The 144,179-nt window shown below is 34.0% G+C and overlaps 3 protein-coding genes across 11 annotated transcripts in view; 2 read left to right on the forward strand and 1 right to left on the reverse strand.

Moving 5' to 3' along the window:
* Positions 1-11,887: 11,887 nt before the first annotated feature.
* Positions 11,888-15,258, forward strand: LOC105257996 (AP-2 complex subunit mu). Its single transcript, XM_011268983.3, has 5 exons — positions 11,888-12,065; positions 13,419-13,800; positions 13,880-14,130; positions 14,210-14,466; positions 14,550-15,258. The coding sequence occupies exons 2-5, from the start codon at positions 13,461-13,463 to the stop codon at positions 15,028-15,030; spliced, it is 1,329 nt and encodes a 442-aa protein (XP_011267285.1). The 5' UTR covers positions 11,888-12,065; positions 13,419-13,460; the 3' UTR covers positions 15,031-15,258.
* A 2,095-nt stretch (positions 15,259-17,353) lies between these two features.
* Positions 17,354-90,398, forward strand: LOC105257995 (calmodulin-binding transcription activator 2). Of its 5 annotated transcripts, XM_020029593.2 has the most exons (16): positions 17,355-17,910; positions 26,291-26,692; positions 29,099-29,381; positions 53,645-53,736; positions 70,594-70,782; positions 72,421-72,819; positions 73,976-74,734; positions 74,912-75,247; positions 76,901-77,148; positions 77,318-77,517; positions 77,783-77,890; positions 78,709-78,866; positions 80,119-80,609; positions 82,824-82,979; positions 83,159-83,183; positions 85,177-90,398. In XM_020029593.2, the coding sequence occupies exons 2-16, from the start codon at positions 26,468-26,470 to the stop codon at positions 85,270-85,272; spliced, it is 3,765 nt and encodes a 1,254-aa protein (XP_019885152.2). In that variant the 5' UTR covers positions 17,355-17,910; positions 26,291-26,467; the 3' UTR covers positions 85,273-90,398. The 5 variants fall into 5 exon arrangements, with proteins under 5 accessions (XP_025262127.1, XP_019885152.2, XP_025262126.1 ...); XM_025406342.1 differs by lacking the exon at positions 83,159-83,183 and having other exon boundaries at positions 17,354-17,910; positions 80,119-80,594; XM_025406341.1 differs by lacking the exon at positions 83,159-83,183 and having other exon boundaries at positions 17,356-17,910.
* Positions 90,399-96,497: 6,099 nt separating this feature from the next.
* Positions 96,498-144,179, reverse strand: part of LOC105257993 (RING finger protein nhl-1) — a 92,812-nt gene continuing 45,130 nt past the window's right edge. For 3 of the 5 annotated variants that reach the window (XM_011268976.3, XM_011268977.2, XM_011268978.3), the window contains 14 exons: positions 142,357-142,706; positions 140,879-141,154; positions 135,237-135,564; positions 131,102-131,316; positions 130,355-130,626; positions 122,875-123,178; positions 117,516-117,638; positions 115,763-117,431; positions 108,706-108,806; positions 104,833-105,381; positions 103,935-104,096; positions 101,137-101,293; positions 98,917-99,198; positions 96,498-97,239 (listed from right to left, as the gene is read on the reverse strand). In XM_011268976.3, coding sequence (XP_011267278.2) covers positions 96,808-97,239; positions 98,917-99,198; positions 101,137-101,293; positions 103,935-104,096; positions 104,833-105,381; positions 108,706-108,806; positions 115,763-117,431; positions 117,516-117,638; positions 122,875-123,178; positions 130,355-130,626; positions 131,102-131,316; positions 135,237-135,564; positions 140,879-141,154; positions 142,357-142,706 — 5,220 coding nt within the window. In that variant the 3' untranslated portion in view covers positions 96,498-96,807. The remainder of the gene's footprint in view (positions 97,240-98,916; positions 99,199-101,136; positions 101,294-103,934; positions 104,097-104,832; positions 105,382-108,705; positions 108,807-115,762; positions 117,432-117,515; positions 117,639-122,874; positions 123,179-130,354; positions 130,627-131,101; positions 131,317-135,236; positions 135,565-140,878; positions 141,155-142,356; positions 142,707-144,179) is intronic. The other 2 variants (XM_025406339.1, XM_025406340.1) reach the window with 2 other exon arrangements.

The following is a 144,179-nucleotide window of genomic DNA, read 5'->3' on the forward strand; positions in this document are numbered from 1 at the left end:
TTTTTCAAAAATTTTTAATAAAGAAATACTTTTTTGATAGTTTTACATTTAAAGTATAAGATAATAATTAGTTTTACAAAATAAATTATTTTGAGTTTTATAAAGAATAGATCTATAAAAATATTAATTGATATTATATTTGATTTTCATTTTTGACATATTGACTTGAAAATAGAAGTGTATGACAAGAATTAAAATTAATAATAATTTGAATTATATTTAGATTGTTAAAAAGTTGAACGATAAAACATCGAATAAAATACACTTAATCTTTAAGTATCGTTAAAGAAATAATTATTCTTATAAAAATTACAATAAAATAAATTATCGTTTTATTGCTAAGTGTTAACAGTTAAATGCAACAGAAAAATTAATTTCTTGATACTTTTTCATTTGATGTTGCTAAATATTCAAATTGAATTTTTTTTTTAATCTCGCTGTTATCAGATTTAATTTGTCTCGAACACATTCGGTACCCTAAAATTATTATTATTCACACATTTAACCGAGCAACGATAAAAGAGCAGGTATTTCATGTTTCCTAAATATATTCGATTGTAATATGTATATAAAAATCATTATATCCAGTCATTTTCTAATAAAAAAAGATATTTCTTAAAATAGAAGAACATGTTTTTTTTCACGCGAATTTTAATCTCATATATTAAAAATGATAATAAGGATAACAGTCATTAATTCGCTGTCGAAATCACGATCACAATTCGCTGTTATCGGGAGCAATCAGGAAGATCGGGAATTCGTTCCTTCTTGTAGCGGGACTTCTGACGTTCAATGAATCACTTAACTCTTCATCATAAATCGATTTCGCGAGTTTCGAAATAGAAGAAATAAGACAAGTTGAAGTCGCTTCCCACTTTTAGGATCGTTCTTCTCTCTGTTAGATATTAACCAGTATGTCACTCAGCAGAGGGATTTTGATCTGATCTAATCGTTGGGTCAGTTATCCTTCATTGAACGTGGTGATAACGCGATTATTTTAGGAATTATTAAAGTTTAGCCTGTTTGCAATTATCGGTGAAACAAGATAAGTATATTTTACTTTTGATTGTAAAATTTTTTTACATAAAATTGTATATTTGAAAATAAATCAAGTATTAAATTCTGCATCCGCGTTTGATTTTTTATGTATATGTTATAATTGCAGATTCTCCTATTATAATTGCAGATCATATGAAATGCGCCTCTAACGTCACAATATTTTTATTATCATACAAAACGATAATAATTGTATTACGCGTGCGAACGTTGTGTTGCGATTATTATAAATATTACATGGATTGTAATTAAATATTACTATTACTGTCAATTTATTTATTTGTCATGCATATTCGTGAAATTTAAATTAAAATTTTTTTTCTCATTTAATCATTGGGTAACATCAAAACTTAGTTTATCTTTTCGCAATAATATTTCTTTTAGAAAACCTTACAAAATTCATTAAAATTCCGGTACTCTTTCTCCGGTACTCTTTCTCCGGTACTCTTTCTTAATTGACATAATCGATAAATTTATTAAGGATGTTTTTGATTGCGATAGATTATCAGCTATATACGCCAATCTAAAAATTTCTAATAAATTTTACATTGTACGCATTTCTGATATTTTCGTGTAATATAATAAAATATTTTATGTATATATTTTATATAACAATTTATTATGTATATCAAGTTATTATGAAAATTATAACAAAACTATATGTGTAAAAGTTATTTATAACTCTCACAATAGAAAATAAATCTTGAATAAGAGTCTCAAAAAATGAAAAATATATCTTGCAATATCTTCATTTTTCAAAAAAATTGGTTACTCTCCGAACTTTCCATTCTCTTCCTTTCAATATATGTAATATTATTGTAAGTCCAAGCGTGTGTCTTATAATGCTCTCATGCAACATCAAATTATCCGTATTATTGAAAATATTTGAATAAATTCAAATATATATTTATTTGATGTTGATAGCATCATCAATTTATAAATTATATTATAATACATATTTTGCTTCGCATATTGTCGAATATTTTTCTAAACACGATTACGATTAGTATCGAAATGATTAGTATTGATTTGATATAATTATTAATAATTAAAAATTAATTAATTTATGATAAACGACTTGAAAATGTATCGCAACGACAAATCTTTATCGAATCGCAATCATTAATTACTGCAAATAAAAAAGAGAACGTAAAATGGGATAAAGAAATCAATTTTATTATGATCTTTCGATTATTGATACTTATTATAATAATTTCTCTAACGATACTTTAATTTTCTCAACGATACTATTAAAATTAAATAAATTTCGACCAATGCTTTAAATTTTCTTAATCGGCAATCACTCATAGAATATTTCAACAACGTTTTATGACTTACGATCATTCGCACTGTAATCTTGAACAATAAAGTAGTGACGTTTCATATATTATCAAATTCTCTCTCTACATAGTTAACCTTGGCGATATAAACAGTACCGCGGCAATGTTTCTGACCTACGATCATTCCCTCAGTAGCCTTCGAGCAGTGAGGTAGTGATGTGAGATGTTCTATATATTATCAAATTCTTTCTCTAACAATTATTTTGAACATTGCTTTATATAATAGATTTTCTCTTATCTTTTATATTTTTATTTATCGTTTATATTTGCGAATTAAAATTTATATAGTATATTACAAAATTAATTATATATTATATTATATATAAAATTATATATAATATAATATAACCCTCCCACGGGGTACACCTTGTCGCGGTGGGAGGGCTTAGTACCTGGATGGTGCCTTGAGGTTTATCTTAAATTTTTCAATTTATGATAAATCTTAAGGTGCCTGAATGGGAAGCTAAGTACCCTTTCGTGTCGTCGGTGCCGTCAACATGCCGCGGACGGTAAGCGCTTCGTCAACGCGTCGCGTTAGGTATATACATATTAGGGAGTGCCGTTAAAGGTATATATATATTAAGTATATACATCGCGCGATCAAATATAAATATTTTTAATCGCATCGAAACAGAACGAGAGTGCCGTTCAATATCGCGCGTAAAATAATGAAAATAGCGATATAAAAATATCGCTCGCGAGTGCGGGAGTGTCGTCAAAGTATCGCGCGTTTAAGACTGAGAGGAGAAGGAGACCTAGGAGAGGCATCGGGCTCCGGCAGAGCAACCTTCTGGTAAATAATTTCTTTATTTGTAATTATATGTTAAATATTAAATATATTTATTATATTATAAACATTTATATTTATATTTAATATTATATTATAAATATTTTTAATATTAAATATATTTATTATAATTTAAATTAAACAATTAATCGTGTAATTTGATTTTTTATTTATATGATTTAAATAAGAGAGAATTAAAGATAAAGATTTTTAAATAAAAGCTATAATCTTGTAAAAATATAAGCTTTTATAAAATTAATGAAGATAGAGAATTATTAATAAATGTTATGTTTTTTTTTTATTTTATAGAATTATTTTATTAATTTGATTATTATTATTATACATATCATATATATATATATATATATATATATATATATATATATATCCTGCACCAGCGCAACAACCTGATGGTATTATTATTTGTATATTACCTATTATAAATTGTAGTATATTACCTATTATAAATTAGTTTAATTCACTTATTATTAATTACAAATTAGTTTAATTCACTTATTCAAATGATTTAAACATGAAAGATTGAAAGAAAAAGATTTTATACAAATCCTATAAAAAAAGTTTCTATTTAAAAAATAGTTTTTTTACAATTTATAAAATTATTCCATATTTATATACTTGTTTATTATTGCTCGTATCGAATGTAAAATTCGTGGCGTACAATAATAATTAAATATAAATATATATATATATATATATATATATATATATATAATAAAATATTAATCATTTTAAACACTGCTAATTTGAATTTTATATTTGTATGTTATAGACAACGTAGCTTCGAAATCGACTCCGCTGTTGCGCATCAGTGTTGGTGAGTCAAAAACTTTTATTTAATTTTAAGGTAACGGATTTGTAGATGTAGACTGTAGATATAGATTGTAGATTATAGACCCGTTACCTTAAAATAAATGGGCTACAACAAATTAAACAAATTACATTTAATATATATATATATATATTAACTTTAATACGTATATTAACTTGAATAGTTCTTTTCAATATATAGTAATACAGCATCTTAGGAATGTAAATTTAAAATTAAATAAATATAGAAAAAAAAATTTTAATTTTAATTTTAATTTTTTATCAATTCTTTATTACAATCAATTATTTATTTTGTTTAATAAAGAAACATACTAAATACTATTAATATTTTATTAATATTTTATTAATATTTTATGTAATAATTTGTTTCTTTATAACATGCTGATTTTGTTTTAATTTTTCGTAGTCCATCTATTTATGTAGTGTAGCATATCAGAAACTTTGCTTTGACTATTATAAATCTAAGTTATTGATTAAGTAAATCATATATAATATTTAAAAAAATTAGTGAATAAGTAAGTAAATATAAAGAAAAAATACAATGAAAAATATAAAAATGTATGTTCAATTAATTTTATTTTATTATAAGTTTATTATAAATTTTGTTACAAATATTTTGTATATATACGTATAACATAAAAATTTCAATCAATCAATTTTGATGGATGACTTAGTATTATATTAGTTAAAGCAAAGTTATATTAAAATGACAATGGTCGTTACATATTACGACTATAAATGAGCGTAAAATTACGCTTATGCGAAAATAAATAACGAAAGGAATTGTTCTCCTTTATTGATCTTAGACAGGTCTCTGAACTTTTTGGCTAAAAGTAGCCAAATTAAATACGGTCGTGATCAGTGAAAGGTAGGTTTAACTGATTCGACGAATTATTTTAAATGAGATGAAGAGGATGACCAAAATATTGGTCAGAAGTAAATAAACGAAAAATACATATGTATTTCTACGTGCAATAGCACGCAATAAAATAAACGGGTCCGACATAAAATACACGTTAACATTTAAAAAATAAATCAAGACGCGCAAAATAAATGGCGACAAAAAAGAAATCGATTCGCGAATCGTGTTTAGGACACATTTCCTAAATCTTAAGTAATCGGATTAAGCGGATTCTTGCTGGCCTAATCTGGCAAATAAAACTGCTACAGTTTTTAGGATCGGTAGGGCTGTTAGGATGGATAGGGCTGTTAGAATCGGTAGAACTGTTAAGATCGATAGGGTTGTTAGGATTTGTTAGGATCAATGTAGGGCTGTTAGGATTGATAGACCTGTTAGGATCGATAAGCCTATTAGAATCGATAGAATTATTAGGACCGATAGGACTGTCAGGATTGATAGAGCTATTAGAATCGATAAGGATTGTTAGGATTATTAGACTGTAAATTGTTAGACTATAGTATTTTATATAGTAAGATAATTACTATATAATATACTATAAAACTTTCCCTTATTAGTACATGAAACATAAGATATAATTTAAGAGCGCAAAATTGTATATTATATTATGTAAAATTGTATATTAATTGTACTCTGAAAAAGCTGTACAATCAAGATTGATGTATAATGTTTGACATCATTCTTGATTTTTTAATAAATATTCACATTGCATATATAATGAGTTACATGTAATGTGGATGTTTAATAATTTGATTGTGTTGTAAATTACGTTTTTATATATACGAATTATATTATTAATTATATTAATAATATAATTCGTATATATAAAAATAAATATAATATAGTAAAAATTGTATGTCATTATAAACATTTTATATAATGTTAAGTTCAAATGTAAATGCTATCATTATCTAATAATGCCGATAATTAAGATATTAAATAAAGCTAAATTATATATTAGAACATAAATAATTTCTTATTTTTTTAAATTTACAGTTTATATATATTATTATATATATATATATATATATATATATATATATATGTATATATATATATATATATATATATATTTATTTATTCGATTTGATAAAATATTGTCATTTATCAATTTAAGCAATAAAAGACGTACTTATTTTGGAACATTTTTGTGCAAATTTGCAACTGATGTCGACTTATTTGATAGACATAGCATCATTGTAATATTTATATTCTACATCTACACTATGTATATAATCAATATGTTGTAATTTATATATTGTAATAATTTATATATATATATATATATATATATATATATATATATACATTGCAATTTATATATTGTAATACAATATTGTAATATTATAATAACGTAACATTATAATAATATTGTTATATATATTATCTCTAAATACTATAATTACATTTTGTAAATTATATTAATTGCACGAAATTGAAAAAATGCACATAATTACATAACGCAAAGTTTACAAAATTAATATATATCCAATAAATACTCGTTGTCTGTTAGACATTTTATTTTAAAATTATTCTAGAATTTAATAGTTTGTTTTTGATAGTAAAGTTAATAAATACGGAAAATTTTTATTTCTAAATTTCGTAGTTTCAATTATCTTTTTAATTATTATAATGCGTAACATAAAAATGATTAAATAATGTATGTGATTTGATATTAAGCCAACGATGCAATATTAATTTCTCACTCGCGAAATTTAATACTTGCTCTTTCGATAATGCAAAATCGCAATTTGACAAAATTATTTAGAAGTTCGGAATTTTGTCAATTAAATATATTCGTGAATTTGCGAATTGAAATTAAAATATTTGTTAAATAAATGAATATTTGTTAAATAAATATATAATCAATATTACAAACATCGCGTTTTTTTTTCGTCTTTTTGATCTGAGGCGCGATTGCTATCTTATTGTCTTTCGTGTAAATACTAACGCGGTTCGTACTATCGAAGAAATGGTCTTTATTGCAGAAATATAATTTCTCGTCGGTTCTTGAACAATTAATCTACAACGAATTCAATGCCTCGTTGAAAAGAGGTGTTCGTTGCAGAGCTGGAATTAAACCCAGGTTTTTTCGACAGTTCCTGGGAGAAATGGTTTTAACAATAAGTTAATGACAGATTTTTTTAAAGTCGAATCACGAAATTATAATTAAATAATATACTTTGAATAAAGAATTATTTCTTCTTTTATTAAATCTTCTTCTGTTATTATTATTCTTAATATTAATATCGGTTTAAAATTTTTTTATCGCTTTGGAAAAGATTTATTGTTAGTAGTAAAGCATTGAGCATGGATATAGCTATTATATAGAGATAAATATTAATTTACCAAATAGATAAATTTAAATTGTAATATATTTGTTCATCTCTGAACTTTTTTTAACAAAATATATGGTTACGAACGAATATGTTTAATTAGTTGATTTTTAATTAACTTTACTTTTGATCTCTTTTGAGAGATCATTTCTAGGTTGGACAGGTGCCATTTTAAGCTACTAATATTAATTTTTAAGTATTCGCTTGATATTTTATATAGAAAATTTATTAGATATTTTACATGCAGAAAATATATGCGCAAAATGTGACACATTTGATAAAACTTTTCTTTTGTTAATATTATATCAATAATATTATATTAATACACACAAATATACATGAAATGTACAAGTACTAAAAAATTCGAGTCGAATGGGTACCCTGATATCAGTAAGATATCGACATATTAAAATATTATTAAATATATTATAGAAGAATTAATAATTTTTTATTTTACGTCGCGAAATATTTAAATACAAAATTTTTCAAAATCTTGCTGTTATTGGGTTCGACTCGTCTCGAACAGTTGATACCCGAAAATTATTGTACTCGTACATTTAACAAGCGATAAATGCGCGTATGTTTCATGATTCTTAAACATACTCGTTTGTAACCATGCACAGTTCCATACAAATAATTATATTATAATAGTTTTATTATTTATTAATAAACAGACATTTCTAAATAATGGAAGAACATTTTTTCGCGTAAATTTCGATCTTGTGAATGAAAGATGATGATGATAATTGTCATTGATTCATTGAAATGTTAAAATCATTGCTATTGGAAATGGTCTGGAAGATCTGAGATTCGTTCCATTTTGCAGCGAAACTCTTGACATTTAATGTCGTTAACGAGTCGTTTAATTTTCCTTCGTGGATTAATCTCGATAGAATTCTACGTAAAACATACGTTAAAAAAAAGTAGCGCTCTACATTTAATATTGTTCTTCTACCAGTCGGATATTAACTGACGATCGGGCGAAATTATTTTAATCTTTTGAATTGTTATCATTAGATTATCCGCGAGATATTTTCATCTTATATTTAATTGCAATTATTATTTTTTTACTTGATCGTTGGCTTATACAAAATTTCGCTTATTTTTTCACGTGTCAAACTTCCTTAAAAAATTAAAATGTATCAATATAAATACTTTTCTTTTTGTAATTAAAAGATATAATTGATGATAAAATATAATAATTAATGAAGAAATATAATAGATAATATAAATGTATTGACGATTTTTTCATCGCTTATTCATATTGCTTATTCATATTACGCAATCCTTAATAAGTTTTGTAATGAAAAAAGTCGAATTAATAAATATCACGAATAATTTGAATCGTCTGTTTGAAAATCATTTGATTTAATTTTGAATGAATGTTGTGTAATTTTGTATCATAAGATATTTTGTACTACTAATTTATAAATATTATAATTATATTTATTAATTATATATTGTAATTATATTATATAAATATTATAAATTCTTATCATAAATATTGTATATGTTGTAAATATTATTATATATTGTAATAATATTTTATAAACTATTTATGTTATACTTTATAGTTCAATTATTGTATATATATTTTATATTGAATATGAATTATATATTAATTGTATTAAATACACACAATAGCGTATATTATATATATTTTCAATACTTTATAAGTAAAATAATTTTGTAATGTAATAATTTTATAAAATAATATGTAATAATTTATATAATAATTTTATAAAATTATTTTATAAAATGAGATATTTTGTATTAATTTAATACAAATATTACAATTAATAATATTATAATTATATTAATATATTATAATTATATGTAATTATATTATATAAGTATATTATATTTTATAAAATATGTATGTTACTTTCTACAATTCAATATTATTATTGTATATTATATATTGTATATTTCCCTTTATTTTATAAAATAATATTATATTTATTATATTTAAATAAAATAATTATAATAAAAATTTTACCTCTTCGATGGTATCTCCACCTTAACGAAGGCATTTGCCGGGTGAGAAGGTTTGAGTACTCTAATGATCCGGAGAGCTATGTCGGCGGTAATGCATTTAGATAGTAAAAATAATCATTTTTATGTCATTTTGCCAGTCAAATCGCGTCAAAATGAGATCAAAATGACTATTTTTGCTATCTAAATAGTTACCGGTAAGGTCATCTATGCCGGACAGGTCGAAGGGGAAGAGTGAGACTAAGAGAGATACTGTAGTTATTTATACTGTAATTATTTAGTAATATTTTTAATAAAAGCTATATATATGTATATATGTATATATATACTTTTTTAAATATAATATCTCTTAGCAAATTAGACTAAAAAAAGAAGTGATATAATTCTCAAAAATTTACCTTTTTAAAAAAAGATAAAAAAGGGCGCCAAGTTCATGCACTAATTGTATTCAACTTTCATATTGTCTACAAAAGTAGTGATATAAAAAAATTGCGCCAACTAAGAATAAAAATTTGTACAAGATAAATAGAAGTACAAGGAAGAAAACTTGTACAAATAGAAATATTTTAATTGAAAACATTGTTATACAAAATAGTTGTTTTAATTTTCAAAAGTAATAATATTAAAAAATTAAAAATTTGTTTAAAAATTGAAAACTGAAATTTAATATAAAACAAGAAAGTAAAAAAAATTTTAATTAAAAAAACTTGGCGCTGCCAATAAAATTGGCATATATTCCAATTAAATATATATTTAACAGCAAATATAATTGCTGGACATTTATTATTAATTCTCTTAAGATCTTCTGGATCTTCAATTAATAATTTAATTTTTATAATTCTTATATTATTTTCACAAATTATACTTTTTACTTTAGAAATTTCTATGAGATTTATTCAAGCTTATGTTTTTTTCTATTTTATCAACTTTAGTATGGAAATCTAAAAGATAATTAGAACATATTCCAATTATTATCTAACATTTAAATTTAATGACCTAATTTCTTTAATTAATTTATATTGATTTACATTTGGAAATTTAGACTTTTAAGCTGAACAATATATTAATAAAATTGGCAGCGCCAAGTTTTTTTAATTAAAATTTTTTTATTTTATATGTTTTCTATAAACTTCCAAGAGTCATGTATCCAGAATGATTTCGAAAGAATATTTTATATGCAATATTGCTACATGATTGCAGTAACGTTACATTTTTTCAAATATATTACATTGCAATATTGCTGCGACATTTCGTTGTAATATTACAAAAAGCGGACATCTTAACGTTGCCGCAACTTTACAGTAATGTTGCAGCAAAGTTTCGCAACCGATTTGCAATATTGCAATGTTTCAATGAAATTATTCTGCAATATGTTTGCAATCTTTCTGTGCTGTATGGATTCGAACATTATTGTTTTCGGGATTATAATTTATAGATTATGTATTTATATTATATATATATATATATATATATATATATATATTTATTTATTTATTGCTTTCAAAAAGATCAAATATAATATGGAAGTTTCGATTTTTATTTTATGGATATTTAAAGTCTTAAATTATTAAAAATACAGAGAAAAGAGAGAGAAAGGTCGAGGAGAGAGATGACAAATTTTATTTATATTGGAAATTTATTTATATACAAATACATAAGCTTGCTGGGTTCCCAGGTAGAACATGAAACTCGTAATAACATCATTATGACGTCCTAAAAGTCACCTAAAAATCACCTGAAAGTCACCTAAAAGTCATTTTAGAAAAATAATGATATCATAATGATCTCATGTGATATACTTTTGGCAATGTTTGGGTGACTTATTTTTGATATTAAACAATTCTAGCGAACTCTGTTGGAAAATATATATATATATATATATATATATATATATATATATATATATATACTTCATCGCGTATGAAATCTTAAGAATCAATCATAATAATATCATTTTGTGTATATATTACGCAATTACTTGTTTATTTAATTATTCATGTATATTTTAATTATATTCCCTAACAACACACATGTCCAAAAGATGTCCAGAGGTCATCGAGAGGGCATAAAATATCCTTTGGCTATCCTCTAGATATTCTATGGACATCTTTTGGACATGTGTGTTGTTAAGGTTTAAGTAACATAATCTTTTTAAAATTATATAATGCGATTATTAAACTTAAAAATTTATGATTCATCTTTTTGTCATCTTTAACTCATTTTTTAATCATTTTAGATAACTTTTAAGTGATAAATAAAATCATGATGACGTCATAATGATGTCACAGGCCGGTATTCATAGTCCGATCTTATATTTAAGATTGTCTTAAGTCTGGTCCGAGGTTGACTTAAGACCTCATTCAACCAATCAAATAGCTGCGTAGCATTTCAAGCACGAACTTAAGACGATCTCAAATATAAGATCGGACTATGAATACCTGCCTATGAGTTTCATGTTCTACCTCCTGGGTTGTAAAAAAGAATCCGGTATCATCGCAGGAGATAATTGCAGTGAGTTGACGTTATCGATCTATATCACTTTTTTTCTCTCATTTTCCGCTAGTGGCGCTGTGGTATATCGCACTAGTCCACTTGTCAATCTATCAGATTCTTATTCCGTGGTTTCTCGTTGGCAATATCGGACGAAAAGTGGGTGTTGCTTCCGTCTCCCGTCACGTCTCGTTCGTTAACTCGTAATTGCTCGGGGTGTCATATTACGAAGACGATTACGAAGAATCGTGAACGAAACTCTCGCAGACTAAATCATCCTCCAGGAATCATGTGTAAGTCAAACTCCAGATCTTCCTCGACGCCGGGTGTCTCGTGGGGTGTCCCTCATCGAGGGCGAAGAGCCACATCCGATCAATAATATTAACCGTTCGCGAGACACACCGGACGGATGGACAGCGCCGAGTGTCATTTAAGAAACCGGACGTTTATCTGTCACTCGCGTACTTGCATTTCGCGGAATACGAGTCGACGAATATCGCGAAGCCCGCATCTTCTCACCTCTAATTAATGACCTTTCGTTGAACGATGTACGAGACTTTTGTACGATTTTTCAGGCATTTTTTTCAGTGAAGGAATATCAGATTATTATATTTTTATTGTACTCCAATTCTGATATCGAAGGTACATTTTGGAGCATTTCGCGAATTTTTGGAGTATTGTTAAAAATTTTCTCTTGAAACGTTATAAATCACTGAAATATATACATACTGGAAGAGGCACTGAGCTGCAGAAAGCGTGCCGAGAGAGAGGGAAGATTTAGGGGTTACCTGTCTTTGTTGTACAGTCAGGTCCAAGAGTGTTTGTATCATAAGGAATCCAAACATTTCGACAATTTTTTACACAGCAATGTTTCACCATTTTTCTTTTATATTATTGAAACACAAAATCTATTTCAAACATCAAGAATTTGACATTAATGTCTTTTTTCGAATTGATTAAAATAAAATGTTTCAGAACATGCCACATTGCCACCGTTACCTCAATAAGCCAAGCAAAAAACTAAACTTTCGATTTCGCCTGTACATCATGTGACTTGTTTCGTTGCGCAGACGCAGCGCCGGAAAAAACGAGATAGCAATCCCCAAACATCTATCTATCGCAGGCACGCTTTCCGTCTACGGCAAACAAAGCCAGTGCCTCTTCCAGTATAGATATATTTCAGTGTTATAAATTTGTTGGCTGGTCGATTTTTAGAAATTAAGTTGAATTATAGAAAAAATTTAATTATCTGAACATTATACAGGGTGTATCTGAAAAAGCAAAACCATTTTTTTTTTCAAAGATTCATTAAATAATTAATCAGATTTAAGTATCAAAAAGATTTCTGAGAAGATGAATTGTTTAAAAATTAACACAAAACAGTTTATTTTTTTGCTTATCCAAATCTTCATGTGTTGATAACGAATAAGTTTGTCTTTTTATTGGCGCGACTATATTTATTAATTACTGCTTTATTAAGCATTATGGAAAAAAATGGTTCAGGACTTCTCGACTCGGTTTTTAATCAGGAATAACGCTATTTGCTTAGTGGGAGCTTTTTAAGATACACCCTGTATGAAGGAATTTAAAGTTACTTAAAAGTATATTTCTTATTATCACTCATAATATTTTGATTTTTTTTGCAGATTGATTTTGACTCTATAGGCTAACACTAGCCTTTGTTCAAAATGATAGGAGGTTTATTTGTTTACAATCATAAGGGGGAGGTACTGATCTCCCGAGTGTATCGGGATGACATTGGCCGAAATGCAGTGGATGCATTTCGTGTGAATGTAATTCATGCACGACAGCAAGTACGCTCGCCAGTAACCAACATTGCTAGAACATCATTTTTTCATATAAAGCGTGCTAATATTTGGTTAGCTGCTGTCACCAAACAAAATGTTAACGCAGCTATGGTATTTGAATTGCTGTTGAAGATCATAGATGTTATGCAGTCGTATTTTGGCAAGATATCAGAAGAGAATATCAAGAACAATTTTGTGCTTATTTACGAGCTGCTCGATGGTTAGTATAAAATTTAATAGACACATTGTATGAATAATTGTACATGACTTTTGTCCTAATTTTCATTATTTCTTTGCAGAGATACTCGACTTTGGATATCCACAGAATTGTGATACAGGAGTATTGAAAACATTTATCACTCAGCAGGGAGTAAAATCGGCCACCAAGGAGGAACAGGCTCAAATAACATCGCAAGTCACTGGTCAAATTGGATGGAGACGAGAGGGCATTAAGTACAGGCGCAATGAACTCTTCCTAGATGTGCTTGAATATGTGAATTTATTGATGAGTCCTCAAGGCCAGGTTCTTAGCGCACACGTTGCTGGAAAGGTAAATTATTCATATTGAAAAGTTTCATTATTTCTTATAACATATAATTGCAGATTTCTGATTAAAAATTTTCTCTCAGGTTGTAATGAAATCCTACTTGTCTGGTATGCCGGAATGCAAATTTGGAATTAACGATAAGATCGTCATGGAATCTAAGGGCATGAAAGGAGGCAGCGGACTTGGCGGTGGTGGCGATGATCCAACAGGCGCCAGATCCGGCAAACCGGTTGTCGTTATTGACGACTGCCAATTCCATCAGTGCGTTAAACTTAGCAAATTTGAGACCGAACATTCCATTAGTTTTATACCACCGGATGGTGAATTTGAATTGATGAGGTGAGACACAATCAGAAGATAATATCATAAATCAAACGTTTCTGTGAAATAAAAATATTATCTTTTCTTGTCTTTTGTTACAGATATCGTACCACGAAAGATATATCATTACCTTTCCGTGTAATACCATTAGTGCGCGAAGTAGGTCGAACGAAGATGGAGGTCAAGGCGGTTCTAAAATCAAACTTCAAGCCATCATTGCTGGGACAGAAAATAGAAGTACGCGTGCCAACGCCATTGAATACTGCCGGTGTGCAGTTGATATGTTTAAAAGGTAAGGCAAAGTACAAGGCATCGGAGAATGCAATCGTATGGAAGATCAAGCGTATGGCTGGCATGAAGGAGACGCAATTGTCCGCTGAAATCGATCTGCTAGAGACGGACACGAAGAAGAAATGGACGAGACCGCCGATATCGATGAACTTTGAGGTTCCGTTCGCGCCATCCGGTTTTAAAGTGCGCTACTTGAAAGTATTTGAGTCCAAATTGAATTACTCTGATCATGATGTGATCAAATGGGTTCGCTACATAGGACGCAGCGGCTTATACGAGACACGATGTTAATAGCTGAACAATGTCAAGGCATAAATAATTGTAAAGAAGTAATTTCAATGCAGAAATTGCGACTGAGTATCGATATCGGATACTTCTCGATATTATTTCATTATAGTACATATTTGAAGCGAAATAATCTGAAAATGTTGGAATGTTTAATTACGAATTATACATGGCACATAGCGAAACTGTGAACAATATATATATATATATCGAAAGGAGAATTCCATTATATTACAATTTAAAATCGCAAGAAAGTTTTTTATACATTATACATATTAATAAGAAATTTTCTTTAAATCATCTTTATTTGACTATATTAATGGGTTAGAAGAAAATACATTTTCAAATGCAAAATAAAAATAAAATTCTGTAAATGTTGGAAATATTAAACACACAATCATTAATGTCAAATACATTATTTTGTTTGTGCCAAGTTTTCATATTATTCATTTTTTTCGCATTAATTACTTTTACAACTTGGGCACTATATCGCGCCATATAAATTAGATTTTATAAATTGTAATGAAACTTTTTAATGCAAAATTTGTTGCTGAAAATAATAATTAAATATGATCATGAACTTATACATTTTGTTAAATCATTCTCTAGTGATTCTCTTTTATCTGTTTTTGCTTCATGTTTACGTCAAAGCAGTAATAAGAGAATGGTAAATATGTTATTCTTAAATATATATAATAAAAAAAATTAGAATTAGTACACCTATTATAATGATCTACAGACTTCTCGAAATAAACATATTTGTAGGATATAATGTTATATATAATGAGATTATGTTATATATAATGAAATGTTACATATAAAGAATTTTTTTTTAATGGCTAATGAATTTTTGTATTATATATATATATATATGAATTTATTACTCATTTCTTATATGATTAATGATATATATTATATATAGAGTTACGAAATCATTAAGATACCAGAGATTGAGCGAATTTAAATATGTCTCTGCCGCAAATCACTTATATAAATTACGATGCGTTTAATGAAATGTACGATACTGATAATCTGTTGTCTGTGCATGAGAATAGAAAAAAGCATTAATCGATTGTATCAAAGTAATTGACTGTCTCTCTAAAAGAATGTTTACATGCGTAAATATATGTGTAAAATAAATGATTGCCCATGCTTAAATTTAATTATACTGCTTTCCTTGAAATTACGGTCCAATATCATAATAAATAAAATTAGTTCGAGAAAAAATTTGCAAATATAATAAAGTAATAAATATAATTTAATTTGTATGCGAAATTTTGTTTTTATTAATCAGAAACTTATAAAATTACATAAGCTGTACTTGAATGGTATAAAAACAAATGCATTTAGAGATAAAAAGGCGATATAAGCATTAAATATAAAAGACTTGTTTCTTTCAATCAATACGATATTTTAGATTCGGGAAATAATTTCCAAGATGTAATATTAAAGATACGAAATGATTCAAGTTTTGAAAAAAGGATTAAAAAATGTTAAAAAGATCACATTTTTTTAAATTTAGCGGTTATCGATATGCACTTATCACTATTATCGAAACATATCGATATGCGTGCAAGTTTCTTGCTCGAGAACACTTCAAGTTAGGGCTTAAAGAAGTTGGAAAAGTTGCTTTTATAATTAATAATATATCAAAATTCACTAAATGTGCGTTGAAAAAAATTGCTCTACTCTTTCACGGTATGCTTTCTATATTTTTGCTTCTATATCTATTAATATACTCGAATATAATCTTGGATCTGAATCAAATCGCGATATTGATTCAACGTAACAGCGACATCTTTTCTCGACGATACACGATATTCGTATCTCGTAATGACATTTCTTTCAATATAATTATTAACTAATATAATATAATAATAATATAATATAATATAATATAATATAATTATTAACAATATAATTATTTGTATAATATTTATATAATATTTGTATAATATTATTTGTATATATTATTTGTATAATATTTATTATTATTATTTGTATGTATTTTATTATTTGTATAATATTTGTGTAATATTATTTGTATAATATTATTTGTACAATATTTATATAATATTTGTATAATATTATTTGTATAATTATTAACAATATAATTATTAACTTTCCGCATAAGATCGACCACAATCAGCCTCAATCGAGTTGAATACAATAGTATCGCTCGTCACTTGTTAGACCGACCAATCGCGGTCGTTCCATTTCCTAGAGGCGCGGCCGCGATTGGCCAGTTTTCGGACGTTCAATCCGACGAAGGGCGCGATCGTGGCCAGCGTCACGTGCGCTCGTCGCCGAGGAATTTCCGCAGTTGTCAAATCCGCGCGTAATCGACGTCGACGTCCGCGCTCTCGCTTCCCGCCGCGAGGAAGGCGCGGAAGGTGAAGGTTCCCGCGGGCGGGAAATCGGGCTTCGAATTTCCGTCCGCGAGGTTTCCCGTCTATCGCGCCGAGCGGGCGCGTTGGCGACGACACACAGCGCGATGACTTTTCCCGGCGCGGCGCATGCGGTCCACGCTCTCACGCCTGGCACCGCTCCGTGCAACGCACGTACCTCGCTCCTCCGCGTACCTGTCATGGATTCCGAGGATCGACCGCGGCCGCCGCGGGCACGCGTGATCGCGCGACTCCCTGCGTGAGCGGTGTCACACGCGTCGCACGCACGACACGTCGCGGAGGACTTTGACGTGCGCGCGTAGAGACGGAGGAGCTCGCCGTCGTCGATCATGAGCGTCGCGGTGTCGTCGCGACGAGGAGGGTGCCGTCGCCGCTGGTGAACGACGAGAGGAGGAGAGCGCGCCGACGCGCACCGGGAGGCCGAAAAATGATCGCCCTCGACGACGGGCAACCTCTTGTCATTCGGAGCACGGACCTCGTGAGTACCCTCCTCGCCATCACTCGCCTCTCTCCTTCTACGCGTCTTGAATATTTCCGCGATAAATACACCTAGCACGAAAAATACTTATACAATCATCATTCGTTGACGTTTAAAACAAAAAAGAACAAAATTTATTTTGCATTATTATATTTATATATATATATATATATATATATATATATATATATATATATATGCATATAATAATAGATGCAAAATAAATTTATATATATATATATATATTTTAATTTTTATTTAATTTTAATTTTAATTTTAATTTTTTTAAATTTAAATTTAAATTTAAATTTTAATTTATATATATATGTCTCTTTCTATGTGTGTGTATACATGTATATATATGTACATAAGTAGGGACGTGTGCTAAAATACAGAAGACGCGACGTGTATGTTGCATCGTGGACATGATCGCAGCCATCATCGCGAATTCGCGCGGTGGATCCTCGCGAGCGGGTTTATGGGTGCCGCTATTTTTAGCGCGCACACCCGTAAAACACCGAAAGGGAGGAATCTCCGCACGTGCCGCTTTGGACATCCGAGCGTTATTCCGAGATTATTCGGATAACGATCCGCGACGGATAACGTTCTTCCTCCTCGCTTCCCCCGGAAGTGCCCATGAGAATCATCGCTTGAAACGCGAAAATTCGCGGCGTGATTTATTCGATTTCGATCGATCCGAGAGAGCCAATCAAGTTTGATTAATCGATCTTTTATCGCGACACTTTCAGCTCTCATCTCCCGCGAAATGTATTAAAATAGATTTTTAAATAGAAATTAAATAAATAATATAGATAAATAAAATAGATATAAATAAATAAAATGGAACTAAATAAATAAAATAGAAATTAATTAAATAAATTAGATTTATCAATAGAAATTAAGGATGTTTCGTACGTACTTTTAAAATATTGAGAATTTCATAAAAATTGTATAGAATGTCTTTACATATGTTTATAGGATCTTCAATTTTTAAATCGATTCATTAAAGTGTTCACAAGTTAAGGATTTTAATTTGCACCGAATTAACATATGTTCTTATGGGAAACGTATGACCACGTCGATTCAAATGACAAAAACACATGGAAATAATATTCAGAATTTGTTTCAAATTTGCAAAAGTTTAGATACAGAGGAAATATTTGGTCGAATAATATTATACAAATACTAACTAATTAAAAAGATATTAAATATAATTCAGTGAAATTAGCCATGTATCTGACACAAGGCGAAATTCTCTGCCAAAAGTTAATCATTTCGATTAACAAAATTCGGAATATTTCAGTAAAAACGCAATAAATATTAAAAAATACATCTCTGCACTGTAACTAAGCTCAAATTGTAATATTCCACGCAATTTCTCATACTCAAAATACACCAAAAGTGGATATATTCGTCAATATTGATTTTTAGCGTCTTTGCTGGGAGTGTACATACAAAGCATCCTTAAAATAGATTTATAAATAGAAATTAAAATAGATTTATTTCGAATTAAAAGAATAAAAAGATGTAAAAATTTGCGGGGCCATCGCTCTTTTGTGAGCAGATTAAATGTCTTTCTATTTTTAAAGATCAGTTTTGTACCAAGACTTTTAATGACACTCGTTTCGATTAGAATTGGAAATACTTGTAATATATTGTGCTCAGTTTGCTGTGCCATTGATGTCTGCTAAAATATTATGGCGATATTTCGCCAAAGTTTACACGTGGGATTTTATTTATCGAGGATGAGCACGTTGACTTTTATGAAAGAAAATTTCCAGTGGAAAAACTGGAGTCACGTCTTAGCTTTAAAAAAGCTTTATATGTAAGCTCGAAATCTTATCGCCAGTCTAATTTCAGTGAATTTAGTTTGCAAGGCCGCACAGATAATGAAAATAGATAAGGAAAATAAGCATTATATAGATTCTATCGCGTTTTTATTGTCCCAGAGATGAATCTGGAGCGGGAAAATAAATAAAGCTAAATAAAATTATAATTTTCTTTTATCACAACGCATGATATATTTTCTTAAAAAATATTTTATAATTATTTTAAATTATATCACATTTTTAGAGATTAAAAAAAATTTTTTTCTATTAACATGTTTCATTTTCAATCATGCTGGATAGATTATTATGCTCTCTGAATTTTCATAGCTCTTGATCATAAGATAGAAATTAATTTTGCGTTTCTAACTTTGAAACTTAAATTTAATTTTCTAAAATTTAATCTTCCTTTACTCTCTAATAATTTCCGTGTTTGGCAACTTGACGAAGATTAATTTCTTTAATCTAAGAGAAATCTGCCGTTTTCCTCTTCATAATGCAAACGTCACAAATGTTAACGCAGAGACGACATAATCTCTTCTACCAGCAGCTGCGTTGTAGATACATCCCTTAAGGGCTCTGGAAGACCTTGTGAAGGATAATATTTTCAGAACACAAGGTTAATCCCTTGGTCTTACTGCCTTGACTTATTGAAGCGAGAACTCTTTTCTCAAGTTTTCATGCTGTGTAAATTCCTCGGATCGATATGAGAGATGGTTGAAAATTAAACATTTATAGAAAAATTAATCCTTGTTTATAAGAATTTTTCATTTAAATTTACAATCATATAAATACATATTTCCATTAGTCACTTTTAGAAGCTCAATGGCATCGGTGATATCGGTACAATTTAACGTAATCAATGCGTAAGCCAACGTGTTCGTTATCTCAACTAGCTCATGGTAATCAGTTGTTATCAAGAGTGGCATGCTGTGCGTTTCCTGCCAGCTGGAATTCTGATGGCACGTTCGAAAACGATAGTAACTAGTTGCATAACTAGAATCATGCCCGGGAACATCACTTTAGACTACATCTGACTTCTAACTAACTATTTGGAAACTGATGTTCACTCTCGAATACAACTGACATGTCAAAAGTGATGCGCGGATGTTGATTAAGCTAAATCCTTAACGTTTAAAAAGATATTTTACAACTTTTGCTTGAATTTTTATAACAAAAAAAAACATTTTTTTTTTTAAGTGAATACATAAAATAAAGTTCCATAAATTATACTTAATAATTATTGGAATTACATAATAATTATTATACAAAATATTATTTATACATAATAATTAATTAGTAGAATTATACATAATAATTATTATAAAATATAAATTGTGAAATTATGAAAAAAATTACATGTATCGATTTTCTTTAATAGAGAATTATTTTGTCGTAATATATATTTATTCAATATTTTTCATTATGTCACTTTACGTAAAATTTACGACATTTTCAAATAAGCAAAAAAATATTCGCACCGTAAGCAAATGAAATTTTTCAAGTGATTAGCCGGAAAAAAATTCGTTGCAGAGCGACATTCAAAAAAATATTCAGGTGAAAATTTTCTAATCGGCCCTTTTGATGCATGTTTTTTTTTAGCTCGTTGCTCGCGTGCCTTTTTTAATGTCGTGCTCGATAAATGTCAAATTGCGACAATTCCCGAAGCACAACGGTTTCGCTTTTGGAAGATGGGCGCAACATATGGGCGCCTTGAGATATACATTATCGATCGATCTAAACACGTATACGTGGCCACCTACTTGCGCGATTTCCCGGTTAACGGTATATCAGCACGAAACTGATATGCGTTGCACGCTATGCCTAAAGAATTCTACGTCGATCGTGGAAGCGCGAGGAGAGAGAGAAACGTGTCGCATATTCTCTTTATATCTATGTGTCCATTATTGACGTGTTACATTTTATTCACCGATTGATATTCCTCTCTCATTCACGTCATTCCTGGCACGTTAGATTTTATTCTACGCGAAGAAAGCTACCAGACGAGAAAATTCTATATTATTTCTGCGCTTTTATATAGTGAATAAATTTAATCGAGTTTGTTTTTTATTATATAATACATAATGCGCAATATTGACGTGAGAAATCTTTCCTCCATCTTATTGTTAGTTTTCAAACATTTTTTTTTCTTTTTCAAAATATAAAATGTCAATCATCTTGGGTGTTAATTTAACTTGGAAAGCATGGTTTACAGACAGTAAATCCTAGGATTACACGTGACACAGCACACAGTCTGGCAAAGGATTACTTGCGACAGGTGTAATCCACAGCGTGTATTAACAAGCACATTTATTTTTGTTCATATAAGGTACCTATTCGGTCTCGAAAAAGAAAATTTCTTAGTTTTACACAGGTTTCATATATTCTTTAAAACTATAATAGCAATTTATTAGATTATCTAGGTAGAATACGCGTGTTTTTTCATGTTTAAAAAAAATCGCGTAAATATTACTTAACAATTACGCGGAAGAATGTGCTCCTTCGCCAGTTTTTCATCGCCACTATTTTCCTATAAATCCATAGAAACGAGAAAAGCATTATACGACAAATTTAAATTAACACTTTGACTTTAACTACGTTTAAGCGCAGATAATTCCACGTCATTTAAAAAGCTAAACGGCTTAAATTCTTTGAGGAAAATTTCCTGCAGCGTCCTTTATCGCATCTCGCATCTTCTTCCCGAGTTATATATCGAATCCGCGAGCTCTTTAACGTCCTCCTTATGCAAATGATCGCGCGATTCGAGGTGGGCGACGATTCAGCTTCGTTGGCGAATGAGACGCCGAAGAAATCGGCCGATTAAACTCGCTCTTTTTTCCCAATCCCATGACAATCGGGACGGCTACGTAAGTCCATCCGCTAAAAGTTGCATGCTGCGGGATAGGCGTCCTCCGCGTGTGAATGCACCGACGCGACGGTTCTATTATTACTGCTGCACGTGCCGTTGCACCGGCAGATATCCTCTACGCGCGCGCTCGATACGGCCCCATACATGAATGGCCGCGATATTTACTCGCCTTTAACATTCACCTGTATATTTATTTAATATCCCTTGTACACCGAGCGAGTGACATTAATTCTTACTTAAAATATGCACGGCGTGCACTTATCAGATAAAGTGCGTGCACAGAAAAAAAGGGCATTCTTGTTTTGAAAATATATTAGTTTTAAGGATGTTTTGTACAATCCCAGTAAAAGTAGCTGAAAATCAATATTGACGAATATATCCACTTTTGGGGTATTCTGAAAATATATATTAGTTTTAAGGATGTTTTGTAGAATCCCAGTAAAAGTAGCTGAAAATCAATATTGACGAATATATCCACTTTTGGGGTATTCTGAAAATATATTAGCTTTAAGGATGTTTTGTACAATCCCAGTAAAAGTAGCTGAAAATCAATATTGACGAATATATCCACTTTTGGTGTATTTTGAGTATTTAATTGTGTGGAATATTACAATTTGATCTTAGCTACAGCGCAGAGATGTATTTTTTAATATTTATTGCGTTTTTAATGAAATATTTCGAATTTTGTTAATCGAAATGATTAACTTTTGGCAGAGAATTTCGCCTTGTGACAGATACATGGCTAACTTCATTGAATTATATTTAATATCTTTTTAACCAGTTAGTACTTGTGTAATATTATTTGACCAAATATTTCCTCTGTATCTAAATTTTGTATATAAATATATAAATTTTTGCAAATTTGAAACAAATTCTGAATATTATTTCCATGTGTTTTTGTCATTTGAATCGACGTGGTTATAAGTTTTCCATAAGAACACATGTTAATTCGGTGCAAATTAAAATCCTTATAACTTGTGAATGCTTTAGTGAATCGATTTAAAAATTGTACTGAAGATTTTAAACATATGTAAGGATTTATTCTGTACAATTTTCATTAAATTCTCAATATTTTGAAAATAGGTACAAAACATCCTTAACATGGGAATCTTGAAGAGATTATATTGCGTTAATTAGAGGAAAATATAATTGCTTACTTGAACAAAGCCATTTTATATAGTTCAGTCAAGGAAAATATATTCTTATGATTTAAGATTTAATTTTCTTGAATAGAAAAGAAACAATGTTGGATAGAAAATAACATTTTTAAATCAAATTATAATTTTCTTAAAGCAGAATTAAATAATTTTATATTCTTGAAATGACAATTACAATATTAAAATAATATAATAATAAAAAAATAATAATAATAATAAAATAATAAATATAATAATAATAAAATAATAAAATAATAAAATAATGAAGTAATAAAATAATAAAATAATAAAATAATAAAATAAGAAAATAAGAAAATAATAATAGAAGACTTTAATATTGTTGAAATTTAAAATTATTAAATTCTTCTAAGAAGATTATAAATTGTTGCGTATATACGAAACAATGAACATTAGTTAAAGTATATAAATTTTGATTTGACACTTATTTTTTTGTGTGACGAGACGTCAATGCTTTTATTTTTGAAGAGAAAAATTGATCAAAATCTGAAACTTATCTTTCTTGTCATATTTTTTTTATCAACTATGATTTCTCGTTATTTAGTAATCCCGTGATGTAATATATTATTATGATATTTGCCGTCTTTTAATCTGTATAGAAAGAATTAGATTAGATAAAGCAATCAAGATTGCTTGTAACAAATATATACGGCGATCTCTACGATATAGAATACGAACGGCATAGTTAGAGGCGAAAGTTAGAGATAAAGATCTTTTTGTCTTTTTTTTTTCTTTATGTGTACGCGATAGATATTATCGGGAGTTTTTCCTTTGTTATAAACCATTAGAATTGTTACATGTGTTAGAATTGGCAACGATGCAGGATAAGCTTCTGTTTGCCGAGCAGACCAATGATAGTGGCCAAGAAATCCATTTATGACAATGCCTGCCAACTTAAGTGGTTCCGCGAAGTCTAGGAAGATGAATAATCTTGCTCACGTGAAAATTCATGTATAGTCATTTAAGTGAGAGTAAATTTTTGAAATTTCGTCAGACGATTCTTCGATAACTTGAAGCTTTAATTTTTACCTTAGGTAAGATTATAATCGCTGGAAAATTATTTTCTCTACTAAAAATTAGTCGAATGAGATACAAATTGTAGCTCTTTTTCATTTAAGATCACTATCATAATATAGTTTGGAATAGTTCCAAATCGTAAATATATTGTTTGTTTTTTATTTTATGTTGCCAACACAGAGACAAAATCAGCAACGACAAATAGCTTCATAAAAACATATGTTTGCGAGCGTTTCTATTATTAATATTCTACAATATTAACTATTTTATTGATATTTTTATTTCCAATTAGTGTATATAATTTACCGTGTATGTCTATATTTCTCTATCAATTATTCGTTATATAATTTTAATATAATTTTTTCGTTTGTTTTATTTACTTTAATATTTTTAAAATTTATCATTATTAAAACATTGTAGATAATTCAGGAATTAAACCGAGCATTAATAATGTTTCTTTTTTCCGCGTTTAAAAAGTTGCGCTTTATAAAAATAAGTCTTATTAAGAAATACCGTCTTTTTATCAGTCCCTCACAAACTTTCATCTCACGGTATATCACGCGATACGGGCACAAATGGTTTTGAACAAAACCCATCCAATTTTAAGCTGCGATCCCTTCGAGATCTCCTGTTGCTACGAGCTCTGAGATCTTGAAAACAAATCCTTTCGCTCGAACGGGTCGAGAAAATGAGAAAACCGTGCTGGACTTTAAACTAGGATGACAAGATTGTAGCTGTTCGAGGCCAACAACGTTTCGCTTATTCTATGCAATAATAGATATCCATGGATGTATCTAAAAACATCATTTAGATTTTTATTATTTACTCTACTTTGTTGTTAAAAGAAAACAAAAATTAAAACAGTTAATGTAAGAATATTGCTATAATTATGGAAGTTAAAAACTAATAACAAATCCTTATTCAAATTTAATTAAAGAGCTCTTTCTTTCTTTAAATAGCAACTCGTTAACACAAATTAAAACCTGCAAAACAGCAAAGTCACTCAGCGAGCTGGCGAGTCTTTAAATTAAATTTGTCGGATAAGATTGATCGATCTTGGAGTACAAACGCTCGCTGAAAGAAACGAGATATTACAGTATTGAACGTGCAACGAGCCATTATCTAAAAGCCGGTAGCTTCTGAAGCCGACCCTTACTTCAAACCGCGCACACGCCCGCTATTTTGTCGCCAACTTGTGTACCGCGAGAGTTACCTATTGAAAAAGAGCTATCGAGAGAGGGAGAGAAGGAAAGCGCGAGAGAAAGGACGGGGAAAAGAGAGAGAGAGAGAGAGTTCATGGTTTGTTCGTCGGCAGAAATAATCCCATCGATTCGCTTTGCGGAAGAAGCCACGCTGATACGCTCTTCGGATTCGCGCGTTTACGAACGAAGGCGAACGTGTAGATCGGTGGCGGGGAGAACGGACGGGCGGGTAGGATCATCCCTTAAAACGACAGCTTTAATATCAGCCTGGGTGTGTTTGTGTGCGCGCAGGAGGAGCAGGCGACAGCGAACGGGTGGGAGCTTTAAGAGTCGGCGAACGTGTCGTGCTGGAGAACGACGCGCTTAACGTCGTCGTTGTCGACGAGAGGAGCAGACGAGAGGAGAGTGCGGTCTCTCGCAACCGTCGTGGGCAGATCGGCGACCGGGTGGCACCGGGTGGCGACGAGGATGAGGCAAGTGGTCGTGTTGGAGCCGGCGGGCAGCGTGCTGGTCATCAGACAGACCTCCCTGGGCAACGGCGGCGGAAACGTCGGCACCAATTCAACCGGCACCAACGACACCCACGCCTTGGTCAATCACGCCGCCGTCCCCACGATCGCCTCCAACGACCACAATCAGAACAGGATCGTCGTGGTGCGCTCATCTACCTCGTCCACCTGCATGACCAACTCGGTGAGAATCGCGGCCCGACCTTTACACGTGTACAATCGGCGAACCGCAAATTGCACATGGGTTTAGCCTGTTTTCGAGGGGTTTAATATTTATTAATTATTAATTATTAATTATATATAATTTATTAATTATTTAATATTTGATATTTATTAATTATTAATTAATATTATTTTCTGTTTGTTGAAACACGCACTGAGAAAAATCGTTCGATTGTACCAACAAGACATACACAGAGAAAAATATCGTTCCACTGCTAAGAAAAATGATTATTCAGTTTATTTTTTTCTTTTTTTAAGTAATAATTTTCTTTAACCAAGAATATAGTCTTGATAATAGTCTTAAAATATACTCATCACAAGTGTTAGAAAATTCATTATCATGTACTGAAAAGAAGGATTTATTTTCTCTTCGAGAATATTGTAAAATTGTATCAAAGAAAAATCAAACTCACTTTATGTGATAAGCAAACCAAATTTTTGTTTTAATTTAATATTCTTGACTAAAATACTGCAGTTACTAAAATTCAGAATATATTTCATTAAATTTAATGCTTGTGATGAACTTATGATATATTTGCGGATGTACAAACTTATGATATACTTAAGATAAATAATATTTATTTGAATACAGTATACATTTTTTTCTGTGTATGATTGAAGGTATTTTGGTTAAATTAAACAAGAATTTCTAGTTATCATGATAAAACTCCATTTTTTATAACTAGAACGTTTAATAGATTTTATTTAAGGTTTTGGTTGGTATTTTCTGGTTGGATCCCTAAAATTTCTTGTTACATTAATTTCTTTGCGAGCCATTCTTAACTTTACTCGTTTTAAATATTTGCTATGAAATATATATATAAAAAACTAGTATTCACATTAAATCCAAAGTATATTTTTTTTCTCTTACGAGCAGTAGTGCCAAAAAGAGGACGCTAGCTCTCTGATTGTTTGTGTTTGAGCTGCATCTTCTTCTTGCATCACTGTTTATCAGTTTAATTTCTAACAAACTGAATTTAAAATAATTTATTCAATAATCTGGATTGAATTTATCCAATAATCTTGTTGGAATTCAGAATATTAAACAGACTTTTGAGATTAGATGGAAAGAATTTTAAACGACTTGGTGCTGGTTTAGTATTATTAACCAGAAAATTTGGGAAATTTAACAGGAAGAAATTAATCAGATTCATCTGGTAATTCCTACAAGAATTCTGGTTCGTCCATTTTCCAACAGACATACTGGAATCTAGACAGAATTCTAATTAATCCAACCAGATTTTTTTCTCAGTGCGGATTCTGATCATTTGAAACTAACAGGAAACTGAATTTATATATTATGTCAAAATCTGTTTTATTTTTAGGAGCTTTTCACGAGAATAAATTGTCGAGAATCGAGATTAATTCGAACGTCGAGTGCAGTTTAAAATATCCGAGAGTTTAATTGTGTTCTAGAAATTTGATTTGATTGTCGATTATCATTGTGAACATTTGACCGCGTTTCTTAATAAGAAGATTGTTTGGAATTTTATATTCAAATACGCGCGACAGTTATTTTCGAGATACAACGTGGATATATCCAGTATGGGACTGCAAATCGGTTAATTAATCCTCATTCGGGAGTCGCTGGTAAATTGCTTGACGATGTTACCTCGATTTAACTGGCAGATTAAACGTGTAGAAGTCGTATTAGGAAAGTTCCTGCTAAAAACGTGTCGACGGCAAAAGGTCAAATGATCGCTGAAAGCGAGGTCGGAGGTGCGAAAGAAAGGTACGAGAGACAGGTATTTCTCTGTCGTTCTTTCTCAGAGGACAGATGTCGTCGCAGTTAGTCTTGCAACGAAGTACTTGCAGGAATAAAAGGCTTGCCTTTCCAGCCAGCGTAACGCGAGAAAAAAAGTACCGTCGCTTATATAGCTTTACAATACGAAACGAGACAACTTCAATTACAGCTGGGAATGGGTGGCAGGTGGTACCACGAGCCTCGCCTCGTTCCAATGTAAAGGGTTAAAGAGGATAGATCGCTCCTCGTCGCGAAGGACGCGTCACGATTTCAACTTTCGCAACTTTCTACGTTATTTATACGCTTATTAACGTCGCGTTTATTTTTTTCACCGAGTCAAATAAATGAATAGTCACGCTTCACGGATAAATCTTGTACAAAAGCGCGCAACTTTTATCTATTTTTTTCGCGTAAATTCCAAATATCTTTTAATCGAACTTCTTCACTCAATTATTTATAACTTTTTCAGGCATTTCCCTACAATTTCCAATATATAATACTTGATTATTCTAAATTTATTTATCGAATAAATATTATATTGCCTTTCCAATAAATAATTCTTGCAACTGACACAGAGCTAAAATAGCCTACTTGTGCTTTATGATCGCTTTGTGCACCGTTTAGGCCGACAATCACGCATCGACCAACGGTAATAGCAACATCAACGTTAACGCAAACATCAATGGGAACCCGGGCGGCATCAGCTGCAAGTCATCGCCGAAGGTCGGGGTTGGCGCTTGCAAGCCGAACGAGAGAAACGATCATCTGCGGAACGAGTACAAGAGCCAGGACGCCAACAGCAACGAGACGAATCCCTCCGCTGGATGTCGTCCAAGGACGAGCAAGGAAGCTGCTCACGAGACTGTCGTTTCTGAGAGGAAGCTTGATGGCGCGGATCCCATCTCCGGTGAGTACTTCCGCCATTACTCACCTGTACCTTTGACAACCCCGAGCGGATCGTCCCATATATTATTTACCCTTGCATTTGGATTAGGAGGGGTCCTGATGTATCTTGTAGTCGCCTCTTCGTGTAACAAATGTGTATTAATATATTTGAGAACACACCTTCTTTCGTCAGTTATAACGTGTCTTGAAACTGATGAAGGGAAAATTAAATTGTCAAATGAGTTGTATTATTGATTACAATAAGATACACTGAGAAAAGTCGTTTGATTGTATCAACAAGACGTATATGATTGAAGGCATTTTGGTTAAATCAGACAAGAATTTCTAGTTATCATAATTTTACTATAAGGATTTTACTATAAGAATTTTACTATAGTATTTTCTGGTTGGATCTATAAAATTTCTTGTTACATTAATTTCTTTGCTTGCGGCGAGCCACTTTTAACTTAACTCGTATTCAATATTTGCCATGAAATGTATATAAAGAATTAGAAATTTGTAAATAGCTTAATATCGCTAGTCGAATTTACAAAAGGTTAAATGAAATGGTGTAGTCGACCAAACTAGCCAGAAATATAATTTATTCAATACGACGTTTCGACCATATGGTTGTGGTCCTTATCAAGTATGCACTGGAATAGATATATAAGTTGCAAAAAATTATTGTTCACATCTAATTTTCGGTTTGAACCGTAATACGCACAATTAATTTAGTTTAAACGTGAGATATTTTAAATATACATACAAATTAGCCGGCGTATTGGTGATCAGAGTGTCGGCGTAGATAATAATCTTGTACAAAGCGCAAGTCACATTAACAAAACTTTATTTTTAAATTTAAATTTAAATTTAATTTAAATTTAATTTAAATTTAATTTTAAATTTAAATTTCAATTTTGAAGAACAATGAGTCCGTGTGGGACCTCGTCAAAGACTGAACGCAATCATAAGTAAACGGAACTACATGACCTTTATTATTTTGTCATAAATGTTGTTTAAGTTTTCTGTGTCTTTTTGTAAGTTGATTAGGTTATCAAATCTCTTTATGAAAAACATCTCAGCAATTTCTCTTTTGCGAACATACTTTTCGTTGTGTAGGATGTTCGGTTTTATCCAATCAAAATCATGGCCAGATTCTAATCTATGCTTGCTAATTACTGAATGATTAGTTTCATGTAATTTTATGTTATTACAATGTTCTTTTACTCGCGTACGTAAATGTCTTTTTGTTTGTCCGATATATGCTAAATTACAATCCTTGCAATTTAATTTGTATACAACGCCTGTTTTATCATTATCGTGTAAGCGATCTTTACCCCGTGTAATTAAATTATTTAGTTTTTTTATTATCTTATACACGACCTTTAAAGCCTCTATTACGCAGGAGACGGTATAAATCTTGACTAACATTTTCAACGTATGGTATTGTGATAAACCGAGTCACATCAGAACGAGTAAGATTCACGTCAGTTGTAGCATTATGGTCACGATTATTTAAAAAGTTGAGTCTTTTTTTAATGTGTTTATGTATAAAATGTTCCGGAAAGCCGTTCTTAATTAACGTGTCAAAAACTAGATAAAGACTTAGTATTAACATTAAATCCATAGTATATTTTTTTTCTCTTACGAGCAGTAGTGCCAGAAAGAGGACGCTAACTCTCTGATTGTGTGTGTTTGAGCTGCATTCTCTTCTTGCATCACTGTTTATCAATTTAAATTCTAACAAACTGAATTTAAAATAATTTATTCAATAATCTGGATTGGATTTTTCCAATAATCTTGTTGGAATTCAGAATATTAAACAGACTTTTGAGATTAGATGGAAAAAATTTTAAACGACTTGGTGTTGGCAAGTTTAGTATTATTAACCAGAAAATTTGGTAAATTTAACAGGAAGAAATTAATCAGATTCATTTGGTAATTCCTACAAGAAATCTGGTTCGTCCATCTTCCAACAGACATACTGGTTGAATCTACCAGAATTTTAATTAATGCAACCAGATTTTTTCTCAATGCATTATACATAATTTTTTTTTAGGGAAAATAATGACAGTTTACAGAAATAAAATTTTATTATTATATAAAATATTATAATCATTATGTGTATTTTTTTCAAGGAAGATAATTAATGATAGTTTAATAAAAGATATCAAATTTAAATATTATTACACAATAATTATAAAAATAATTATAATTATAAAAATTACAATAATTATAATTATAAAAATTATTACAATAATTTTCCTAGATATCTTATAAGCATCCACCTTGTAGGAAATTTCTCTGTGATGCAAAGTTATTTCTGCGAGAGTAAAATAATTCCAACGCGTATGCATTCAATACTTACAATTGACAAGTGATAGATAATTAAATGTACAATTCTAATGCAACGAGATTTTTTCTCAGTGTACGATTATTTGCGACAAAGAGGAATTTTTAATATAATTTAAGCGATATATAAAAGTCATACAATTTCGAGTAATGAGCCCTACTGCATATCAGCATCAATGTCGCAGTAGGGTTCTCGCGATTGTTTGTGTCGTTAAGAAAAGTTTTCAGGCTCGCCTGTCCAAGGCAGCTTTAAGTAGTTCTCGAAAATTATGGCGCTCCCGCACGAAGAGCTAAAACGGTGAAACGGGCGAAGAATTAGCCCCCGCGCGTTGAGACTTGAAGAAAATCGCAATGAAGTTTAAAACAAACGCCAGCGTTTTAAGGCGTACGGTTACAGTGCCGCATGAGAACGGTGGCACCGGAACGGAGAGAAGCCTGACCAAAGTTTCCACTCATCACGATGAAAACGGAAACTGCACACAAACTGCACTCGAGTTTCGCTCGGAATGACTTCGGGGCCCGTAAACCACGCGATTAGCAGCGAGAGACTCTGTATGAGGGAAACGATAAACTATCGGTCGGACAACTTTTACAGTTTGTAGCTTCTCGTGTAAATTGGCTAAGGAGCAGTAACTACTCCTTAAGGCTATTATCGCGCGGATAATTGAGCGAGATAAGAATATGGCCGAATAAATGTAATTCTCGTATTAAATTCGATTCGAGAGGAAAAACGCTCGTGGATGAAGAAGATTCTTCAATCCGATATACATGTAAATACGCGAATCATCAAGTATATCGACTTATCTTAAGGTCCCTTTCTATATTCACATAAGTTTTACATTTTTGAATATTTCTCCATATTTTCAAATTTTTGAATCGGTAAATATGGAGCTATTTTTTCTTTTTTTTTCTTCTTTTTTTTTTAGGATTTTTGGTCGTCGATAATTTTTATCTGTGATGTGAGAATTTTTATTTTTCAAACTTTTTCAGAGATGTGGAAAATCGATTTATTCCTCGAATAAAAATTCGTATGTGCAATTAGTGTCGCGTCGTAACATTGTTGTAACACTTTTTCACGTAACTAAATAATCGCGCTTTTTTTCACCGCCCGTTAAATTGTTTCGTCCAGTTGAAAATGAATTTAACTGCCGTTGTATATCGGAAAACAGCGATCTGCATATATACAACTGCTACAACGTTGATCCTCGATAATATGTAACTCTGATATTTTTCTGTATGATATATACGCCGTTGTATATGTGTAATAATACACTGTATATAACTCGGAGATAAAAACAAAATGTGTAGTTGAAAACCGAATGTAGAAAGAGCAAATATCCACAATTCACCGAGCAGGATTATTTCCCTTCTATTTGGGGAGATTGCGAAAACAGCATCGATCGATGTGCGCTGAAAATCCGCTCTGCGAAGGGGATCCAGAGATTCTCATCCCTAAATCGTCCCACTTATCGTCGTACTCATTTTTCGAGAATCGCGATCTTTTCCAAAGTGAGAATTATCGATCTACATTATGAAAGCACGTGAAGGGAATGGCGATGGAGTCGTCCGAATTTTTTAAGTATAATAAAACACCTTTTCTATCCATAATTTATCTTGAGACATCTTTAAGTAGCTTTAAGAAAAATTATTCTTTAAGGATGTTTCGTATCTATTTTCAAAATATTGAGAATTTAATGAAAATTATACAGAATGTCCTTACATATGTTTAGAATCTTCATTTTAAAATTTTCTAAAATTAAATAAATAATATAATTCATTACAATGATAGTGAACAATCAAAACTAATAAAGACAACCCTAAAGTTCTTTCACAAACTATAAAAATTAAATAATAAATTATAAATAATTCTAAATTTATTATCCTATAAATTAACTATATAATTATAGAAATATTTAAAATTATTATTTCAAATACCATTAAAACTACCAATATAAATTTGTATATAAAAATTAAACTTATAAAAATAATTATACATAAGTATCCATAAATAAATAAATCAATTATAAGTTTTTAATTTCATTTTAATATTAACATGTGTTCTTATGGGAAACGTATAACCACGTCGATTCAAACGACAAAAACACATGGAAATAATATTCAGAATTTTTTTAAAATCTGTAAAAGTGTAGTTTAGATACAGAGGAAATATTTGGTCGAATAATATTATACAAATACTAACTGGTTAAAAAGATATTAAATATAATTCAATGTGAAATTAACCATGTATCTGACACAAGGCGAAATTCTCTGCCAAAAGTTAATCATTTCGATTAAGGATGTTTTGTACCTATTTTCAAAATATTGAAAATTTAATGAAAATTGTACAGACTGTCCTTACATATGTTTAGAATCTTCAGTACAATTTTTAAATCGATTCACTAAGGCGTTCACAAGTTATAAGGATTATAATTTGCACCGAATTAACATATATTCTTATGGGAAACGTATAACCACGTCGATTCAAATGACAAAAACACATGGAAATAATATTCAGAATTTGTTGAAAATTTGCAAAAGTTTAGGTACAGAGGAAATATTTAGCCAAATAATATTATACAAATACTAACTGGTTAAAAAGATATTAAATACAATTCAATGAAGTTAGCCATGTATCTGTCACAAGGCGAAATTCTCTGCCAAAAGTTAATCATTTCGATTAACAAAATTCGGAATATTTCAGTAAAAACGCAATAAATATTAAAAAATACATCTCTGCATTGTAGTTAAGATCAAATTGTAATATTCTACACAATTAAATACTCAAAATACACCAAAAGTGGATATATTCGTCAATATTGATTTTCAGCTACTTTTTGCTGAGATTGTACATACAAAGCATCCTTAAGAACAATTCAATATAATTCATTTTTCCGTTGTAACTTTATTAATTTTAATTTAACCCTTGCATTACGAATCTCTTGCGCTACTTTTCCACGGAGTGTACAAGAAAACCCATCACGTACAATATTTCACTGCGAGATTTCCGTTACGATTGTCGCTACTTTTTCCCGAAAATGAATTTTTCCATCTATAATTTCGTTGTGTTCTTCGTTTTTACTTATATATCCTTCCACGTACGTCTGTCCCCCGTCGTGAAAAGGGGTTTCGGCTCATTTCCAGAATCCGTTGTATGCAACGCGCAAAGATGCACATGCATTTCGACTCACGTGGCATATGCATAGTTACCGGGCTGCAGACACAGTCGGTCCCTCTATTCTTTGAACAACATTTTCCATAAAGGGCACTCGTGCATGAATCCGATTCCGAATATAAATAGAAAGAGCGAGTTGAATACAAAGAGAAAGAGAGAGAGAGAGAGAGAGAGAGAGAAAGAGAGAGAGAGAGAGAGAGGAAGCCGCGAAAATGGAGAGAACCATGGAAAGTAGTCATCATTTGACGTCACGTGCGGTAAATACAAGACGCGGATAGCACTAAAACGTCGCGCAAATTTCAAGAGATGGCAATTTTTACGATCGTCAAGTTCTAACGATGGCGGTGAAACTCGGCGACAACTCGCGAAAGCGGTTAGCCATACACGAAAAAAAAAGGAATCGAACGCTTATTGCAACTTTGCGCTTAACGCGGTTAGTTAATACAAAGTTTAATTGAAATTTTAATCGAAAATGTAAGTAAACGTTCCATCACAATGTCCGATACACACGCAGATCACGTTTGACGTTATAAAAATATTTATCCGATTAAAATCCGATGTAAAAGAGAAATGTGATATATAATGTATATTTGTGATATGAAAATATTTGTTAAATTTTTGACAAATATATAAATTATCGCAGTGATAAATATAATCGGAGCTATTTACGTCAGCATATTTAATTGATTCAGTTTTTTTTTCTAAATCAATAGTCGCGAATGGTTTTTCGATGTTTCTAACACTTTCTCGTAAAAGTTTGATGAATGTACGGCTAGAGGCATTTTCTGTATCGTGACCGGCTTTTGTGACGCACCTGACCTTCTCTATCGTACCCCCTTATTTATTACCGACCTTGTTATTTATTGTTAGTGCTACATAGGCCGGGAAAGTTTCTCTTAGGATCTATGGTTTTCCGATGCACATACAGACTTTAACCCTTCGTAGTTTGCGTCGCGTTTTCCTCTGAGATATGTTCGCTGGATAATGATCAAAATTATTACAATCGGAAAAAGATTAAAGGCTGAAGATAATTTCTTTAAAGTATCTCATTTTTAAAAAAATATCTTATCCACTTACAGATAACATACATGTACATATTTTTCAATCAATAATAGTCATTTAATAATGATGTGTTTTATAAAAATGATATCTCTTGAAATATTTTCATATTTTCAGAGAACAATACAACTCTTTAATATTCAATATAAAAATTGAATTTCAATATAAAAATTAATATTTAATATAAAAATTCTATTTTTCTTTTTTATGAATTATGCAATAATTGTATTATTAGATAAAATAATAAATTAGCGTTTGTGTAAACTTCTTTTTTTTTCTTTAATAATCTCTTAATTCCTATTCTAATCTTATACATTTCGTATTTCCTTTAACATTTCAGTTACAATAAAAAATAAAAACGATTAACACATAATAATAATCTTTAATAATCTCTTAATTTCTATTCTAATCTACATACATTTTATACTAATGTATCAATTTCTACTTTTGCGGAAATAATCAATCATTTCTAGAATCACGAGAATATTGGAAAAAAAGTATTTGAAAAATGTTTGCAACTATTAATATATTTCCATCGTTCATTACAATTTTTATAACTGTGAAATGAAGGCAATGATTCAAACCATTTTTATACAAACGTTCAATATTTTTTTAATACGTATTTCCTTTAACATTTCAGTTACAATAAAAAATAAAAACAATCAACACATAATAATAATCTTTAATAATTTCTTAAAAGTATTTTAAAAATTTTCACAACTATTAATATATTTCCATCGTTCATTACAATTTTTATAACTGTGAAATGAAGACAATGATTCATATCATTTTTATACAAACGTTCAATATTTTTTTAATGCGTATTTCCTTTAACATTTCAGTTACAATAAAAAATAAAAACGATCAACACATAGTAATAATCTTTAATAATTTCTTAAAAGTATTTTAAAAATTTTCACAACTATTAATATATTTCCATCGTTCATTACAATTTTTATAACTGTGAAATGAAGACAATGATTCATATCATTTTTATACAAACGTTCAATATTTTTTTAATGCGTATTTCCTTTAACATTTCAGTTACAATAAAAAATAAAGAAGATTACGATCTAACACACAATAATAATAAGATGTATAGTATATATTCAATACAGTAATACATAAGGCAAGGGGCAAAAACTTGAAAGCGCTTTCCTCATAAAGTCGAATTTGGCGGCCTTCCTTATCGACGCGAAATTCCATCCCCAAAATCTCACGCGTCGTCATTCCAGGAGAGACGTCGTAATACTCCGTTCGAGCTTCCGAAGAAGTGCACCCCGGCGACACGGGGGTATAATTCGTAGTTCCGGCAATATCCGCCAGAGCGGCGATCGTGCGGCCTCAACCCCCGCTCGCGCACCCTTTTCATCGCCCATCCCTTTTCGCCTCGGCAACCCCTTTTATGTCACGCGGCCCAGTATCCACGGGCATCCCCTCTGGCCCTATCCCGTTTTATCTTGACCTATCCGATTACCTATCCGGTGACTAGACCAAGTATCGACTTCCCGAAAAGCAGGTCCTTCCCTACGGGAACGCTCGCAACCCCTTTAAGCTCGTTCCCCCTATCTCGTTTTGCGAGCAGATTCTAATTCGGCGTTTCGCACTCAAGAATAAGACCCGATGACTTAATTCGTGAAACGCGTGTCTTCTCGCGTGGCCCGGCAGGAAGTGTACCAAACTCATTCGGCGAATCCGGGCTCGAGTTTCTTCGGACCTGGCAATCTTATTGATTGTCTTAGCTCTCCTGCCGTGACTCCTCTCTCTTTCTTTCTCCTTCCATCTCTCTTGCTCTCTCTTATTCTCTTTAACCCTTCGCTCTTGTCTTTCTCCTTCTTGTTGCTTACAATCCCCGTGCCGCCTACATCCCCTATCACCCATCTCTGCCCATCCTTTCTCTCTTATAAACCGACCTTCGGTATATATATATCTTTCTTTCTTGCTTTATCTATCTCCCTCTTCTACCATCACACCCTACATTGATGGCGAGCTATCGTTGACGACTAACGACCAGCGACTTACGTGTCCGAGCAGTTTCGATCCCACCGAAAAAAACCGAAGTGAGACACTACGTAACGTATGGGAGAAAGAGAGGATCGAGAGAAAGGACAGGAATAAAGAGAGATAACAAGGGTCGAAAGAGGAAGCGACGAGAGGGTAGTTGGACATGAACCCCCGACATTCTATTTAAAACCGTGCATGGTGATAGCAGAGAGAGAGAGAGCTTTGTTGAGCTAGCTAGCTAGATAGCTAATTTGGTAATTTACGAGCTTTTACCAAAAAGTTGGACACCTCGGGGATGGCTCCGCACTTTGACACGTGACCCACTTTTATTGAGTTACGTAATTGATCGCCCTGTGTCTGCTTCATGTTAGCGCGACCTCCCTTTTCTCCTCCACCCACATTGTGTCCACTTGTATAATCCTAACTTCTTCCCTTCCGTTTCTTGCGCGTTCTTTTCCACTAATACCTCGAAAAAATTCGAAAATGGTCTTATTATCTGCATTTCGAGGTAACATATGGTACTGCCGTGTATACCTTTTTCGAAAAAAAATGGGTGTATACTTTTTTCGAAAATGATGAAAGAAATTAAATAGTAGGGAATAACGGGCATGAAAAATGGTATAATCTATAAAAGCATTGTACTTTAATCTCTGTGTTGAATATATTTTCTCTTTATTCATTATTTTTGGGAATAAATGGAAGATTAATAGAACGGACAATAATTGGTAAGTTTAATATTATATGACATATAATCATAAAATAAACTTTCCAAGTATTGTCCACTCTATTAATCTTTCATTAGAGAATAAATGGAAGATTAATAGAATGGACACTAATTGGAAAGTTTATCCTATGATTATATGATATCATTATTAATAATTTATAAAATTTTCAAAGTTACAAAGTTGCGAAAACTGATAATTATGACGTCATTATTGATAATTTATAAAATTTTCAAAGTTGCAAATAGTAGATAATTATTGATAAGCCTTAATAATTATATTGAACACTATAAAAAAGTAAGTTAATTCGAAAAATTAAAAAGACACGCAATTGTTCTAAAAAATTCTAAGAATGTTAAATTTAACTATGTGTATTACTATTTATTGAATTAACTCACTCCTGCACGGTAAAAAACATTTTGTATTTCTGTTAAAATTTTTTCGTGTAAAAACTTTTGTGTTAAATTTTTAATATACTCTTATGTTAATGTAACATATTATCGTTGCGTTATTTTGATATTTCTGCGTTGAGTTAATATTCACCGTTTCTAAGAGTTAAAACAATACAATTAATATGTAAACGAATTTTTGATGAAATATGTTATATGTTAAAATGAACAGATAAGTTGTGTTATTTTTCTCTCTACAACAGTTTCCATATGTTAAATCGACATCTCTCTTCTGTTATTTATCATAAAAATGTAAGAATAACATTTTCTTTTAGTTAAATTTAACATTATAAATATGTGAATTTAACATAAACTTTATTTCCAGATAAAGTTTAAGTGTTACACTTTTGTGTTAATTTTTAAACATATTACTTGTATTATTTATTTACATACTCGCCTTCTGTTAAATTAACATTAAAATTAGAGTGGATAAATTGGGACATGTGAAATATGTTAAATTTAACACACAATTTTTTACTGTGTGCAGAATATTGATTAAACGATGTCAATAGGTACTCGATTGTGAAAGCTTAATTAGTTATTAAAGGCAAATTAGATCTCCACTTGAAGCCGGAGGAATTATCAAAATCTGAATAGTCTCGATAGCGCAAATGCCATCTCTGTTATCTACTCCTGTTCATTAATGACTGTCGTTATTAATGACAGGCGCTGCTGAGCCCGGGACGCATTGTTCGCGTTAAGCCGGGGGTGTCGTTTCCAGAATTTAGCGACATGCGATCGGAGACCCAGTTACTTGTTCCCGCGTGTTTCTCGTTCACGTGGGTCGAGCGATTGAGAACTCGTACCATTTTCGAATTATTTTACTCCGACAGTTATTTTTAGAGACTAGTTTTACAACCTTACAAGCGCGAGAGGGACACGTCGAAAAAATAATGGAATACGAGTAGCGACGAAAAGGAGTACGCCGCTAATTGTTATGCGTAAATCCGTTTTTATCGCGTGGAAATAATAAATTAACCGGACCGTCGATAATGGATTGCGTGCGTGCGGGTCTCTCTAGCATTAACTCTTTAAATATGTACGCGACGAAATCGCTAAAACCCTTCGTAGGGTATGCCTTTTGCCGCGATACCATCGGCGAACGCGAATTGTTATCGCATTCGCAGTACCCTAATTTATTTTCAACTTATTCACGTGCCTTACTTGAATACCCCTTTCACGATACTATCTTGGTGATAAACACGAATTGATTTATTAGCGATTCAATGAAAAAAAAAAAAAAAATTCCAACACTTGAAGTACAAGAACGCCAACGCATGAAAGATATTTTTCTCTATTTCTCACGTTGCATATTCTTGGTCGCGCACACTTTTTTTTTCACGATACTATCTTGGTGATAAACACGAATTGATTTATTAGCGATTCAATGAAAAAAAAAAAAAAAAATTCCAACACTTGAAGTACAAAAGCGCCAACACATGAAAGATATTTTTCTCTATTTCTCACGTTGCATATTCTTGGTCGCGCACACTTTTTTTTTCACGATACTATCTTGGTGATAAACACGAATTGATTTATTAGCGATTCAATGAAAAAAAAAAAAAAAAATTCCAACACTTGAAGTACAAAAGCGCCAACACATGAAAGATATTTTTCTCTATTTCTCACGTTGCATATTCTTGGTCGCGCACACTTTTTTTTTCTTTTTGAGGAAGCTATGAAATTCAAGGCGAAAAAGCGTCATGGAGTTTCTTGTTGCGTTGCACCCTCGCAGTTTCACAACAAAAAGATTGGCGCCAGCATGAATATGCATGCTCCCTAAAACTATTTCGGTTACTTTGGGGCTATTTAGAGGTACGGTATGTGAGGTGACGAGAAACGGCCGCGAGCGAATAGAGTATTTAACGGCGAGGGAAGATTGCAGAGCGTTATGCCGTGTTTGCCGACATAAATGACGAGGTTAATTGTCGCGATTATATCTTAGTATACGCTATTAATCTATTTGTGCGATATTAATGCGCTTGCACTCTGGCTTAGCGTACAAACTACGTGGCAACTTTTATGCGAGCTATTATTTAATGCCGCCCAGATTACCTGGAGGGTGCGAAAAAATCATACAAGTATTTATACAAATATATTTTTCATCCAAAATTTTTACATCAATCGTGTCGCTTGTTTGAAATAAGATTTCTAGAACGTCGAGATCGGCGATCTGATCGGGATTAAATGATGGGCGTTCGATCTAGTACGCGTAATAAAATTCTGTGGCGTCACAAAGACAGATTGTTGATAGATTTATTTCGTATTCGCTACTCGGACGTTCAATAACGTTTCACGTCACGTTTTCGAGGTGAAGTATCGTCGCGCGAAAACGAGAAATTTTTACGGTAACGATGTTTTTTTTTTTTTTTTTTTATAACGATAGCGAATGACAAATTATATTACTTAAATGTTTGACACGTTAGTTGCACGTACAGCAATATCTCTTTTCAGTAGAAATATTTTTTTGTTATTCTACATAACAGAACAAATATTTGTTACAGGTAAAAGTATCGCGCATTTGGATTTAAATTAACAATTTCAGAAAGATTTCTTGTCAAAGCTTTCTGAAACTGAAGCATGTAATTATTTTTTATACATTTATTTTATATATATTTTATATTATTATTTTTTATATATTTATTTTATAAATTGAAGCATGTAATTTTTGTATATTTATTATATTATATTTATAAAAATACACAAGAAAACGATTTATTACGAATGTATATAATGCATTTTGAAACAATTTTTTTACGCGAATATTTATGATTTCTATGCAACTTAAATGATGACAGATGATGGAGAATTATTGCTTTCCCGTGTATATCATCACTTTATTTTGGTAGATTGTTGTTTTTTGCTGTAGAAACGTCAGTCCCATAGCCGTTTGCGAAATCCACGAGTTTTTGTATGTTTTTGCGGTCGCCATAAATCAGAGTGAAACAAAATGAACTGTACGTAACACTCCGTTTCAATGGTCGGGTCGGATATCGTGTGGATATCGCGACGTGTGGAAGGCGCGAGTGAACTCGGCACGGGCCCAAAAATTAGCTGGCAGATCGGCTCCAAGGAACACAATTGTAATCGTTTCTGACCATATGTCGGCTACAGTTAGAAATCATCTCACACGTGCGTTCTACTTCCACCTTTACGCTCCGCGAACGGTGGAGCGCGTGTAATCGCGAATGATGTATGTAGTTTAATACGTGTTTACTTTGTCGACAGTCGAATTTTTGTCAGCAGTTTGAACGCGAAGTTTAACAGCGACATGGATGTGAAAGTCACTATTTTTCAAGATAAATATTTTTTTAGGTTTAATAGAGATATCGTTTTGATGAATTGAGCGAAACGATGGAAACAGGTTGATAATACATCAGACATATGTGCGACGATTTTGTCAAATTCCTAGATTATCGAAAAATTAGCCAGATCTATCTGACAGGATGATTAATAATGACGTAAAGCGTATAGCTTAATGCATGTTTATCGTCAACAGTCAGGAATCTGAACGCGAAATTTAACAGCTTGCGACACTGGTATGAAATATGTCCCTGCTATAACTATTTTTCGACGTAAATACATTTTTACGTTTAATAGAGATATCGTTTTGACGAATTGAGCGAAACCGTGGAAACATTTGTAGTAATATATCAAACGTCGATACGAGGATTTTGTAAAAAAATTTCTAGATTATGGAAAAATTAGGTGACAGAACGATTAATTAAAGTCCGAATGGAAGCGCGATAAAACCGCGTCGTGTCGAAAATGCATAATGGCGATTGAATTCGAGTGGGGTATCGCGACCTCGATATGATGTTCACGCGGCTTCCGCGTCGCGGAAGCAAATAAATCGAGGGTGGCGTCGCGAACACACCGAAGGTCGGAAGGTCGGAAGGGCGCGAGCCCGTTTCATTTCGCGATGCGAGATTCGCTCAATTACCAGGCCGCGGATAAATTACGAGTTTAACGCGACAGAAGCCGCCTGCGATCGGAAGCTATTCGGAACAGATCTATACGCGAACTAATTGGAATTTAAGCTCCAATCTTTCGTTTCGTCGATTTTTTCAGATTTATTTATAAACTGAATTGTAATGACGCACACGCAAAACCGAAAGTAAAATTTTTTAATATGTAATTATTAAGAAATTTTACTATTAATATAATTATTTAAAAATATTATTTAATATAATTTAAAAAAATTCTATTTAATATAATTATTAAAGAATACTATTTAATATAATTTTTAAAAATACTATTTAATATAATTTTAAATAATAGTATTTAATATAATTATTAAAAAATGTTATTATTAATATAATTATTAAAAAATACTATTTAATATAATTTAAAAAATACTATTTAACACAATTATTGAAAAATTTTACGATTAATATCAAACCTTGAAATATACTAATTTCAAAATTTCATAAAGAACTTTGACTTTTTGATCAATCCTAAAAAAAATCAGAATATTAAATTAAATATTTTTGCAAATACTCTAATTAAATCTTTTATTTTAGGATGATACTTGGGATTATAATAGAGAATTTAGGATTATAATATTTCGTATGTTTGACAGGCTAATTGTATATTGATTCCTTAATTAATTACGCTCGTTCTCGAAAATGATTTAGAATCGCGGAGATCATTCCATCACACGCCTGCCCTAATCGCGCTCGATTTAGTTCGTCGCTTTCGAAAGCTACGTGCGCGTTGTACAGGCACGCTTAAATCCGTATAAATACCTCGTGAATCTACCCATTAATCAGATTGACGATAGGAGCTCGACGCCTGAGTGATTTCCATCCCCCTCGCCATCCCCGGGGTGTTCCTTTTTTTTTCTTCTTCCGCGAGCCTCTCCATAGGATTGCCTCCAGCAGTCTGGCTTCAGAGGTCACTAGAAGGTGGCAGCACCTCGATTAAAATTCGACACGAACCTTCTGCGAGAATCCGATGTGTGCTGTGTCATGCTCCACTTATATATATATATATATATATATATATATATATATATATATATATACAGGGTGTCCCAAAAGTCCCGGACCGGTCGAATATTTCATAAACTATGCACTTTAGAAAGAAATGTTTCAGACAAAAGTTGTATGGCTTGAAGGGGGCCATCAGATAGTGGCAATGATTTGACATGGGAGAGTCATTTGAAAGTCACGTGAAGATCACCGTCAATTTCTTAAATGGAACTCCCGATTTTTTATTAAATATTCTGGTAGCTCACGTCGAGAGCTTTCCAAAACACTATAATTAAGTTAGTTTTCATGGAGTACTTTCCGAGTTATGAGGCTTGAAATCATTTCTTAATTTTACATAAACCGTAAAATATCTTATAAAATATTCATTTTTCGATTATCTTAATACTTTTATGTACAAAATAATGAGAGGAATCAATTGGTGTAAAGAAAAAACATAGTTGTTTTTACGAAAAAAATATGTAATTTGCAATTAACAATTACATTTTTTTTTAAACAACTATGTGTTTTCTTTACACCAATTGTTTCCTCTTATTATTTTGTACATAAAATTATTAAGGTAAGATAATCGAGAAATGAATATTTTACTAGATATTTTATGATTTATGCAAAATTAAGAAATGATTTCAAGCCTCATAAATATCGAAAAGTACTCAATGAAGAAATACTTTATTATAATGTTTTGGAAAGCTCTCGAGATAAGCTACACAAATATGTAATAAAAAATAGGGAGTTCCATTTAAGAAATTGACGGTGATCTTCACGTGACTTTCAAATGACTCTCCAAGGTCAAATCATTGCCACTGTCTGATGGCCCCCTTCAAGCCACACAACTTTTGTCTGAAACATTTCTTTCTAAAGTGCATAGTTTATGAAATATTCGACCGGTCCTGGACTTTTGGGACACCTTGTATATATGTCGCTGTACATGACATGTACATGTACCTAGGTATATGGCAGCAGTCGGGCTGCAAACGTATGATCCTCGTGGCACGAGCGAGTGCACAATTCATGTGTATAGGTGCGAAGTCGGGGAGAACTTGGCCTGCGTTTCGTGGATTGTGAGAGAAATATCGTTTAGCCGCCGACGAGAAGGGTTGAGAGTTTGGGGAGACGTGTGCGGAAGTCAATTCCGATCATCCCCGCTGCTTACGATGATGTTTTTAATGGCCGCTAACGAATCCTTGCAATTGCGCAGAGACTTGCTTCCTTCCGTTCTCTGATATTTTTCAATCAGTGATCCGGATCTTCGAAATTTCTCTCTCGCTCATGAGCGACGAAAAATAATCGCGTTGCCCATTTTATCGTCATTCATTATAGCTCTTTAAGGTTTCGATTATTAAATATTATTAAATATTTTTCTAAGCGCATTCTCTTTCACACGAGTAATTATAAGATTCTGTTGGAATAAAATCTAAATTTAAAATTAATCAAGAAACCTCTCGTGTTGTATGTAGGACATTCGTTCCTTCATTTCGAGGCAAAGAGCGAGCTTGGTCATTCTCCCGTTTGTTACTTTGCTGTTGAAAATAAATTTCGAATAGTATCTTGCAATTGTTCGGTAGATTTAAGCTACTTTCGCGGTGTAAAATGCCGAGTCGGTTGTTTCAGCCCGCGCATTTACGAGTCGCAGCCCGAATAATGTATAATCTTGTAAATTACTTTCTTGGATGCGGAACCGCGCATGTATCCTTTCCCCAAAAGAATCGTGCGGTTTTCTTTAATGCCGTCAGCAACGGGGCAGCAAAGATAAAGTTTATCTTCGCTGGCGAATTATTCGTGCAACCGCGAGAGACTGCTACATCAAGTAGTTTACGATTTTCACGGGCTTGCATGCTAACGATGCTCTCCATATGGTTTGTCATGAGCCTTACCTATAGAACAATGTAAACTTTACACTGTAAAGTTATTTAACCGTGGCTGACATTACACGTTTCGATGTTCGTTCACATAATTGAGTTTCCTTGTTCCACGCGTTGCAACTTTATAAAGTCCTCTGTGTAAATTAGCGGACTTAATTACGTTCATTCGTAAAAACATTATCTTGTCGAAGATTCGAATCAACGAGAAATTTATTCGTCTTACATATTTGACAATTTTATATAATATATATACACAGAAAAAAATAAGTGTCAAATCAAACTTGAACTAACGCATTCATTGTTTCGTATATACAGAACAATTTATAATCTTCTTAGAAAAATTTAATAATTTTAAATTTCAACAATATTAAAGTCTTATTTTATTATTTTATTATTCCATTATTTTATTATTTTATTATTTTATTATTTTATCATTTTATCATTTTATCATTTTATTATTTTATTATTTTATTATTTTATTATTTTATTATTTTATTATTTTATTATTTTATTATTTTGTTATTTTATTATTTTATTGTTTTATTATTTTATTATTTTATTATTTTATTATTTTATTATTTTATTATTATTATATTATTTTAATATTGTAATTGTCACCTCAAAAATATATAATTATTTAATTCTGCTTTAGGAAAATTATAATCGTTGATTTAAAAATGTTATTTTCTACCCAACATTGTTTCTTTTCTATTCAAGAAAATTAAATCTTAAATCGTGAGAATATATTTTTCTCGATTGAACTATAGAAAATGGCTTCATTCAAGTAAGCAATTATATTTTTCTTAAATTAACGCGATATAATCTCATTTCAAGATTTCCATGTTAACTATGTAACACTAAATATATTTTCAAAATAAGAATATCCTTTTTTTCTGTGTATATATATATATATACCCCATGCGCGTTATGCGTCATATAATTTCATTTTTTAATGCATTCCGCTTTGAGCCATGTGCGCGTCGTTACTTTGCCATTTTCCCCTTTCGAATCTAGACATATCGCGTTCAAGGTTACGCCTCGCATGCAAATACGCGATTACTTTGCGCAACTCTCGTCCATCTCTTCCGCCGCGAATTTATCGGCCCCGACGACAGAAGCGTTAGACGTACGAGCGTCGATTTGTCGACGATGAGAATTATTTGGCACAGCGCGAAGCGAATCCACGGAGAATAACGGACGATTATCTCGCGGGGTCGACGCAGAGCGACACTCGCCTCGCTTCTACAACGACAAAAAACGGATGATTCTCCCTCCGTACACCTTGACATTAATTTACATCCTCGGTAATCCTTAATTTACAACTCCAACGAGTTCTCCGGGGGTACGTTAGGTAACCAGCCAGCTAGGTAGGTAGGTAGGTAGGTAACGAACAGCACCATCGGTAGCTTCGCACAGAAATTGGCACGGTAGTGCACCCACACCGCCAAGCATAAAAGTGGTAAGTAGACGTAGGTGAGGAAGTCGCGGGAGAAAGATGGAGAGAGGGGACGTGAACGGGATGGCAGCGGATGGAAGAAAGCGGAGGAGGATGTGCGAGGGGGTTGGTGAGGGTGAGGATTCGACAGACACCGCGAGCAGAGATAGGGATAGGGGCTGTGGCTGGGGCCGGATAGTCGGACTTTACCGAGAGATAGATAGAGAGAAAAAGAAAGAAAGAGAGAGAGAGAGAGAGCGATCGCCCTCACAGCTCGTGGTGGTGGATGCCGGTGGTGCTGGTAGGGGCTGGTGGACTCCGGGACAGCCGTGGTGGGGACGAAGAGGGATGAAGAAGGGAGGAGAGCAGCGACGTGGAGGGTGGACGGAGGTCGAGAGTCGCGGGCTGCCTCACTCTGCGGCTCCCGCCGCTCGGGAGCAGACACGCGGGGCCAAAGACTAATTTGAACTATTTTATTAACAAAAACAATACATATTTGTAAATAACACTACTAACAACACGAAACAGCAACAACACATTTCTCCTATAAGGACTCTCTTTAAAACCTTACCTTACACCCGTAAGACAACCGCCTGTTGTAAAAAAAGAAAGAAGGGTAAAGAAAGGAAGGAAGACATACGTGGTGAACGAGAGCGCGTGGCCGTAGAGAGAGAAAGAGCGAGCGAGAGAGCTTGAGAGGAAGGGAGAGGGAGAGGGCGAGACGTGCAACGAGGTAATTTCCATTTCCGGTTTCTTTTTTCCGAAGGCAAACGTGTTTGCAACACACGCGCACACAAGCAGTACACAGTAAACAAGAAACAAGCTACAAAAGAACGATAGAAAAATCTATTTTCTCAAGTTATTCCTCGTTCGGACGGGTGCGCGACGCGAAGTGAAGAGGACTAGACGGAGATGTGAACGCGAGGAAGGGCGAGATATCGTAAAATAGCGCGCGTCGACTGCTACGGGACGGGATAATCGCATTTTAAGTTCCCTCTGTACTCTGTGTGACCCTTACATTATTTTGTCCCCCCGATGGGGACGGGTTCAGTGTTGTAACTTAGGATATAAGAAGACTAAAAAGAGCTCCGGAGCGCACAACAAAAAGGGAGAGCAAGGAGAGACTGGAATTCTGCGAGAAATAAGAAGATACAGATATATCGAGACAGAAAAAAAAAGAGTGTGTGGTAGTGACCGGAAACGCGCCCACATCAGGGAACGTTTATACGGAAACGAGAGGAGAGAATCCGGAGCAATCCGAGGCGCAATCAACAATCAAGGGAGGGAGGAGGAAGCGACGAGAGAAAGGAAGGTTCACGAAGAGAGGGATATAGCTCGTGTAGAAAAAAACAAAGGAGCTCCAATTTTTTATACTAGAGGAAGAATCTAACCAAAAAAGCGTAAGATAGAGAGAGAGAGGGGGAGAGAAGGAAAGTCAGGAAAAAGGAGGATCGATCCTGTTTGTGTTTCCGCGTGCACTTTCACGTGTATCCTTTCGCTACGAAGGACGAAACTGCGAGAACTTTAATCCTTGATCTCTTGGAAATCTGTCGTGCGAAGGGGATAAGAGACGATTGTCAGGGGATCCAGGGGACCGATCGCGGCACGTTTATGACACAGTTGATCGATATCCGGTCTGAAATCGCGTAATCCGACTCGCGTGCACGCTCCTTTGGGAGGATATGTCTTGCCGTTCCAGAGGGAGTCATCATTCGGGAGAGCAATCCTCGCAACGTCGATCCGAGTGCCGTTCTTGCGTCCTGGATCCCGCGACCAAGCTGATCAAGCTGTCCTGACGAAAAGAGGATAGTCCCCTCAGCTCGTCTCGATCGAAGAAGCGCGATCATCGGCAAACGGCCGTCATATCAGATACGCAATTGTCCACCAAGCACGTCACGGGGCCTCCGCGAAGAAGAGCCCGCTCAGGGATGCCCGCCAGGGCCCAGCTACGCTCCCGTCTCCCCTACGTTCAAGGACGATGACGATCGGCCACGGCGATCGGTAAGAACCGAGCAGCGCGAACACGCGCCACCACCACGGAGATGGCGGGCTACAATCATTCGAATCCACAGCGTGTCGTCTACCACGCGACCTACCCGACGCCCCTCGCCCCAAGTGAGTTTATCTGCTATTTATGCGCCCGATAGAGAACGCACTGAGAAAAAAATCTGGTTGCATTAATTAGAATTCTGGTAGATTCAACCAGTATGTCTGTTGGAAAATGAACGAACCAGAATTCTTGTAGGAATTATCAGATGAATCTGATAAATTTCTTCCTGTTAAATTTACTAAATTTTCTGGTTAATAATACTAAACTCCCCAGCACTAAGTCGTCTAAAGTTTTTTCCATCTAATTTCAAAAGTCTGTTTAATATTTTCAATTCCAACAAGATTATTGGATAAATTCAATCCAGATTGTTGAATAAATTATTTTAAATTCAGTTTGTTAAAAATTAAACTGATAAACAGTGATGCAAGAAAAAAATGCAGAAACACACACAATCAGAGAGCTAGCATCCTCTTTCTGGCACTATTGCTAGTAAGAGAAAAAAAATATACTAAGAAAAAAATCTGGTTGCATTAATTAGAATTCTGGTTGATTCAACCAGTATGTCTGTTGGAAAATGGACGAACCAGAATTCTTGTAGGAATTATCAGATGAATCTGATTAATTTCTTCCTGTTAAATTTATCAAATTTTCTGATTAATAATACTAAACTCCCCAGCATCAAGTTGTCTAAAATTTTTTACATCTAATCTCAAAAGTCTGTTTAATATTCTGAATTCTAACAAGATTATTGGATAAATTCAATCCAGATTTGAATAAGTTATTTTAAATTCAGTTTGTTAAAAATTAAACTGATAAACAGTAATGCAAGAAGAGGATGCAGCTCAAACACACACTATCAGAGAGCTAGCGTCCTCTTTCTGGCACTACTGCTCGTAAGAGAAAAAAAATACACTCAGAAAAAATCTGGTTGCATTAATTAAAATTCTGGTCGATTCAACCAGTATGTCTGTTGGAAAATGGACGAAATAGAATTCTTGTAGAAATTACCAAATGAATCTGATTAATTTCTTCCTGTTAAATTTACCAAATTTTCTGGTTAATAATAACTAAACTTCCCAGCACCAAGTCGTCTAAAGTTTTTTCCATCTCATTTCAAAAGTCTGTTTAATATTTTGAATTCCAACAAGATTATTGGATAAATTCAATCCAGATTTGAATAAATTATTTTAAATTCAGTTTGTTAAAAATTAAACTGATAAACAGTAATGCAAGAAGAGGATGCAGCTCAAACACACACTATCAGAGAGCTAGCGTCCTTTTTTGGCACTATTGCTCGTAGAGAAAAAAAATATACTTTGGACTTAATGTTAATACTAGTTCTTTATATACATTTTATGGCAAATATTGAATACGAGTTAAGTTAAGAGTGGCTTGCCGCCTAGCGGCAAGCAAAGAAATTAATGTAACAAGAAATTTTATAGATCCAACCAGAAAATATTAACCAAATGCTTATAGTAAAATTTAACGTTCTATAAAAAATATAGATATTATAAAAAATCGAGTCTTATCATGATAACTAGAAATTCTTGTTTGATTTAACCAAAATGCTTTCAATCATATACATCTTGTTGGTACAATCAAACGATTTTTCTCAGTGCGACAATACGCTGAACGCTTGTCATAGTCCTGGATTTATCATTGAGAATTGTGCGGAATTTATTTTAAATATCATTATTGAAATATAATAGATTGCATGAGAGAATTTGAGAATTACTTCAAGTGTCTTTCATTTGGTTATCTAGGGGAAATTAAATTTGTAAGATTTTAAAGAAGTAAATCTCTTCTTTACTTTTGTTTTCTTCTTCTCAATTTAATCGTTAATCGTTTGTTTAAATTTATTGAATAAAATCTACTAATTGATGTCAAAGAAATTTTATTTTAATTTGTGAAAATAATTTTTCTTATAGATTTATATTGTAGAAAAATTCTGTATACGAGTTTAAATTCCTTTGATAATTCGATATTTATGAATCAATTATTAAGTTTTTATATTCATAATGTTCGTATTGTTCTTTCATGTATTATTCTGACAAAATAGCTTAAAAAATGTACGAAATTATGATGTGAATTATTTATACTGCGGTGAAATATTTACACTTGCAGTGTAACGAAACTTAACTAAGTAACGTCATGACGTTAAAAAAGTTTGAAGCAAATAGATATCATTTCGCTATGAAATCTAGGAGACCACGGCGACTGCACTTAAGTATCGTACTTATGATTGAAAGTTTAGTTAATGGCGCCTAGTTTCGGCAAGTTTGGCGAATCGATGAATATTGCATAGGCTATAAATGGCCGAAAACTAAGCGAGTCGTTAGATAAATGTTTGATTTTCTTAGATAATTTTCTTGCTAACTCCGAATAGGAATTCCCGGCGAACGTTTCGCTGAGGACGAAACTTAGTCGAAACTAAGTTAAAATACAGCAATTTACGTCTATGGAAAAAAAACTATCGTTGAAATAAGCCACTGGACAGACGTACGCTCGTCGATTCGACGAATGGATTTTGAATCGGGCGGAAAGATTTTAACGAATTTTTTCACGTGAGAAAAGTGCACTTGAGCGATGAATCTATTCGTGCAGGTAATTAAAGCATAACAAGGTTACTGTGTAAATTATGACCATAAAAAACTTTCCGATCGCGATCGCGGCTTAAGTTTACATATGACACAATTTCTGCCTTTGCAGAAAAATACAGCGAGCCGTATTTGCCCTCATTTGTGCCGCTATTTTTTCCCTGCTTTAGTTTCCGCGAAGATACACGCTTCTTCCGGAGGCGCAAAAGTTGCATCAAAGACCGCGTTAGGCAATAAATTGATATTATTTTTACGATAGCTTCTAGTATTTTCAATTTCGTGTAATGCATCGCGTAAAACGTAGAAAGGATGTTTGGTTACAACGGCAGATTTATACCACGTTTCATATTTATCTCGTAAAAGATTTGAGAACACACGATGCATGATATTGCAGATATATCATATTGACTGGCGAGGAAGCGCAGATGTCTCCTATGCGTAATATCAATAATATCGAGAGGAAATGCAAGCTGCGAAACGCGAGCATTTTGTCAAGCGAATAGCAACTCGCTTGATACCTCGATATAGAATTCCGGAGATTCCAATAATTCAAGAATACGAGTACAATGCATACATTCTAATTTTATGATATTTGTCAGAGTGGCGCGTTATTTTCCCCCTGCTTAAAATCTACCGTAAAATAACTTTTATCCTACAGCATGAATTCTTATTTAGAAAGGAGATGTAAATCTTTACTCCAAATTATTAAACGTCTCTTCTTTTAAATATTATTCTTTTAAAAATAAATTCCTATAGCATTTTTGTAAAATAAATTTTATAAATTATTTCCATATTTTTTAAACACACGTTATATTCATATGTATTTCCTTTTATTAAATTACGATGTATTTAAACGTTTCCTTTTTTAAATATTCTGGAAAAATTCTTCATAGCATTCTCGTAAAACAAATGTTATAAACTATTTATATTACATACGTAATTAATTCTTTTTAACGATATTAAATAAATTTCTTTCATTATTGCTCCCTTTAGGAGAGCTCTAACTTATCGCTCTGACGGTTGTTATTTTTTTGTAACAAACTATTCTTTAGTTTTTTCTGCATAGGAAAGAGAATGCTTCTCGAGGGTATTTAAAAAAGTAAATTGTACAAATAGCGTGCAAAAATTCCTTCGGTAAAGGAATCTTTATGCCGTCGAGTTTTTGCATTCTAACGCTAGTAGGTAACTCCAACGGCGTTCGTGGAAGGTGCAATCTATTGCGAATGCTATTTTATGGCGAGCGACGACGGAATATACATAGCTGGGTAGATCGATGGAGCTTTTCGATCGGTTGTGTATAAACAGAGCTAATGACACATGCACGTAATGTTGAAGTTGCCGAGTGTGAGCGGGCAGCCGCTAATGCTCATTGCTCATGGCACAATAACGATCCGCTTATCGATCCGTAGTAAAATTGTCACGATTGATCAACACGCACGTCAACGGCATAAATTTAAACTCTTCCCCCCCCCCCCCGTGAAGTAATGTAACGGGTAATACTGAACAAATCGCTACTGAAATTTATGTTTTCTACGATCCCACATTTTCTCCCCGGCGAGAACAGCTATTAATTGAGATAATTTATCACGCAGACGGCGACCCGATAAAGCTTCCTGAAAATCTGGAAACCTTGCCGCGAGCTGAACACTTTCCAACTCAGAGGCATCGATGGAACACCAATGAGGTAAGTCGCTCATACTCGCTTATATTCGTTAGACACGAATATATTAAATTCGCGGGTCAATAGAAAACACACGTAACCCAAATACTCGAAAAGACCCAACGATGTGTGTCATTTCTCGATTACACGACACTTTTCAACTGCAATTTCGGGCGATGCACACAATTGACGACAATTGGTGGATAACATCAAGAGATGTGTTGAGGGTATACAGAGTGTCTCAAACTTAACGAATCAGCCGTTAATGGTAGATTCCTGAGATCATTTAGAAACGAAAATCTTCATACCAAAATGTTGAGAAAGATGTAGTTTCGACGCTACAAAAGATTAAAAATTACCAATCGGCGCGTTACGTTCTCCTGTGCTCAGGGACATAACGCAAGAGACCCGCGTATAATGCGATAATATCGATATCGATAAAAGGATCAATATAAAATAAAAAATAAAATTTTGCGATTGTGTCTTCGATGCGACAGTAGTCAGTAATTTGACCATTTTTATGAAGTCTTCCTCATTTTGGTATTAGAATTTTCGTCTCCAAATGACCTTAGGAGTCTATCAACAGCTGATTCGTTAAGTCCAGGACACCCTGTATACGAAATAGAACTTAAATAATATTTTCAAAATTAGAAAACTATCAAAGGAGAGAAAGAAAGGCAAAGGAAAAATCTCCTATTAAATAATATCTAAATATTTGTGTGCCTGACATTTCCCCTGATGGGTATCTAAACGTTTGCTCCACTATATCGAGCGTCCAACTATTTAACAAACAGTCTGCTAACTCGGATCACTATCAGACGATAATCCAGACATGTAATCCTCGGAATTTAACAACGGGCTACATTCCGGAACGAATCGGGGCCAAAGTATTAATAATGCATCTTACATACGAATGCACTCGCGTTCTGGCTCTCTAGAGTGCATCCCTCTCTCTTTGTGGGCGCGTGGCCCGGCTGTGGATTCCGGCTTTAGCGAACCGATCTGTAATTCCGGAATTCCGATGGATCCGTCCTTTTTTTCCGGCGTAAATTTTATCGCGATCTCGCCGGATATATATATTTACACAAGGCTGCGAGAAGTAAATAACGTGCTCCCGTTCATGTTGGTTCGTGGCGCGAAAGGATAGTTGCAGTCAATGCAGCCCCCGCTCGTGTGCAGCGTCCAGGAACGTCATTAGAGACGAGATTGCTCCACTGCTGTGGCAACAAAATCTTGCGAAATTTCATATGTAAATTGTAACGATAATTTTAATGGGTTCTTTGTTGAATTTGAAGTCAATTTTTCAATTTTAAACCGTCAATAATTAATTAATTGTGATATATAAATTGTAACGTTAATTTTAATGACGAGTTCTTTGTTGAATTTGAAGTGAATTTTTCAATTTTAAACATCAAACCGTCAATAATTAATTAATTGTGATATATTAAGGATGTTTTGTACCTGTTTTCAAAATATTGAAGAGAATGTTCAAAATATTGATGAGAATTTAATGAAAATTGTACAGAATGTCCTTACATATGTTTAGAATTTTTAAATCGATTTATTAAAGCGTTCACAAATTATAAGGATTTTAATTTGCACCGAATTAATATATGTTCTTATGGGAAACGTATAACCACGTCGACTCAAATGACAAAAATACATGGAAATAATATTCAGAATTTGTTGAAAATTTGCAAAAGTTTAGATACAGAGGAAATATTTGGTCAAATAATATTATACAAGTACTAACTGATTAAAAAGATATTAAATACAATTCAGTGAAGTTAGCCATGTATCTGTCACAAGGCGAAATTCTCTGCCAAAAGTTAATCATTTCGATTAAGGATGTTTTGTACCTATTTTCAAAATATTGAGAATTTAATGAAAATTGTACAGAATGTCCTTACATATGTTTAGAATCTTCAGTACAATTTTTAAATCGATTCACTAAGGCGTTCACAAGTTATAAAGATTTTAATTTGCATCGAATTAACATGTTCTTATGGGAAACGTATAACTATGTTGATTCAAATGACAAAAACACATGGAAATAATATTCAGAATTTGTTTCAAATTTGCAAAAGTTTAGATATAGAGGAAATATTTGGTCAAATAATATTACACAAGTACTAACTGGTTAAAAAGATATTAAATACAATTCAATGAAGTTAGCCATGTATCTGTCACAAGACGAAATTCTCTGCCAAAAGTAAATCATTTCGATTAACAAAATTCAGAATATTTCAGTAAAAACACAATAAATATTTAAAAATACATCTCTGCACTGTAGCTAAGATCAAATTGTAATATTCCACGCAATTTCTTATACTCAAAATGAATATTCGTCAATATTGATTTTCAGCTACTTTTTGCAGGGCTTGCACAAAACATCTTTAAGTTGTATAAAAAAATTAAAAATCGGAGTTATATATATATATATAAATTATAAAATATTTTTTTATATTATATTTATATTAATATTACATTTATATTATATTTCTATTATATTTATATTCATATTATATTTATATATATATATTATATATTGATCGCATTGATCTTGAAGATTTTACCGAATTGCTTGAAAGATCGCGAGCAGGGGGGTGCTATTTCAGCGTTTCGCCCAAGAGGACGAAATTCCTGGTCACGATCCTGGCGACGTCGATGTGTGCAGCGGCGCGGTCCCGGTGCCGGTGTGTGCAGCAGGGGGTGCACGTGCCGCACACACACCCTCGCACGTTGCACACATAGACAGCTTGCACCGATGCCAGTCCACACCGCTACACTCTGACCCAGGTCGGTCGGCCTCCGATCAATAGCTGGAGCCAGCGAGGAGAGCTCGCAGCCGGCGGCGCTGAGCTTTTCAGTATCGTCGAACCGAACTCAATTGCGATTTCCCCGCGTCCGCTCGACGCGACGACGACTATCATTGTAAACGATAAGTCGACCGTTCCTTCCTCGCCTCCCCCGCTTCCCCCGGTTTCCACCCCCTCGTCCTCCTCGTCGGTCCACTCCGCGCCGCTTACCTTCCCGGACCGTCCTCCCTCCGGTAAGTACCGGAAATTAAAAGTTCCTGGAAGGAGAGAGAGTCGTCGACACCGCCTTCTCGAAGAGCGTCCTCCTAGTGACAAGGCGGGGATGCTTCTTCTCCATCTCCCTCCAGCCCCTCCTGCGCCCGCGATATCCTGTTTTCCGCTCTCCATTGTTCCTCGGTAGTCTATTTTCTTCTCGCTGCTCCCGATGCGCTCGCCCATCTTTCGAGGAGCGAAAATTGGCCCCTCTCTATCTGGAATCTATTAAATTTCAACGCGATGGTCCGCGACGAGAGGGAGAAGGGCGGATATTTAAATGCAATATTTAAAGGCGCGCGAGACGAACGTGCCACCGTGTGCATCGCTAATAAGGTCAACGCAGATGGGACGAGTACTGTCACGATGCTCGCCTTATTCGATACCTATACCGTTATCAAGTCGTCGGAAGTCCTTCGAGAATTATCGATTGCGCGAATCAACAAATTTGAGCTTCGTTGAAGAACAGAAATCACGCAAAGTGATTTATACTAATGTTGATACGTCCTCCGAAAATAGAACTGACAACTTTTTATCCTCCGATCGACTATTTATATGATCATTGATTAAATATATTTTATACGACGGCACGTCAATGTCATGGAACGAAACTTTGTTCTCTTCTTCTCGTAAACATCTATCTTTTTCAAGTTTTGGACATATTTACGTACACTTCTTTTATCTCTCTCTCTCTCTCTCTCCACAAAATTATAAAAGAATTTATAAATTTTCCAAGTAGAATTTAAAGAGCTCTCTCTCTTCGTTCTAAATTTAATTTATCAATAATATTTTCAATAATATTATCAATAATACACGGTAAAAAACATTTTGTATTTCTGTTAAAATTTTCTCGTGTAAAAATTTTTGTGTTACATTTTTATATATATCTCTCTCTCCATAAAATTATAAAAGAATTTATAAATTTTCAAAGTAGAATTTAAAGAGCTCTCTCTCTCTCTCTTCGTTCTAAATTTAATTTATCAATAATATTTTCAATAATATTATCAATAATACACGGTAAAAAACATTTTGTATTTCTGTTAAAATTTTCTCGTGTAAAAATTTGTGTGTTACATTTTCATATATCTCTCTCTCTCCATAAAATTATAAAAGAATTTATAAATTTTCCAAGTAGAATTTAAAAAGCTCTCTCTCTCTCTTCGTTCTAAATTTAATTTATCAATAATATTTTCAATAATATTATCAATAATACACGGTAAAAAACATTTTGTATTTCTGTTAAAATTTTCTCGTGTAAAAATTTGTGTGTTACATTTTCATATATCTCTCTCTCTCCATAAAATTATAAAAGAATTTATAAATTTTCCAAGTAGAATTTAAAGAGCTCTCTCTCTCTCTTCGTTCTAATTTCGTTTTAATTTATCAATAATATTTTCAATAATATTATCAATAATATACGGTAAAAAACATTTTGTATTTCTGTTAAAATTTTCTCGTGTAAAAAATTTGTGTTAAATTTTTTACATACTCTTATGTTAATGTAACGTATTATCGTTGAATTATTTTGACATTTCTGCGTTGAGTTAATTTTCACCGTTTCTAAGAATTAAAAGAACACAATTAATATGTAAATGCACGAATTTTTGATGAAATATGTTATATGTTAAAATGAACAGATAAGTTGTGTTATTTTTCTCTCTATAAGTACAGTTTCCATATATTAGATCAACATATCTCTTCTGTTATTTCATATTCATCATAAAAATGTCATCATAAAAATGTTATCATAAAAATGTAAGAATAACATTTTCTTTTAATTAAATTCAACATTATAAATATATTAATTTAACATAAACTTTATTTCCAGATAAGTGTCACACTTTTGTATTAATTTTTAAACATATTCCTTGTATTATTTATTTACATACTCGCCTTCTGTTAAAATAACATTAAAATTAGAGTGGATAAATTGGGACATGTGAAATATGTTAAATTTAACACAAAATTTTTTACTGTGTATTCCAAATTTAATTTATCAATAATAAATTTAATTGATCAATCGCTTGATATTTTTCTCTAAATGTCTATCGATCGCATTCTCCGACATCGTGTCATCGGGTAGCGCGAATTCTCGGGCATAAGTTTGCCGCACATATGTCTGGCAGAAAAAAAAGAAGAATATACACATTCGTCCACATCCAACATCTGAAGTTCTTCCATCTTTTTTTCCGTCTAGATTCCCCGCATTAAATCGGCGCGGCGCGAGTTCAATCTTATTTACATTTGTCAACGTCCCGGGACGACGTTATCCCGCGACACTCCGGGATTTATGGAAGCACTCAGAGCCCGGTCGATTCATTTTGCGGGAAACCGGCTGAAACCGTGGAAGAAGTTCGCGGACAGGTAACGGAGTAAATTCCCCGGGAAAGTTTATAAATCCCTTGTGCACATAGTGCGCCTTGTCCGGGGTAAAATGCCGCCGCTTCCGGGAGATTCCTCCTTCAGTGATCTTGTTTTCTCCCCTTGTAACTTCGCCCACTTGCCTCGCCTCTTCGTCATGTCTACGAGCTTCCGCGAGGCATTTTTCACGCGAGTTTCCGACGAGCGTGCGATGATCGTAAGTGGATCTCGCGATCTTTCTCACGTCGAGCCCTCTCACGAGCGTCTGACTCGGCGATCAAAGTGTCCCAAGGATGCCAGTGATTTATTTATCGCGCGCTAGTTGTAAGAGGCGCGTTGTTCGCTGCTCGTTCGACTGGAAATCACTTTGAAAGCAGGCATATAAAGCGCGAATTAAAGTAATAACTGCGGCCCTCAAGGTTGCCTTTACACGCACGTTTCACGATTCGTTTGTCGTGCTTATCTCGATAGGTGCAGACATTAAATGCGATAGATTAATGCTTCCGCGTATACTTTATTAAACTCGTTTGCAATAGAGATGTCGTCTTTAAAAGTTGCGTGATCGCGATAAATATCCTCGCTGGAAAAAGGATCTTTAATATTTGAAAAATTATTTTCCATCATTTAGCAAATTCGATACATATGCATATGTATGGAATTTTATGTGTGTATTATTATATATTTACTACTCATATATTTTTACATGTTTATGAACAATATTTCATCGCAACGCGTTAGAATTCTTATATTGTTGATTACTTTCGCAATAAATTTCGTTACGCGTAGAATATTTCTCTCCTATTTTTTTCATTTCAACGCCAATAATTTTCAAGATTTCTGACATGCCTTTCCGTTCTTATTACCGTCGCCTGATGAAATCCCATTTGTACCGAAACGGGGCAATGTTGAATGCATACGAGGAACTATTACAGTAATATGTTTTAACACATACACGCATTTTATGTTTTCAGCACTCGTATATTGTATCTTTATACATATATTAAATAATCTTCCCTATATATTGCAGAGGATAAAAGTCCCCTAAATTATCAGGCATCCTAATTTAATGTTATAAATACGTGCAAATTGTAGTTGCTTATTTAATAAATTTGCGAGCTCTTGTTAGCTCCCTTCTGTGGAAAATATTTGCAATTACATTATAAATTTATAAATATTTTTTTATATTAAATTAAAATAGAGTAAATACATTATCTTAAAATCAACATTTTTAACACACAAAAAATTAAATACAATATATCAATCTAAAAATCCAATGTATCACTTTTTTGCTGCGAAGAAGTAACTTAAGAATTTTATAACGAAAGAAAGGGTTTTAGATCAATTCGTGATATATTTCCGACTTTATCGCTTTCCGAGTACATCAGACTAAATTAATCGATGATAGGAATGATACGGTTTATCTGTAAATGTATCTCGAGACTCAAGATTGCTCTGAAAACAACGCTTTAGTTTGCTTATTGATTTCCGATTGCACGCGAGAATGGAAACACGGTCACTAATCGCTTAGATTCGCAAAGGTATATCGCGATGGCAGTCGTTATAATTAAACACCGCTTTAAACCGTTTGTCGTGTACCTTTTAATTAAAAGACATTTCCGAGGAAACCCGTTATCCGAATATATCGCGTAGTTTTTGTTAATTATAGTTATTTAAATACAGTTTTATTATTAAAGTCACGATGAATTTAAGATAACTTCAGTATACGTATATTTATTAGATATTTAATCACATGTATATATGACTATTTAAAAATAAAGTAATTAAAATACGAAGTAAAAAGAAAATTGCACTTATAGTTTTATATAATTTTATTAATTTAAATCTTTCAGAAGTTAAGAGCTTGTATAAAATCTTGTTGCCATTTTTTACTCTATTGTGCAATATATGTTAAAAATTTTTTATTAATATTACTTTTTATTAATATTATTTTATTAATATCTCAATAATTCAAAATATAGTCGTGAATATAAATATGATAAAAAGAATCATGCCGAAAAATAACCTTGGAGAGAATGAAGTAAAGACCGAATAAATAAGTCGTGACTTCGAATAGATTCGCTGATCCGGAAAGCTCGGAAAAACCGTAATAATGTAGATACACGTGCACACATACTCACACATATTGCCGTCTAAAATTGCATTGCCCTCGATTCACAAAATCGTTTCATTGAGAATAGAGGCATGGCGTCGTATCCGGAGTGCATCTCAGAAATAGTATACAGGGGCGCGTTTCACATCGATATCTTGGAATAGTTTCCCCTGTCATCTCGGAAAAATTAACCAATTTCCTAGGTTCTTTGTGCGACGCTGAATAGTCGCGGTGATACAATGTAATCGCAGTCGATTCAACGCCGTAGACAGCATCGATATTTCATTGTTGTTCTCTCAATTGCCGATGCCGTTCAACAATAATGATAATGATTACGAATAGCAATTAATCTGCAATAATGCGATTATTAATCTCCCGTTAAATACTGTTGCTGCGTACAATTTCCTACGCAAATGAGAAATTTGGAAAACAAAATTGTTATTTCAAAATTTTTAGAAACAAAAATTAACTATTTACATATTTTTTAGAAACAAATTTGTAAATAATTGTCTTATTTTTAAAAAAATTTGAAATAACACAACTTTATTCTTCAAATTTTTTGCGTGTTGTTTCAATTGTTACTTCAAAATTTTTATAAACAAAAATTAACTATTTACATATTTTTTAGAAACAAATATGTAAATAATTGTCTTATTTTTAAAAAATTTTGTGAAATAACACAACACACACACTTTATTCTTTAAATTTTTTGCGTAGCAAATATTAACTATTACATATTACATATAAACTATTACTATTACATATAAATATTAACCATTTACATATATATATTATTAATAATTAATAAAAATAAATGTGTATGGAATAAATAATCTTAAATGAATGATGATGAAGATGTTTATATTAATAATTTTAATGACAAAAATATTTTGTTTTTATTTATTCTTATTTATGAAACGCTATTATAGATCTCTTTGAGAGATAAATTTGAAATAAATAAAAAGAATATATGTCTTTTGGCGAAATATTAAATATATATGTATTGTCGAAATCGAAATATTTATTTTTTAATTGAAAAGTTTGCTTTTATTTAAGGTTTTCTCTGTTGAAAGAGACGATTTATCGACAGAATTCCGATATTCGCGGGCGTGAATTACGAACGTAGAAAGGACGCACCATGTTCGTTCCCCGGCGACGGAAGGAGACTCGATTTATCGCTCCTTTTGCATTCGTAAATCAGGGAGAATACATCTCTTCCGGTAACACATGAGACAGAAAGTGTTACGTTTATGTACCCGTTAAGCTAGGAATTCATTGCCGTTTTCTTTCATCGTATTTCTGAAAATCAATAATTTTTGCTTAATGATCCTACGGTCCTCTCTTTTGTCTACTATGAAAGATATTAATACTTGACGTATAATTAATCAAAGTCGAAATCTTCGTATTAATTAGTTTTTGAAAAATGATAGATAATGATTAAATATTAGAACAAAAATAAGGAAGTAGAAATAAAGATTTTAGGTAAAAGAATAATTTATATTAACAGAAAACATATATTTTTTGCAATATTTTGATGTGATATTTTCATAGTGACGTACGGATTTTATAGCGATTTTGTTAAAATAACATTCATTATTTATTTACGCAAACAAATTATTAAAATTTGTGCAATCCTTAAATTTGCGCACGTTTACAACACAAGTATTTGTGTAAAAGGCCGCTTTTTCCGAGAGCTAATTTCTCTGTCGTCGTAATTCGTAATCGATAATCGCGTTTATATTTTATGAGTTTCTTTTGTCACGTATGCATATGTGAGAATATCATAAGCTAAAATATTCCATGCGCTGCTTGACCTATTTCACGACCACAAAACGCAACACACACCGGAAAATATACAAGTGCGCACCGGAATTTGCAAGGAATCTCACAGAATTTATTATTAACGGACCATATGTTCCTCGAGTATTATTATGCGAAAAATCTTGTTGGAAAAATAGGAGATATTACATTATCAGAAAGAACCTCTGACTTTTATCATCACGTACGATATTAATGCTAAATGATCGTCTTAATCAAATTTAAGCACTACATTTACGATTTATGTGTAATTTATAACTAAATTCGGATTATTATATTTATCTACAATTCGGAATTTTATTTATCTATAATTTTATACGTCGCATAAAAAATCATGCATAATGTAAAGAGATATTTGAGAAAATAAAATATTTATATACATAAAATATATACTAAGGCATCATATCAGAGAAGCACGATACAAAATTATAAATAGATTTCTATCTTGAATTTTGTCGCGTATAAGTGGACTTAAAATACATATATTACATAAAATTAAGATATATCTTTCGGGTTTTAAAAATACATAATTAATATTGAGATCGCATTTAATGTTAAGGTAAAAAAGAAACTAGTTTGTAGTTCTGACAAATTAATTCTTGCATCATATAATACAATCATATATTATTATGGCAAATATAAATAATACACTGCTTCTGAATAAACAAACAACATATTAATTCTTGCATCATATAATACAATCATATATTATTATGGCAAATATAAATAATACACTGCTGTAATTCTGAATAAACAAACAACATATTTATATCTTGGAAATCATGTTTTCCGATAAAAAGAAAAATAACATCCCGACAAACGATGCACTGTAGGCACGTTAACATGTGATGTATGGCATTAATCGACGTATGAGCAAAGTCCGCGCGTGAGCTCGTGATAGAGCTCGCCTGGTAGCTTAACCTAATTTTTGCCCGGACACCCTCCGCGATTAATCAAGGCAAATGGACGTAACGGCATGCGGGGAAGTTGTAACGAAGGGATGCATGAATGCTCGGTAAAGCCGAGGTCGCGCGAGTTTTGGTCTCCGTTGGCGTACGACGTACATTGGTGGCACGAGGCATCCTCGCCAGAATGCAAATGATCAATTAACCAGTTGTAAATCACTACAACGTGGGGGCTTTATCTAGGCCCGCTGTCGGTAGCCGGCCCGTCTAATGGCCGCGAAGTCATCATCGGTCTCCCACACATCCTATTTTCATACGCTTTCTCCTCGACAGATCTCGCTATATAAAGTGCCCCAGAATAGATAATGTAATCGAAAAAAAAGGAGAAACTTCCTTACACGCCTCATTTTCATTTCGCTGAAATAACCCTTGCTTATTTGATTTATTACGTGTGTCTTATTGATTTCATGTATTATTACACCCCCTTGAATGATAACAATTCTCTTTCGCTAAATAATCATTCCACAGGCCTGCAAAAAAGGGGGTCAAAATTTCTTTTTAAGATGCAATAGTGATTTTGAACGTAATTTTGTGCGCTGAATCCGAATCTGGCCGCTGAATTTGCGTAGCACGTCAGGTTTTTGAGTTATTTGTAGTTGAATAGCTCAATCGCTATTTTGGCCAATTTCATGAATTTATTGTGAGTAAATCAAATTTTTGGAAATATTTCTGTCAATGGCATCGTATAGTACTCACTTTCATCTTTCGAATCCACTTTCGATTATCGCCGCACGACTTTTTTTCGCTCAGATATACAAGTTATAAGACTGATCATGCATAGGGATTTAATAAGCCATTCTAAATCAATCGTGCCACCTCTCTATCTCACTACGAATCAAAATATCTTAAGGGCATAAAATAAATAAATAAAGAATAATAACTCATTTTTATTATTTTTTTTTATCAATCGCTATTTCCATTTTTTATTTAAATCAAATTTTTAAATATTTTCTGTACTGTCAATGCATCGTTATACTCACTTCACTTCGAATCACTTTCGAATCGCGCACACTTTTTCCTCAGATATACAGTTATAAATATCATGCATAATTAAAAGCATTAAATCAATCGTCCACCTCTATTCATACGAACAAAAAAAAAAAAAATACATTTAAAACTTCGTCACCTTAAAAAAAATGGCGCATCAATATGGCGAATAGAATCACAATAAAGAGGCATAAAATTTAGAAAAATTTATCAAAATGTGTAACAACTGTATTAGACATTTCTTTACAATATTTTTTTGGCCAACCGAACCTGACATATGTCAGTCTTTTCAACTTTCAACATCATGGATCTACCATGTCTATATAAATTTTCTTTAACGTAAATTTTCTTACAACGTCATGCTTATATATCTCAGCGAAGAAAAAATCGTGCGGCGGTAATCGAAAGTGGATTTGAAAGGCGAAAGTGAGTATTATACGATGCCATTGGCAGAAATATTTCAAAAAATTTGGTTTCCTCGCAATAAATTCATGAAATTGCCAAAATAACGATTTTTGAGCCATTCAATTACAAATTACTCAAAAACGTGACGTGCTACGCAAATTCGGCGGCCAGATTCGAATTCAGCTCACAAAATTACGTCGGAAGTCACTATTGCATCTTAAAAAAAAACCTCGCAGGCCTGTGTTCTTTACGAGTTGAAGGTATAACGCGTGAGAGCAGTAAAATTATACCATTTTCTCAGCATTATTATAATAGCAGTACTATTACTATTATTATTACCGTTATTACCGTTATTATTTTCATTATATTATTAGATGTAAACTACCTTGTACAGCTGCCGTTATCCTCGCTCTTCCTTTGATTTTTGCCACCGTCGTCGGGAATATTTATTATCGAGGCCACGAGAATATTTATTATCAAGCCCGAGGACCTTTCGAAAGTTGAAGGCAAATCCATGAGGCACGAAAATGTATTAAATAGACGAATTCGCAGTGATTAACATTCGGAAAGATATATTTTGAATTAGTAATTCGCTTGTCCTCCGTACAAGCTAATATATTAGCGCAACATGCACATCGTTAAACTTATATATGTCACTCTTCCGACAATAAAATATCTTCATGTAAATGATTTTAAATGTAACAAATGCAATTATCCAATATAAGACGATGAAAATTACGATCCCAAATTTTGTAAGACAAGATAAAATTGCAAATATCGCTCGAATAAAATTCGGTAGACAAAAATAACATAAACATAAATATGTGTCCTTTCTTTCTTTAAATCTAGTCGCGCGTCTTTAACGATGTCTACGCGATCACATTTATCCTGGGAATCCAATTCCTGCGGTATCTAATCTAAAATGAATGGCATGTGGCTCCGATTCAAGAGAGCGCAGGCCCAAATCAAAAGCTGTCATTGCAAAATGTACGCAAGATACGTTGCTCGAGCAACGTGTATGTCTGCCCCGTGTTAGTGTTGTATGGTATTCGGGTTATCCTCAATATCGCGCGGAAGATAGCCGCAGAATCTCGCGGGAATTTAATTTGTACTTGGATGCGGATGGATGTTGCTTCATGTAGAAACGCGGACTGCAGCCATTCCGGCCTACGTGATGAATGCTCGTACTTGCAATTCACATTTCGATTGTCAAACGTCTCGTTCATGCACACGTGCGTACAGCCACACGATTGTAAAAAAAGAAATTACAATTCATCATTATTTTACATGAGCGGAATTTGAATTTTCTGCGAATCGCGTCTCCTATTCTTGAATAAATAATAGAGATGCGTCGGGGATAAAATTATAAGATGTTATCCCGCCGAAAATATTGCGCCCTAGATACATCTGATCTATATGATTCGACGGGAAACCGGAGATCACGGCCAAGAAATTTAATGGATATAGTGACAGAGAGAGATAACCCCTACGAGAGGGTGGGGGTGGAATTTGGTGTGGTGTTTCTGACAAAGGCTCTAATGACGTATGATAGTAACCTTCGTGAGGAGCACGATACATATTCCGGGTGATATGCATATTTAGTAACGTTCTACAACCCTCTCTCTCTCCCTTTCTTCTCGTAGAAATGCACAGGGCACGCTGCCAAATCAGCAAAATTGAATCGGAAGAGAATTCTTAGGAGAAGCGCTTTATTACGTTATTATATTTAGATTCGTCGAGGTGGCCGTGCACTTTCTCGCGGTCGTTTTATACTTCCAGCAGAAGTTGAAGGCAAATTCACTTGATTAGAATATCGCGAGAATTGCGTACATTTATTTCGTTCGCCTACATTATCCTCCAACGACACAACAATATTAAGCAAGCACATACACACTAATGCTATGACGCACGATATCTTTCCGTTTGTGTAAATGATGTATTACATCGAATTTATTTTAATTATACAAAATACGCGAAATACAATTATAACTTTCTATACGTATCATCAGAATGTATAATTAATTCAATCAATTTCAATCACCAAATTATTACCGCGAAAGTCTCGTTGCTTTTTTGCTTCGTTTTTTCATCGTCATCGTCTTGAGAAATTTTACTAATGGCCTCGAAATGTTAGGACACCTATATTTTTCCTGTATAAATAGTACATTAAATTGAATTCTCATTTCAATTATTCAAAATGCGCGAAATGTATAACTATAATTTTCTGGACACATTATCAGGATGTATAATTAATGCAGTCAATTGCAATCATCCCCACCAAATTATTATCGCAAAAGTCTCTTTGTTTCTTTATCGTCTTGAGAAATTTTATTAATGGCCTCGAAATGTTAGGACACCTATATTTTTCTTATATAAATAGTGTATTAAATTGAATTATCACTTTAATTATTCAAAATGCGCAAAACGTATAATTATAATTTTTGTACAGATTATCAGGATGTATAATTAATGCAGTCAATTGCAATCATCTCCACCAAATTATTACCGCGAAAGTCTCTTTGTTTTTTTGCTTCGTTTTTTTCATCATCTTGAGAAATTTTACTAATGACCTCGAAATGATAGGACAGCTATATTTTGCCTGTATAAATACAGTATATTAAATTAAATTCTTACTTTAATTATTCAAAATGCGCAAAATGTACAATTATAATTTTTTGTACACATTATCAGGATGTATAATTAATGCAGTCAATTGCAATCATCTCCACCAAATTATTACCGCGAAAGTCTCTTTGTTTTTTTGCTTCGTTTTTTTCATCATCTTGAGAAATTTTACTAATGACCTCGAAATGATAGGACAGCTATATTTTTCCTGTATAAATACAGTATATTAAATTAAATTCTCACTTTAATTATTCAAAATGCGCAAAATGTACAAATATAATTTTCTGGACACATTATCAGAATGTATAATCAATTCAATCAATTTTAATCATCCCCACCAAATTATTACCGCGAAAGTCTTTGCTTTTTTGCTTTGTTTTTTCATCGTCATCGTGTTGAGAAATTTTATTAATGGCCTCGAAATGTTAGGACAGCTATATTTTTTCTGTATAAATACAGTACATTAAATTGAATTCTCACTTTAATTATTCAAAATGCGCAAAATGTACAATTATAATTTTCTGGACGCATTATCAGAATGTATAATCAATTCAATCAATTTTAATCATCCTTATCAAATATATTACCGCGAAAGTCTCGTTGCTCTTTTGCTTCGTTTTTTCATCATCGTCTTGAGAAGTTTTACTAATGACCTTAAAATGATAGGACAGTTATATTTTCCTATAAATACAGTATATTAAATTGAATTCTCATTTTAATTATTCAAAATGCGCAAAATTACAAATATACAATTATAATTTTCCGGACGCATTATCAGGATGATAATTAATTAATTCAATCAATTTCTCTCGGCCAAATTATTATCGAGCGACTCGTTGCTATTTTTACTCGTCTTTTTTCACTGTCATCGTCAACTCTACTAATGGTCCCGACGAAATCACCCGGGGCGCCTATATATCTCGCCGCCAGCCATTGTTAAATTTCTCGGATCGGTCAGATCGGCCACGTGCATTATTCGATTTGCATTATTGCACGTTAGGTCGCGTGTCGCGCGCGCGCGCTCCTGGCCACCTATTTACCGCGCCTTGGGGTGTTGAATTTTTTTCCCGCGCACGCCGGGACGTCTTTCTTCTTTTATGTCCTCAAGTAGCCTGAATTGCCGATAAGCATCGCATTGTCGACCCCTGCGAATATTTATAAAAGTGTGGTAATTTTTTGCATTTTCATATTCTGATTATGCGCATCGCGCGAAGTGCCGATTGTTGCGTGTCATGTTGTGTCGGATACGTAAGGTCGAATGACGAAGGGAGAATGAGCGAGGATTACGGGCGAGATATCGCGGCATCAAAAATCCCCCTCCTCGCCCTCCGCGCGCGATATAATTGCGCTTTTTTTTAACATTTCAACTGGCGTTACTTCCTCCTTTAATAATGCCGTATACCTCTATCGCGCTTAAAATTACACACCGAGCGGTTCCTCGCGGCAGAAATCAATAATGAACTGTAATATAATGGCGCTGTTATTGTTAGTGGCGATGTAAATGCGAATGTATGTACGCAAACATGCACACATGCACGTATCTCGCGTCCATACCAGTCGTATCACGCATGAGATGTAAGGTATACGGATAAGATATCCGACCCGAAGACAGTTTCTCCATTTTTCATACGGCAAGTACGTCGGCGCGTGTACCGTATGTGTTTCTACTGAATTATTCATCATGTTAAGCATTTTTGATCCGAAGTAGTCGAAAAAGAAGGGAAATCGCGTATTTTCTTCTTCAGAGAGGGAAATTTATTTTATTCCAAGATTCGAGATTAAGAATAATTTATTTGCCTTCCCGACTTGTTGATTATATTCATGTGTTAGATACAATCGACATGTATAAATAGTAGAATTTTTTCTTTTCAATGTGCGCGAAATTTGTGTTTCATTTTTATTATTATTTTTTTTAAATCGATGTTTGAGTTTTTTTTAACACGATTGTTTTATAATTCAATACTAGCAAATTATTGTATAAATAACCAATAAACAATATATCGATACATCAATATTGCCATGAATAAAACATTCTCTTAAATCGTATAAATAAAAGTACTGTCTACATTTAAAATTCACTATAAAAATACACTTTCCAATACGTCCATGCAAATTTATGACTTGACTTTACAGTTGAATGACTCGTTTGCGACTAGTTGTGATTCTGTTTCTTTAAAGATGAAAGCGCAGATAGATCAGAGATATGTCGGCGCGATCTTCGGACAGAAGCCAAATCTTTAAGAAAAGCAATGTCAGCGGAAATATTTAAAGTATATGCCACAGATTATTATTTAAGTTTTTATTTCGCATTAGTAGTTTTATCTTAATATCTTTTGTTTTAATAATTAATCAATGCGCATAAATAATCATGATGCATTTAATTTAATCAGATGATTAAATTGAATGCATCATCATATGTATGTGATAATATATTAATAATATGAATAATAATAATATAAAAAATACGGTGACATATTAGATGATATTACCGGAATTATAAGTCAAAGTATCGTATGCATTTTTATTATTTGATTTTTAGGAAATCGCGGCCATCCTGATCAGTTTTCAGAGACACGCCGAATGGCAAAGTCGGGAGGTAAAAGTACGACCACGAAGTGGTTCGATGTTACTGTACTCGAGAAAGAAAGTACGCTACCGACGAGATGGTTATTGCTGGAAGAAGAGAAAAGATGGAAAGACTACACGGGAGGATCACATGAAACTGAAGGTAAATTTAAAATAAAAAAGATATAAAAATATATTATATACACTGAGAAAAAAAACTAGTTGCATTAATTCGAATTCTGGTAGATTCAACCAGTATGTCTGTTGGAAAATGGATGAACCAGAATTCTTGTAGGAATTACCAGATGAATCTGATTAATTTCTTCCTGTTTACCAAATTTACCAAATTTACCAAATTTTCTGGTTATAATACTAAACCAGCACCAAGTCGTTTAAAATTCTTTTCATTTAATCTCAAAAGTCAGTTTAATATTCTGAATTCCAACAAGATTATTGGATAAATTCAATCTAGATTATTGAATAAATTATTTTAAATTCACTTTGTTAGAAATTAAACTGATAAACAGTGATGCAAGAAAAAAATGCAGCTTAAACACACACAATCAGAGAGCTAGCGTCCTCTTTCTGACACTATTGCTCGTAAGAGAAAAAAAATATACTGAGAAAAAAATCTGATTGCATTAATTAGAATTCTGGTAGATTCAACCAGTATGTCTGTTGAAAAATGGACGAACCAGAATTCTTGTAGGAATTACCAGATGAATCTGATTAATTTCTTCCTGTTAAATTTCCCAAATTTTCTGGTTAATAATACTAAACCAGCACCAAGTCGTTTAAAATTCTTTCCATTTAATCTCAAAAGTCTGTTTAATATTTTGAATTCCAACAAGCTTATTGGATAAATTCAATCCAGATTATTGAATAAATTATTTTAAATTCAGTTTGTTAAAAATTAAACTAGTAAAGAGTGATGCAAGAAGAGGATGCAGCTCAAACACACACAATCAGAGAGCTAGCGTTCTCTTTCTGGCACTACTGCTTGTAAGAGAAAAAAAATACATTGAGAAAAAATTTGGTTGCATTAATTAGAATTCTGGTCGATTCAACCAGTATGTCTGTTGAAAAATGGACGAAATAGAATTCTTGTAGGAATTATCAAATGAATCTGATTAATTTCTTTCTGTCAAATTTACCAAATTTTCTGATTAATAATACTAAACTCGTCAGCACCAAGTCATCTAAAATTTTTTCAATCTAATTTCAAAAGTCTGTTTAATATTTTCAATTCCAACAAGATTATTGGATAAATTCAATCCAGATTATTGAATAAATTATTTTAAATTCAGCGTCTTCTTTCTGGCACTACTGCTCGTAAGAGAAAAAAATATACTTTCGGTTTAATGTCAATACTAGTTCTTTAGATACATTTTATTGCAAATATTATGAGTTAAGTTAAGAGTGGCTCGCCGCCTAACGGTAAGCAAAAAATTAATGTAACAGGAAATTTTATAGATCCAACCAGAAAATACTAACCAAATCCTTATAGTAAAATCTATTAAACGTTTTAGTTATAAAAAATCGAGTCTTATCATGATAATTAGAAATTCTTGTTTGATTTAACCAAAATGCCTTCAATCATATACGTCTTGTTGGTACAATCAAACGATTGTTCTCAGTGTACATATATAATATATATTTATATTTTTAAAAAGTTGATAATAAATTGAATAATAATAATTATTTCAATGCTCGTTAAAACTTCTTAAAATCGAAAATCGTGGGAAATTCTTGGGCAAAAAATTGCTGCCAGATTCCACTATTCGTGACAATTTAATTACAGGTCCAGGGAGTCGAGTGCATCTACGGCTGTTACGTGCACTCGGCTATCCTTCCGACGTTTCATCGCCGGTGTTACTGGCTACTACAGAATCCGGACGTTGTTCTCGTCCATTATCTGAACGTTCCTTATCCGGACGGCGATGCGAAGCTGGCGGCCCTGCCACCCTGTCTCGCGCTGCCACCAGACAAGAAGGAATGGACGCGAGACGAGCTCGCGTCTCAATTAAGGCCCATGTTCCTCGGCGGAGATGATGATCCAAACAATCCTCATCTCACGCAACACTCGAACCATCCCGTCGACATGATAGTCTCTCAGCTGCTCGACAGGCAGAGGGCATCTTCTACTTCCTCCACCACCAGCACTCAACTCGCACCTAGGAGACTTACGCCCGACAATCAGGTATTACGTTACTTTCCATGTGTCGAGATAAATATTAATTTCCCTGGAATTTATAATAATTTACAACTCGTAAATATTTAATAAATTATTTCTTAATAATTTACAATTTTTTACATTGAAAGTTTTCCGTAACATTATATCGTTTAATATGATTTATTATCGTTTCATATGTATAACACAGGCCTGCGAGGTTTTTCTTTTTAAGATGTAATAGTGATTTCCGACGTAATTTTGTGAGCTAAATTCGAATCTGGCCGCCGAATTTGCGTAGCACGTCACGTTTTTAAGTAATTTGTAATTGAATGGTTCAAAAATCGCTATTTTGGCCAATTTCATGAATTTATTGCGAGGAAACCAAATTTTTTGAAATATTTCTTCCAATGGCATCGTATAATACTCACTTTCGCCTTTCAAATCCACTTTCGATTACCGCCGCACGACTTTTCTTCGCTGAGATATATAAGTATGACGTTGTAAGAAAATTTACGTTAAAGAAAATTTATATAGACATCAATATGGTAGATCCATGATGTTGAAAGTTGAAAAGACTAACATATGTCAGGTTTGGTTGTCCAAAAATTATTGTAAAGAAATATCTAATACAGTTGTTACACATTTCGATAAATTTTTCTAAATTTTATGCCTTTTTATTGTAATTCTATTCGCCATATTGGATGCGCCTTTTTTAATTTCAAAAAGTGACAGAAGATTTAAAAATGTATATTTTTATCCTAATTTTGATTCGTAATGAAATAAAGAGATGGCACACTTGATTTAGAATGATTTATTAAATCCCTATGCATGACCAGTCTTATGACTTGTATATCTGAGCGAAAAAAAATCGTGCGGCGGTAATCGAAAGTGGATTCGAAAGATGAAGGTGAGTACTATACGATACCATTGACAGAAATATTTCCAAAAATTTGGTTTACTCACAATAAATTCATGAAATTGGCCAAAATAACGATTTTTGAGCTATTTAACTACAAATAACTCAAAAACCTGACGTGCTACGTAAATTCGGCGGCCAGATTCGGATTCAGCGCACAAAATTACGTCAAAAATCACTATTGCATCTTAAAAAGAAATTTTGACCTTCTGTTTTGCAGGCCTGTGTAATTAAGTCAGTTTCACGATGTATTATTACTTGAAATAGGTCTCTTCGACAACGGGAGGTCAGCAACCGTCGACGACAGCGGCTCCGGCTCCCCGTGTGTATTCAAGACATTCCCATTCCACTCAGAGCCAACAGCCGGCTCCTCTAGTTTTAAGTTTGCAACAAATTCAAGGCGGTGGTGGTCTTCTGATACTCAACAGTCAACCATATCATCATCAGCAGCAACAGCAGCAGCAGCAACCTCAGCAGCAGCCGCAACAACCGCAGCAGCAGCAATCGCAACAGCAGCAACAGCAGCAGCAGCAGCAGCAGCAAGTAGAGATGCAACAGGTCACGGAACAACAACTCGTGCCACAGACCAGCGTAGATCGAGAGCAGCAGACGCAACAAGAGATCGAGGCACAGGAAAACATGGACAGATCCGGCGTGCAATCTCTACCGATCGGCGGTTCCGGCTCCGAGGTGACCGATTTCGCCGAAACGTTGGATCTGAGTCAGGAGGACATTCAGAAGACATTGTCGGCTAATATGGTACCTCCATCGCCGTCGCCGTCGCCGGCGGATAACAGCATGATCAATCCGATGGACTTTATCGACTCGTCGGACGACGTGCTGGTCAATCTAGACGCGTTCGACGTGTTCGGCGATTTGCCAGAGCTGCACGACTTCGAGGCCGATCAAACGAAGCACGAGGAACAGCGAGGTGGTCCCGAGAACGACGTCGGATGTCATCCTGGTACAACCGTCCATATTGCAGAGTATAGTCCTGAATGGAGTTACACCGAGGGTGGTGTAAAAGTGAGTACCTTCATTTCCAATATTTGAAATTAAATTACAAATTTAATTTAAATTAAATTAAAAATTTTATATGAAACTTTTACCAAAGATATAATTGATTAAATATTTGAAAAGAAAGAGAAAATACAATATATTCACACGCGAATTATCCTAAATTTATTTTATAACATTCTCCAGGTATTAGTTGCTGGTCCATGGACCGGCGGTAGTGGTTCTCAATCATATTCGGTACTTTTCGACGCGGAACCGGTTGAGGCGTGCCTCGTGCAACCGGGTGTATTGCGCTGTCGATGTCCGGCGCACGCACCAGGAATAGCGTCCCTCCAGGTGGCATGCGACGGATTTGTCGTGTCCGACAGCGTTGCCTTTGAGTATCGTAGAGCGCCGACGAGCGAACCTAGCCCAGAGAAAGCTTTGCTGGATCGCCTTGCGGACGTCGAGGCCCGTTTGCAAGGTCCCGGTCCGCCATCTCCCGCAGCACATCTGGAAGAGCGACTGGTTGCTTATTGCCAGGTACCTTAAGGATTATTCGACATTCTCGATGATTGCACTGAGAAAAATCGTTTGATTGTACCAACAAGACGTATATGATTGAAGACATTTTGGTTGAATCAAACAAGAATTTTTAGTTATCATGATAAGACTTGATTTTTTATAACTAGAACTTTAATAGATTTTACTATAAGGATTTGATTAGTATTTTCTTGTTGGATCTATAAAATTTCTTGTTACATTAATTTCTTTGCACTCTTAACTTAACTCGTATTAAATATTTGCCATAAAATGTATACAAAGAACTAGTATTAACATTAAATCCAAAGTATATTTTTTTTCTCTTACGAGCAATAGTGCCAGGAAGAGGACGCTAGCTCTCTGATTGTGTGTTTGCTGCATCTTCTTGTTGCATCACTATTTATCAGTTTAATTTCTAACAAACTGAATTTAAAATAATTTATTCAATAATCTGAGTTGAATTTATCCAATAATCTTGTTGGAATTCAGAATATTAAACAGACTTTTGATATTAGATGGAAAAAATTTTAGACAACTCGGTGCTGGCGAGTTTAGTATTATTAACCAGAAAATTTGGTAAATTTAACAGGAGGAAATTAATCAGATTCATCTGATAATTTCTACAAGAATTCTGATTCATCCATTTTCCAACAGACATACTGGTTGAATTTACAAGAATTCTAATTAATGCAACCAGATTTTTTCTCAGTGCATTATACATATTTTTTTTTTATGGAAAATAATGACCGTTTACAAAAATAAAAATTTATTATATAAAATATTATCATTATGTATTTTTTTTCAAGAAAGATAATTAATGATAGATAAAAAATATCAAATTTAAATATTATTATAATAATTATTAAAGTAATTAGAATTATAAAAATTACAATAATTATAATTATAATAATTATTACAATAATTTTCCTAGATAAACATCCACCTTGTAGGAAATTTTTCTGTGATGCAAAGTTATTTCTGCGAGAGTGAAATAATTCCAACGCGTATGCATTCAACACTTACAATTGACAAGTGACAGATAATTAAATGTACAATTTTAATTAAGGATATATTGGACGGACGAAAAAATTAAAGTTGGGCAGAATACGAATTGATCAAAAACTTTTTAAAAATCATGAAATCATACTTCAAATTATTCTTTAATATAAATAGGTCTTAATTTCCAAGAAAATGTTGCCACGTTTTATCATTAATATTGCGTCAAATCGATAATCACAGTTATTTTTTAATAATAATTTCAAAACGAGCAAGTAAATCGTTTTAAAACTTTGTGGGAACATTTTTACATGTATGAAGAATATAATATTAGAAAATGAAATTTTTATCATTGTTTTCTTATAGTTCTTATAATTTATTACCTGTCTCTTGAACGTTTACATAAGTACTATGTTAAATCGCAAAATTCAAAAATTAATAACCTTTAAAGGAGCAAGTAAAAAATTTTGAAATAATTCATGACGATTTAGAATATTATTAAGAATGTTAAATTAAAAATTCACGGCGATCTCATTGATTGTAATATATCTCCAATACATCCTTAATACAATCAGATTTTTTTCTCAGTGTGAAACTCAGCGTCTAATTTTAGTCTTAAACACGATAAGTATAATTTAATAAATTATAAAATTGCAGGATGCTGTTGTCCGTCCTTGGCGAGCTGGAGCGGAACCTCTTCAATCCGGTGGGCCTACCCTTCTGCATCTGGCGGCCGGATTGGGATACTCCAGGTTAGCCTGTGCACTCCTTCACTGGAGAGCGGAAAATCCTAGTAGCGTTTTGGATGCCGAAGTCGATGCTCTCAGGCAGGATAGCGCCGGTCTCACGCCGCTTGCTTGGGCTTGCGCGGCAGGACATGCCGACACCGCCAGAATTCTTTACAGGTTTGTAAAAAAAATCATTTATTCGTTCTGGAACAACATTTAATGTTACTTATCAACAATAATAGACTATGGATTTACGAGAAAAATTGCAATTTGTGCGACTTGAAATAGTTTTACGCATCGTTAAACTGATTTTTAACAAGTATTTCTCGTTGACACCGTGCCTTAGATGGAATGCTATGGCGCTTCGCGTGAGGGACTGTCAGAATAGAACAGCGACCGAACTGGCCGCGGAAAACGGCCACGCGGCAATCTCCGAAGAACTGAATCAGCTCGAAGCCCGAAGGCAAGACGAGAGGCTCTTCTTGCGACCCGCCAGCCCTAGCCCCAGGAGGCCATCTCAAGACAGCGGTCTCGATCTGGCGTTGTGTTAGTCTCGTTTGCTATTATACTGCCCTCTCTTCCGTATACACGCGCACATACAAAGACACATACACATTCACGTATCGATACACGTATATTCACACTCTCTCCCATTTTCCGTTAGCCTCTAGCGCCACTGTATTCTTCCTCCTCCCTCCTCTTTCCCTCACCCAGTAAAAGTAGAGTCACCAAAAGGCCGTAAACTCATGCGAGCGTAATAAATTAGGCAACGTCTATTAGCATTAAGTGGGGTTTATCGAAAAACACACAGGTGGCTCGCCGCTGCTGGACAACATGGAATTGTTGCAAGAGGATGAGTCGTCGTTAGGCCTCAGCGAACAGGGAATGGAGAGCGCTCCGACCCCTCAGGAGACCGTAGGTCCGTACCTTCCTCGTTTTCCTCTTCTATTTGTCTGTCTGTCTGCCTGTCTGTATAAAACTATCCATGTAACTCTGTCTGTTCTCTGTGACACACTACCGAATAGAACAGATCGGCCTAGACGTATATACTACTACAATTACGCGGATTGCGTAGAGATCCTAGCTGCGTCCCTTGTTCGCAGACACACATACATACACATTTTACACGAACACACATATACGCGTAACAACAGTGTTCTCTTTCTCTCTGTGTGTGTGTGCGGTCGGCAATCACGCTGCCTTCTCTAACTCTTCTGAACTCTTACAGCTTGACAAATATTTGGTGTTGCTTGGCCTTCGTAACTGCTGGTGTTAAATGAATCGCTGTATAATATCTAACTTTCTTAGCCACTTAGCCTATTATCCGGCTATCGAAGCCTGTTCTGGAACGACGATAAATGCGTGCAATTTTGAAAAGACGGCAGTAGCGATTATATAAACTGCATAATTGAACAGACGCGCGATCTGTTCGACCGATCGATGTGGACGTGTCGCACAGCTGGGCTGCCTCAGGTTATTCTTAAAAAAAAAAGACTTTCAACGAGTAGAAAAGCATTATTATTCACCGGTGACTTGTCCAATTCGAGTTGTCAATTCGTGTCGTAGCGGCACACTTGTTGGTGTTAAGCATTTTAGTCTGACGTTACGACAGCATCCCGATGGATCGTAGAACACGCTCACGGCTTTTAAACTGTCGGTGTTGTGATCGATGTGATTTCGGCGGCCTGCCACCACGAACTTTTCGAGTTTGGCTAGGGTGGTGATTCCTTTTTATAGGGGAGGAAGACGCGAGGGTGCTGACATTGGCAGAGCAAATTATAGCGGCGCTACCGGAAAGGATCAAGAGGGCGGAGGGTGATTCTCCGTCTTCTTCCTCGCCACCGCCACTCGCGGCACCTCTGTCGCCCTTGGAAGACGCCCTGATGGAACAAATGGTGAGTGTATTAGCTGCCCGTCATTAATAACACAGATCTGCAAGGTTTTTGTTTTAAGATGCAATAGTGATCTCCGACGTAATTTTGTGAGCTGAATTCGAATCTGGCCGCCGAATTTGCGTAGCACGTCACGTGAGAGTAATTTGTAATTGAATGGCTCAAAAATCGCTATTTTGGCCAATTTCATGAATTTATTGCGAGGAAACCAAATTTTTTGAAATATTTCTGCCAATGGCATCGTATAATACTCACTTTCGCTTTTCAAATCCACTTTCGATTACCGCCGCACGATTTTTCTTCGCTGAGATATATAAGTATGACGTAAGAAAATTTACGTTAAAGAAAATTTATATAGACATCAATATAGATCCATGATGTTGAAAGTTGAAAAGACTGACATATGTCAGGTTCGGTTGTCCAAAAAAGTATTGTAAAGAAATATCTAATACAGTTGTTACACATTTTGATAAATTTTTCTAAATTTTATGCCTTTTTATTGTGATTCTATTCGCCATATTGGATGCGCCATTTTTAATTTCAAAATGTGACAGAAGGTTTAAAAATGTATATTTTTATCCTAATTTTGATTCGTAGTGACATAAAGAGATGGCACGGTTAATTTAGAATGACTTATTAAATCCCTATACATGACCAGTCTTATGACTTGTATATCTGGGCGAAAAAAAATCGTGCGGCGGTAATCGAAAGTGGATTCGAAAGATAAAGGTGAGTACTATACGATGCCATTAACAGAAATATTTCCAAAAATTTGGTTTACTCACAATAAATTCATGAAATTGGCGAAAATAGCGATTTTTGGGCTATTCAACTACAAATAACTCAAAAACCTGACGTTCTACGCAAATTCGGCAGCCAGATTCGGATTCAGCGTACAAAATTACGTGAAAAATCACTATTACATCTTAAAAAGAAATGTTGATCTCCTTTTTTGCAGGCCTGTGTCGAAATATTTTACATGTCAAAAATTTTATTTTATTACAACCTTTAATTTCCCAATAAATCAAGCGCGCGTAAGAATTTGTACAAATGATTAATTGGGATATTAAAAGTTGCCCTCCAGAGTACAAAGTTCGCACCCACGAAATCAAAGGAATAGCACGATCGTTAGATTCCGTCCTGAATCATAATTAAGAGTCAAACTTTGAGGATTAGAGCCTCGATAAATGGGACGCCGAAGCGTCTGGGTCTCCCTGTAAAACTCAATTTCCATGCTAATCCTTCCTGCTTACAGCCTCTCGACTCCGGCGAGCTGTTCGACTCGTATCGCGACTGCAATGGCGGCGCTGCCTCGATTTCGGACGCGGACGCCGACGCCGACGCCAGTCCCTCGAGTCCCTCCAGCAGTTGCCTGACGCCGGACTCGCCGTCCCCGCCGCCCACCACGGCTGACTTCTGCGAGTTTCTGCAGCTGCAGCTGCATCTCGACGGCAACGGCAACGCGCACAATGCGTATTATTCGCCGAATGGCGGCGAGCGCAGGTTGAACGGCATGCTCGGCTCCGGTGCTCTGACGGCTACAGCGAGTGACGGTGGCAGCGAGGCGGATCTGAGCAGGTTGACGTTGTCCGATCGCGAGCAAAGGGAGCTCTATCACGCCGCCAGGATGATCCAGAAGGCGTACAGGAACTACAAGGGTCGTCAGAGGCAAGAGGAGGCCGAGAGGCACGCCGCCGTTCTGATCCAGCAATACTATCGTCGACATAAACAGTACGCTTATCACAGGTAACTCTCGCTTGCGAAGCATTCTGAGAATCTGTGGCAGGTCTCTGTTTTATATTTTTATTATATTACATCTCCTTTTTCGCGTATATATTTTTTTTCATATACAGAGTGTCCCAAAAGTCTCAGACCGGTCGAATATTTCATAAACTATGCACTTTAGAAAGAAATGTTTCAGACAAAAGTTGTATGGCTTGAAAGGGGCCATCAGATAGTGGCAATGATTTGACATGGGAGAGTCATTTAAAAGTCACGTGAAGATCACCATCAATTTCTTAAATGGAACTCCCGATTTTTTATTAAATATTCTGGTAGCTCACGTCGAGAGCTTTCCAAAACACTATAATTAAGTTAGTTTTCATTAAGTATTTTTCGAATTATGAGGCTTGAAATCATTTCTTAATTTTACATAAACCGTAAAATATCTTGTAAAATATTCATTTTTCGATTATCTTACCTTAATACTTTTATGTACAAAATAATGAGAGGAATCAATTGGTGTAAAGAAAAAACATAGTTGTTTTAAGAAAAAAATATGTAATTTGCAATTAACAATTACATATTTTTTTCTAAAACAACTATGTGTTTTCTTTACACCAATTGATTCCTCTCATTATTTTGTACATAAAAGTATTAAGGTAAGATAATCAAAAATGAATATTTTACTAGATATTTTATGGTTTATGCAAAATTAAGAAATGATTTCAAGCCTCATAACTCGAAAAGTACTCAATGAAGAAAAATTTTGTTATAGTAACAAATCAAAATTAATATCGAAAGGCAGTTAAGAGCCAACGCAGTTGTAGGGCGTGGATAAAATAATTTCCAAAACAGTTTTGTTATAGTGTTTTGGAAAGCTCTCGAGGCTACACGAATATGTAATAAAAAATAGGGAGTTGCGTTTAAGAAATTGACGATGATCTTTACGTGACTTTCAAATGACTCTCCCATGTCAAATCATTGCCACTATCTGATGGTCCTCTTCAAGCCATACAACTTTTGTTTGAAACATTTCTTTTTAAAGTGCATAGTTTATGAAATATTCAACCGGGACTTTCGGGACACTCTGTATATTCAAATTAGCCAGCGATTTCTTTAACGCATTTCAATACTTGTCTATCATTTCTTGCATGTTTTTCTTCGTTTGAAAAGTTTCCTCAAGAACGGAATGAATCACTAGGATAGCATTAGCTACTTCATGCGATGCATGCAACATTTAGATACAGATCATTCAAGTTTATGCGAGCGCGTGTTATCAGGTTGAACTCAAGGTTCTTAAGTACGACAGATTGTTATCTCGCAGACATCGCCAAATAGCTTCGAACTTTCAAAGTTAAATTTCCATCGATATTCCGCTGGTCGAGGCTGGGAGGGGGAGGGGAAGAGGACATCTTAATAAGCGACAATTAATAACCGGGAGACAAGACGTACCATTGTGGGCCAACTTAACGACCTCCGACTGAATTAGACTGATGCCACCAAAGTTCGACTCGTGTACCCCTCTCTCTCTCTCTCTCTCTCTCTCTCTCTCTCTCTCTCTCTCTCTCTCTCTCTCTCTCTCTCTCTCTCTCTCTCTCTCTCTCTCTCTCTCTCTCTCTCTCTCTCTCTCTCTCCTCTCTCTCTCTCTCTCTCTCTCTCTCTCTCTCTTTCTCTTCCTCTCTCGGGGCGAACTTTTAATTGGCATCGTAAATAATTCGAAAACTTTGCGGACTTCCCTGCTTTCGTTACGGTGGCCTGAATACAGAATTAACTTGGCATTAAATTAATACGACTTTTGTTGAAGATGGAGATCGGTGGTACCCTCGTTCCTCATCCTTCTCTTCGCGTTCGCTGCATTATATACGTAGCGATTCAAACTTCCCAGTGTAATGTCTCCGAAATTAGTGACACAATCAGCCGACTGTACTACATTATCATTGTAGAATCTTCGTGGAAACACAAGTTGGGAGAAGTAACGAAAGATATCGAACGTGCGGCCAACTTTGCCTATCACTCGTCGAAGAATAAAAGAACGCGTTAATTTAACGAAAAAGTTTCTATCCTTTCGAGAGAATCCTTTTTATTTTATCGCATTCACCGATGCTTTTCTAAAACTGTTGTACACGATAGCGATTACTTTATTAAAGTTTTAGTTATGCTAATCGCCTCTTGCAACGCTCTATTGACGAATTAGCTTCTCTTGAACATCTGGACTTTACATCGCATCTTCTGTCACAGGCAAGCGACGAGGGCAGCTCTGGTGATTCAGAACAACTATCGAAATTACCGCGCGCGGCCAGGATCGACCAGCATCAGGCAACAGGCGGTCCATCAGCAGGCGGCTCATCAGGCCGCGCGGAAGATCCAGCAGTTCATGCGGCAATCCAAGATCAAGTTAGTATCCCCGTATGTGTGTGTGTACAGTGCTGCATTTCCTGTTGCAACGATGTGCACGCACATTAGTTACGTAGTAGAGACTTCTTGTTAGCACACGAAAGGCTTTATCGTACCGAAAAGAAAAGACAAGTTCTAAAAGTTCTAAAGTCTCCCTCTTCTGTGTGTCACTAATGCAGCTTGTCGTGGGACGATTCACGACCGGTAAGTAACGTATCTCATAGTAGGGCGATCGTTTCGGCAAAACAAGTGCTCGTTTATCTCTCGTTCCTGTCTCTTCTGTGCCGGAGGGAATTAAATGCTTTTGTCGTTACGTGTTTTCTTTTTCCTTCTCTACCTCTTTTTTTTTCTTCTTTCTTTTCCTCCCTTTCTCTGTCTTTCCGTTTTCGATTTGCACCCCTGTTTCACGACACACGAATTAACGAGTTACATGTCTATATATCGGGACCGTGCCTCACATCACGTTTGACGATGCTTCGTGTTTATTGTTTGAATGTCTCGTCGGTATTCATATTCTCTGTCTTTGTACAATGAAATCGTGTATTCGTCGCTTAATGACATAGAATTGCCGAGTTCCTCGATCATCACTTTGTCAGTAGATAAATATATCAAATGTATCGTATATTTATACGTGAATAATTGAAAAACTACACTGAGAAAAAAATCTGGTTGTATTAATTAGAATTCTGGTCGATTCAACCAGTATGTCTGTTGGAAAATGGTCGAAATAGAATTCTTGTAGGAATTATCAAATGAATCTGATTAATTTCTTTCTGTTAAATTTACCAAATTTTCTGATTAATAATACTAAACTCGCTAGCACCAAATCGTCTAAAATTTTTTCCATCTAATCTCAAAAGTCTGTTTAATATTCTGAATTTCAACAAGATTATTGGATAAATTCAGTTCAGATTATTGAATAAATTATTTTAAATTCAGTTTGTTAGAAATTAAACTGATAAACAGTGATGCAAGAAGAAGATGCAGCTCAAACACATACAATCAGAGAGCCAGTGTCCTCTTTCTGGCACTACTGCTCGTAAGAGAAAAAAAAATACATTGAAAAAAAATTTGGTTGCATTAATTAGAATTCTGGTCGATTCAACCAATATGTCTGTTGAAAAATGGTCGAAATAGAATTCTTGTAGGAATTATCAAATGAATCTGATTAATTTCTTCCTGTTAAATTTACCAAATTTTCTGATTAATAATTCTAAACTCGCCAGCACCAAGTCGTCTAAAATTTTTTCAATCTAATTTCAAAAGTCTGTTTAATATTTTCAATTCCAACAAGATTATTGGATAAATTCAATCCGGATTATTGAATAAATTATTTTAAATTCAGCGTCCTCTTTCTGGCACTACTGCTCGTAAGAGAAAAAAAATATACTTTCGGTTTAATGTCAATACTAGTTCTTTAGATACATTTTATTGCAAATATTATGAGTTAAGTTAAAAGTGGCTCGCCGCCTAACGGTAAGCAAAAAATTAATGTAACAGGAAATTTTATAGATCCAACCAGAAAATACTAACCAAATCCTTATAGTAAAATCTATTAAACGTTTTAGTTATAAAAAATCGAGTCTTATCATGATAACTAGAAATTCTTGTTTGATTTAACCAAAATGCCTTCAATCATATACCGTCTTTCTGGTACAATCAAACAATTTTTCTCAGTGTAGTATTTGTATTCCATCGTAGTTGCCTATTATAATTTTGCATAAATTCAAACGCGCATAGTTCCACGCGAGGAGAGAATTGAATCGAAATTCAATTATATTTATTTTTCGGCCCTCATCCATATTTATTTCGGTTAAATAAAAGAAACTCAATTTTTTCGAATTTAAAAATTCAATTCCCATACATATTGATCTAGAAATAATTCCGATCTGCAAGTTTACATATTTATTTTTTTCATTTGAAAGGTCGGTGCATTCGGCCAATAATATCCCGGGGGGGAGGGGGGGGGGATAAATCAATATTAATCGCACGTAACATTTGGGGTTGTCCGTTGACTCGGGTTGGCGTAAAGTGTTGAACGAGGAACGCGCTTAGATGTGACTGTTTGCCTCTGATTGATTACCGGTACAAAATTGCCTGATCATTCGGTGTCACGTATGCACTCACTATGCGCGAGCGATACGCCCGAATACGCGCATTTTATATAAACCCTACGTTTCTGTGCCTTGTGAATTAGACTGCAGAACGCCAGGGCCGTCGCAAACGGGAACGGGAGGCCGCCAGCGGCCACTTCACGGGCGGCTGCTGTCCCCCAAAGCTCGCCCTCATCTAGCCCAGGGGCCAGCCTAGCAGCCGCCAGCCAGGAGGTCACCTAGTTAACTGTCGATCCAACGGCGCGCAGAATGGCGACAGTTCGGTAGCGAAGTAACACGCACGGTCGGTGATGAGGAGACAAATAGGGAGAAAAAAAAAAAGAAAGAGAGCGACGACCACTCGAACCGTAGGCGTCGTGACGCTCTGAGAGGAGCATACCTCATCCTACGATCTCGAAGTGCGAGATCGTTAGCGACAATTACGACTACAACTACTAGAAAAAAAAAAAGACGGGTACCAGACGCTCACGACACGGATACGCTTTATTCTCTGCGTCTCTGATTTGCGTACCCAAAGTGGTTGACTTATCTATCTATCTATCTATCTATCTATCTTATCTATCGATCTATCTATCTATCTAAAGTCTTATCTCGTATAGTTTTGACCTTTTGTCCCTCACACTGATGAGTTAAGCACCTGGAGCACCGCATTTTACATCCTCGATCGCTCGTTCGTTTCGCTTGTACGTATCTTTACACTACTACCGCATTTTCTCCACACGCTCCTGTATCCTCCTCCGATCGACACGAGCCAGAATCGGAATAGCGTCGGATCAGATGAACCTATCGCGGGATGGATTTGCTCAAAATCCGTACGTGATCGATCGACTCGGCAGGCATACTTGTAGGATACACGGTTTTATCTTCTGCTTGTAACATGTAAGATTTATCGAGCGTGTCGCGTCTCTCTACGAGAAACGACGAGAAGTACGTCCGGCACGTACGTCGATTCCTTGCGACAGCATCGAAGTCGACGAACCGTTCCCGTGATATTTTATTGGCATACGTGCGCGCATGAATCGAGCTGAATCGCACAAAATCGTTGTCGCTTTCGTAGACTCAGATAGCTCGCGAGCTTCTTGCCACTGGTAGAGATTCTATCAATCCACGGATCTTTCTCAAACGAAATATTTCTTCGCGCGCGCACACACACGGGGCTCTTCGCAGCCGTCGACATATTTCTTCTTTCATGACAGACCAGTCGAAATCTTTTGAAATTCGAAAAATCTTTTTGGGAATAAGGAGTGCATAAATTTTGATCGAATTTTGTATGTTTACAGTTTTAAAAATTAAATGTCGTGTCCGCTCTATGTTGCAATTTACATTGAATCCGTATTAAAAAAATTAGATTAATGAATCCCGATATCGTAATTTAGAGTAATAAATCTCGATATCGTAATTTTTACATTACAAGTAAATATATATAAATACTTTAAAAATAAAGACAATCAGTTAAAAGTTTTTCTTTGTCCGGAGAATTTTGTTGACGCGTGTCAATTATCGTAGCGTTATACTGTTTACGTCGGAATAGTTTTTATCACGAAGAAATATTCGAGCAAAGATTGTTTTTTCCGATGCGATGGCATTCACCGATCACCAATGTAATTTCACTTGCAGTAGAGAATAATCTATTCCCTTTTATTAATACTCTTTTATCAATTTTTGCTCTCGAGTTTATTCCTATAATTGACTTGTAGACGAAGCTGTGGCTGGAATTGTATCGATGAAAAAGCAGGGACTGGAAAGAAAAAGAGGAGAAAAGCGAACTTGAAGTTCTCCGAACTTATTTTATACGTTTATTCGCACATGTTAGGCTTCGAAATCGGTTGACGATGATGGATGATTGAGCGAACAAAAAAAGTGGCATGAAATCGAGTCTAGAAATAATAGTGGATTATATTTTATAGCGAGACGAATAAAAAAAAAATAAGACTTGAACGCATGTAGGGCGAAGGTAAAAATCTGAGTATTTGGAATTACGAATTGGGACACAATTAGTGTATTGACGCTTTACAAGATTAGGTTTTTCATTTTCGATCGGTATTATCTGTCTGCGTCCATTTTTTATATTTTTACGAGAAACATAGTAATTAAATTTATAAGTGCTTCGTACGAAGCTGAACATCGCATTTTTCTTATCGTTCAGCTATATCATAATCGTGATATAATGCAGCGTCGAGAATCCATTGTACATATTAGGTGCGAAAATACTGACGTTCATTACGTCGCAGGAAACCGGTATCTTTCGTGTACGAAATTCATTTTGCTCGAGACACGAAAAGGTGAACGAAAAAAAAAAATCTATACTTTGATTTTAGAGAATTTTAGAAAAGGAGCGAGAGAGGAAAAATGGGGGAGAAACGGGACGAGGAGAAAGCGGCGGTACCACACACGAACGAGGTAGCTACTAGAGGTGAAGGGGAAGGAGTCGAGAAGAATTTAAAACAAGAGAAAATAGAGAAAAGAGGAAAAAAAAATTGAACAGGCCCTTTGTCGAAAGGGTGCAACTTCATCCACGGGCTGTGCTAGTCACAGTATAATCAACTTTGTAGAGTTACTTTATAGAATGTAAGCTAGTCGATTACACATTGTTACAAAAACTACCTACCGTTTCTCTCTCCGATAGGGGATTTTTTTAAAGGTTCTCTAGCGTAAGATAATTAGCGATTAATTAAGGGCGTAGTTGATTGCGGTTCGCGCGCGACTTGTCCCGCGTTCAAAGTCTTTGATCGAGAGGACAAGCGTTTATTGTGATAAATTAATGGTGATCCAAGAAAGTATTTCCGCGCAATGGGGGACAGGAAGAAACGGAGAAGAGGAGGAAACAAAAAATGGAAAGGGGGAAAAGAAGACGGACACGTTTCCATGTGTACGTGGCACGCGACGATTCTCGCTGAGATACGTGAGAGACGGAGATAGACAGACGGACGGACGAAGATCCGAGCAGCCAAACGTATGAATGGCGAATCGAGAGATTATCGCCGCGCGATCTATATCTGTCAGAGGAGTCTCTGTGTGCGTCGCAAACCAATGGGGGCGAACTGCGAATTCGAATTGCCGAATTTCTCCGGGAGAGTAATTAATCCATATCGACCCTCTCCTCTTGGGGTATATTACGCAGAATCACAGCAGGTTGTGAGAATTTAATAGTGCGACGTAGGATGCAAAGCGCGCGAGGCGGGATATTATTGCAATATATATAATATAAATACATACATATATATATATATATACGTACATGTGTGTGTGTGTATTTACATGTATATTGTACACACGAGTCAATTCCAACGAGCATTTTCATGCCATTAAGCTTAAAAAGTTATTAGTTATTAAAATGATGAGAGAGAGAGAGGTGTGCGCGCGGAAAGGGCGGGGTGAGACGAGGAAAGCGGGGGAGGGAGAGAGGAGGAAGGATAACAAATTCTTACACTCTTTTAATCATTGTTAATTAATTAAAATAATCACGATCCTATCGAAATACTTAAACAAAAAATGAGTAAAATAATATAATTATTATATACACAAAACTATTATATATATACATATATATATATATATTCATATTTTTGCTTATTACATATTTAAGAATCTAATTATAAATAAGTGCTAGCGATTATAAGCGTAGCGGGCACGAGAGCATTGACAATGAGACGCGATTACGACGAGGGACAAAGTCTCGAGATACGGATACTTCGGATCAGTCGGGCTTGTCGTTGTGCGTGGCAATCCCAGACAGCACAAAATGGCCGAAAGATGTCTCAAAGATGTCTCTAAAGGACTTTAAGACGTCTTTAAGATCATCTTTTTGATGTCTTTTGGACACGTGTGCTGTCTGGGAATTTAGACATTTCGAATTCGTGGATAAAAAAAGAAATGGACGAGAAGAATCGGCGATCTCGGCGCGCGGTCTCGGCGAAAGAGGACGAGGCCCCCGGTGCAAATTCGCCGGGGGCAGAATGCACTGTCGCTATTCCGGGGTTTCCACGAGACAAGTCGAATACAGTATTTTTTACCCGTGGAACGGCGGACAGAGGGGTGGCCGACACCGCGCGAATTTCCCACAGTTTCGCCATTGCTCCGTATTCGCATCAATTAACCACGTACAGGACGGACCCAGCTAAGCGGGGTACTCGTTTGGGCTGAAGATCGGCGGAAAAGGGGTAGGAGGGAGGGAGGGAGGCCGCTGAAAAAAAATAATCTTAATTAAAAAGACATCGCTAGGGTAGGCGCTTCGAAGAATACATTAAACTTTAAAAAAAAAAATAAAAGTCATTTAATACAAATTATTCTCAAAATATAAAGAGGTTTAATAAAAAAGAAAAAGAGAAAAAAAGTAAAGAAGAAAAATTTTTAAATTCTACGTAAGAAAGCCAAGAGTCAAAGACGACTAGATGATAGGAGCCGCATGGCCTAACTGCTGCCACTTTAATTAATTAATTAAATAATTAATTATAACTTTATTACTTAATTAATATCTCGATACAACACAGATGGGAAATGATAAAATGAAAAAAAAAGAAGGAAGGAGAAGAGGAGGAAGAGGAAGAAATCTATAACACTACAAACACACTATCTCATGCCACTTTTCAAACTACTCTCTAGACGCAGAGACGAATCAGTAGGTATATATTTAATAGCGGACTATTAAGCAAAGAGATAAAAAAGAAAAAACTAAAGAAGAATTAATTTCTCTCCTTGAAAAAAATGGAAAAAAAAATTCAGGAAACGAGATCGAGATTCGCGCGAGATATTTCCAATTGTCCAAGTCTCCGGAATCGCACGAAGAAATTTTCGCGAGCCCGCCGGATATTCTCGCCGCGTCCCGCCAAATCGCGCTCGTCTCGAGAGAGAGAGAGAGAGAGAGAGAGATAGCGTCTCCGGAATTCTCCGAAGGGAGACCGGAAGTACGCTTCGACAAAACGGAAAATCGAGATTTCGAGAGCGGGTGGAGGGGGAGAGGGGGAGGGGGGCGACGCGCGTCGGCTCGCGACGCGTATATCTCGCCGATATAAATATATATATTCTCGCGGAAGCTCTCCTTCCGTATATTTTTTACAAAATGAAAAGAAAGGGAAAAAAAAACGCGAAAAAAAAAAAAATCTGGCACGCGGTTCATCCGGGGCTTATCGCGCGCGCGTCCGCCCCCCCTCCCCCCCCCGAACCCCCGATCCCCTCGACGACGACGCGATGCGGCGAGGGTTGCCTGAGAGGGAAACGGCGAGGGCGCGGGCTGGCAAACTCGATGTCGAAAGGGTCGAAACGATCGGGTCGATGCCCCGTCGATGTTCAGATACAGACACGGAGACACAGAGAGGAACACGCAGAGTGTCACCCGGTAACGTGTACAGGAGGAGTTACGGTGATTATCCAGGATCATGCGCAAGATACACACACATACACACACACACACACGTACACACGCACGCACGCACACTGAGAGAAAAATTATCTTGAAGTAAAAAAATTTTGGTTAACTCAAGAAAGCTTCGGTGGGTACTAATCACGTATTTACTTGTATTCAAAACGTCTGTTTGCTGAAGTTAAGTATTTATTTACATATGTTTAAAAAAATATATATATATACTTAAAAAAATATAATTTTTAATTAAATATTTTTATTTTAATTTTGTCAAAATATTTATTAAAATGCATTTTTTATTCCAAAAAATTTTAAATTTTTTAATCTTAAAAAATAATATGTTTAATTTAATAAATTACATTAATAAATTTTAATTTAATTAATTAGTATATATTTTACGGAAATAATATTTAAATATAAAAAATGTATAAATAAAAATAATGTACTTAATATAACGTGCATATTTAATTAAAATTAAATGCTTTTGCTTAAATGAAATAAACAATTCCTTCCATTTAGAAGCAAAAGTTTCAAGAAAACGAATTTATTTGATTCGACAAAATTTTTCCCTCAGTGCACGTATAGCGGAGAGAGAGGGTGAGAGAATTATGTATAAATACAGCAATTTATGCAGAGAATCACACGTGGGTACACACACACACAGATATACACACACACAGATATACACGTATATAGAATACAATTATAAAGACCCCAGAGACACGCATTGTTCCTTCGTCGAGACGGTCACTTTGTACCTGCTTGCTGCCTGCCTGATCCTGACACACGACGCAACTTGTAGTCTCGCGTGGCGGCGTTACAACTTGTAAACACCCTACAAAACACACACACACATACACACACACATGCGCACACAACCCCTCTTTTACTCGACTCGATTGATAACGTCCAAGTATGCTGCGAGTACTTTCGTTGTGATAATCCGATCTGCGCGATGCGGGGATCACTCGCTCGCGAGAACGTCGAGAATCGAGCTGTTTTGCCATTCGTTGTTCAGTCCTGTCGTCGATTTTTTTTCGCGATAGGAAGAGAGAGAGAGAGAGAGAGAGAGAGAGAGAGAGAGAAAGAAAGAGTGCAAGAGAGAGAAGGAGGGAGAGCGCGATTCTCTCCCCCGGAATGATGATGTGAGATGGTTTCGACGGCTGTTTCGACATCAATCCGCTTTAAAGCGACCGTTTCCGCGTTCCAAAATTCAAACGATCGCGCGGATTTGCTCGCAAGGGTATCTAAATTTATCGATTTCGCACCCGTGACATCAATCGAGAGTTTTGGAACGAGGAAGATGGCGATGTATGGGGCACGTACGTGCTAGATTTTACTAGTGAAAACGAATAACGGCAAGGCTCCATCTCTCTTGTAATATTTTTATTATCGCAAGCGTATAATATATTATATATATATATATATATATATATATATATACATATATATATATATATAAATATATATATATACATATATATACATATATATATATATATATATATACATACATATATATATATATATATATAATTAAATTATATATTATTAAAATAAAGGGATTATGCCACTGTTTATTATTTATTGACTAACGTTCGACTAATATTGTAAATAATAACGAAAATATTTTATCTATATTTCCGATCTCCGGGAGGGCGCCGGGCGGGGGCGGCGTATTATCTCTTGTCCGTCTTCGCGGCGTCCAACACCGGTCGCCGTTTCGCCCGCCCCTCTATTGTTACACCATTTCATCATTGCATTTAATAAATTATATATTTATTGACTCACTCACCTTTTCAATTGCAACCATTCCCTCTCTCCGAGCAGTCGTCCTTTCCCTTACACCTCTTCCGAATATTTAGACAATATCGCCAGCTTTAGATATAATTACATCGCTACACTGAGAAAAAAATCTGATTGCATTAATTAGAATTCTGGTAGATTCAACCAGTATGTCTGTTGGAAAATGGACGAACCAGAATTTTTGTAGGAATTACCAGATGAATCTGATTAATTTCTTCCTGTTAAATTTATCAAATTTTCTGGTTAAAATCATCTAAAATTTTTTCAATCTCAAAAATCTGTTTAATATTTTGAATTCCAACAAGATTATTGGATAAATTCAATCCAGATTATTGAATAAATGATTTTAAATTCAATTTGTTAGAAATTAAACTGATAAACAGTAATGCAAGAAGAGGATACAGCTCAAACACACGCAATCAGAGAGCTAGCGTCCTCTTTCTGGCACTACTGCTCGTAAGAGAAAAAAAATACACTGAGAAAAAAATCTGGCTGCATTAATTAGAATTCTGGTAGATTCAACCAGTATGTCTGTTGGAAAATGGACGAACCAGAATTTTTGTAGGAATTACCAGATGAATCTGATTAATTTCTTCCTGTTAAATTTATCAAATTTTCTGGTTAATAATACTAAACGCTCCAGCACCAAGTCGTCTAAAATTTTTTCAATCTAATCTCAAAAGTCTGTTTAATATTTTGAATTCCAATAAGATTATTAGATAAATTCAATCCAGATTATTAAATAAATGATTTTAAATTCAATCTATTAGAAATTAAATTGATAAACAGTGGTGCAAGAAGAGGATACAGCTCAAACACACGCAATCAGAGAGCTAGCGTCCTCTTTCTGGCACTACTGCTCGTAAGAGAAAAAAAAATACACCGAGAAAAAAATTTGGTTGCATTAATTAGAATTCTGGTAGGTTCAACCAGTATGTCTGTTGGAAAATGGACGAATCAGAATTTTCGTAGGAATTATCAGATAAATCTGATTAATTTCTTCCTGTTAAATTTATCAAATTTTCTGGTTAATAATACTAAACTCTCCAGCACCAAGTCGTCTAAAATTTTTTCAATCTAATCTCAAAAGTCTGTTTAATATTTTGAATTCCAACAAGATTATTAGATAAATTCAATCCAGATTATTAATAAATATATTTTAAATTCAGTTATAAAAATAAATTCAGTTATAAAAATAAATTCAGTTATAAAAATATATTTTAAATTCAGAATAAATTATTTTAAATTCAGTTTGTTAGAAATTAAACTGATAAACAGTGATGCAAGAAGAGGATGCAGCTCAAACACACACAATCAGAGAGCTAATGTCCTCTTTCTGACACTACTGCTCGTAAGAGAAAAATATATACTTTGGATTTAATGTTAATACTAGTTTTTATATACAATTCATGGCAAATATTGAATACGAGTAAAGTTAAGAGTGGCTCGCAAAGAAATTAATGTAACAAGAAATTTTATAGATCCAACCAGAAAATATTAACCAAATCCTTATAGTAAAATCTATTAAATGTTCTAGTTATAAAAAATCTAGTCTTATCATGATAACTAAAAATTCTTGTTTGATTTAACAAAAATGCCTTCAGTTATATATGTCTTGTTGGTACAATCAAACGATTTTTCTCAGTGTAATGTTCGAGTCGTTTATAAGTTCGAGAATATTTATAAAGCAATATATAAAAAAGAGAGCAGTAGAAATAAATTCTTTAGTAAATTATAAATAACAACTTTATATCTTTCTCTCTTGATACTTTGTTAAAATGCTTGATAAATAGAAGAATAAATCTAAGTTATGTTTGTCAATAATTTCCTAGCTAATCAATTTGCAATAAAATACTGATTGCGAGCTAATTTAATATAAAGTGTCGAATGTAGTTGCGTCTAAACTGGATAGTAACACAATTATGGCGAGTTAAGGAATACCCAGGCGAGTAATGATCTTAGGTCGCTCAAGTCACTTGTAGAGTTTCTATTGAAGCTCAAAGTTCCAGTTCCAACTGTTCGTCGAGGGGAACGCCGAAGGGAAGGACTTCGTGAACCGCTAAATTTAACGATCTTATTCATAGAACGGAATTAATAATCCTTTCTCGTTTTGCCTGACGTTTCAAGTGCAGCTCGTAGCAAGAACGCGCGAATAAGTAATATATTGCGACGGAAATGGTTCCGAAGGGACGGAGATAAGTAGTTCAGGTGAAATTTACTTACCGCCTTCCTCTCTTCCGCAACAGTTTATTTAAAGCATACAAACGGTACAAACTTGACTCGCTCTGTCGCTCTGAGTACAAATTAAATTAGGTCGCTCGATTATCGCGCTCGTGTACGAAAAGAAGAGATAACCGTGAGAGAAGGAGAATTAGAGAGAGTGAGGGATACGGATAAGAAAAAGTACGTATTTTCGAAAGCTGCCGAGCGGAGGAAATCGACCGACGTCCAAGATTTTACCTCGTAAATTCGAACCAAACTCGCTGGCGAGCGAGGGGGTCCGATTCCACTTATTCATTGTTGTGCTCATCGATATGATTGCCTTCGCAGATTTTTTTCCTTCTTGCTATTCTCTCTATCGTCCCGATATTTCCTTCATCCAATAGTACTTTGAATGTAATATTTATTGGAACGAAGAACAAACGATCGCAATAAATCGCAAAAAAGCCGCTGACGAAAGTAGAAATGGAAATTGGTCTCTTTGGAAAATTTTGACGATAAAGAAATCAGCTTGAGGAACAGAAAAAAATATTTACCGTTTTCTATTCTGTTAATTTCGTCTACATTAATTGTCTACAGTGTAAAAAAAGAACAGATTGAAAAAGAAAGCAGTTTATTAATTAAATTTAAACATTTCACTTAAAATCAAAATCTCATTTATTTTTCATGGCAGAAATTCAGTTTTGCATCAAAATTGGCGAAGACAAAGTGGTGAGTTTCGTTAATATAAACTCTTAACGCTAATAACTAAATTTAGGATTTAACGCGAATCAAACAGCTCTTAATTATTTACTATACAATAAAAAATAAAGCCATTTAATCAGCGACAATAGATCTTGTTTGCATCAAAAATGATTTCCGCTAATATATTTTCGTTTTCTTTGTATTTTACTACAAGTACGAGCGGGCGATACATTTATTTCCAGACGATGAGAGTTATTTCAGACAATAGAAAGCAAATGTAAGATTCACGTGAAAGTTTCCCAATGAAGAAAGAATAGTATAAATAATACTTCAATTATAATATACTTTTTAATGAAACAAGCTATAATGACATCTCACTCCCGATTTATCGATGAATTTGTTAGGATATTTTTGCAGAATATCTTTAAAGTTGCTAAATTGGAAAATTTTCTAATTCGCGATATTGCTCTTTGCATATTTTTCAGAACAATACGTATAAACGGCATAAGAAATTAATAATATTCCAGGATATTGAAATATTTTTATCGTGTCTTATTTCTTAATTTTTCTACCTTTCATTATTATTTTTGTTAAATGAATTTATTATTAATTTTTGTTAGTTAGACATATTTCCCAGATAAAAAAGTCACAACGATGCGAATATTTAAAATCATCGAAATCTGCTCTCTAAAAGTGAATCAGTGTATTATCACTGAAAACCAGTAAATAGTCACTGATTACAGCAGTTATAAGTACAGCAGGTATAAGTACAGCACTGTAAATCTCAGTGATCTTTTATTGAAAGAATCAATTAATAATTTTGACTGTTTCAATCAGTAATATTTCTCAATATTAGTAATATTTCTTTCGTTATTGACAGTAATATTTAACTATAATTCATCTCTCTATCTATTTCATATAAAATTAAAAATTTTATTTATATTTATTAAATATTTATTATATTAAAAATTTTATTTTATTTATATTACATGCATATTGAACTTGTTATTTTAAATAGATAACGAACAAATAATTTTCATTAAGTCGCCAGACATTTATTTGTCCGACTTATAAAGATCGATTTAATATCTGAAGCCTCTCTATTGAGCTTGTATCAGAAATTAAATCGAAGTAATACTTCTAATTTTAAATGTCGCTCTTTGCAAACTTTATATAATTCTTATAACTAAAATTAAATATGAGAAAAATAGCGATTGTAGCGGTAATGAACTAACGATTACTGGTTTTACAGTAAAATTTACTGATTTTACGGTGAATTTTATTTTAACTGACCATAATCAGTGAGATATAAGATAAAATAACAAAAAAATAAGCGTTTCCACTGAAGATCAGTAAAATACTCACTGATTCTCAGTGAAATCTTATTTTACTGTTTAAATTAGTGATATTTTCACTGATTCACTTTTAGAGAGCGACTCCTGAGATACTCATAGACGTCGATTCCGAATATCCACCTAACACGACGTATTTGCATTGCCCGGATATACATTCGCTTTTACTCGCTCATCATTAACGATATTAATAAACGCGAATATCATAAATTGGCGCGTATCCGTTTTGGCAAAAGAGCAGAGAGCTCGCGATTTCTCCGACGTTACATCAACAAAATGGCCGACAAAGTCGGTCAGAATACTTGGACCCGGTGATTCTCGCGGTCGCAGACGACGATGTTGCCGGTGGAGGTGACGGCGACGCCCTCGAGGCCCTTGAACTCGCCGTCACCGCTGCCCCAGCAGCCGTAGGACTTGAGGAAGGTGCCGTCCGGACTGAAGATCTGTATGCGATTGTTGCCGGAATCGGCGACGACGATATAGCCCTGGTCGTCGACGGCGACGCCCCGCGGGAACTTGAACTGACCGTCGTCCGAGCCCTCCGAGCCGAAGGATGTCAGGACGCGGCCGTTGACGTCGAATATCTGGACGCGGTGATTGTTGCCGTCGCTGACAATCACTCGGTTCGTGTTGCTCACCGCGATGTAATGCGGGTGCTCCAATTGGCCGCGTCCACCCCCGCACGAACCGAACTTGCCCACGAACGTGCCGTCCGATTGAAATACCTGTCAAGGTGACACATCCAGTGTTACTATACAGAGTGTCCCGAAAGTCCCGGACCGGTCGAATATTTCATAAACTATGCACTTTAGAAAGAAATGTTTCAAACAAAAGTTGTATGGCTTGAAGAGGGCCATCAGATAGTGGCAATGATTTGACATGGGAGAGTCATTTGAAAGTCACGTGAAGATCATCGTCAATTTCTTAAACGCAACTCCCTATTTTTTATTACATATTCGTGTAGCTTATCTCGAGAGCTTTCCAAAACACTATAATAAAGTATTTTTTTCATTGAGTACTTTTCAAGTTATGAGGCTTGAAATCATTTCTTAATTTTACATAAACCGTAAAATATCTTGTAAAATATTCATTTTTCGATCATCTTATCTTAATACTTTTATGTACAAAATAATGAGAGGAATCAATTGGTGTAAAGAAAAAACATAGTTGTTTTTAAGAAAAAAATATATTATTTGCAATTAACAATTACATATTTTTTTTAAAACAACAATGTGTTTTCTTTACACCAATTGATTCCTCTCATTATTTTGTACATAAAAGTATTAAGGTAAGATAATCGAAAAATGAATATTTTACTAGATATTTTATGGTTTATGCAAAATTAAGAAATGACTTCAAGCCTCATAACTCGAAAAGTACTCAATAAAGAAATACTTTATTATAGTGTTTTGAAAAGCTCTCGAGATAAGCGAATATGTAATAAAAAATAGAGGGTTCCATTTAAGAAATTGACGGTGATCTTCACGTGACTTTCAAATGACTCTCCCATGTCAAATCATTGCCACTATGTGATGGCTCCCATCAAGCCATACAACTTTTGTTTGAAACATTTCTTTCTAAAGTGCATAGTTTATGAAATATTCGATCGGTCCAGGACTTTTGGAACACTCTGTATATGTACTGTATAGCGTAAAATACGATGCTGTTAGTAGGAAACGCAATTACTTTCGATAAAGTCGTACATACGCGACACAGGATGTTTCGATAAAGATGGGCAATCTCTCTCGCAGTGCGGATAAAAATAAACGCGAATGTTTCTATAAATTTTTTTCTACGACGTACCTCTATCGAAATATATGTAAGGTCTTTAAAATTAAGATTTGAAAGAAGATTTTCTTGAAATCATTTTTATATCATTCTGTAGATTTTGATAATTTGTAGTCATTATTTTTAAGTAACCGGGTCTTTAAAATATATAGCGTGATGGATTTTATATTACTTAGAAATCTTCTCTCTTACAAAATTTTGAAGATAAGTTTCTTTCATATTTTTAAATATATTTAAACAATTTTTTTCTCCATATGTTTTTCTAAAAAAGAGTACTTTTGATTTTTATTTCATCAAAACTAACTGTATTTGAAAATTAACTGTCTTATGGGGAGAACAAATTTAATTAATAGAAAGAAGAAGATGATAAAAGATGCGTTGTAGGAAAAAATACAAGGTACAAGGATTTATTTTTATTTGTTTATGTTCACGCAAGATAATCATAATTTACTGAAACACCCTGTATTTCATCATCATACCGAATACATTATCAATAACAATGAAAAGAGAAAAACTCGTACTAAAAAAAATCAAAAAAATCAGCATGTTCGATCTTGCCAAGAATCAACGGTTTATCGAAAGTTGATTGATTAAGGACGATGTAAGGAGCGCACCTGTACGCGATGATTCTCCTTGTCGCATACGTAGATGAATCCGAGGGCGTCGGTGGTGATGCCCCAAGGATAATTGAACCGGCCGTCGGCGGTGCCCTGGGAGCCAAAGGCTCGCAAGAAACGGCCGGACGGATCGAGCACCTGGATCCTGTGGTTGTAGCGGTCCGCGATGATGTACTGCCCGATCCTGTTTACGGCCACCCCGGCGAGGCAATCGAATTCGCCCTCGCCGCTGCCGTACGTTCCGAACTCCTTCATGAAGTTTCCATTACCGTCAAATACCTGCGATACAAGCGTCGTTTATATCGATCACGCGCCGATATTAAAATCGGCCGTTCGCGGCCAACCGCAATATAACGCGTCCTGGGAGAGGAGACCTCTCTCTCCCTCGTTCACCTGCCGCGCAGTCGAAGCTGGCTTATTTATGATCGCCGATACGCCGATACGTGTACATAAATGCCTATGAAATTTTGAAACCTTCGTACCTTACGGATGTATACGAGGTAACTGTTACGTCGCTTCGAAAACGATGCAATTGATATATCGAGGCTCTTGTTAATTGTTAATGTTAGTTTATATTTTTCTAACATCTTCGAGAGATGAAATAACAGTTTTTAAAATGTCTTACAATTAAAACTTTTCCTAATAAAAATTCCTTTTCAAACAATTAAAAGAGATTTTAATAAATTAAAAAGATTTTCAAATAATTATTAATTTAAAATAATTATTGATTTAATATTATATACAATTAATTTATCGAGGCTCTTGTTAGTTGTTAATATTAGTTTGTATTTTTCTGACATCTTCGAGAGACGAAATAACAGTTTTTAAAATGTCTTACAATTAAAACTTTTCCTAATAAAAATTCCTTTTCAAACAATTAAAAGAGATTTTAATAAATTAAAAAGGTTTTCAAATAATTATTAATCTAAAATAATTATTGATTTAATATTATATATAATTAATTTATCGAGGCTCTTGTTAGTTATTAATATTAGTTTATATTTTTCTAACATCTTCGAGAGACGAAATAACAGTTTTTAAAATTTCTTACAATTAAAACTTTTCCTAATAAAAATTCCTTTTCACACAATTAAAAGAGATTTTAATAAATTAAAATGGTTTTCAAATAATTATTAATTTAAAATAATTATTGATTTAATATTATATACAATTGATTTATCGAGACTCTTGTTAATTGTTAATATTAGTTTGTATTTTCCTAACATCTTCGAGAGACGAAATAACAGTTTTTAAAATTTTTTACAATTAAAACTTTTCCTAATAAAAATTCCTTTTCGAACAATTAAAAGAGATTTTAATAAATTAAAAAGGTTTTTAAATAATTATTAATTTAAAATAATTATTGATTTAATATTATATACAATTAATTTATCGAGGCTCTTGTTAGTTGTTAATATTAGTTTGTATTTTTTTAACATCTTCGAGAGACGAAATAACAGTTTTTAAAATTTCTTACAATTAAAACTTTTCCGAATAAAAATTCCTTTTCAAACAATTAAAAGAAATTTTAATAAATTAAAAAAATTTTTAAATAATTATTAATATAAAATAATTATTGATTTAATATTATATTACAATTGATTTATCGAGGTTCTTGTTACTTGTTAATATTAGTTTGTATTTTTCTAACATCTTCGAGAGACGAAATAATAGTTTTTAAAATTTCTTACAATTAAAACTTTTTCTAATAAAAATTCCTTTTCAAACAATTAAAAGAGGTTTTAATAAATTATAAAGATTTTAAAATAATTATTAATTTAAAATAATTATTGATTTAATATGATACAATTGATTTATCGAGATTCGTGTTAATTGTTAATATTAGTTTGTATTTCCCTAACATTTTCGAAAGACGGAATAACATAGTTTTTAAAATTTCCTAGGATTAAAATTCTTTTTCTAATAAAAATTTCTTTTGAAACAATTAAAAGAGATTTTAATAAATAAGAGAAATTTTCAAATAATTATCAATTCAGTTAATTCAAAATTCTTACGATTAAAATTCTTTTTCGAATAAAAATTCCTTTTGAAACAAAAGAGATCTTAATAAGTAACAAGTAATTAAATATTATCAATAAATAATCTTAATAAAAGAGATTTTCAAATAATTATCAATTCAATCATACGTGAGAGATTTCAATTGTCTCGTTTAGATTCAAATATAATCGCGGATGAATTTTGTAAAGAGTGACTTACTTGAATACGATGATTGGAGCTGTCGGCCACGACGATGGAGTTGTCCGGGCCGACTGCGAGGCCTCTCGGCCAGGTAAAACATCCGGCTTCGCTCCCCCGCATCCCGAACTTAAACAGCTGCCGCCGCTTCAGCAAGTAATGACTCCTCCGACCATTGCTGGAATCGAACGATCGGGGGAAGCGGTCAATAAAGCTCATTACGCGGATTCCCAATCTTCCCGCGATCATAAATCACTTCGATCCCTCCCGACCCTTTCCCTCTCACCCTCTCTCGATCGGAGGGGAATTCCTCGCGGCCACATGGTCAGTTATGTAATTACGCGCTAAATCTACGCGATCAATTTAATAATACTTTATCCGTGATTCTTATCGAAGCCTCCTCTTGTCCATCGGGAGAGATTTACGCGAAGAGGCAAACTCGGATATAGGGTTCTCCGTACATCCTCATTTCGCGTCGCCGTTCTTAAAAGAACTGTACTTTCGCAAAATCCACTTTTCAGAAGGAACTCGCTGTTTCACTCCGGCGGAAGAAGCAGCGGTAGATCTTCGAGAATTATAGCCGCGCGAGGAGGGGATCCGGTTGCGGCGCAACGGATAACGAGGATAAAGTATTTTGTGATTGCGATACCCTGGCTCTGGATACGTCCAGCTTCCGACTCTACCTTCATTCTATGGCGTATATTTGGAAAGTTGCAAGTTCTTTTAACGATCGTAGCGCGCGTCCGCGTACTTTTCTTTCCGAAAGTGCGAAAACTCGCTACGCCCTCGGGATGTCGTGCGAGAAAAACGTAGACGCGACGTCGTTCATTTCCTACGTAAATTCGCAAAGTAAATAAAGAATTTCTCGAGCGGAGTTGTGAGGCGTTTTGTCTATAAATTTTTCCGTTAAGAAAAAACTTACAAAAAAGCGTCGAAAAATATCAATTTAAGGACGTTTTGTATGTACAATCCCAGCAAAAAGTAGCTGAAAATCAATATTGACGAATATATCCACTTTTGATGTATTTTGAGTATGAGAAATTGTGTGGAATATTACAATTGATCTTAGCTACAGTGCAGAGATGTATTTTTTAATATTTATTGCGTTTTTACTGAAATATTCCGAATTTTGTTAATCGAAATGATTAACTTTTGGCAGAGAATTTTTTTAAAGAAGATAAATAATGATAGTTTAATAAAAAATATCAAATTTAAATATTATTACAATAATTATAAAAGTAATTATAATTATAAAAAAAAATTACAATAATTATAATTATAAAAATTATTACAATAATTTTCCTAGATAAGCATCCATCTTGTAGGAAATTTCTCTGTGATGCAAAGTTATTTCTGCGAGAGTGAAATAATTCCAACGCGTATGCATTCAACACTTACAATTGACAAGTGACAGATAATTAAATGTACAATTCTAATTAAGGATATATTGGACGGACGAAAAAATTAAAGTTGGGCAGAATACGAATTGATCAAAAACTTTTTAAAAATCATGAAATCGTACTTCAAATTATTCTTTAATATAAATAGGTCTTAATTTCCAAGAAAATATTGCCACGTTTTATCATCAATATTGCGTCAAACCGATAATCACAGTTATTTTTTAATAATAATTTCAAAACGAGCAAATAAATCGTTTTAAAACTTTGTGGGAACATTTTTACATGTATGAAGAATATAATATTAGAAAATGAAATTTTTATCATTGTTTTCTTATAGTTCTTATAATTTATTACCTGTCTCTTGAACGTTTACATAAGATCCTATGTTAAAATCGCAAAATTCAAAAATTATTAACTTTTAAAGGAGCAAGTAAAAAAATTTGAAATAATTCATGATGATTTAGAATATTATTAAGAATGTTAAATTAAAAATTCACGGCGATCTCATTGATTGTAATATATCTCCAATACATCCTTAATTGAAATGATTAACTTTTGGCAGAAAATTTCGCCTTGTGACAGATACATGGCTAACTTCATTGAATTGTATTTATATCTTTTTAACCAGTTAGTACTTGTATAATATTATTTGGCCAAATATTTTGTCTGTATCTAAACTTTTGCAAATTTTCAACAAATTCTGAATATTATTTCCATGTGTTTTTGTCATTTGAACGTCATTTGATCGATGTGGTTATACGTTTCTCATAAGAACATATGTTAATTCGGTGCAAATTAAAATCCTTGTGAACGCTTTAGTGAATTGATTTAAAAATTGTACTGAAGATTCTATACATATGTAAGGACATTCTGTACAATTTTCATTAAATTCTCAATATTTTGAAAATAGGTACAAAACATCCTTAAAAGAGATTATTTCCTTTTTTTGCCTTTATAGGATGTTTCTTAATAAATGCGAAAAATTTTAAGAGATTCTTTGTGAAAAATTAAGGGGAGTTTTTCATAACATTTAAACATATACTCCTACATCCCTCTCTGTGGAGTTACACTTCTCCAAAAATAGGAATAAAAATTAGGTTCTTATTTTTTTCTCAAATTTGAAACAAGTTAAAGAAATGAAATTAGGTGAAAATTTTCTACTAGTAAAAAGGTTATTTATTAATATTTTTGTCAGCCTCTCGTAATGTTATAAGAGGATGAAACTAGCAACCCTTATTCAATTTTTTATTAGCACTTTTTAATGTTTAGATGAAAAAATCTCCCTTAATTTTCGACAAAGAATCATCTAAAATTTTTCGTACTTATTAAGAAACATGTATATAACATATCACGATTATATAGGCATAACGATTTGAGATTTGTCTTCGTGCGAAAATATAACGCGACTATAAAACTCACCTAGTGGAGGAACCTGCTGCCGCGGGTGTAACGGGAGCTGCTGTAGGGGACGTGGGGGAGCCTGACGGGTTTTTTTGGTCGTCGTCAGAAGATTCGAAGGATGTTTGCCCGGTGTGCCTCAAAGGCAAGCCCAACGATAACCTTCTCGAGGCCGCGCTAGAGCTGCGTGAAAATGATTTCAAAGGTTTCAAGAAATTACAATAGAAAATTAATTTCACTTAGGTAATAATTGAATTGTCATTTTAAATAAAGTCTTTCATATTATTGATATCAAAAGAGCTTCGTAATAATTCAGCGTGATGTGTAAATATGTAAATATGATTGATATGTAAATTTAATACGATTTGTAAATATATGGTGTTGCCAATATTAGCTAATATATACAGATTCTAATGCGCGTATAATATTCCGAATCATCGCGTACAACGATAGGATTAAAGCTTAGTTCAACATGATATCGTGATATCCGATTTATCTGATTTATTTCACTATGAAAAATAGAAAATAAATTAATATACATATATCTCCCATGAGGAAAAACTCTCTGACGTCCTCCTATTTAAAATCTCACGATATAAATTTTTCTTCAGTTGGTGCAATTTCTTGATATCATTATTTTTGTAGAAAATGGAAACTACTATTTCAAACAATTTTTCGTTAAAAATTTTTCCATTTACATAATAATAAAAATAACAAATTTTACAGCATAATTTTTTCAGCTAAATTAAATTTCTAAATATTTTCACATTTTCTACGCGAAGAGGGATTTTTGAACGTTTCCTTTTTTAAAACGAGATAAATTTAACTTTAATAAATTCAACATTATTAGATCATTCTCCCTGATCTGCTCGAGAAGTCGCAGTCTGCGAATTCGCTCGCCAAACGATTCGGGTCTCACCTGGACGAGGGTATCGTGGAGGACGAGGAGGGCGGTTCCTTGTCCTTGGTGGTGCGGTTGCCGTATTTGTTCTTCAGGTACCTGGCCCAGGAGCTCAGAGCCGCGCCGTCCTTCTCCGCGCCCGGGCGATCGCGTTCCGGGCTCGGCTCCCTCGACTTCAGGGCGTGGGTGCTGCGGCTACGCGCGAGCTCGGAGCCGACGCCGTACTTGGCCGCCAGGTAGGCGTTCGGCGACTGGGTCGTCGGCGACGGCGGTTCCTCGTCCAGGTCGAGATCGTCGCCGCCGAAGTTGTGCGAGCTCCTGGAACGGGCGAGACGCTGCCGGCGCTCCTTCAGGGCAGCGTATCGGGATCTCGCCGACAAGGGCGAGTCCACCTCCGCATCCACGTCCCTCTCGCGTTCTCGCTCGCGTTCGCGTTCCCGATCCCGTTCTCGTTCTCGTTCCCGTTCCCGTTCCCGTTCCCGTTCCCGTTCCCGTTCCCGTTCTCGTTCCCGTTCACGCTCGCGGGACGCCATCATCGCCGCCTGGCTCCTGCTCTTGTTCAGGAATCTGAAACATCAGCGAGAGGGTGCGCTCAATTCGTCTGTATCGAAAGTTTATCTTCTTACGCTGCCAGCTTGAATTATTTCACTCTCCCAGAAGTAATTGTGTTTTTATTACATAGTAATAATTTTAGGATTTTTTGGGGTATATTTTTTTCAGAAAATAGTGAATGAGAGTTTTCAGAAAATATCGAATATAGAGAAATAGATTATAATTACACTGAGAAAAATCGTTTGATTGTATCAACAAGATGTATATGATTGAAGGCATTTTAATTAAATCATACAAGAATTTCTAGTTATCATGATAGGACTCGATTTTTTATAACTAGAACGTTTAATAGATTTTACTATAAGAATTTGATTAGTATTTTTTGGTTGAATCTACACACTGAGGAAAAAATTATCTTGAAATAAAAAAATTTTAGTTAACTCAAGAAAGCTATTCATTCGGTGGGTACTAATCACGTATTTACTTGTATTCAAAACGTCTGTTTGCTTAAGTTAAGTATTTATTTACATATGCTTAAAAAAATATAATTTTTAATTAAATATTTTTATATTTTAATTTTACAAAATATTTATTAAAATGCATTTTTTATTCCCAAAAATTTTAAATTTTTTAATTTAAAAAAATAATATATTTAATTTAATAAATTATAGTACATATTTTACGAAAATAGTATTTAAATATAAAAAATATATAAATGAAAATAATGAACTTAATACAACATGCATATTTAATTAAAATTAAATGCTTTTGCTTAAATGAAATAAATAATTCCTTCCATTTAGAGCAAAAGTTTCAAGAAAACAAATTTATTTGATTCAACAAAATTTTTCGCTCCATAAAATTTCTTGTTGCATTAACTTCTTTGCTTGCCGCTAAGCGGTGACCCACTCTTAACTTTACTCGTATTCAATATTTGCCATGAAATGTATATAAAGAACTAGTATTAACTAATATATATTAACATTAAATCCAAAGTATATTTTTTTTTTTTACGAGCAATAATACCAGAAAGAGGACGCTCTTTGATTGTGTGTGTTTGAGATGCATCCTCTTCTTGCATCACTGTTTAATTTCTAACAAACTGAATTTAAAATAATTTATTCAATAATCTGAATTGAATTTATCCAATAATCTTGTTGGAATTAAAAATATTAAACAGACTTTTGAGATTAAATGGAAAAAATTTTAAACGACTTGGTGCTGGCGAGTTTAGTATTATTAACCAGAAAATTTGGTAAATTTGACAGGAAGAAATTAATCAGATTCATTTGGTAATTCCTATAAGAATTCTGGTTTGTCCATTTTCCAACAGATATACTGATTGAATCTATCAGAATTCTAATTATGCAACCAAATTTTTTTCTCAGTGCATTATACATATTTTTTTTTAGGGAAAATAATGACAGTTTACAAAAATAAAATTTTATTATTATATAAATATTGTAATCATTATGTGTATTTTTTTCAAGGAAGATAATTAATGATAGTTTAATAAAAAATTTCGAATTTAAATATTATTACAATAATTATAAAAATAATTATAATTATAAAAATTATTACAATAATTTTCCTAGATATCTTAAAGTATCCACCTTGTAGGAAATTTCTCTGTGATGCAAAGTTATTTCTGCGAGAGTAAAATAATTCCAACGCGTATGCATTCAACACTTAAAATTGACAAGTGACAGATAATTAAATGTACAATGAGATAATTAAGCAACGCGATGAAAAAGCAATGTAATTCCATCTCATTTCATCTTTTTGCGTTATGTAATTGCTAAATAATATGTAGATTGTCTACGGAGAGAAGCGTAAAATATATGAGCACGTTGTTAATTGTAAGAAAGTTAAAACAACAATTAAACTTTATCTTCCGTGCTATGTATGACGTCTTCCAAAAGATATTACATTTGTTAATGCATCCCTTTAAATATTTGCCAATTATCGAAATTTCCCCCGAATTTTTTAGAGGTCACAAACTCTACGATAGCTCGGTCGGTCTTTCATCTTCTTCATGTTCTGAATCGTAATTGTCCAAGCTAAATTCGAGTGGATTTCGGGTAATCGTACACCCTTGAAACATTGGATGGTCTCGACCTCGGGACACGCGCGGAAAAGCGATACCCATTGTGAACGAGCGGGATACCGCAGAGATATCTGCGGTCGTATTTTCAAACGAGACCTCACATCGGGGCTATTTCGGTGCACGTGCGTGCCGCGAGCGCAAACTGTGCAAGGGAGCATGGACGCAATATCGTCGCAACGGAAATACTTCGCGTACAATACGTATATATCTGCAGCGCGCTCCATTTTGAAGAAAAAAAAAAAGAGAAACTCGAATTTCGTCTTCAAAATAAAAATGGCAGACACCGTTTAAGCGTCATTGATAGCGATTAAAAATATAGTCGTCGAGATCATGGAGAAAAAATATTTGACATTTGGCATTTGAAAAAAATAATTTTCAAAATAATAAAATAATTTCTTTCACTTTAAAATAACTTTCTTTTTTTCTTGAAGATATTTATTGGCGATTCATCGAAGAAAGAGTTACGCTGCATTGATTATATGCGTATAATGTCAAACTTTTATACCGCACAAAGAAGACGCTATTTATTCGCGTATATTACGTTTGAAAAGATACAATAATACGAGCGTGAATTGCATACGCTAATGAGTTGGGGATGGAACAAAGTAACGAGGTTAAGGAGCTAACTGCTTTTCATATACATAGACTTTGTGTCAGTATTACTGTCTCGTTTATGGGATTAGCTTTCGAGGACGTGATTTGCATTTGATTGCCCGCGAATTTATTCGCTGTCCGCGATTATACGAAGTTCTCGCGAGCTATTGTACCGAAAAGTTACGTCGGGAGGGATCTGAGATATATTGATATCGCGTTAATTAATTTTATTTCGCGGTTTTAATAGCGCATACAAACGACGAATAATAAAAACACACAGGCAATACTATGGCGAATTAATTAAAGCTTCTCTCGCTGCTGTCGTCGCGCTTGTGCGAATCAGAGGAAGCGGTTATGGACAAATGTTTAAGAAAGTTATTATTGTCACATAAAAAATAATCACATTCCGATATTATATGTCAATTCAATGTAACAATATATGAGACAAGCTACGAGATCAGTGTAGTTAATTGGTGCGCTAATATGCTAATCTCTCATGTGTGGTCTGTACACTTGCCGGAAGCCGTTCATCGTCAGTGGAAGATGTCGTATTACATACTTATCGGATCGGTTGCAGGTTTTTTTTTTTTCGTTTACTTTTGGCTTTTGAAATTTGAAAAAAAGAGACCTATGCTTACGAAACGGCCACTGATCTAATTCGATTCCAGCTCCATGGATGAGCGCAATCGTCGGCGGCCACCGATGCGCCGCTCATTTTATCACAGATTCGTGAGACATCCTGTATACATGAGTATGATGAATATGCAGATAAGTGTTTTACTGTGATGTATTCGCACGTATACGTCATGCACACCATTTTTTTGCAACAAGTACCGTAAGTACCTTTATCTTATTACACAGGCCTGCAAAAAAGGGGGTCAAAATTTCTTTTTAAGATGCAATAGTGATTTTTGACGTAATTTTGTGCGCTGAATCCGACTCTGGCCGCCGAATTTGCGTAGCACGTCAGGTTTTTGAGTTATTTGCAGTTGAATAGCGCAAAAATCGCTACTTTGGCCAAATTCATGAATTTATTGTGAGTAAACCAAATTTTTGGAAATATTTCTGTCAATGGCATCGTATAGTACTCACCTTCATCTTTCGAATCCACTTTCGATTATCGCCGCACGATTTTTTTTCGCTCAGATATACAAGTCATAAGACTGGTCATGCATAGGGATCTAATAAGCCATTCTAAATCAACCGTGCCACCTCTTTATTTCACTACGAATCAAAATTAGGATTAAAATATACATTTTTAAACTTTCTGTCACCTTTTGAAATTAAAAATGGCGCATCCAATATGGCGAATAGAATCACAATAAAAAGGCATAAAATTTAGAAAAATTTATCAAAATGTGTAACAACTGTATTAGATATTTCTTTACAATACTTTTTTGGACAACCGAACCTGACATATGTCAGTCTTTTCAACTTTCAACATCATGGATCTATATTGATGTCTATATAAATTTTCTTTAACGTAAATTTTCTTACAACGTCATACTTATATATCTCAGTGAAGAAAAATCGTGCGGCGATAATCGAAAGTGGAAATTTGAAAGGCGAAAGTGAGTATTATACGATGCCATTGGGCAGAAATATTTCAAAAAATTTGGTTTCCTCGCAATAAATTCATGAAATTGGCCAAAATAGCGATTTTTGGGCTATTCAACTACAAATAACTCAAAAACCTGACGTGCTACGCAAATTCGGCGGCCAGATTCGAATTCAGCGCACAAAATTACGTCGGAAATCACTATTGCATCTTAAAAAGAAAAACCTCGCAGGCCTGTGTTATTAGAAGCAAGAGGGAGGGCAAGGGAGGGAGCTGTTACTCCTTTAGAAAACTTGGAAGGGAGTTTTAAATCAATGAATAATGTCTCTTTTATATTTAATTTCGTTCAATTTCCAGGTCCCCGATGTGTCCTAGATTATTTTACCGTAAAATATTCCAATTATGTCTCGCGCGCAGATGATAACAGCCCCTCCGTTGTTGATTAATCACAAGTAACCGGGGAAGTGTAAACGCTCGTATATTACATTATAATTAGCGTCCCGCAGGGTAAGTTAGTGTCGCACTCGAAAGAGGATGGGACAAGGGGGACGGGAGGGGCGAGGGGGGTAAGAGAGAGGGGGGGAAGCTATGCGGACGATACGGATGAAATTTTCGGATTGCGTCAAACAATGTTTGTGTAGGTTTGCTCGAATTTGAGAAAGTTCATGAATGTCCGCAAACTTCGGCATAAACATAGTTTATCGCGCTTGTGTGTATGACTTTGCGCCGGACCCTCTCCTCAACTAAGTTCGTATTTCGTCGTATTAGGTCGAGTCCCAGTGCATCGGTAGAACCCGACGTGTCACCCGAAGTAAGAAGTTTCCAGTTTACGAAACTGGTAGATCAGATTGCAAGGCTTTGGATCGATGGTTCTACATTTGCCTCCCCCTCCTCCGCCCCCTTCCTTCTCCCTCCCTTTCTTTACCCAAACGACTGTGTGGAAGCTGCGAAGTTTCGACACCACCGATTTGTTATAGCGGCGAACGGAGTGCGCAATGTGCTAAGAATACTGCGTTGCGTTATGCAGTAATCCACTTTCTCGGCTGCAAGTATTTTTACGGTAGAAGGCTGGGAGAGAGAAAGAAGCTCGACTATATATTTCAATTTTTTGAAAAAAAAAAACGGCGCAAAATTTGAGAGAAAAGTAAAGAAAAGTTAATATTCTCAAGCAATTTGAGCTCCCATCATTATATGACTTGAAATAAAATTAATTTATAAAATAATAAAATTAATTTATGACATATTAACCCATCTAATATAATACAATACTAATTATATATATTTATTAATTAGAGACAGACTTGTCAAATATGTTTACAGTTGTCATTTGCAAATATAATGAAGAGTTTCCATCATGATAACTTGAAATAAAATTAATTTATAAAATAATAGAATAATAAAATTCATTTATGACATATTAACCCATCTAATATAATACAATATTAATTATATATATTTATTAATTAGAGACAGACTTGTCAAATATGTTTACAGTTGTCATTTGCAAATATAATGAAGAGTTTCCATCATGATAACTTGAAATAAAATTAATTTATAAAATAATAGAATAATAAAATTCATTTATGACATATTAACCCATCTAATATAATACAATATTAATTATATATATTTATTAATTAGAGACAGACTTGTCAAATATGTTTACAGTTGTCATTTGCAAAAATAATGAAGAGTTTCCATCATGATATGACTTGAAATAAAATTAATTTATAAAATAATAGAATAATAAAATTCATTTATGACATATTAACCCATCTAATATAATACAATATTAATTATATATATTTATTAATTAGAGACAGACTTGTCAAATATGTTTACAGTTGTCATTTGCAAAAATAATGAAGAGTTTCCATCATGATATGACTTGAAATAAAATTAATTTATAAAATAATAGAATAATAAAATTCACTTATGACATATTAACCCATCTAATATAATACAATATTAATTATATATATTTATTAATTAGAGACAGACTTGTCAAATATGTTTACAGTTGTCATTTGCAAAAATAATGAAGAGTTTCCATCATTATATGACTTGAAATAAAATTAATTTATAAAATAATAAAATAATAAATTTCATTTATGACATATTAACCCATCTAATATAATACAATATTAATTATATATATTTATTAATTAAAGACAGACTTGTCAAATATGTTTACAGTTGTCATTTGCAAAAATAATGAAGAGTTTCCATCATGATATGACTTGAAATAAAATTAATTTATAAAATAATAAAATAATAAATTTCATTTACATTTGACATATTAACCCATCTAATATAATACAATACTAATTATATATATTTATTAATTAAAGGCAGACTTGTCAAATATGTTCACAGTTTATCATTTGCAAAAATAATGAATTATGCATTTGAATTGCGGGATAGAAAACGGATTAGTCGCTAAAATTATCGGATTACTTATTTCCTATAAAGTTCTCTTAGCTCGTTGCGAATTTTTGGATCTCTTCTGTCCAAAAGCATGAATTTGTCCCCATGTCTCGTGTGTGTTACCTATTTGTAGTCGCGCAAAATCCAGTATTCTACCACTTGTGAACACCTCTGACTTTCTCGTCGAGATTTCAGCTTGGTTGTGTACGTATCTCGAGATGTACAAAGGAGATTTATATCGTCAACTTGTAAAAACTTGTATCCTAAACGCTCTGAAGAAATATGAGAAGAGCCTGCTTGTAGATGACTGTGTCTGCTTTACCAAGATTTTTGCGAATCATTCAGAATGTGTGTCCAAGATTTTTATGATACGCGACATCTTTTATATTCATTTGTTATTTTACTGTAAAGAAAAAAAAACAAGAAAAATTAGATGCTAAGAATACAAGATTTTATATCGTTCATAAAAAAGAAAACACAAGTTATATCAATCTTTGCTCATTTGCCAAGAAATGATTGACCGCGTATAATATTAAATTAATCTACGCGCACGTAATATAACTTGACAATCAAAAAAGTAATCACTTTTGAGAAACATCCCCCTCGGGAAATCTCCGAAGCGGACGAAAATTTAAAGCCGCCTCTCCTCCAGGTCGATCATCGACCGATCAATGATGATATAAACGTAAAAACAATCTGTTAGTGCAATAAATAAATATGCATTTTTTTCTCGTACATATCGTATCCCGCTTGATATTATTCCAATGATAATACACGTATGGATAGGGACACTGAGAGTGATAAATCAGGGAATTAGATCGCGAGAGATTCTCTCGGGGCGGGGAGATTGACGGGGAAACATGGACAACTGAAAGAAAATGAAATATTACGGACAAAAATTTGTGAGCAGGCGGCAATCGACACTATTGTGCTTGTTATCATTCTGATACTGAGGATACGGTTGAGAGGGAAATAAATAATACGAGTTATCACAAGAGAAATGCAGTTTATTTACCACACCGACAAACTGTGACGCAAGCCTACTTGCTAAGGAGAGAGTACAAAAACTTATTATAGATACGCGTTGACGCGGAGGCGATTCACGTGGTGACAGGCTGCCCACGTGCGATCGCCGCCGACGTCTGACGCCATTTTTTCGGGGACGGCTTTAAAGCATGAATTGAAGCGTGAATTGCGAAGACTGCCTCGCTACTTGACGCGATGCCTGTCTATGTGTGTGTAATATATATACACATATATTTATATATGCATATGTGTACAAAAGGCGAAGCTACTTGAGCAATGATGCGGATTACGTAATCGCGGATCGACAAATGTAGGAACAATGGCACTCGGCCGTACATACGATTATCACAATATATAAAATGCAAATTTATCAAGTATACTGTAAAGTTTCCTATGTTCATGAACGTTCTCTGGTGGTGGCGGCTTTTATCTGGCGCCCAAAGAACGCGAGTTTCGAGCAGCAGTTCTCTCTTTTTAATAAGAGATAAAAATATATATATCTTCTTCTCTGGTTGTATTATAATTTTTTTCCAAATTGTCTATCAATTATTGATTCTGATAGTAATTAATTTTGCCCTGTGATTCCGAGCCTAATTTTGGAAACTAATTAGCATGTGATTGAAGTTAATTGAATATTAATCAGAATTCGAGCATGTAATGATGTGTAATAATAATGACACTGATTAGTATGATCTCTAAATTATTGTCCCCTTTTGTCTCAAACTAATCGTGCGGTCATGAAAGGGTTAAACAATTTAAAAATCTACAATTATGCTTTATAAGAATTAAGTGTTTTGTTACACTGAGAAAAACCGTTTAATTGTACCAACAAGACGTATATGATTGAAGACATTTTGTTAAATTAAACAAGAATTTCTAATTATCATGATAAGACTCAATTTTTTATAACTAGAACGTTTAATAGATTTTACTATAAGGATTTGGTTAGTATTTTCTGGTTGAATCTATAAAATTTCTTGTTATATTAACTTCTGTGCTTGCCGCTAAGCGGTGAGCCACTCTTAACTTTATTCGTATTAAATATTTGCCATGAAATGTATATAAAAAACTAGTATTAACATTAAATCCAAAGTATATATTTTTTCTCTTACGAGCAGTAGTGTCAGAAAGAGGACGCTAGCTCTCTGATTGTGTGTGTTTGAGCTACATCCCCTTCTTGCATCACTTGCATAAGTTTAATTTCTAACAAACTAAATTTAAAATAATTTATTCAATAATCTGAATTGAATTTATCCAATAATCTTGTTGGAATTCAAAATATTAAACAGACTGTTGAGATTAGATTGAAAAAATTTTAGACAACTTGGTGCTGAGGAGTTTAGTATTATTAACCAGAAAATTTGATAAATTTAACAGGAAGAAATTAATCAGATTCATCTGGTAATTTCTACAAGAATTCTGGTTCGTTCATTTTCCAACAGACATACTGGTTGAATCTACCAGAATTCTAATTAATGCAACCAGATTTTTTTCTCAGTGTATTTTTTTTCTCTTACAAGCAGTAGTGCCAGAAAGAGGACGCTAGCTCTCTGATTGTGTGTGTTTGAGCTGCATCCTCTTCTTGCATCATTGTTTATCAGTTTAATTTCTAACAAAGTGAATTTAAAATAATTTATTCAATAATCTGGATTAAATTTATCCAATAATCTTGTTGGAATTCAAAATATTAAACAGACTTTTGAGATTAGATGGAAAAAATTTTAGACGACTTGGTGCTGGCGAGTTTAGTATTATTAACCGGAAAATTTGATAAATTTAACAGGAAGAAATTAATCAGATTCATCTGGTAATTCCTACAAGAATTTTGATTCGTCCATTTTCCAACATACTGGTTGAATCTATCAGAATTCTAATTAATGCAACCAGATTTTTTTCTCAGTGTATTTTTTTTCTCTTACAAGCAATAGTGCCAGAAAGAGGACGCTAGCTCTCTGATTGTGTATTTGAGCTGCATCCTCTTCTTACATCACTGTTTATCAGTCTAATTTCTAACAAACTTAATTTAAAATAATTTATTCAATAATCTGGTTTGAATTTATCCAATAATCTTGTTGGAATTCAGAATATTAAACAGACTTTTGAGATTAGATGGAAAAAATTTTAGACGACTTGGTACTGGCGAGTTTAGTATTATTAACCGTAAAATTTGGTAAATTTAACAGGAAGAAATGAATCAGATTCATCTGGTAATTCCTACAAGAATTTTGATCCATTTTCCAACATACTGGTTGAATCTATCAGAATTCTAATTAATGCAACCAGATTTTTTCCTCAGTGTACTGTCATAATTACATCTACGCATTGTCTCGCTAATTGACAAAATCCCAGTCATAGAATTGGCTCTAATAATATTTTGATGAGGATTAAAATCCTTTCGTGAACAAGACAAAATATTGGGAGAGAAAACTGCTGCATCGTCACTCGCGACAAGAAGAGAGTCTCGTCAGTTTCTGTGTGCGTGTGTAAGGTCCACGGTCTCTCATCATGAACGCCGACAACCGACACCGTCGAGATAAAGCATCGGGATGGACCGAAAGAGAAGAGACCCATGTACGGTGTCTGTGTACGTGAGAGAAAAGTAGATAGTCCGACTTGGGAAATTACAGGAGGAGGTTCGTTAGAACGGTGTAACACAGTACGGACACACAGAAGACGGTGGTTACCATTTGCACCGGTATACTGACAATGGCGCCAACGGGCCGCGTTTCCTCGCGCTCGCCGAGAAGCCTCGACTGCTCGCCCTTCGACTGAGTAGCGTTCGCGAGTAGTAATGCACCGTTCTCAGTGTTAGTTTTCGTTACGAGGTCGGTCGTTTGGGAACGAATCGTGCTCTCCTGCGCGCTGCGCTTCCCTACACGGCCATCAGCGACGTCGTCATCGTCGTCGTCAAGTATCACCCACCCGTTCTCATCGATGCCACTATCCTCGATCCCCCTCGAAGCTTCGTTTTCCCTCGCGAGCCCTTCGATCTGGGCGACGTCTCGATTGTAGGGGACCTCGAGGCCAGGAGGGGTTGCCCGTTCGGACTCGCTCTCGGACTCGTCGGAGACCAGCCATCCGTTCTTACCCAGACTGCTCTGCTTGTATACGCGGCTTCTGGACGGACCCTCGGATGAGCCTGGTTCGCTCGGGGGAGTCATCTCGACGTCGTCCATCGCGATGTTCGAGGTATCCTCGAGATTGTCCAATGTTTCATGTTCTCGCTCGACGATTGGAATAGGTTCTTCGTAGCCGTCCTCGGTCTTCTCGACAATCTGATCGTCCATGAATCCAAAGCCCGATGGGATCGCGGACATTGTCTGCAGATCCTGCTGGAGATCCTGCTCTGTGATCACCCAACCGTTATCGTCGAACATCTCCTCGATGCTTCTCTCGTCGATAATGGAGGCGCTTCGGCGCTTTAGGTCCCTCTCGTAACGATCGTCGGGTGTCTTGCTGCTCTCGCCTAGGCCCGAACTGACACTCAACACCGTAGTCTCCTCGTCGTTCCCGGAACTCGAAGAATCTTCGTTTTTCTCGCCAACCTCGCGTTTCTCGCTGCCTTTGTAGCCGGAATCGTTCTTGTCTTCCTCCCTTTTCTCCTTCTTCACGTTGCAATTTTCATCCCGAGACTCGTCGTCCTCAACCTCCTCTTCGTCCTCCTCCTCGGAGCCGCTATCGGAATCACTTTCCTCCGATTCACTGTCGGATATCGTTCGCCCGCTGATGGAACTCGAACACTCGGAGACAGTTTGGGACTCTTTGGATCTCGATCGGTCTCTGGAGATCGGCTCGTCGATCGTCTCGACAGATCGACTCATGAGATCCGACGTGCGCTGCTCGCCGACAATCGCGTCGACGTCCTCCACGACGATCCGAAGTAAACATGGCGCGTCTTCTGGCTTTTCACGCTTCTCACCATCGCGTCCTCTCGTCTCGGTGTCATCGTCAATCGCGAGAGTAGATCCGTCCCGTTCGCGATCAACGCCGGCTATCAACGAGATCTCATCGTTCCCGGAACGACCTTCCACTAACGTGGCCTCGTCTTGGGCTGCCACGCTCGCTACTCGACTATCGCCACGGCTACCCTCGAGGAGATCACTCTCGGGTTCGCTAATCGCGAGGTGGGAGGAGGTGGATGAGGTGATCGATTTGTCGGTGTCCGTAATAATAATGTCCGTTCGTGACGAGCGAGTGTTTGTCGCCCGCGGCGGTTTAAGTGCGTCCCCGTCGTCGTCGACGTTAAAAGCGTAATCCGCGATCGTGGCCGTAGCCGCGATTACTTTATTAACGTCCTCGTCGCGACCGGCCGAGTACCTTCTTTCGTCGGTACTACCGTCCGCGCTAATCGCCCTAAAACGATTACGATCGTGGGGGTTACTGGAATTAGAAGTGGCCTCATCGTGAGCAGTCGTTTGAGCTACGTGCGCTACGAACCTGCTGGTGTAGCCGCCCGGCGTCGTCGACGTCGTCGTCATCGCGGCGCCGCCGCTCGGTGCCGTCATCGTCGTCGTCATCGTCGTCACGGATTGCGCGGGGCTCCCCCTCGGCGACGAATACCTGAGACACGAGGTGATCGGTCGGAACTTTCTCTCTCTTTTTTTGGGGGGGGGGGGGGGTTAAGTGCTTTGTTTCTACTACTTCTAAGGGGTACGTTTCGCAGGGTGTGCCAGACTGATTGCGTCCTCGAGAACTTATCGGACGTGGCACATCGATAATCTCTCTCTCATCAAGATTCCGGTCACGTTATTTCGACTGTTGTCGGCTGCTTGGCCGAGCTTATCGAAAGGTCTTCCATTAGTATCCAAGCGCGAGATTGTACGATTAGTAAGTTTCGCTGCTCTATATATTTCAAAATGTTGACAAGCTATTCAATTCGGTTTCTCAGTCGTCATATTTTATAGAAACGTCTCATGCAAATAAATCAGAAATCGCGACAGTTAATCGTTTATTTAGATGAATGAAAAGCCGCACTGAGAAAAATCGTTTGATTGTACCAACAAGATTTGTATATGATTGAAGGCATTTTGATTAAAGATGTTTTGTATCTATTTTCCAAATATTGAGAATTTAATGAAAATTGTACAGAATGTCCTTACATATGTTTAGAATCTTCAGTACAATTTTTAAATCGATTCTTCGAGGAGACTTAAGGCGTAAGACTTAAGAAATTGACCAATCACAATATAATCAGAATATTCTCTTAATAGTTAATTGTAATTGGTCAATTTCTTAAGTCTTACGTCTTAAGTCTCTTTAAAATCTCATTGTAGACGACGCTTAAGGCGTTCACAAGTTATAAGGATTTTAATTTGCATCGAATTAACATGTGTTCTTATGGGAAACGTATAATCACGTCGATTCAAATGAGCACATGGAAATAATATTCAGAATTTGTTGAAAATTTGCAAAAGTTTAGATATAGAGGAAATATTTGGTCAAATAACATTATACAAGTACTAAGTGATTAAAAAGATATTAAATATAATTTAATGAAGTTAGCCATGTCACAAGGCGAAATTCTCTGCCAAAAGTTAATTATTTCGATTAACAAAATTCGGAATATTTCAGTAAAAACGCAATAAATATTAAAAAATACATCTCTACACTGTAGCTAACATCAAATTGTAATCCACAATTTCTTACTCAAAACACACCAAAAGTGGATATATTCGTCAATATTGATTTTTAGCTACTTTTTGCTGGGATTGTACATATAAAACATCCTTAAGATCTTTTTATAATAATTTTATATAATAATTTTAATAATTTTAATAATTTTATAACATTTTCTGAGATTATACATACAAAACATCCTTAAATCAAACAAGAATTTCTAATTATCATGATAAGACTCGATTTTTTATAACCAAAACGTTTAATAAATTTTACTATAAGGATTTGGTTAGTATTTTCTGGTTGGATCTATAAAATTTCTGTTACATTAATTTCTTTGTTTGCCTAGTCAGCGAGCCACTCTTAACTTAACTCGTATTCAATATTTTTGCCATAGAATGTATATAAAGAACTAGTATTAACATTAAACCCAAGGTATATTTTTTTTCTCTTACGAGCAGTAGTGCCAGAAAGAGGACGCTAGCTCTCTGATTGTGTGTGTTTGAGCTGCATCCTCTTCTTGCATCACTGTTTATTAGTTTAATTTCTAACAAACTGAATTTAAAATAATTTATTTAATAATTTGTATTGAATTTATCGAATAATCTTGTTGGAATTCAGAATATTAAACAGACTTTTGAGATTAGATGGAAAAAATTTGAAACGACTTGGTGCTGGCGAGTTTAGTATTATTAACCGGAAAATTTGGTAAATTTAACAGGAGGAAATTAATCAGATTCATCTGGTAATTCCTACAAAAATTCTGGTTCATCCATTTTCCAACAGACATACTGGTTGAATCTACCAGAATTCTAATTAATGCATAAATTATTTTAATATCGCTAGTCAATTAATCAAAGTTTAATTACGACGTTATGGTCATAGCGTTATAATTAATAAACCAAAATTCTGATTAGGTTAGGTTAGGTCTGATTAGTTTTGGTCGATTACATTATTTCCAATGATCCTCTAATTAATGCAACCAGATTTTTTTCTCAGTGCGAGTCTCTCAAAGTTTCTCGTCCTTAAAATTCGAAGCGAATTTCTTTGATCGAGTAATTAATTAATTAGTAATAAAAGTCGATAGATTCTTCAAATAAAGAGCGACTGTACCACTTTATTAAGGTCTATTTACACATATCCGTGATGTGTGAGTGCCGTATCAGTGTCGTGTCAGTAACATCCATAATGTATCAGTGATGATTATTCACATATATCCGTATAGTTTGATCAGTTTGAATTCAGTGATTTTCAAGATGGCTCAGTTTTTTATATTTAGGATGCGATAAATCGTATAGCACGGGATATTGACGCACTAATTCAATAAGTTGTTCATCATTCATTTTTACAAGCTTAAAAATGTCTATATAAATATAGGTATAAGCTTATAAAGATTTTTCCATGTCTCAAGTAAATTACTTTCTTTAAGTCAACATGTAGATTTGAAATACAAATAAAATATTATATTAAGCATAATTTTACTGTAAAATTTTATCGTAAAATTACACAATATTTCACTTTCATCTAAATCCACGATTTGATCCAAGTAATCTGCTTGGCATCAAATACTCTATAAATAAATTTACTGACCGTCGTAATGTATGTGTGAAAGAACAAAAATATCGTTCGCAATAAACACAATATTACTATGCGGATACTGAACTGAAACTGAACGATCCGAATACGATACAAAGGAATATTTAACGATATTTATCATCACTGATACCGACGAAAAATCACGGAACGGATGCGACACTGATACGTCACGAATATGTGACGTATCAGTGTCCTGTAAACAGACCTTTACCCGTTTCGCGAGAGCAGATGCTCGTGGCCAAATCCTTGCGCCCTAATGTATTACGATTCATCGCCAGGCTGAGCGGTTAATCAGTTTCCGCAGCGGTACGTGAAAAGTTTCTGATAGCAGCGAGCGCGATAGTGAACGAAACACGTGATTCTTTTACAAAGGTCGGAAGGAACCCTACCGGTCCGGGCCGGAAAGCACTTACGACGGTGCCAAGCTCTCTCTCCCTGTTCTCTCGATCGTTTTTCGCTTCCTTAAGGGTCATAGTTTCGATCTCGAGGCGATCTCGAATGTGTTGCAGGTGGGGGAGAGAAATCACTTTAGAATTCAGCGCGAGTTGAATGCGGCCGCGCGTTCGGTATTGTACTCTCGAATGCGGCGAGGGAGAGAACAAATTTGGATGCGTGCATGCGATGCACCGCAAGTAAACAAGAAAACACGCGAACGAGCTTCGCGATAGCTCTCGTAGCGAGAATACAGGGGTTCTTGATGAATTGATTCCTCAGAGTCGCGAAGCGAGAAAGATAATACACGTGATTGAGAATTGTTGCGGGGAACGAGAGAGAATTGGAATTAATTTTCTCGATTTCATCGTAAAAGGAAGATTCATAAAATCTTGAATGAGTAAATATTTAATTATGTCACAAATATTTAGTCTGTACTGGAAGAAATATTATTTTCGTAAAGAAAAGTTTTTCAATATAATTCTTTTTTATTTTATGCTCTCGCTGTCTCAACCTTAGCCATATCTTTTATTCTTATTATCGTAAGCAATTTCTATTTTCATAGGGGTAAACAGTATAATGATTGGCCACTTAAGCAAGATCGCAAAACAAAAATTGAATTATTAACCTGAATTTAATAATTTAGAAAAAAAAATTACTACTAATAGTTGTAAAAAATAATAATGATTCATAATAAAATAAAATCCATCATAAAAATTTAGGAATTAATAAAAATTATGTAAAAAAACACTTATCCTGTCAAAAAAGAGTCATTGGCCATATTAACACAGTTATTGTCTAACAGTTTGACAGTGATTGGCCTCTAACCATGCAAGAACATAATTAAACAGTGAGTACATAATTAAACAGTGACAAAGAAATTATTTGGCATCAAAAAACTAAAATTATTAAATCAATATATATTTTATTACATATATTTAATATAAGAGATAAACATTATTATTGTATATTAATTATTATATATTAATTATAATATAAACAAGAGAAACAAATTTTGTTTAACAAGTATTATTTTTAACTAGACGAACTTTTTTTGGAAATATTTCATTTTTCAAAATTTTTGGTTTTTAAAATTGCCTGATCTTTCTTTTTTTTGTTTTTTTGGTTTTTTATCAGTATTTTCTTTTTTAACATTATTTAACAGTATTTTAACAGTATTTTAACAGTATTTTCTTTATTGTCAATTTTTTCTTTTTGTGACATTATTTTTTTCCTGTTGTTTTTGTAATCTTGCTATTTTTTTTTGTTCTTTTAATTTTTCAGCAAGTTTTTTCTTTTCTAATATGGTTACAGCTGAAAAATATATCTTTTTAGTAATAACAAATATAACTTACTGTCTTATCTGTCACTCGATGTAAGAGGCCAATAACTGTCACATAGTTTCCATAACCACAAAACAATAATTGGTCGAATGGTCAATTACTGTTGTAAAACGTCAATCGTATGTTAGTCGTTGGCATAATATAATTTTTTAAAATATGTATGTTATTTTCACCGATATGAATTTTTTTTACAAAATTTAAACTTCATTAATGCATGTCTATCACGAAAACAAAAATTATATGTCATAAAAACATTAAAAAATTTGCAAATTGTTGGTTCCACTCTTACGGTTTTTTGATTGAATGGCGATAATTTTCAAGTATGTTACCAAAGTCATTTTAATCATTATTTATATAAATTGTAATATATAGAAAATAATTAAATATTAATTGTAATTTAAATTTGAAGCAGAAAAATGTATTAAATATTTTTTTATTTGTAATTAAAAACATTTTAATAGTATTTTCTTTTAATCTTTAATTTTTTTAAATGTGGCCAATCATTGTAGAGTGACTAATAACTGTACTGTTTACCCCTATTTGACGATCATCAACTGATATGAATTTCTTTAACGTAATTACTACATCCAAATCACGAAATCGATTAATCAATTATTCTTTATGTCAATACAGAACATTAATTTCTATTAATATAATCAAGAAAGTTACACATTAAGCATCAATTTCATCAAATTTTATTAGACAACCCCTGAAATATCTCGCTGGAAATCAAAGTTGATCATATCAGTTGAGAGTCAAATCTCTCGTCGGATCTCGTAGAATCACATCTTTAAAAGGGAGGTACTTGCCTGATGGAGGGTGAATCCTCTTTGCTTCCCCTTCTAGCTTCGGCGCTGCGAGCGAGCAGAGGCCCGATGTCGGTACGAGCCATGGCAGATTCGTTTCTCTGACGATCCTGAGACGCGACGGAGGTGACAGACGGAGAGGCATTGGACGCATGAACGTCCGTCTCCGACTCTTCCTCGGTGTCCGACTCCGTCTCTTCGGAGGAGCTGCTCGTCTCCTCGTCCTCGTCCTCCTCTTCGTCCTTCTTCTTCGTCGCAGGCTCCTCTCGTGGCGCCTGAATCGGTGGTGGTGGAGCCGCACGATTACCTGGAAAAAAAATGGGGAAACTTTGTTAATTCCATTTCCGTGATTTTCATCTCGAGCCCCAGCTCGAAAGAGAAATGCATCGATTATCAAGAACTTTATTAATACATTTTTTTCTTCCTCATCGACACGTTTCATGGGAAAACCATGTCTAATTTCGATTTAGGATTGCACGAGACCAAGTTAGTCTTGAATTATTCTTGGATTAGTCTTGAATTTCAAGACAAGATCAAGACAAGATTTTTTATTATTAAGACAAGATTTTTTATTATTAAGACAAGATTTTTTATTATAATTAGTTATCAAGACAATACCAAGACTAAGACTGTCAAGTTATTAGTCTTATCAAGATTATTGGTTCTCAAGAAAACTAAAATATTTATATTTGTAAATGAAAAAGAAAAAAAAATCACTGTATACGAATTTAAAAAAATTTTATTCAATAAAAACATTTATAAAAACAAATACACAAAAAGGCAAGTAAGGCCACCGGCGTTAGAAGTTGACGCAAAAAAAGGAAAATGAATTGTAAACACGTGTTAATTTACAATCATGTTAATAATCCCGAAATACATTAATTAACGCAAACGTTTCGATCCTCTCCAGATCCTTTTCAACGCATATAATAATAATATAGAATAATCCGTTATGTAACGCACGTGAAAGTCATGTAATAATAATATAGAATAATCCGTTAAGTAACGCACGTGAAAGTCATGTCAAAATCATCAATTACACTTTTTGAAATCTAAATACAAATATGATCGTAGCGCAAACAGACAAAATTAATAAAGTCAAAATTTCGCACAAGTTTACAATTCATTTTCCTTTTTTTCATCAACTTTTAACGCCGGTGGCCTTACTTGCCTTTTTGTATATTTGTTTTTATATTTATTATTCTGCGCCACCCATTCCTAATATTTTTATCTTAAAAACATTTATATTAATAAATTTAAAAATATTTAATATTAATACAATATAACATTTTTATAAATTAGAAATCAAACTCGCAAATTTTAGACATTAAAGAGCATTTTATCCAGGAATTGATGCAGTACTTTTAAAGATTTACTTTGTAATCTGGTTCTATTTTTTGACATAGTTAGAGTTTTCCTATTGAAAAAAGTCTTTCTACTGACACGGATGAGACAGTTGAACTTAAAATGTCTCGAACCATTTTTGACAATGTAGGATAAATATGAACATGATTTTTTTACCACTCCAAAATATTTATATCTGCACATTCCCTTGAAGCCTGTAAATAGTTATTCATTTCTGTTTTCCATAAAACAGTAAATGTCTTTTTATGTAAATAAACGACATTTATATCGATTACATAGTAATAATTATAATTAAAATATAATACAATAGTAATAATTATTTCAAATTATATTACAAAAATTATGTTAAATATTATTTAAATAATTTTTTAATATTAGAGGATTATTGAAAAAATGTAGTCGACCAAACTAGCCAGAAAATTTGTTTATTAGTATGACGTTTCGACCATATGGTTGTGGTCCTTATCAAGTATATACTGGAAGATTTATAAATTAATTAATTAATTAACGGTTTGAATACATAGTACGCTCAACGAATTAAAGTGTGAACAATTTTTATACCGATGTAATAATAATCAGGAGACAGGCATAGACGATAATCTTGTAAAACTGCACAAGTCACATTAACAAAAAACGTTATAATTAACTTTAATAATTACCTTAATAATTATTTTAATAATTACTTTAATAATTACTATAATAATTTAATAAACTTTAATAATTACTTTAATAATTAACTTTAATAATTACCACGAACGCTTGAGAATTATTACCAATTGGTTTAGGAAATCTACATGGTCTCGGAGGTACATCAATTATTATTCGAACCACCCGCTAAAATATAAAATTAACACTATCTATAATTTAGTTGATCATGCTATTTTATTATCTAATGACTGCTTCAAACAAGAAAATATCAAGCTAGTATATGACACGCTAATCAATCATTGTTTTCCAGAACATATCATACATAGACACATTCAAAAAAGAATTAATTTTTTAAATAATCGCGACCACAATGATACCGTTGACGTGAATCCTACTCGTTCAGACAAGATTCATTTTATTACAATACCATACGTAGAGAATACGAGTCATGATCTGTACCGTCTTTTGCGAAATAGTGGTTTTAACGTCGTCTACAAAATAACAAAAAAACTAAATAATTTAATTAGACGCGATAAAGATAGCTTACACAATAATGACAAGACAAGTGTTGTATACAAATTAAATTGTAAGGATTGTAATTTATCATACATTGGGCAAACAAAAAGACATTTACGTACGCGAGTGAAAGAACATTGTAATAATATAAAGTTACATGAAACTAATCACTCGGTCATTAGCAAACATAGATTGGAATCCGGACACGATTTTGACTGGTCGAAACCTAATATTTTGCACAATGAAAAGTATGTTCGAAAGAGAAAAATTGCTGAGATGTTTTTTATCAAGAGATTTAATAATCTAATCAACCTACAGAAAGACACGGATAGTTTAAACAATATTTACGACAAAATAATAAAGGTCACGTAATTTCGTTTTTCCTCTAGTTGTGTTCAGTTTCTTGACGAAAAGTCTCACACGGACGCATCAATTTCTCTCAAATTCAAATCTAGTTAAATAACATTTTTTGTTAATGTGACTTGTGCAGTTTTACAAGATTATCGTCTATGCCTGTCTCCTGATTATTATTACATCGGTATAAAAATTGTTCACACTTTAATTCGTTGAGCGTACTATGTATTCAAACCGTTAATTAATTAATTAATTTATAAATATTAATTTATAATCGTAATATTAATTTATAATCTTCCAGCATATACTTGATAAGAACCACAACCATATGGTCGAAACGTCGTATTAATAAACAAATTTTCTGGCTAGTTTGGTCGACTACATTTTTTCAATGATCCTTTGATTATTTGACTAGCGACAATAAATTATTTTATAATTTTTAATATTAGATAAAAAATTATTAATAAAATCGAGACAAGACAATACAAGACAAGATTTTTGCTACCAATATTCACTCAAGAGCGAGACAAGATTTAAATTTTTCAAAATTTTCAATACAATATTTTTACGAATATTGTCTTGGGTCTTGTGTAACCCATATTTCGATCTAAGGGAATACGTAACGTCGAACTGAAATAACAGTCACGAATAGGGGAAACAGGAGAGACAAGCAGTGGACTTGTCGTGGGAATGCAGCCTCCGTAGCGTTGACGGCTGACGGAAACGCGATGAGAAAGCGGTCCGATCATATCGATTGTCGACGGTGGTCGGAAACAGCGCGCGAATATTGCCACCATGTTCGTCCGCGTGTCTCGCCGATGGCGAGACACGTCGTCGCCTCCGTCCTTAACGCGCGGTGGGTCTCTGATGTGACGTGGTCGGGACATGACGTCGGCGAAAACGAGGCGACGACGCGCGTTAACTGCTGAGGACGCCGAATGGATAATGCAATTACCGTTGTCGATCTCGCTCTCGAATCTCGAAGTATCGTTCGCGCGAGCTGACCTCTCCTCCTCCGTCTCTCGACCCCTCTTCGCCCGGAATCCGGCGAATTGCGACATCGTAACGCGGTTGTAGCGCGACGCTCCGCGTTTTACGCGTACGCCCTTTGCATACGGGATTGGGACAGGAGTGGCGGACGTGGACATTTGCGATCGAACGCGGAACATGCCCTTTACAACCGTCAATTTATCCGTTAATTCCGTCAAGTCTCCATTCATGTCGCTTCCTTTGAACGAATAATTTATATTTATAATTTATATGTTCCACCTACAAAAAAAAATCGTAACTTTGAAACAAATAATCCTATCGACTTTTATCTTGGCTTGTTTTAAGAAGAAGGTTCAAGCTACATGTAAAAAAATCGCTCACTTTGAAATGTAATGTTTACAATAAAGTATAATTATTTAAACTTTGCAAAAAATCAAACTTTTAGAGAATAAAGATTAATCGAAAAATCGTAGAATTTATGCGCTAATTATAAACTTAAAGTTTCATTTAAATGTGATTACAACTTTATTATGAATCGAACGTGTGTGTGCATATTCAGAAAAAAATGTAATATATATTTAAAAAAATGAAATTAAGCTCATACTTTAGATATATTGATATTTAAGCTTTTCATAGTCTGCCATTTTGAATTTAAATTTTGATGGTAAATTTGAAATCAGTTCCCAAAAATCTATCTTCATATAAAACATCTCTTTTGGAAAAGCCGAAGGTATGAAGGGGTTAAATGAAAAAGTCAAACAACTAGTTGGGTGATCGAAGAACAAGGATTCCTACAACATGTTACACTTCTATTAATGACGTGAATGAATTTGAATTGATTAAATTTGTTGCCGCGCGTTTTTCCAAGTTCGATATTTTTGTCGCGTTTTCGAAATACGAGAGAGTTTTCCCTGCCTCGAATTAAACCCTCCGAAATGGAGATAAATGAAAGGTTGAACGCAATTTGTCCGTGCATTCAATTTCCACGCTCAACGGAGCTGCAGAGAAACACAATGGATGCGCTAGGGGCAGTCGCCCGGGGTGCGAGGCCAACAAAGACGTGTTTTCCCGAACCTCTTCGTATAAACAATAGCTAATAGAGAAGGGCGCGAAACCTGGGAAATTGGGACATGCCGCGAATAGAGCAGCTTCCAGCTGCTATAAAAGGCTCCGAATTGCTCCGGTTGCATTATTTCTTCTAATAATTTTCGAGGAGGAATTTTAGAGAAAAAAACCGTCGCGCGCGAAATATTGCTCAAAGTAATTATATCAATTAAACCAGACAGAAATATAAATCATCCCCCTAATATCATCGCGTAAGCGTTCAAAAAAATCTCATATTCTTTCTACGAAAGCGAAGATGTCTGCTCCAGAAGAAACTTATATTAACTTCTTAAGAATGTTTTGTATGTACAATCCCAGCAAAAAGTAGCTGAAAATCAATATTGACAAATATCTACTTTTAGTGTATTTTGAGTATGGGAAATTGTGTGGAATATTACAATTTGAGCTTAGCTACAGTGCAAGGATGTATTTTTTAATATTTATTACGTTTTTATTGAAATATTCCGAATTTTGTTAATCGAAATAATTAACTTTTGGCAGAAAATTTCGCCTTGTGTCAGATACATGGTTAATTTCATTGAATTATATTTAATATCTTTTTAACCAGTTAGTATTTGCATAATATTATTCGACCAAATTATTTCCTCTGTATCTAAACTATTTTAAACAAATTCTGAATATTATTTCCATGTGTTTTTGTCGTTTGAATCGACATGTTAACATTAAAATGAAATTAGAAAATTATAATTGATTTATTAATTTATGTATACTTATGGATAATTATTTTTATAAATTTAATTTTCATATATAAATTTATATATAAAAATTAAACTTATATATTATATTGGAAGTTTTAATGGTATTTGAAATAATAATTTTAAATATTTCTATAATTATATATTTAATTTATAAGATAATAAATTTAGAATTATTTATAATTTATTATTTAATTTTTATAGTTTGTGAAAGAACTTTAGGGTTGTCTTTATTAGTTTTGATTGTTCGATATCATTGTAATGAATTATATTATTTATTTAATTTTAGAAAATTTTAAAATATATTTTTATATATAATAATATTTAAAAAATTTATATGCAAATTAAAATCCTTATAACTTGTGAACGCTTTAGTGAATCGATTTAAAAATTGTACTGAAGATTCTAAACATATGTAAGAACATTCTGTACAATTTTCATTAAATTCTCAATATTTTGAAAATGGATACAAAACATTCTTAATCGAAATGATTAACTTTTGACAGAAAATTTCGCCTTGTGACAGATATATGGCTTTATTGAATTATATTTAATATCTTTTTAACTAGTTAATACTTGTATAATATTATTTGACCAAATATTTCCTCTGTATCTAAACTTTTGCAAATTTTCAACAAATTCTGAATAATATTTCCATGTGTCTTTGTCATTTGAATCGACGTGGTTTTACGTTTCCCATAAGAACACATGTTAATTCGGTGCAAATTAAAATCTTTACAACTTATGAACGCCTTAAGCGTCGTCTACAATAAGATTTTAAGGAGACTTAAGACGTAAAGACTTAAGAAATTGACCAATTACAATCAAGTATTAAGAGAATATTCTGATTATATTGTGATTGGTCAATTTCTTAAGTCTTACGCCTTAAGTCCCCTTAAAATCTCATTGTAGACGACGCTTTAGTGTATTGATTTAAAAATTGTACTGAAGATTCTAAACATATGTAAGGACATTCTGTACAATTTTCATTAAATTCTCAATATTTTGAAAATGGATACAAAACATTCTTAATCGAATTGATTAACTTTTGACAGAGAATTTCGCCTTGTGACAAATACATGGCTTCATTGAATTATATTTAATATCTTTTTAACTAGTTAATACTTGTATAATATTATTTGATCAAATATTTCCTCTGTATTTAAACTTTTGCAAATTTTAAACAAAAATTCTGAATATTATTTCCATGATTGGTCAATTTCTTAAGTCTTACGCCTTAAGTCCCCTTAAAATCTCATTGTAGACGACGCTTTAGTGTATTGATTTAAAAATTGTACTGAAGATTCTAAACATATGTAAGGACATTCTGTACAATTTTCTGTACAATTAAATTCTCAATATTTTGAAAATGGATACAAAACATTCTTAATCGAATTGATTAACTTTTGACAGAGAATTTCGCCTTGTGACAAATACATGGCTTCATTGAATTATATTTAATATCTTTTTAACTAGTTAATACTTGTATAATATTATTTGATCAAATATTTCCTCTGTATTTAAACTTTTGCAAATTTTAAACAAAAATTCTGAATATTATTTCCATGATTGGTCAATTTCTTAAGTCTTACGCCTTAAGTCTCCTTAAAATCTCATTGTAGACGACGCTTTAGTGAATCGATTTAAAAATTGTACTGAAGATTCTAAGCATACGTAAGAACATTCTGTGCAATTTTCATTAAATTCTCAATATTTTGAAAATAGGTGCAAAATATCCTTAAACTATTGTCCGCATTCTTGAAGGTGATTAATAATGCAGGATTAATTACCTGCGCCTAAAAAACGGCTCTGAAAGGGCGTCCTCGGCGCCGGCGCGATGTTGGACGACTCCCTGGGTGTCGTGACGGCTGGCACCGATGACACAGCGGTGGGCGTGTTGGTCGGCGGCGTCCTCGACAGGTATTTCTGCTTCATCTCCTCGGTCGAGAACGGCGCCCCGGTGTTGCGTATCCCCGATCCCGTCGAGCTTTCGGAGCCAGTGCTCGAGTCCGACGAGGCGCTCCTGGCCGCGGGCGGAGCGTGAGTTTCCGCCGAAGTTCTCCTGTTCGGAAGAGCAACGATATTACAAACAAGCACGTTAATAACGCAGAATGGAGAACTCGGCCGAGTTACTTGTTTGCCGTAACAACGTCAGGCACAAACTCGTCGCTTAAGTCCGACATAGCTGGCTAGAGCCGGGACTGCGAATCTCGCGGTTCCCGTCCGTAGTGATTAATATCCGCGCGAGCAAACACGCCTTTGGTCCTTTCGTCCCTTCGGGGGTCCCCGATGTGTTAGTTTATCATCTTGATACATCGCCCTTGGCGAGCGAGTAAAGGTAATTTTCACTGGGATTTTCCTCGACGCGGTGTTAATTCTTGAAATGCGCTCTCCAAATCGCGGTCTCAAATTTTTCATCCAAGATTCAATTATACGTTTTATTTCATTTGACAGTTCGTGACAATCGATCTTACGTTTTTCGAGGTGTGAAGAGGAATTTCAAGCCTACATTTTACGTTAACAATTTTTCGAAATACCTGACGATAGCCGATCTCCTGACCGGCTGTTCCTCGGGTTCCGCGAGTTCCCTCGGCGGCGGGGGATGAACGGGAACCGGCGTCGACGTCGGCTGCCTCTCCTCCACCGTCTCGGCGTGGGCGGCGGCGCTCTTGTTCTGCTTCTTGATCCTGGAGATCTCGTCGTCCTCGCTGGTCTGCCTCGCCATCGCGGTCGGTACCTTTCTCACTTGTACCTGCGCGTCAAAAGAGCACTTATTCGCGAGAAGAAACGCGCCGCGCGTGCATCGCCGGTCGTGAAATCGCCCCGCGACAGGGACTGTCGTCCCTTCGGCCCCTCGCGATCGCCTCTAACATCCTCGAGACACCCTCTCCGCGCCGAGGTTCACGATCGAGAGGGGTCCCCAGCAACCGCGATGTGTCGCGCGATTTATCGAAACGCGCGGAATCCGCGCTTGCATTTAAATGCGACATTACGCGTGACAGGTGGCGAATACGTGAATCGGCGGGGAGATTGCACTCGGGGGATGCGGCCTGCGCCCGCGTAAACAGGTGCGTGTGATACGAGACTAAGTGGGTGGCGTATTAATGATAAAGACGTGATAAAAAGTGTAAAATGATTGTATTATCTCCACATATTCGCAGTATTTCGTACAAAATACAACGTTTTTCCGTCGACTACTATTGGCGCACTTACTCGATATATGTATATATTACTCTTTCTCACTATCTATGTCCTATCTATCTACGTGAAATCGTTAGCAAATTAACGCTGCATAATTCGGTAAACGATGGGCACTTTATCAATCGCATTCGTAAAAATGACGTGTACAGCACTCGATATAAATTATTATAGATTATAATAGAAAGTGGCGGTCCGTGTTTGTACGTTCATTGGCTTTTTTTTTAACACCAGCCGCTATCATCCGAACAATGGGATGCGCGACATCGAACAATTCGTTCGTTGCGCCGGCCGTCAGCATGAAGAGTTCGTGTGTCCATCCGTTTATTTTCTCCTGCCATAATAAGGGATTCCGTGCGCGAAAGTGCGGAGGTATCACTGTCAAAAATAAATACGATGTCGTCAAATTCACGAACGCCCATTCGAATCGTGTTCTTAATTAATTGATTAATTAATTAATCATTCATCACATTAGCTTGCGATCAAGATTTGCGAGTCAAATTGGAAATCTGCGCTTCTTTTTCGTCTCAGTATTGTCAGTAGAGCAACATTAGTCGTAATACTTTTCCAAATTTTTACTCTTACACATAAATTGCGAGAACGCGAATTGTAAAAATTATGCACTGAGAAAAATCGTTTGATTGTACCAACAAGACGTATATGATTAAAGACATTTTGGTTAAATCAAACAAGAATTTCTAGTTATCGTGATAAGACTCGATTTTTTATAACTAGAACGTTTAATAGATTTTACTATAAGGATTTAGTTAATATTTTCTGGATGGATCTATAAAATTTCTTGTTAAATTAATTTCTTTGCTTGCCGCTAGGCAGCGAGCCACTCTTAACTTTACTCATATTCAATATTTGCCATGAAATGTGTATAAAGAACTAGTATTAACATTAAATCCAAAGTATATTTTTTTTCGCTTACGAGCAGTAGTGCCGGAAAAAGGACGCTAGCTCTCTGATTGTGTGTGTTTGAGCTGCATCCTCTTCTTGCATCACTGTTTAATTTCTAACAAATTGAATTTAAAATAATTTATTCAATAATCTGGATTAAATTTATCCAATAATCTTGTTGGAATTCAGAATATTAAACAGACTTTTGAGATTAGATGGAAAAAATTTTAGACGACTTGGTGCTGGGAGAGTTTAAGTATTATTAATCAGAAAATTTGGTAAATTTAACAGGAGAAATTAATCAGATTCATCTGGTAATTTCTACAAGAATTCTGGTTCGTCCATTTTCCAACAGACATACTGGTTGAATCTACCAGAATTTTAATTAATGCAACCTGATTATTTTTCTTAGTGTATTTTTTTTCTCTTACGAGCAGTAGTGCCAGAAAGAAGACGCTAGCTCTCTGATTGTGTGTGTTTGAGCTGCATCCTCTTCTTACATCACTGTTTATTAGTTTAATTTCTAACAAACTGAATTTAAAATAATTTATTCAATAATTTGGATTGAATTTATCCAATAATCTTGTTGAAATTCAAAATATTAAACAGACTTTTGAGATTAGATAGAAAAAATTTTAGACGACTTGGTGCTGGCGAGTTTAATATTATTAATCAGAAAATTTGGTAAATTTAACAGGAGAAATTAATCAGATTCATCTGGTAATTTCTACAAGAATTCTGGTTCGTCCATTTTCCAACAGATATACTGGAATTTACCAAAATTCTAATTAATACAACCAGATTTTTTTCTCAGTGTCATTTCTTTTATATCTATAGACTTTAATGTTTGCTAGATATTTTATCCGTGTTATCAAATTTTAACGTGCTCCGAGTGCTCTTTTTCGAATGTTTTGTAAAAATGCATGCAAAATTGATTCCACAGCGATCAAACTCGTGGCCATAAATTAATTGTATCATCGACGTCTAGCCGTTTAAATATTGATGCGACACTGGGGATGATGTACGGCGTATTGATAAGCAGAGAAAGCCAATGAAATTCACCGATATGCTTTCTCTTTCCCTCCCCTTGTACGCGTGGACAATATATTTGTACAATATATTTTTTCGGCATGAAAAAATTCACACCGGCCAGATTTGCATAGATGCACGATCGTTCGATTCAATCAACTGTGCTGCATCAACATTTAAAATATGAACGTCGAGGCAGGGGGAACAGATGGAACAATGGTAAAGCCATGTGTTACATTGATAAAAAAAAAGCACAGATGTCCCGATGGCGAATTTGTCAATTGATACGCTTCCATTGATTTTATGAATTTTTATAAACTCGTTATTACGTAACGATGACGCACTTTGCGACAGTGTTGTTTTTATCAATGATGACCACGTCCTTTATATAATAATTATTTAATAATTTATAAAATATATATAATAATTATATCATAATTTTGTAGCAACTTTTTGGGCTCGAATATACGTTGTCGAAATAATAGCGAGGGACGATCACACATATATATGAAATCTATCAATACGGAGCATCTTTACGAAAGTTGAGACATATTCAGAAAACAACAGATCGATATAAGGAGGGCTTACATGTAAGGCTGAAAAATAGTCCTCGCGTATAATTCCTATATTGCATGAAAATATATTTATATGGCAAATGTATCTGGATTATGCTCTCAGTCTGAATTTTTATTTAATGGCGCAAGCTACATACATATTTTCTCAAAGTATGAAATATCTTTTGTTTAAGACATTTATTACATTTCATCTCGATATTAAAATCGTTGAAAGTAATATTAATGTTTATATATTATATATATATATTATATATATATATATATTTATATATTATATATATGAAATAAATCTTGACTGTTTATTTTTCGGCTTCACTTGATCGATAAGTTAATTGTCAAAAATAGAGGAAAAATATGTAGAATATATACTTACCAAATACAGCAATTATACATTATATTCAAACTCTTGTTAACGAATTCACTGCATTTCAAATGAGATTCATGCAAACAATTGTTATATTCGTTCGATTCGAAATTAAACGGTAATTAACTTCTCTCTTTGCTATATAATTCGATCAGTAATTCACTAATTCAATCAATACCCTTTCTATGATTATCACGTTCGAGTATTCCCCGGGATAATGTATTATGCACCAACAGATACTTTCATGTTAATTTAATATTCGAAACTAAAGTGGACCGGGTTCCAGATTTTATTTATTTTATTTATTATTTTATATATTTTATTTATTTATTTATTTTATTTATTTATTCATTTTATATATTTTATTCATTTATTAGAAATAAACGGAGAAGAAATTCCTTTGTGTGTGAAATAAAGAAAGAGTAAGGAAGATACATCAGCAGATCAGCTTAAATAACATGACAAACTTTCCAACTATTATCTAGAATCAAAATTTATATCCCGAAATTTTTTAAATCTAAATTCTCGACCTGGCAAGTTGTATTTCGATCCACTTTAGCTTCGAAAGCCACGTGTGGGCTCTCAGAAGCATGCTATTCTAACCTGAGGCTTGGGTGTTTGGGGCTGCTGCACTTGGGGCTGACTTGTGGGCTCCTCCTTCTTCCTCTTGCCGGCTCGCTCGCACTCCTGCAGCTTCTTCATAACGCGCGGCGAGTCCGTCAGGCGAAATATACCTGACAGGGGACCGCGCGCGGCGTCCTCCGTATCCAGGACACGTTCGCGCAGACCGGACGGCTCCTGCGGCGCCGTCGACGTGAATCTCACCGTCGATCTCGAGTCGCCGTCGGAATCGTCGCCGTCCCGATGTCGCATAAATCGACTCCTGTACCTCGACTTGTTCCTGGGCACCTCGTATTCTGGCGCCTCGTACCTGACACACAATAGCGACATCGATCAATTAGATTGTCGCCGAGAAACTGATTTGCTTTAATCTGGGGAATTCGCCGATTTCCCTTATCCTAATCCATTTCCCCGACGGCTCGATAAATTGTATAAATGGAGTAAACAGCCCCCGATCTTTTTTACATCTGAGGGGAAAAGTGTTTCTTCTTCTCAAGTTTTAGATCTTTTTTTAAGGATGCTTTGTACCTATTTTCAAAATATTGAGAATTTAATGAAAATTGTACAGAATGTCCTTACATATGTTTAAAATCTTCAGTACAATTTTTAAATCGATTCTAAGATTAAATCTAAGGTGTTCACAAGTTATAAGGATTTTAATTTGCACCGAATTAACTTGTGTTCTTATGAGAAACGTATAACCACGTCGATCAAATGACGTTCAAATGACAAAAACACATGGAAATAATATTCAGAATTTGTTTAAAATTTGCAAAAGTTTAGATACAGAGGAAATATTTGAATTTCAAATAATTTTTACAAGTACTAATAATTTTATACAAGTAACTGGTTAAAAAATTATTAAATATAATTCAATGAAGTTAGCCATGTATCCAAAAGTTAATCATTTCGATTAACAAAATTCGGAATATTTCAGTAAAAAATATTAAAAAAGCAACAAATATTAAAAAATACATCTCTGCACTGTAGCTAAGCTCAAATTGTAATATTCCACACAATTTCTCATACTCAAAATACACCAAAAGTGGATATTCGTCAATATTGATTTTCAGCTACTTTTTGCTGGGATTGTACAAAACATTCTTAAAGCCTCTTAACCAGGTTTTTATATAGTTATAACAATATAAAATCGAAGGATGCTATCTTCAAAATGCAAATAATCTAATTAGTTGTTAAAAGAACAAAAATTTTTAATTTTATAGAATAATAAAAAAAATTGAAATGTTTTATGATTATTCTTAATAGAGCAAATCAATCAAAGATCATACATAGATATCAACTATGTGAATATAAAAAGAATATCTCTCTTTCTCTTAAAGACGAATAATAACATTTTCGCGAATAGATCTCGCGCACACAAGAACACGTGTCTCTGATATACGTCACTTGAAATTATGACAAGGGGCAATGACAAGCCCTACCTACGCTGAAACGCGACCTGCTTTATAGTCAGATTATCTCAGTTCGATTCGAGAGGGCGTTTCGGAGGATTGGCGATGACAGGACGAAATGATATTAGGGGATCTCCATCTTCTACCCTCATATCATCTCCTTCGATATTCCCTTTAAGCTCGCTGATAGGCTTCACAAAATTTTCACCTTATCTTTTAATCCTTTAAATATCAAAGTATGTCGTCAGCAACAGCGTCACTATTTTGATAAAAAAGATGTACATATAATAATTGTTTCAACAAATTTAATATAACAAAGAATTGTGCGTACTAAAAATCGAAATTTTAATTGGATTTTATTCCTTTAATTTCAATTCTAAAAAATAATAATGCTATCAAAATATTTAACATGGTTCTATCAATTTAATAAGGAATTGATGAATGAATAAAGTTTTTAAAATTAAATAATATATCTTTATATATTTTAATATATTAATAATATATTTTTAATATATTTGTCATTTCTAATAAAAATTTTTGTAATTTTTACATAATCAAAATTCTAAAAGTTATATGTATTGTCTTCTTTGTAATATTAGTTACAGAGAAGAAACACATTTTACTAATCAAGGCAAATTGATTGGCAATCGATAAATTAAAATAGATGAAACATATCTTCAATTTATACAGTAATGATTCTGGTGTCGAACCACTGAAAAATCAGAATATATTTTAATCTTTTGATCAAAGTTTTATCATCAACAATCCGATGGAGAAATTGCAATATCGCATTTCCATGCGATCCTTTGTAAAATATTTTTGTTTGCAGATTATTGCAAGAAAATTCGAATCAAGTCCGAAGCGGGTAGAAATAATTAGATGCGAGCTTGGAGAATTGATCACTTTCGAATTCGAGAGATATCGTTATTAAAAAAGTTATTTTGCAGTTTTATGCAAAAATCTAAAGAATTCATCAGTATTTCTTCTAAATATTAATTATTTTTAATTTTAATAATAATATTAATAATATATTACATTCAGGGGAGAAATTTTTTGTCTGATAAAATATTTTATTATGTTAAAAAAATATCTTTTGTAAAATTTGGCGAAAAAAATATCTCATGAATTTAAATTAAATTACTGAATAATCAAACTTATTAAATAAATGATTATTATTATTATTTCTCGTTAAGAGAGGAGAGAGAGAGAGAGACGAAAAGAGACTAAAAATAACAAAATAATTCAATATGCACATAATTCAAAATCTTTTTCCGCACGTGTAATTGTATACATAATCTGCTTTATTCGCAACAAAAATATAAAATGTCTGCTGATGATAAAACGCACGTACACGTGTATGTGTGGCACGTTGCGGAATTTTTTGACTGTTTAATCCATCTATCTGCATTTGCGCTATTTACAGCATCATGGAATATTATCGATTTTAAACACGTGATCATTTAGCTACATTTCCGTGATACGATATCAGGCATCGTCACGCTCCAAAACGCTGACAAGAACACGCGCCAGAAATTGCAACGGCGATGACGGGCATTTGTATGTTTCGGCTTTTCACGCCACGTAAAAAAAAAAAAAAAAAAAGAGAACGAGCACGCGCGCTTTTCAGAACGTATTGTGAAAAAAAGCACGGATAAAACGGAATTTCTGCTCGAATATCACAAGGCAAGTGTCAAAAATAAACATCGCGGTATGCGCGCGATAAAAATGCATTGCACGGGATGCATTTACAATTCAATGATAGGTATCTGAATTCGAGCGCGACCGACAAATCAACGAGACGACAAGTAATTGTATTCTCTCTAATAATCGCAATTGTAATTATATAAAAAAAAATACATGGACGATAGGCAGCGAAAGGGGGAGGTGGGTGGACGGGATTCTCGCAAGTGAAGTAGGTCTTTACAGCTCGCGAGCGTTAATTACTTAAAAATACGCGCTCTCGCGTATCTAAAGCATTTAATTTACATTTTGACGAGGCTGCTTAATAAAACGGACTGGCGAGAGCCTCTAACGACTGGCATCGCGCGAAACAGGCAGCAATTAAACTCGACGCGCCTATTCCGAGCTGAAGGTACTTTTGAATAGGAATAGAAGAGATGAGAGAAAGAGAGAGGAACGCGAAAATGAGAGGATGCCGAAGCACGCGTATTTATAACTATGTCGGAATAAACATGTAAGATATTTCGGAAAATATGCAGTTTTCCTCAACGATGCTCTAAAATCTTACTAAGATAAAAATGCTTTTAATAAACTGCTGTTATAAAATATGTAAAATATATATAAAAGAATTTAATTTTATTTGTATGTTGAAACACACGAGGCTTAAGATTATTTTCACGTACGAATACTTTGTGAAACAGATATTAATTAAATTATATACACCTCGAAAAGCTTTTTATATTGCAGCTTTCAATTGAAATTATTTTATGTCAAGATATATTTTTAATACTAGGTTTGTAATGCAATGCGTTGGATTAAAATGCTTTTGTATATTGTAATTGTATCATTGGAGATGTGTGTGTAATAATCGCAAATGATACTCTTGTATGGAAATATTATTTAATATAGCGTGATATAAAAATTAGAATTTAAATGATAAAAAAATAATTATCATTCCTTCATGTGTGTGTATAAAGATATTATTGCAATTATTACGTTTAATAAAAAATATAATAAATTCTATTTAAAAAGGTATAAATTCTATTTAATATTATTCTATTTATAATAAATTCTATTTAAAAAGGTATAAATTCTATTTAAAAAGATTTAAAAATTGTACAAATTAAAGGAATCATTCGATTGACATAACTATCTCATAAATATGTCTTTATTAGACTTGCGAATAATAGGCACGTACTATTCGTTGCGCCCTGATCTAATGGGATATCGTTAATTTCGCTTCGAGGCTAGAATATTAATAAGTCCCATTATCTAAGGTCTTGCGGCAAGAAAAGCCACGATTCTCAATCTTATCGGTCCCATCTGTTACATTTTTGTCACGATAAATAATAAAATATATCGCCTGCGTGCTTTTCATACGTTCATGTGACTGAATTCTACGAAAAAAAGCATCGCCATCGCTATTGAACGACACGCAAATTATTTACAATCATCTCATGTACGGAAAACTCGACGCGCGAAATATATCTCTTCTCGTAAATAAGACTGCGAATTTTCGCGACGGTCTGATATTTATCATTTCGAAAACAGGCCGAATCTTGTGTGAACGCCGTAAATTAAGGAGTAACGATCTCTCGGGATCGTTACTCCAACATTTCAAGGACGTTTCTTGTCTCCCTTTCTTTCTGTCCTGCTGTTTTTAACCGGCTTTAACGGTCGAAGGTGAATTGATCTCATTGATAAATGGCGGAAGAAATAGTTTCGTCTGGAAGTTTTTTCTAATCGAGTTAGATTGCTATTGGACTGAAGAAGTTGGGGTTTATATAAATAGCTTTTCCGAAGCACTCTCATATCATGCCGAACGGTTTTCTTTTCCTGCTGATATTCTGGTATTTTTCAAGCTTTATGAAGCGTGCGACAAATATTGCTTTCAAAAAGATTTAAACCATTTTATAAATTGATATTATTACTGTAACATAAAGAAGCATTTGTAACGTACTATGCTAAGAATGCATACAAAATATATTAAGAAAATAAATTATAAATAAATTATATTTAAATAATTATATAAATTATATATAAATAATTATATATAAATAAATAATAAATATATTATCCTACCTATATTTCCTAAAATTATTATAAAAAATACATACATATATATATTTTATAATAATTTACAGAAATTACATACTCCTGGGTAATATATTTATTCTAAAATATTTTATAATAAATTTATATAAAATATATTTTATAATGATTTTATAACAATTTATTATAAAATATTTTAAATAAGATTATATAAAATAAAAAATATTTTATCATCCCATATAACTATATTTTTTCGACATAACGTGTATATCATCCCATATAACTATATTTTTTCGACAGTAATTTATAAAAATTAAATATGAGTGATAAAAAATATATATTATAAAGTCCGATTAATCAGCAAAAAGCTTACGATAACAGTTTCGGAAAAGCAATAGGAAACGCAATCGCGATTACGACAAATAATACCCGGATACTCGCGCATCGAGAATAAAAGACGTAAAAGCAAGCAATAGTTACTCGTATTCAGGAACGTATCGATTCCTGGCCAATCGTTCCTCCTCCTGCTGCCTGTATTGGGAAGCGAGACGGTGATCGCTTTTGCTTCTCATGAGGCCGGGCGAACCCCCGGGTGGGGCTAAACTGCTCGAGCTCCCTAGCAATCCGCCGCTTCCGCTTTCCGGTTTAATGTTCAATTCGCCATAACCCGCCACGTGAAGGACAAGCTGATTCGGATCGTGGGCCATCACGAAGCGGACTCGCCGGCTGTAATCCCCCGCCTCGTATTCGAAATTCCTGCAATGGACAATCGCTCATCTTCATTCGTCGCACAAATCGCTGATTGCATAAGCCAAATCATCAGATTACACGATGCAAGATAAATATATTTTCGGGCGTCTCTCCCATCGCGTCATCCTCTCCATTAAGCAACCGCTCGTAAGAAATTTATTTATTTCTCTTTTTCAATATCGAGCACGATTTATCTCGACCTGACATCTGTTTATTCCACGCTTCGATAACTGGAGAAATTGCTTATAGTTAACGACATTGTTTCGACATTCGATATCGGATATGTCTATTCGATTGAGCTGGAGTTACGACAGCACGGTTCCATTTAAATAATGCATCTCCAGAAAGGATTACGTAACTTTGCACATCCTTGTCTATTTAATATATATGAAATTCCTACGGACGTAGAAACGCGAGCTTTTAAAATTAATCGCGACACTAATTCGACATGTTAATTACTAATGAAGCATATAATCCGGCGGTATGGGAACGTACAGCCATTTCCACAGAATTGGGATATTCGGCCACTCTCTCTTGTTGTTTGCTTTCAACGCTATTATTATATTTATGTTGAACGCATAATTTTTTTACACGTAATTTGCGTCTGCAATTTAGGCAGATTCTGTTAATTTACGATGGACACGTTATATATGTGTTTCATAATAGCGCGTGGGTAACGTTAATTACATTACTAATGGATTTCCGTTGCACTCACGATGCTATTAACACAAATCTCCGTAGGAATAATCAACTTTTTGAGAATATCTAACAATTTTGTATTATATATTGCATATCTCTTTTTGCCGAGTATATTTAATTATGATAAATAAATTTCACCCGATAGTATAAACGCGGAGAGGAGTCGCAATTCTTTTATTTAAACGATTCGTCGACGAACAGGGATGGCAGTTGCGGTTTTGTAATAACGTAGACGAGGTATTAAGTCCATGAAAATAGATTGAATCGATGAGAGAAACGTCACTTGGACGGGATCCGAAATTGAAGTAAAATAGCTCGCGGGAGCCGTTTGATTTAACGATCTCTTTCGGGCTCGCGCCATAAAAAAGGGCGACCGCGCGGAATAGATAGCCGATAATAAATCGATATATACGACGATTCGACGAACGCCAGGAGAGAAGGATCCCACGGCCGGGGGGTTTAACGAGCGGGGTGTTGAAAAAAAAGGAGGGAGATTACAGGCGACAAACCTGATAAACTCCACCGTGCGCAGGAAGAGCTCCTTTGTGTCCAGCAGCTCGGCGTCGTCCCACGGTACGTTCTCATTTATGTGCGCCTCCGCCAGATCGCAGTTGCTCTGGATATTCGCGATTTCCAATTCGAGATTCTCTTTGAGCTGAATCAGGCCTCTGAGCTCGGTGCCGAGGTATCGATCGACCTCGTTACGCAGATGTTCCGTGCGGTCCTTCAAAGCCTTGCTCAGCCTCCGATAAATCTCGTCCACCTCTTCGGCGACCGAGGCGCAGTTCGTTTGCAGGCCCAGGGTGTTTTTCTCCACCAGGGCCAGCGCGTCCTGCAGCCTGTGTATACCCCTGCGCACCTGGGAACACAAGGGCATTCGAGATTTGACAAGCCGGAAATGCAATTCCGCACTAAGCCTACGAGCTGTCGTGGCGCGATTGCGATATCGATTATGCAAATGAACAATGGGCGTGGGTGAACGCGCTCAATTATCGCTATTATTAATGTAAATTTAACGCATTAATTATGCAAATGTGTAGTCACTTGGAAATCTCAAAAGACAAAATAAAGATAATAGCTTTTCATATGATGTTTTACATGTGCTTGAAGGATATTTTTAATATTATTGCTATTTTGAATCAACTTTCGATGATTCGTAGAATCGATTAATCGAAATTTCCCTCGTTTTAGATATCATAGGAAGAAGCAAATTCGTCGACGAATATATTTAGATTTTATTGTAGCATTTCATATATATATTACATGTGTTTGAAGGATATTTTTAATATTATTGCTATTTTGAATCAACTTTCGATGATTCATAGAATCAATTAATCGAAATTTCCCTCGTTTTGAATATCTTAGGAAGAAGCAAATTTGTCGACAAATATATTTAGATTTTATTATAGCTTTTCATATATATATATATATATATATATATATATATATTACATGTGTTTGAAAGATATTTTTAATATTATTACTATTTTGAATTAACTTTGAATGATTCATATGATCGATTAATCGAAATTTCTCTCATTTTGGATATCTTAGGAAAAAACAAATTTGTCGACGAATATATTTATATTTTATTATAGCATTTCATATATATATATATATATATATATATATATATATATATATTACATGTGTTTGAAAGATATTTTTAATATTATTGCTATTTTGAATCAACTTTGGATGATTTATAGAATCGATTAATCGAAATTTCCCTCGTTTTGGATATCTTAGGAAGAAGCAAATTCGTCGACGAATATGTTTAGATTTTATTATAGCTTTTCATATATCTTACATGTGCTCCAAGAATTTTTAATATTATTGCTATTTTGAATCAACTTTGGATGATTTATAGAATCGATTAATCGAAATTTCCCTCGTTTTGGATATCTTAGGAAGAAGCAAATTCGTCGACGAATATATTTAGATTTTATTATAGCTTTTCATATATCTTACATGTGCTCCAAGAATTTTTAATATTATTGCTATTTTGAATCAACTTTTGATGATTCATAGAATCGATTAATCAAAATTTCTCTCGTTTTGGATATCTTAGAAAGAAGCAAATTCGTCGACAAATATATTTAGATTTTATTATAGCATTTTATATATCTTACATGTGCTTCAAAAATTTTTAATATTATTGCTATTTTGAATCAACTTTTGATGATTCATAGAATCGATTAATCAAAATTTCTCTCGTTTTGGATATCTTAGAAAGAAGCAAATTCGTCGACAAATATATTTAGATTTTATTATAGCATTTTATATATCTTACATGTGCTTCAAGAATTTTTAATATTATTGCTATTTTGAA

This window comes from Camponotus floridanus, unplaced genomic scaffold, assembly GCF_003227725.1.
Source record: "Camponotus floridanus strain SB8 unplaced genomic scaffold, Cflo_v7.5 scaffold14, whole genome shotgun sequence".
Taxonomy (NCBI): domain Eukaryota; kingdom Metazoa; phylum Arthropoda; class Insecta; order Hymenoptera; family Formicidae; genus Camponotus; species Camponotus floridanus.

What these genes read in the sequence shown, in the direction of transcription:
- LOC105257995 (XM_025406341.1), top strand. Translation starts at nt 26,468, where the DNA reads ATGAGGCAAGTGGTCGTGTTGGAGCCGGCGGGCAGCGTGCTGGTCATC. An exon ending in CCACCTGCATGACCAACTCG is followed by an intron (nt 26,693 to 29,098) that starts GTGAGAATCGCG and finishes TGCACCGTTTAG; the next exon opens with GCCGACAATCACGCATCGAC. An exon ending in AGGATCACATGAAACTGAAG is followed by an intron (nt 70,783 to 72,420) that starts GTAAATTTAAAA and finishes ATTTAATTACAG; the next exon opens with GTCCAGGGAGTCGAGTGCAT.
- LOC105257996 (XM_011268983.3), top strand. Translation starts at nt 13,461, where the DNA reads ATGATAGGAGGTTTATTTGTTTACAATCATAAGGGGGAGGTACTGATC. An exon ending in TATTTACGAGCTGCTCGATG is followed by an intron (nt 13,801 to 13,879) that starts GTTAGTATAAAA and finishes ATTTCTTTGCAG; the next exon opens with AGATACTCGACTTTGGATAT. An exon ending in GCGCACACGTTGCTGGAAAG is followed by an intron (nt 14,131 to 14,209) that starts GTAAATTATTCA and finishes ATTTTCTCTCAG; the next exon opens with GTTGTAATGAAATCCTACTT.